The sequence below is a fragment of the Geotrypetes seraphini genome, chromosome 12 (genome assembly GCF_902459505.1).
Source record: "Geotrypetes seraphini chromosome 12, aGeoSer1.1, whole genome shotgun sequence".
NCBI lineage: Eukaryota > Metazoa > Chordata > Amphibia > Gymnophiona > Dermophiidae > Geotrypetes > Geotrypetes seraphini.
The window spans coordinates 44,697,481-44,841,659 of NC_047095.1; the positions used below are offsets into that span (position 1 = coordinate 44,697,481).

General features: G+C 43.3%; 2 protein-coding genes across 13 annotated transcripts in view; both read right to left on the reverse strand.

Moving 5' to 3' along the window:
- Window positions 1-217: 217 nt before the first annotated feature.
- On the reverse strand, window positions 218-68,704 carry IL12RB2 (interleukin 12 receptor subunit beta 2). The gene is made up of 16 exons (XM_033915527.1): window positions 68,530-68,704; window positions 61,986-62,107; window positions 54,698-54,988; window positions 53,472-53,586; window positions 49,379-49,563; window positions 45,374-45,516; window positions 43,338-43,485; window positions 39,572-39,651; window positions 25,649-25,856; window positions 21,672-21,866; window positions 19,087-19,188; window positions 18,554-18,712; window positions 13,495-13,638; window positions 9,871-9,964; window positions 6,419-6,500; window positions 218-718 (listed from the first exon to the last, which is right to left on the reverse strand). Exons 2-16 carry the CDS (start codon window positions 62,059-62,061, stop codon window positions 218-220), a joined length of 2,523 nt encoding a protein of 840 aa, XP_033771418.1. The 5' UTR covers window positions 62,062-62,107; window positions 68,530-68,704.
- Window positions 68,705-90,737: 22,033 nt separating this feature from the next.
- Window positions 90,738-144,179, reverse strand: part of LOC117346864 (interleukin-23 receptor-like) — a 104,726-nt gene continuing 51,284 nt past the window's right edge. For 4 of the 12 annotated variants that reach the window (XM_033917042.1, XM_033917043.1, XM_033917040.1 and 1 more), the window contains 9 exons: window positions 141,818-141,900; window positions 137,276-137,498; window positions 131,770-131,958; window positions 123,101-123,202; window positions 120,301-120,453; window positions 110,676-110,804; window positions 108,187-108,289; window positions 98,580-98,670; window positions 90,738-91,952 (listed from right to left, as the gene is read on the reverse strand). In XM_033917042.1, coding sequence (XP_033772933.1) covers window positions 91,338-91,952; window positions 98,580-98,670; window positions 108,187-108,289; window positions 110,676-110,804; window positions 120,301-120,453; window positions 123,101-123,202; window positions 131,770-131,958; window positions 137,276-137,498; window positions 141,818-141,900 — 1,688 coding nt within the window. In that variant the 3' untranslated portion in view covers window positions 90,738-91,337. Of the gene's footprint in view, window positions 91,953-98,579; window positions 98,671-100,229; window positions 100,424-108,186; window positions 108,290-110,675; window positions 110,805-120,300; window positions 120,454-123,100; window positions 123,203-131,769; window positions 131,959-137,275; window positions 137,499-141,817; window positions 141,901-144,179 lie in introns of those variants that run through there. The other 8 variants (XM_033917034.1, XM_033917037.1, XM_033917035.1 and 5 more) reach the window with 8 other exon arrangements.

The window sequence follows — 144,179 nt, forward strand, 5'->3', positions numbered from 1 at the left end:
TCAGCTAAAAGGGCCCTGGTGTTCTTGTTTGAAACTGAAGCTGTGTCCAAAGCCAAAGTTTGGGTTGGTTTTGGCACCAGAACTGAAAGCTGGAAGGCTTCTACTAAGGTTAACGGTACAATAGCCATGTTGAAATCATTCCCCTGAATGCACTGTGTTTAATTAAGGCATCTAGGATATCAGAATAGCCATGCAAGAGACCTTTGACATTTAAAGTTTATTCAGTGAAGGAGCTACAGTCAATTTTAACTGCATCCAAAGTGAGCTTCCCATCATAAGAAAACAACGGAGGGAGAAACGTCATCAGTGAGCAAAGCTCGGCCTGAGACTCACAACCATCGTCTGTAGTGTTAATACTAGTTGATAACATATTTATTGGTAAATAGTTCACAACTGAGGTGTCAGCTGGTTCAATATCTTGTTGTGACATGGTCTGAAGTGTGATTAGTTCTGACACCAAATTCTTATACAAACACGGAACCTGATGTTTATAAATAAAACCATCCACAGTTGTGGTGTTGAGGTCTTGCGGCTGACAATTTCCTTCTGGCGTCTGAAAATGCATATTTGTGTTGCATTCACCATTGCAAAAAGTGCCAGTGTAAGTGAAAGTCAACTGCTCATTACAGCCGGCAACCTCTTCTATATCCATCGTTTCAGGCTCTTCAAAGATGCCAGAGTCATTCAAAAACTGCTCTGAGGGTAGTCTCCTTTTATCCTAAAGAAATGTGTGTGTATATATACATGAATTTATTCTATATGCACTAAGTTACTGACGCACAACAATCCCCTTTTCAGCAACGACAAGGAGTGTAATTTTCAAAACATTTTACATAGTTAAGCAAGAATTACCTAAGGAAAAAGACTGAAAATTCTACTCCCCTGGTCAGAGCAGGAAAGCACGGACTTACTTTTATGCAGTTAGTTTGAACTGTTTGCAAAGTCCATAGCTATAACTTAAACTGTTTTCCTTCGCTGGCCCAGATTTTCAAAGGAAAACTGAACAAAAATTAGAGTGCAGGTAGTTTGAAAATTGCTCCAGAAATGAACTGTAAGGTACCATTAAATAAATTATTTGCCTTTGGAATTATAAGCAACGATCTAGAACTGAAAGCAAAGCTGCAACATTCTCTTCTGCCACCCAAGATCTATCTGCTGGTTTGAACTGTACAGGATATCAGATAGCTGAACAGTTCACACCAGCTTGGGTTGCAGAGAAAGAGGTTGTGGTCTGCAGAACCATCACTGTTCTCCTGGTACCTGATTCCTGATTTGCATTGAGGTAGAGAATGATGTGGTGACCCATTCCCATGGCAAACTGTAGTAAATCTGCAGGAACAGGTAAACCTTTGTACTGTTTTCTGCAAGTGTGGAAACAAAACTTTTTACTGCTCCATAGGAGCGGTAAAAAGCTTTGATCCCACGGGAAACTCCACCCATAATCACAGCCTCCCCCCCTCACTTTGTGGGTCTGGTGACTCTAGCCCTCCATCATTCACGGGTTTGGCAGTTCCAGCTACAGCCCCTCCCCCTCACTCATGGGGCTGGTGGCTCTAGGTGGCTTCTCTCCCTCCCTGCTGCTGGCACACACCTTGAAGAGCGAGCTTATCTCTACACATACTCAACAGTGCTCACGGCCTTTCCTCTGCTGGGCCTCTCCTTATGATGCAACTTTCTCTTTTTGCAGAGAGGAAGTTGCATCATAAGGAGGAATCCGGCAGAGGGAAAACCACAAGCACCATTGAGCAGGCGTGTGTGCAGAGATCGGCTCACTCTTCGAGGTGTATGCCAGCAGGCGGGAGGCAGGCTGGACCCATCAGACCCACAAGGGGGGGAGCTGGAGCCGTCAGCCCCGAGGAAGAGGGAGGGAATGCAAGGAAAAGCAGATGGGTAGGAAGTAAGGGCACAGGCAAGGGCTGGGGCTGGAGGGAAGGGGGAGAGGTGCTGCACCTGTGGAAGGGGGGCTGCTGGAGGGAAGGTAGAGAGGTGCTGGACCTGTTGGGGAGGGGCTGATGGAAAAAAGAGTGGATGAAGGAAGAATAAATGAAATACTGAACACAGCAGAGAGAGGGAGAGACACAGGAAGGTATCAGAAACCAAGGGGAAATAATGGGCATGGAGAGGAGAATAGGGACAGGGACACACAGGGAGATGCTGCATGAGAATGGTATATGAATATGAGAGGGGCAATGCCAGACCTGGGAGGGAGTACATGGACACAGAGGGAAAGTGCTAGATGTGGGTGAGAATAGAAACGCAGAAGGGAGATGAGTAGTACAGGATGTAGAGTAGTGATGATAAGTACAGGGAGATGGACACAGAGGAGATGCTGAAAGGGGAGGTATAGGGGACCTAGAGAAAGGAAAGATAGGTACACAGAGATGGAAGATGGATGGTGAGCACAGAGAAGAAGAAATGTCAAATGAGTACTAGACCCTGGTGAGTGAGTTAGAGATGACAGAGGGAAATAGAAACCAGAGCATGGGACCAACATGACTTGAAAAATAAAATGACCAGACAACAAAAGGTAGAAAAATAATTTTATTTTCTATTTTGTGATTAGAATATATGAAAACTGAAATGATTATCCTGCCAGTGCTGGTGTAAGACATGAGTAGGGCTCAGGGCAGAAATTTGGGAGGGGACCACAAAGCCCATTACTAGCCCATGCCATCTTCAGCTTCCAGCAGGCTCAGGGCTCTCTCTAGTCAGGGGACAGATGCCCTAATTGCACTCCTTGGCCTAACACCATCCCTGGCATGTGTGATCTTTATATTTTGCACAGTATAGGAGGAAATGGATCTATTTCTTTGGTGTCATAGGCAGCAGAACGCTTTTTTGTTTGGGGAGGCCCAAAAGCTCCACCCTAGGCCCCCACCCCCATAATAATAGTACTAATTATAAATGCCATTTCTTCCATTAATTTTTCATATACACACAATATAATCTTATTAATAATACACAATGGTAACCACAAAATTAAACTACACAAAGCGCACTCTTTTTCCTCGCCCTGCCACTGCACAGCATTTCTTCCTCTCTCTCACTGTCCACCATCTCTCTCTCTCTCATTCCTTCCCTTGCTGCAAAGGGAGTGGGGCAAGAGAGAGGCAGAGAGGGATCTAGGGTGCCTCTCTCCCATCCCCTCTACTGCCACATCCATTATTTCTTCCTCTTATCCCCCGGATTGTGTGCAGCATCTTTCGCCTCTGCCCACCATTTCTGGTTCTATCACCCCTCTCCAGCTCCATGCCACATCTCTTCCTTCATTCCCTCTACCTCCATGTCCGACATTCCTCCCTCTTACATCCATTTCCATCTGTCCCACTGTTTCCTCTCCACCACCACATCCAACATTTCTCCTGCTCCTCTCTCTCTACCTCACTCCTCTCCCATCACCATGTCCAATAATTCTCCTTTCTTCCTTTCCCCATGTACACCATCTCTTTCCCTTCCACCCCCAGATCTAACATTTCTCCCTTCCTTACCCTCCTTCCATTCCCAAGTCCAATTCTCTCCCTTTCTCTTCCCAACTATCCTATTCTATATATCTCCCTCCCTCTACACCACCCCCAGGTCCACCATCTCTGCCTTTCTCTTTCCAACTGTCTTCCCTTCAAATATCTCAACTCCCCTTTCCTTCACAGCACCTGATGCCCAACTACTCTCCTTTTCTCTCCCTCCACAATATTGCCCACTATCTCTCTCTCTCTCTCTAGTACCCTCTCTTTCTGGCCTTATAAGTTCTGGCCTTTCACTCCCCACCCGCAGTCTATCATGTCTTGGAAACCCGTTCCCCATTCTACCTTAAAAAAAAAACCCAAAACAGTCCAGGGGACTTCCTGGTCCGGCACATCCTCCCCTTCACCTCTGCTTGCATCTGTTTTTATGGCAGGGGAATGTCAGCTGCAGCAGCAACTCTAAAACGCAGCCTGCTGCATCCCTTCGCACTTTCCTTGTGCCACTCCGCCCCGCCCAGCCCACTAATGACGCTACTTCCGTTGTCAGCTTAGGTGAAGCACGGCACAAGGAAAGCATGGAGGGAGTCTGGAGGCTGTGTTTCAGAATTGCTGCCACAGCCAACATTCCCCTGCCACAAAAATGGATGTGATCAGAGGTGAAGGCAACGTCAGGCTCACGCGCTTCAAAAGGGGAGGATAAGCAAGCCCATGGGGGCCCCCCTGAGCCTTGAGGGCTAGGGCAGCTGCCCCTTTTGCACCCCCATAATGCCTGCCCTGCCGCTCTCCTCACGCCCATGCGCCGCGTGTCTACCTTTAATTTTTTTTTTTAAAGCGCTATGGCCTGCCCTCTCTGACAACTTCCTGTTTCCGCTAGGGCTGGCCGCAGTGGAGAGCAGACGCCGGGGCTGCAGCGCTTTTCTAAGAAATTAAAGATAGACACATGGTGGGCAGGACGAGTGGATGCCGCTCCCAGCCTCGCAAGAAGTGTTCTCCTCAGTATCCCCCACAAGACAGGCAATTTTCAGAGAGGCCGTGGCCCCTCCCCCCATTCCAATGCCTATGTTTGGTGTCACGCTATATGGAAAGTGTGGCTTCTTGGGATTTTGGTTTATGTTGATCGTTTTTGGTCAGCTATTATGCGACCGAGGTATTCTGTTGGGATGAAATTTTCTATGTAGTGTTCAGTTTTCCTGATAGTGGAGGGGAGACTGTAAGGGGAGATTGGTTTTGTTGATCCTTTTTCTGTATTTGTGATTTATATTGTTTCTTTTTATACTTTAAAAAAATGATTTCAATATAAAATTATAACTATTCAAGGCTTGTGCAGATGGGATCTGACAGAGTTCACGGGGATGGGATGGGGCAGGGCGGAGACCGAGACCGAGTTCATGGGGATGGGGACAAATTTTTCCCCGCATCATTCTCAACATTGAGAGGGTTGTGGTAGGGGGTGGTGGGGTGGGGAGGAAGGAGAGAATCAACCAGAGCTTGAAATAAGCAGCAAAGCAGCTACCACTTCTCAGTCCTCTCTTAGCTCACAGATCCCCGTGATGATTTGGTGGAAGTTGGCCAGTTATCAGGGAAAGGCATCATTTTGTAGCCACTCCTGCGGTGTGGAATTGTGGAAAACCTAAGATCCAGCAAATAATTTTCTCAATATTGATTTGGTGCTCTCTCTCTTTTAACCCTTTATGGTGCCTCTTTGCAAATTCTTTAGAAAATATCTAATACATTATATAATAATGTAATTATTATGTAAATATATTTTATAATAAGAAATTCTTTAGATATATTTGAATTTATGCAAAAAAAAAAAAAAAAGTTTTATAGCTGCTGTAACATTTCAAGAGCAAAATTCAAAGCAATTTATTCAAGTAGAATATGTTAGATTTAAGTAAACTAACGCTGAACATTGTTCCCTTCAATGTGGCTACAAGTCTCAGTCACACTGGGAGAAGACATTCTGGGGAGCTAATGAGTAAACGCAAAGGAAAAGCAGATGCACAGCTGCCATTTTCAAATCTATGGGCTTCAAGTTTCAAGTTTATTGACTTTTAATATACCGACCATCAACAAGTGTCTTTTACGAAGCAACTCTTTGGCGCGCGCTAACCCCCGCGTTTGCCCAAACACTACCGCCTGCTCAAGAGGAGGCGGCAGCGGCTAGTGCGGCCGGAAAATTTGCGCACGCTATTACGCGTGTTAAACCGCTAAACGCGGCTTCGTAAAAGGAGCCCTATGTGTCTACTTTGCCAACAAAATTCGACCAAACTAATATTCAACAAGGGTGGACTTCTGAACTGGCCTTTTTATGAAAATTTACTAGAACAGAGTTTATAACTTTAGGAGCCTATAAAAGTATGTGACAACAGGGACACATTTAGGGCAGGGGACAAACGTTATAGGAGCTTAGCACAAATTTTCAGCACTGGCCCCTACATTTGAGTGAATTTTCAATTCAAAATGTAGACTCCTAAATATGGTTGCAAATAAGGGACAATTTATTTTCCTCATATGTCTTATTACCCTTTTGTATTTTCCCTTGATGTTTCTTCTTTTCTTTAAGAATTGTATTTCATCCCTCCTTACCTATTGTTTTTGTAATGTTAATTTTTAATATACTAATTTTATTTATTAATTGTATGTATTGTTTGGTTCCCTAATATATGTAAATTTTAAGTGTACACCGCTTAGAAACTTGGAATAAGCGGTTAATCAAGTCAACTAATAAACTTGAAACTTGAACAAAATTTAGGGATTTAACTTAGATTCTTAAACGTAGGGCTTCAGGCGCTACCTTTACTTAAAGAAGATGCTAGCATCTACATGTACTATGTGCCTGCAGCAATTTTCAAAAGGAAAATCCTCAGATACTTTCCCTATATAATTTGTGGGTAGCAGGACAAGTGCAAAGGGACTATTAACCGATGCAGGCAGTTTCCTCCTTCATGACTTACCTTCACAGACATATACTCTCTGGCCCACGTACAGTTGGCTGGGTCTGGAATCTTTACATTGGTAGTAAACAGAGATAATAACCTGGGGGGAAAAAAACAGTGAGATATGCTCAGTTTTTGCTGGATAGAAGCTGTTTTAAAGTAAATATTTTGAACATAATTGGCAGATACGGAGAAGACATTTCCCATAAAGAGATCTTCAGAGTGCATGAAAAGATACTTGGGGTATCTCTACAGAATAGGAGCTTACATTTCTAAACACCTATTACACACACATAATATGTGCTAACATGCTAATCAAACCAGCATCATTTAGCACAATTTGAAAATGATTGTATTGTACATAAGAACTATTCTCTGACTGGGGGGGGGGGACCCTTGATGAAACTGCAGGGAAATACTTTTAAAACCAATAGGAAATATTCTTTCACTCAGAGAATAGTTAGCTCTGGAATGTGTCGCTAGAGGTTGTGGAAAAAGCAGATAGTGTAGCTGGTTTTAAGAAAGGTTTGGACAAATTCCTGGAGGAAAAAGTCTGTTATTACATTACATTAGTGATTTCTATTCTGCCATTACCTTGCGGTTCAAGGCGGATTACATAAGAAGTTATCTCGACATTTCCAGAGGTATTACAGAGTGGAGCAGGTTGCTACAGGGGATTGAGATGATTCTTGCGGTGTTAGTTTGTCTTTAAGGATTTCTTGAATAGCATGGTTTTTATTTCTTTTCTGAAAGTTTTGTAGTCTGGGGTCGTGATCAGTAAACTGGAGAGCTGGTAGTCTAGTTTTGCTGCCTGTGTGGCGAGAAGGCCATCATACAGTTTTTTTCATTTGATGTCTCTGATTGGAGGGTGCGTGAAGGGTGGGTTCTCCTAAGTCTGGTAGTGGTAGTTTGGATTAGGCGGTTGTTCAAGTAGGCTGGGCTGTCTCCATTAATGGTTTTAAATAGTAGACAGTAGAATTTGAATAGTATTCTTGCTTGTATTGGGAGCCAGTGTGATTCAAGGTATGTCGCTGTGATGTGGTTATGTTTCCTCAGTGAATAGATAAGTCTCAGAGCTGTGTTTTGGACTGTTTGTAGTTTTCTTTAGCATGGTTGCGGGGCAGGAGAGATAGAGGATGCTGCAATAGTCTAGAAGACCTAGGACTAGGGACTGGACCATAAGCTGGAATTGGGGAAGCATCTGCTTGCCCTGGATCGGTAGCATGGAATGTTTTGGTCAGATACTAGAGACCTGGATTGGCCACCGTGAGAACGGGCTACTGGGCTTGAATGGACCATTGGTCTGACTCAGTAAGCCTATTCTTATGTTCTTAATCATATCTCCCCTCAGCCATCTCTTTTCCAAGCAGAAGAGCCCTAACCTTTTTAGTCTTTCCTCATACAAGAATAATTCCATCCCCTTAAGAACTTAAGTGCCATACTGGGAAAGACCGAAGGTCCATCAAGCCCAGTACCCTGTTTCCAACAGTGGCCAACCCAGGGGCCAAGTACCTAGCTAGATCCCAAGTTATCCTAGGAATAAGCAGTAGATTTCCCCAAGCCACCTCAATAATGGCCTATGGACTTCTCTTTTAGGAAATTATCCAAGCCTTTTATAAACCCCTCTAAGCTAACTGATTTCACCACATTCTCCAGCAATGAATTCCAGAGTTTAATTAAACATTGTGTGAAGAAACATTTTCTCCTGTTTGTTTTAAATCTACTACTTAGTGGCTTCTTCGCATGCCCCCTAGTCCTAGCATTTTTGGAAAAGTGAACAAGCGATTCACATCTACCCTTTCCACTCCACTCAGTATTTTATAGACGTCTGTCCTATCACCCCTGCGCCGTCTCTTCTCCAAGCTGATGAGACCTAGCTGCTTTAGCCTTTCCTCACAGGGAAGCCGCCTAAAACCTTTTATCATTTTTGTCACTCTTCTCTGTGACTTTTCTAATTCCGCTATATCTTTTTTGAGATATGGCAACCAGGATATTTATCATCTTGGTCACTCTTCTTTGAACCTTTTCTAGTGCCGCTATATCTTTCTTTAAATAAGGTGACCAAAACTGAACGCAATACTCAAGGTGAGGCCGCACCACAGAGCAATACAGAAGCATTATAATATTCTTAGTCTTGTTAACCAACATTTTTAAAAATAATTCCTAGCATCTTGTTTGCTTTTTTGGCCACCACTGCACATTGGGCAGAGGGTTTCATCATATTGTCTACAATGGCACCCAGATCTTTTTCTTGGACGCTAACCCCCAAGGTGGACCCTAGTATCTGGTAACTGTGATTTTGGTTATTCTTTCCAATGTGCATCACTTTGCATTCGTCCACATTAAATTTTTCCTGCCACTTGGACGCCCAGTCTTTCAATTTCCTAAGTTCTGCCTGCATTTCTTCACAATCTGCCTGCGTTTTTAACAACTTTGAACAGTTTAGTGTCATCTGCAAATTTAATCATGACAATTGCTGTGATGGCTTCTTTCAGTCACTAGTATTGAATTTTGTAGGATGTGTCCCCTCCAGCTTTTGTGGCAGTGAGTGCTACGTATGCCTGCTGTATGTTGAAGAAAGGGGAGAAGGAAGAATTGGCAGAGATCACCATCACTGAAAAAGGGAAAAAAGTCAAACTCTAAACCCATCCTGTCTGCCCATCCACATCAACCATCATCTCCATTTCTCTCCGAGAGATCCCACGTGCCCATCCCAGGCCCTCTCATACTCAGACACAGTCCCTGTCTCAACCACCTCTTCCGGGAGACTGCTCCATGCATCCACTACCCCCTCTGTAAAAAAGCACCTCCTCAGATTACTCCAGAGCCCACCACCTCCCTGCCCCATCCCATGCCCTCCAATTGCAGAGCCCCCCTCAAATTAAAGAGATCTGACGCATGCACAATCACACCATGCAGGTATTCAAACGTCTCCATCATATCTCCCCTCTCCCATCCCTCCTCCAAAGCACACAGACTGAGATCCCCAAGTCAGTCCCCATACTCCCCACCATGAAGACCACACACCACCCTAGAAGTCTTCCTCTGGACCGACTCCATCCCCCCTATATCCTTTTGAAGGTACGGCCTCCAGAACTGCACACAACACTCCAAATGAGGTCTCACTAGAGTCCCACACATAGGCATCAATACCTCCCCTTTCCCTCTGGCCACACCTCTCCCCATGCAACCTAGCATCCTTAAGATAATCGCACACAATCACACCCAAGTGCTGCTCCTCCGCCATGCACACAAGTTCCTCACCCCCTAAACTGCACCATTCCCTCTGGCCTTTGCAGCCCAAATGCACCACCCTGCATTTCCCAGCACCAAATTCCAGCTGCAAAATTTCAGACCACTCCTCAAGCCTCGCCAGGTCCCTCCCCACGCCACTCACACTGTCTGTAAAGTAGTTTATTGGGGATCATTATGTACAGTAAAAAAAATATGTATAATTCCATTTCACTCACCTTTGTCTTATGGGTTGAACAAAGTAGATGCAACCAAAACTGGTGCAGGAAAGAATGACAGCCAGAATAATATTCATATACCATCGAGACACATCTGTAATTCAATAAAGTAATTCATAAGAACAGAAGAATAGCCAGACTGGGTCCATCTGGCTTAGAATCCTGCTTCCAACCGTGGCCAATCCAGGTCACAAGTACCTGGCAGAATCCCAAACAGTAGCAACATTCCATGCTATGATCCCAGGGCAAGCAGTCGGGTTGTCAGGATTTCCCCAATGAATATGCATGAAAGCAGTGCATGCCAATAGATCTCATGCATATTCATTGGGGAAATTCTGAAAACCCGACTGGATTAGACTATAATGAGAACACCATAATTCCTCTGCCATAAGAATAATTTTATTTAAAAAAAATAATAATAACCAACAACCTTATTCATCCCTATTGCTGAAAGATGATTGTGGATGTTTCCTATCACTTTGAACCTATGTTGTTGTTTCAGTATTCTAATTTAACCCTTACATTGACCCTTTAATGTTTTACTGTTACCTTCTTTTAAAGAGAAATATATTATTCAGCCCTTTCATACATTTATTATTTATTAACTGCCTTTTTTATGAAGAGATTCACCTAAAGCGGTTTACAATATACTTAATACAGTAGTAATTAGGTACTCTTATGTATTTTCTCCATTTGTCCCACAATCTAACTGTGGTACCTGGGGCAATGAAGGGATTAAGTGACTTGCTCAGAGTTACAAGGAGCAGGCTGGGATCAAACTCACAACCTCAGTATGCGGAGGCAGGAGTTCAAAGCACTATTTATTTATTTAATTTTCTATACCATTCTCTCAAGGGAGCTCAGAACAGTTTACATGAATTTATTCAGGTACTCAAGCATTTTTCCCTGTCTGTCCCAGTAGGCTCACAATCTATCTGGGGCAATGGGGGGATTAAGTGACTTGCCCAGGGTCACAAGGAATAGCATGGGTTTGAACCCACAACCTCAGGGTGCTGAGGCTGTAGCTTTAACCACTGTGCCACTCAGGCCACACCTCCACTCTACATAAAGATTAATACTCCAGAAAACATCAGGTTGCAGCAATCATAATAGTTTGGTGTTGAAGTTATCAGAAGAAAAAGGCTCAGACCCCACAATCTATACTCTCGGTGCCTGGACGTACTGTTCCCTCTAAGCTGAGCAGGAGTCCTCCAACTGCATTGCTGCCAGTGGGGGAGGAGCGGCAGACCTTCAATATTGAGGTTTTCAATTGCTAGAGACAGGCAGGTTACCTGGAATCCGGCAGAACTTGTCTGTCCCTTATTACTGAAAATATGAATATAGTAGTGAAACCGCACCCCCCACCCCGCTGGTAGGACTAGGGTTACCAGATCTGGCTTTCTCCGTCCGGGTATTGAAAAGCTTTCGAAGTCGGGGTTGGCATCTACGGATGCAACGAGGTGACATCATGCACACACACGTTGCATCTGTACACGAACAGGTTATGAGGGGTGGGGCTGGAGGCAGGGTGGTGACGCAGGCGGAACTGGGCGGGTATGGGGGGCAAGGCCATGGGGCTGGATTTTCCTTCACTTTAGAGCAGGGGTGTAAAAGTCCCTCCTCAAAGGCTGCAATCCAGTCGGGTTTTCAGGATTTCCCCAATGAATATGCATGAGATCTATAAGCATACAATGAAAGCAGTGCATGCAAATAAATCTCATGCATATTCATTGGGAAAATCCTGAAAACCCTACTGGATTGCGGCCCTCGAGGAGGGATTTTGACACTCCTGCTTTAGAGGGAACAGTGCATGGATGTTAATCAGTCATTGGTATAAAAACTGTCTGTTAAATATCTATAAATGTTAGTTGAGTTTACTTCAATTGCTTTTTTATCATTAAAAAAACAACAACCCATGCTTGCATTCTATGAATTAATGAAAATATTTTACTTTTCTTGAAGGTGTTCAAAAGTTCATATTAGAATGATCCACCCTTTCATATGAGTACTTAAGTTGCCTTTATATATAGATTTAGCCGTGGTTATATAATTATTCCAAAGGATTACCTGTTTGTGGTACCTCCCTGTACAGATTGATTTTATTCAAATGCCACAATGTCAGAAGTTGTTTTGATTTGTGTGAACCTGTTCTAAAGTGGGTTGAGGCCTTAACATATCTTAAAGCAGATGTTATTACTGTCGCTACAATGCTGCTGATGGAATATGTAAGTACATTAGATACGAAAATCCCAGCCATGCCTGAGAAATTCCATATTGATAGAATTTGTATAAGTTGGGTTTATTATCCTTGTGCTAATTGAGATTAGTTTTGTCTTCTAATTTGACTCAATATCTCTCCACACTTATCTCCCCTTTGTGAACTCCATTCCTTGGATAAGTCCCTCTTATCCATACCCTTCTCCTCCACTGCCAAATCCATACTCCGGCCCATTACATTACATTACATTAGGGATTTCTATTCCGCCTGTGCCTTGCGGTTCTAGGCGGATTACAATATAGAGGATATCTGGGCATTTCCAGTAGAATTACATTACAGGAGAAGAGTAAATTACAGGTAACAGTAAAGAATTACAATACATTCAAGATCACAGAAGATGTTACATAGCAACTGAAAGGAGAGTAAAGAATTACAATACATTCTAGATCACAGAAGATGTTACATGAACTGAATCAAGTTTCTTCGGGTGGAGAGTAGCATCATATACCTATAAGCGAAGGTGGATTCATAATGTTGATGATTACATGATATTGGTTACTTAATGTTGATGATATGGACTGTAGAAGTGTTTAGTTTGAGTTGAACAAAGTGTTACTATATGGGGATGTCAATACATCAAGTTCTGTTTCTAGCAGTATTCAAATCCAAGCTAAAAGCCTACTTTTTCGAAGTAGCTTTCAACTCCTAATTTCCACTCACCATATGATATCTATCATTCTCCTTCCAAGAAACTCCCCTACCTTGTTCTGTCTGTCCTAATTAGATTGTAAGCTCTTCTGAGCAGGGACAGTCTAATATATGTTGAATGTAGAGCACTGAGAACGCCTTTCAGTGCTATAGTAGATGGAACCTAAGCACACTACTGGGCAGAGCTCTGGGCTTCTGGCCTAGAAATATCTAAGAAAAAGGACCATTTCGACTAAATTAATTTATGGAGCATGGATGGTTTGGCAGACTGGATGGACCACTCTGGTCTTTATCTGCCGTCATTTGCTATGTTACTATGTTAGAAATATTAAATAGTAGTGGTAGTAGTAGTAGTCTCACAAAAACCCTTTGTAGCAACTAGTTACAAAATTTTGTAAATGTCCTGTATCGCTTCAATAAAAATGATTGGTTCTCGGTGTCAAATACACTAGGTATACCACTGGGAAAGGGGCAAGAGAGAGACAGAGATGTTGCACATGGGGAAAGGGACAAAAATATATATAGAGATGCTGAATGGGGGGAGAGGGGCAAAAAAGAGAAAGAGAAATAAATGCTGCACAGGAGGAGGGGGGTAGAAGGGCAAGGTTGGGAGCAGGGCATTGTTGGGGGTGCTACAACCTCTTGAGCCAGCCCTGCCTAAACCAGTATGAGTCTTAAAATTTTCAAATGTTTCTTACTTCCAACATTCAGGAAGATAAATTCTTTGTTTCCTCTGGGACTTTCACCTGCTGCGTTGGAACCAGTCATCCACATACCGTATACGATGCCAGTTGAGATTCTTTCCAAGATGTATGGCTTTGTGAATGTTTCACTCTGGATTTCTAAATGTAAATATGAATAACAATTGCAAGTAATAAGGGTCCATTTACTTCTATGTAATTAAAACGATTTTGGTCATTTGTGTATTCAGAACAAGTGGTATGAATATTAACACAATTTACTTGACAATACTATGAAATCCTGGCAAAGTCTGAAATCTGAAAGGCTTGCCTTATTCTACTCTGTATTAGTATAATGTGCAGGTGTTGCTGTTACAGTGAATTACTTTTCATCGGCTTGAAAACAAATGGGCAGGTATTCGGTCTCAAAGCTCAGTGTTTTTATTTTAAACACTGGTTGCCACAGCTATGAGAAATTCTGATATTTAGCACTGAATTTTCAGACTACTGCTCCTTATCATTTCTATAGTACAACTCTAGGAGGAGCTGCACATTTAGAGGGGGACCTGAACCCATACCAGGCCCTCTCCCCAGATATGACATCAAAGAAAAGCAAAAGCAAACTATAAAAAGCAAAACGGTGCAGGTAAGCAAAGTAAATATGATTGATCTAGTGCAGAAGCATTATAGCCAGTGGCGTAGCGAGGGTGAGGGGCCTGGGGTGGTGGAACCCCCCCCTGCCCTTGTCTCTGCTCCCCCGTTCCTTCCCCGATCCCACCTGCCACATGCATCCCCCCGCTCCTTCCACAATCCTGCCTGCCACATACACCCCCTGCTCCTTCCACGATCCCACCTGCTACATGTGCCCCCCTCCTTCCATGATTTTGCCTGCCACATGCGCCCCCGCTCCTTCCACAATCCTGCCTCCACATGCACCCCCCGCTCCTTCCACAATCCTACCTGCCACATGCGCCCCCGATTCTTCCACTATCCCACCTGCCACATGCGCCCCCCTCCTTCCACGATTCTGCCTGCCACATGCACCCCCCCTCCTTTCACAATCCCGCCTGCCACATGCACCCCGTTCCTTCCATGATCCCACCTGCTACATGCACCCCCTGCTCCTTTCATGATCTCACCTGCCACATGCACCCCACTCCCGCTCCTTCCACGATCCTACCTGCCGCTCACGCCTCCTCTCCCTTTCCTTCCCTGTACCTTTAGTTCAGGGGTCTCAAAGTCCCTCCTCGAGGGCCACAATCCAGTCGGGTTTTCAGGATTTCCCCAATGAATATGCATGAAATCTATGTGCATGCACTGCTTTCATTGCATATTCATTGGGGAAATCCTGAAAACCCGACTGGATTGCGGCCCTCAAGTAGGGACTTTGAGATCCCTGCTTTAGTTGAAGTTTTTGCTTGTGGCGGTCAACAACATGCTTCTCATGACACCATCAGCTCTCCCTCTGACGATACTTCCTATGCATGGCAGCCGGAAGTGACATCAGCGGGAGAGCCGATGGTGGCGCAAAGAACATGTTGCTGACTGCTACAAACAACCACTTCAACCAGAGGTATGGGGGAAGAGAAGGGAAGGGGGTGTGTGCATAGAGGGGAGAAATGGGAAGAGGCAGGGGGGCGGAAAGGAGGAGGGGGCTGGTGCCCCCCCAACATGGCGCCTAGGGCGGACCGCCCCCCTCGCCCCCCCTCTTATTATGCCACTGAATCTAGAATAGCATCTTAATGAGTAACAGAAATGCAATTTGTTTTCATATATTTCTTTAATAAGAACAGAATTAACCCCCCACCCCCTTTTTACGAAGCTGCATTAGGCTTTTTTATTGCCAGCTGCAGCAGTATTAAGAAGATAAGAATAGCCTTACTGGGTCAGACCAATGGTTCATCTAGCCCAGTATCCCATCTTCATGGTGGCCAATCCAAGTCCACAAGTACCAAATAGCAACATTCCAGAGCTGATATTCTGATGTCATAATGTGTCATTTCACTTATGCCTAAAAGCCAACCTTATCAGTGATGTCACAATGACTTTATTGTCCTATATTGTCCAATCGCACTGGCTTCCGATCCCAGCAAGAATACAATTTAAATTCTACTGCCTACTATTTAAGACTTTATACGGAGACAGTCCAAACTACCCGAATAACCGCCTCATCCACAACACCGCAACCAGACATAGGAAAACTGACACCCCATTCTCATACCCCCCAATTAAGGAGGTCAAACGGAAAAAACTATATGATGGCCTCCTGGCCACTCAAGCAGCCAAACTAGACAACCAAATCGCCAATCTACTGACGGCATCCCTCGACTACAAGACTTTTAGAAAAGAAATAAAGACCATACTCTTCAAGAAAACTCTGAAAAAAGAAATAATACCGCAAGTCTCAAACTCCATCTCTCACTAAAGCCAACTACCCCAAACAAATAACCTTACCCATTTCTTACTCTTTTTGAAAATGACCAAATTTTTTTTTTTTTTTGTAAGTTCTTGTTGTAATACATCTTGGATAATTCTTTTGTAATCCGCCTTGAACTGCAAGGTAATGGCGGAATAGAAATCCCTAATGTAATGTAATGTATACTTGGCTCACATAAGACCATAAAAATTGCTATCAAAATGGTATAATTAATAATAATTCTAATATGTGTGCATACAGAAGGAATTTAAAATCTTGTGCTCGTTGTATGAGTCATAATGTCTAGAGTTACTCATACTTTCTTTATCCCTATACTTGTTAGAGTTCAGCTTATGAGGGTACTCACACCAAAAGGATCCACATAAATAACTACTCCATAAATTCCATAACACCTCTACCCCTGTAAGGCCTCCCCCCCCCAAGGCACCTATCCTTGATAGCCACTCACTAACCTTGTAAAGCCTTCCCCTATGAGGCATCCCCCCCTCCCCATGGAAAAAAATCTCTTCTGCCCCTCTGCAAACATTTTGGCATCTACAGGGGCTGAGTCTTCGATAGGCAGGAGCGATGATAGAACCTTCTTACCTGCACCACTGTCACTGGTGAAAGATAGCAGAATATTGCTGTTTATGCTCATCATCACTTTATATAGCTCCTTTACTCAATAAGAGATGTCAAAGTAGCTCACGATGAACATTAAAACAGAAAGGAACGCCAATATTCATAAAGGCCACAAATTTGGTCTTGGAGAATGAGATCTACAGTGTCCGCATCTATGAGACAAACTTGGTTCTTTTTGCTACGTAGAGCATTTTGGACCCCAGTTCGATTACAAAAGTTAGATAGCTCTAAGTCTAATAGATGCTGGCATTGCAATCTGGAAGCAGGGACCTTAGATCATTTAATATTTTATTGACCCTGTATCATGGCCTTTTGGAAATCAATTTGGTCTCAAATAAATTGTTTATTAGAAAACCATGTAGCATTATCATATGATACTATTCTGTTCGGTATCTCAATGAGAACAAAAAGCCAAATTTCATCAAGCAATAACAAACTTCTATTGATTATGACATGGGTCGCCATGCAACATATCACCAGTAATTGGAAAAATTACAATAATCTTAGTTATACATTCTGGTGGAATTCGTTGTGCCACATTTACAAAATGGAAAGAATAATTGCTTTGCAGAAAGGGAATTATAATAATTTTAAAAAGATCTGGGGGCCATTGGCAAATTATTGTAATGATTAGACATCATTTTCCACTGAAAGTATATTTATATATAGGGGGAGGGGGATGGTATAAAGTTCTATTAAAAGGTTAATCAATAAATAAGAATACAATATTTATATGATATTTTTGATTGAAATATTTGAGGGAAGGGTTGCTGGGGAGGGAATAAATTTATGTATTTACAATGGCAACAGAAATAATTTCAAGTGATGTGTAAAAGTTTTAAATGATGTGATATTGTGTACTTGTTGTAAGATGAAAAATGAATAAAGAATGGAAAAAAAAAAAAGGAGGCCAAAGCCCAAATACATGCAAAATAAAATAAGTATAAAAAGCTGTAACCTCCATTAAGAAAGGTTCAACCCAACTGAACCCTACAGCTAGCTGTTGAAAGCTTGCTCGAAATACTGTAAGTCTTAAGAGCTGTCTTAAATCAGGGCAAAGAAAGTTCCTCTTTTATATAAGGAGGGAGAGTATTCCACAAAGAAGGAGCTACAAAGAAGAAAGCTGTACAGCAAGTAAACGCATTTTAGCTGGTGGTGGAAGCATTAGGTGACGGGAATCCAATGAAAGGAGCACCCTACAAGTGATAGATAACTAGGAGCTCCTACACAGTGACCTCATGCGCCAGGCACAAATGTTTGAACAATACATGATACAGAATAGGAAGCCAATGAGGCTGCTTAAATAGTTAGTAGTGGTGCCTTAACCTTTTCATGTATCATTTTGCCAAGAGCAATGGTGCAGGCACCATGGCTCCGACATCGTTTAAGCCCATGAAGACCCAGCTGCTGCAGAAAGGTAAGACGTTGTCAAAAGGAGTAGGCAAGGGAGGTTGAGAAGCCTATCAGGGAAGTCATGAATAACATTTTGATCAATCTTTTCTTATTTAGTATAAATTGGTATAGAATATTTTTCCCACTCTGATTACAAAACAAGTGCATTCTAAAATCATGCACCAGCTACCATGAACAATTAACTGACACCTAGGCTTTTTTAACTACTTGGATATAACGATATGTCAAACTATGATTACTTTGTATTAACTGTATGTACTTGTTTGTTTTATTGTATATGTTATCATGTAACTCGCTTAGATTTTTTGGATAATGTGAGATATAAGTTTGATAAATAACTAAATAACTTACTGAATGAATGTAGTCCTGGCAAGGCCAGCGTTAAGGGGTGACAGCCAGTATAATTGCCCTGAGCTTCCACACTGCAGGAGGCACAAAGCCTGCTCGAATCTGAAGGAGGCATAGGCCAAAGGTAGGCTTTGGGGCCTCCTCTCCATTTCTGCCCTAGGCCCCTGGGTCATGGTCAGCAGACAGCTGTGCACAAGGTTGGAATGTGGAATGGAGTATGAGAAAAATTTACACTATCATTTAATACAGAGTACATACCAAAAACTTTAGGGACAGTCTCTGAATTTCGTTTCTTTAAGTATAATTTGTAACTAATAATGCACCCCATTTGCTGGTTTGCTGGAATGTCTTCCCATGAAACCAAAACACTGTTTTCTTTTCTCTGTTGCCAAGATATCTGTGGACCAGATAATGGGGCTACAAAATAAAAAAAGAAAATCTTATAACAATATAACCTGATAAATGACTGGAAGACAATCATCAAAATCAATCACAAGCATATAATCAAAGCAGAGGCTGGAATCGGTTATTATTTCTGATGAAGGAGACTATGCAGTACAATTCAAGACATCATGACAACATTTCTCTTAGTGGCTTTATATATTAATCAATAGAGTCTTTTTCCCTCTCTCACTGCACCCCTAGGCCTCAAGGGTGTTCAAAAGCACACTAGGCAATCAGGATGTGAGGGAATTCAAGAAGGGGGGGGTCTCAAAATTTTTCAGCCCACAGTAATGTCTTCAGAAAGGTTGTACCTTTTAGAGACTGCACCAATAACGCAAACATTTTACCTGCTTGTTTTGTGTATCCCCTTGTACATGAAGCCACACCTGCCCCTTTTTCAGAAAGCGCGTACACACAAATAGAATAACACCAGTTAGGTTTTATGTTCCCTGCAACAGAATAAAAGTATGACCCGTGAATGCATGGCCTTTTGTAACAATAGTCACTAAACCAACCAATCTTATTGTTTATATTGCACTGCTGGGCACACACAGCACTGCACAATAATCCTAAGTATTTAGGTACAAGCCCCTTCCTCCAAGAGCTTACAATCCAGGGGTACCTGAGGCAAGGTGAGATAATGTGATTTGCCCAAGGTTATAAAGATTAATCAGAAGCAGAAGTAGTGTTCAAATCCTGGCTTCATTTTTTAGTTTTCATTTCTGTTTAGGTTTGATTTTAATTTGTAAAAATTCTGGAGTCTAGTATAGACATTGTTCCCATACGTCCCCCTTTTTCTCTTCTTTTGTATTAAACCAAGTTTTATTATTGGTTTTTATTTTCATTTCTGTCAGTGATCACCGACAGCACACATCTGCCATCTGCTGGGCAGGTTTATTATTACATTTTATTCATCATTTTCAATCACTCACTAGCTTGAGAATTGAAACTCAAATATTCACCACAGATTTGATCACATCCACTAGTTCACTCTTTCAGATATAAAATATTTTTATCATATTGATCATGTTATATATAATTATTCTTTGGGTGTTTGGAATCAGTATGCATACTTTATTACCATTCAATCACATTCACTTTTAATTTCTTTGCTTCATCGCCTAATTAGGGTGCTCTAAGGTGTTCTATGTTTGTTTTTATTTGACCTTTTGCGCAATCATTGTTTCTGTAAAACATTTTTTACATATGTTTGCATATTTTATTTATGGTATCTGTGACAAAGACATACATTTCTCTGTTTGATATTATTAATATGTGTTAATGTTTCAGATGTCTCTGTACCCCTGAGACAGGCTTTCATAAGCTGAAACACGGACCGTGTCGGGTCTGCAGTCAATATTTGAGTCAAAAACTGTTTTATTCACATATTAAATGCTTATATTTTAGTAAAAATATTTTTTTTATACAGAGAAGGGTGTGTTTTTTTTAAAAATATTTTATTTATAAATTTTTCATTCTTACAATAATTTAATTTTACATAAACTTCAATTAATACATGAAAAATTGTGATTACAAGTAATTCATCTTATCACATAAAATATAACCCTCCCCTTTCTTCAGTTCTTAAATCCCTATAATATACATTCCCACCCTTCCCCAATCTAATATATCCATTATAAATTATAAATAAATTAGTTTCCAAAATGCATTTATACAGGGACAAAAAAAAAATTAAGTGTGTGTTAAAAAAGTGATCAGCTCTGGGTGTCAAATATATTAGGTACGCCACTGCCTTACCTATCAAAATCTTATTTTCCAGAGAGGCCCTAGCTTAAAACAGCTCCAGGGGGCTCCACAGTCCAGGTATCTCTTCCCCTTTTGTCCATTTCCCTCTCTCCCTTCCCCCCTCACCTTACTGGTCTCCTTTCAAAGTTGAAATCTTCTTTTTCAGACAGGCCCTGGCATGGCACCCATTCTCACAGGCTAATGGTGCTGCCTTGAAGATTTCCCACTGCTATGATCTGCTTCCCTCTGACGCAACTTCCTCTTTACTCCTTGATAGATTGCAGCAGAGGGAAAGCTTCAGGGCAATACTGACAGCCTGTGAGAATGGGTGCCATGCCAGGGCCCATCTGGAAAAAAAAGATTTCAACTTTGAAAGCAGACCAGGAAGGTGAGGAGGGAAGGGAGAGAGGGAGATGGACATAAGGGGAAGAGATGGCTGGACTGTGGAGCCCCCTGGAGCTGTTTTAAATTAGCCCAGGGGTGGGGTAGGGGAGGGATGAGAGCATGGGGAAACGCAGACCAGGGGGGAAGAGATGTTGCACTGCAAGGGGCAGAAAGGAGGAAGGGAGGGAGAAATGTTACACTGGGAGGGGGAGAGATGACTCAAGGAAGGGAGAGATGTCAGATTCCAGAGAAGGGTGATAGAAGAAGGGAGAGAGAGATGCCAGACCATGGGAGAGGAGAGCAATACCAGGCTGTGGGAAGGAGAGGAGAAAAATGCCAGACCATAGGAGTGGGGGGGAAGGAGGAATACAGGGATGTCAGATTACAGGAGAGGGATAGATAGGGAGGATATGGTGCACAACGATAAGTGTGACAGGGAAGAGAAATAGAAGAAATGCTTATTATAGATAGATGGGAATAGGGGAGAAGAAAGAAGGAGGAGATGGCACAGATGGATAGATGGGAAGGGAAGGGAAGACATGGAAAAGTAGAAAAATGTAAGAAAGTTTAATGTTAAAAGTTAATGCCAAAGATGGATGTAGGGCAGAAAGTGAAGAAGGAGAGAAAACCAGCAAATGGGTAAGAAGGCCCTGGAAATACAGTTAATATTGTGTACTTGTAAGATGAAAAAATGAATAAAGAATTTGAAAAAAAAAAGACCTTCAGGACTGGATTTGAGGACCCCCTGCTGTAAAGGCTATCTTACAAAAACAAAGCTGTTAACAAACGTTTTGAAGATTACCTGTTAGTAAGGTAGATTGCATGGATGCAGGCACTTTAACCCAATTTAGATTGTGTCGGTCTTTGTCTGGAAGCTCTGCCCATTCCACTACATACGCCTTAACTAGGTCTAGCAGTTTCCCTGGTGGATCCCAAGTGATAAAGATGCTGCCATTATCCATTGCTACAGCCCAAGCATTATGAGGAGAAGGTAAACCTGGAGGGAAGAACCAGCAAATCATTTTATGCAACATACACAAAGATAGTCAAACTTTCTTGTGCTTGAGCAGGGGTGGGTAACCTTTATAAGCAGAGTGTTACGTACATGAATGTCAGTACTATCCCCAAAAATGCACCGCTCCACAGGCCTTCTGTGATAAATATATAAGTAAAATTTTAACTAAAAATGATGGAAATAAACTGCTAGAATAGCTATTCTGAAAATATATGTGAAATATGGTGTTTAAAATAGCCAAAACTCTGGTTAATGACATTCTCTATGTGCAATTCTCATGATCTCACAGACCGCATAAAATTCAGTGGTGGGCCGCAGGTTGTCCACGTCTGTGCTAGAGCCTCAGATGTGTTCCTTTTACTGACAATTTGAATTTCTTAAAAAAGAAACATTCTATTCTATTGTACAATTTTAATATGTATGTGACACCCCCATCCCCTAAGATGCCTCTGTTGTAGAGTAAGAAACAGGGACTTCTTTGGAGAATCACTGAATGTATGTGTGTGCCTCTGTCTGCCCTGGAAGCCACCTCTCTGCAGGTACTGTCTACGCTGGAACAGGAAGTTGCAGCAGAAAGGCTGCTTCCAGGGCAGGCAAGTGGCAGTAGGCTCACCTCATTGCTGCTGCCAGATGCCCGAAGATTAAATTACAGCAAGCATGCCAGGGGAGGAGGCAGGTAGGGGTGCAAGAGAGATTGTGAGTGTAAGCAGCATTGGAGGTCAGAGGAGGGAGGGGAGGGGGCTGGAGAAACAGCATGGAGGGAGGGGGCTGGAGAAACAGTATGAATAGATGGAGGGAGGGGGGCTGGAGAAACAGCATTGATGGATAGAATGATGAAGGGAGGGAGAAACAGCATGGAGGGAGGTTGGAGTAACAGTATGGATAGATGGAGGGAGGCGGCTGTAGAAACAGCATGGAGGGAGGGAAGGCTAGATAACAGAATGGATGGGGTTTGCAGAAACAGTATGGATAGATGGAGGGGGCTGGAGAAACAGCGTGGATGGATGGAATGATGGAGGGAAGGAGAAAGCATAGAGGCTGGAGAAGCATTATGGAGAGTGCTGGAGAAAAGAGCATGGAATAGAGTAGTGCTGGTTGGGAGGGGAGAGACAGAAACAGCAGGAAAGGAGGTTAGAAGAGAGAGGGGCATCCATGGGGGTTGGGTTGGGGGTTGGAAGGAAAGAGAGAAGAAAAAGAAAGAAAGAAAGACCGACAGGAGGAGAGAGAGAGACGCACCTGTGGGGGCGGAGGGTTGGAGGGAGGGAGAGAGAGAGAAGCACTAAAAGGGTACAGAGGATGGGAAGGGGGGCCAAGGAAATGGGTGGAGTGTGGGCAGGGTCATATGTCCTCTTTTTTGTCTTCTAAAATATGGTAACCCTAATTGTGAAGAAACAGGGTACAGGATTTTCCTTTCTTTGGAGGTAATCATTTTCCCCCCAAAAAGGAGGAAAAAAGGTTGACTCAAATATAAACTGGTGGTGGGGGGTGTTTAATATTCAAGTACAGTGCCCTGCCAGGATCTGTACCCAGCCCCCCTCATCCCTCCCTTGCTCTGCAGCAAGTCTCTCCATCCCTGCCAAGCTCTGCACCCTGTTCCCCCTACCCTCCCTGCTCTGCATCCAGTCCCTTCCCTCACTCCCTCCCCTGCTGGTCTCTGCACCCAGCCCCACTCCTTCCCTGCCAAGTTCTGTACCCTGTCACCCCTCCCTCCCGATGCCTTACAGTTCTCCATCAGGCGTGCCGTATGACCTGGTGGTCCAGTGGCGGGCCGGGACAGGAGGGATCCCTCCAATTTCCTGCCCCAGCCAACTTTAAACAACTTTTATGTCCCTCCCCTTCCCCCCCCCCCCCCCCGGTGTACCTGTTAAATCCCTGGTGGTCCAGCAGTGGGTCGGGACAAGAGGGATCCCTTCCACCTCCTGTTCCAGCCAACTCTAAAAAGTTTTGCCTCCCTCCCCCCTCCCCATATACCTTTCGAATCCCTGGCAGCAAACAATCAGCTAGCAGATCTGCATGGGCAGGAGCGAAGGAAGGCCACTCCTGTTGCAGTTCACCGCTGGACCACCAGGGATCATTTAAACCTACTGTCTGTTTTCTGTATTTCAACCAGTTCTTAATCCATAATAGGACATTACTTCCTATCCCATGACTTTCTAATTTCCTCAGAAGTCTCTCATGAGATGCTTTGTCAAATGCCTTTTGAAAATCCAAATACACAATATCAACTGGCTCACCTTTATCCACATTGTTAGGAATTATCAGGAAAGGAATGGAAAACAAAGATGAAAATGTTATAATGCCCTTGTGTCACTCTATGGTACAGCCGCACCTCGAATACTGTGTGCAGTTCTAGTCGCCGTATCTCAAAAAATATATAGCAGAATTAGAAAAGGTACAGTGAAGAGCAACAAAAATTATAAAAGGAAAGACTAAAGTGGCTAGAGCTTTTCAGCTTGGAGAAGAGATGGCTCAGAATGATATGATAGAGGTCTAAAAAATACTAGGTGGAGTGGAAAGGGTAGATGCGAATCGCTTTCCAAAAATACTAGGACTAGGGGACATGTGATTAAACTACTATGTAGTAGATTTAAAACAAAACCGGAGAAAATATTTCTTCACACAACATGTAATTAAATTCTGGAATTTGTTGCCGGAGAGTGTGGTGAAATCAGTTAGATTAGCGGGGTTTAAAAAAAGGTTTGGATCATTTCCTAAAAGAGAAGTCCATAGGCCATCATTGAGATGGTCTGGGGAAATCCACTGCTTATTCCTAGAATAAGCAGCATAAAATCTGTTTTACTACTTGGGACCTGGGTTGGCCTTTGTTGGAGACAGGATGCTTGGGTTGATGGGCCTTTGGTCTGTCCCAGTATGGCAATTCTTATGTTCTACTTCTTAAACATATAGGGGGAGATGCTCAAAAGCTTGCCATGGAAGTAAGACTGGTTATAGCCAGTCTTACGTGCAAGGCAGCTCAGCCCCCAATGCACAAAATGTTTTCGCCATAGCAGCCACTGAGAATCCTATGCAAATGCATTACAAGTATTAAAATGAGCACTCCTTGCAATGCTTAGAAGGGAATGCCCACCTCTTACAGGGCAAAATTTTCTGGCAAGTATGGAGCTGCTGGTAGCTGTTTGAGCATCTATTGTGTGACTGTATGTCCTATGTATTATCCTGTATCCTACTGGTAACACTGTACTCTCTCTAGACACGACTTTCACTGTAAACCGCTTCGAACTTAGGGTATAGCGGTATATAAGAAATAAAATTATTATTATTATTAAAAAATTATTATTATTATTATGCCTATGGTCAGAATGCATCTGTGTTCCCATGTACAACAGCTGCCTCCATATCACATGTGGACCCCCCCCCCCCCCCAAAATAAAAACAAATAAAAAAAAAAATAAATTGCTCGTGAGCTCCGGAACTGTACTGGGCATGCACAAAAGCTGTGCCTATTGCTTAGCTCTTGTGCGCAGGTGCCAGGCACAATTCCTCCCCCTTTTACTGGGCTACTCAGCACAGAGAGCCAGCATAAGATCTGCATGCAATTTGACCAACCCAACCCTGTACTTTTTTACTGGGTTGCCGGAGCTTTGTGCATCCTGCCCGTAGAAAGGCCAATAAAGCTCCAGTAAAGCATAACCTGCAAATTCTACATGGGCAGCACATCTGTAAAACGTATTTCAGAAAGGAGCCGAAGCCAGGGCCTAGCTAGATCATCGCTTTTCGGAGAAAGCGGCAGTAACAGCGTTTACCTGAAACGTCCTCCTGAGCGATGCTGATGGTTGTGGGCGGGGAGTTTCCTCTGGCATTATAAGCCGACACGGTTATCTTGCAGGCTGTCTTGTCAATGGTTTTAACAAACCAGGTTTGTGTGGTGATGTTCCATTGTACCTGGTCTAGCTTCTGAACCGTTATTTTGTAATGTCGTATTTTTCCTCTTGCTTCGGACAGGCTCATATTCTACAATGAAGTGCACAATGTGTTTCAAGCTTATTAAAATTTGATAAAATCGCTTATCTTGGTTTACTAAGCGAATTACAATATAAAAGAAGGGTACAATTAAAAACAATAATTGACAATTCGGATAACACAAAAACACTGACTAACTGGAACAAAAGGGAAAGAAAGGGAAAAATACAATTTTTCTAAAGAAAAGAACAATAAAGGCAAACACGACAGGGATGGGGGTAAAAGCATCAGCTGAGCAATAGAGCTAAGGAAAAATTTAGCAGTTGTAAGCGTCCTTAAATAGGAAGCACTTTAAATGACTTTTGAAGTGGTCCATGTTCTTATCTTCCCTTAGATATAATGGTAGGGCATTCCAGATCTTTGGAGCAAATACCGAAAAAAAATATCTTGACGATGTTATAATCTTTAGGGATGGGACTGTCAATAAATGTTGGTCCATTGAACAAAGTGCATGTGACGGGATTATAAGGAATGAGTAGATTATTTATAAATTGGGGCTTTTTAGATAGTTGAGTTTTAATTGGATCTCATAAATCAACCAGCCCCCTGCGCTCCTCTCCTTTTCAAACCAGTCAAAATCTAAACTATCCCTCAGGGCTATCTAGCAGCATGGTAAGGGGCTGCCGGGGAGGAGGGGTGAGCACCGGTGCGTCTCCTTCTCTCCGCCCTCTGCTTACCTCTTGCAATGTTTGCTGGCGCAAGCAGCACCTTCCACCCTCTGCTCGACTCTCTTCTGACATCACTTCCTGGTCATGGAACCAGGACGTGCTGTCAGAATGGAGCCGACACTGGTGCGAGCAGCAGATGGAAGGTGTTTCTCATGCCGGCGAACATTTCAAGAGATATTCAAGGTGAGGGGGGCACCCAAGCATTGGGGAAAAGTGGGAGTAGGCGCCTGGCTTGGCAATGCCAGGCGCCATCCCCCCTCCCCGGGTGCCAGCTTCCCTTGCTACGCCACTGGGTCCATCAAAGGTAAAAACTCTGGCATCTCACCTGAGTTATCTCCCAGATCCTTTGACAGCCCGTTGCTTATTCACAGACCTAGAAGCCACCAACAAACACCCAATTTTGGTTTGATTCAAAGATATAGCAACTTGGGCACCTAAAAATAGTTTTGTTAGGTTAATGTTGGACATACTATCCATTGGAGCTGGTGAAGACATATTAAGGCAGTTTACAAACAACAAAATATAAGTAGAAAAGAAAATCATAATTAAAGAGAAAAGCAGTATTTACAGTACGTACCTCATATACCTACCTCATCCTTTTACTAAGTTGCAGTAGAGGTTTCTATGAGCGTCGTTGCATTTAGTGCTCTGGGCCGTGGTAGAAACCTCTACCGCAGCTTAGTAGAAGAGGTGCTATCATCTAGAATGCATAAAGGTAATGTACAGATATTTCACCCTTCTTGTCTATTATGCACAGATAGATATATGTTACTCAAGCATCCAAATGTCCTTCTGGATTTGACCGTTGCCTTTTCTACCTGTTTTGCCACCTTATGATCAGAGACAATCCTGCCCTCCTTTCGTACACCTTGGGCCCTGGTTACATGACCATAAAATAATTTAAACAAGGGGGGGGGGCATGGGAAGCCCTTCACTGGTTCGCATGTTACTGCAAACCATGACTTGTTATTCCAATTTGTATTTCTGGTGGTTTTCCCTCTTGGGATTCTTTCCAGACACTTCTACCCTTTGTCTTTTGTTTGAAGAGGTCCAGATTTCTTTCACAAAATCTTTCAGCTGTCCGTGTCTACTTGTGGTATTAATGTCAGGCCCTTAGCTGATGTCTGATGACTTGCACCCAAGCCATTCCTGTGGTGTTAAATGATGCTGAAACTCTTCACACCCCCAGGTGAACTTGGGATGGACTGGGAGTGAATGACCCATGCATTTATTTTCTGCTCACTACTCTCCCTTAACCTCCCCCCCCCCTCCTGAAGCAGTGAAAATTAACACCTTGACTGCTAGGGATCACCAAGCCCTGCCAGCTGAAGAGACCTCTCTGAAGTCCCCCTGAGCTGTAGGCAGCAGTTTTCCAGCTGCCAATGTCAGCACCACTCATGCACGCTTTAATTCGATTGGCATCGCACGCACATGCAGGCATGGGGTGTGCCAGTTGAACCGAGCATGCATAGGAGGTACCAGTGCTGGCAGTTGCAAATGTGCCGTGTACTGTCCTGGGATTGAGACAGCTCAAGGGGACTCTGCAGCTGGTAGAGTTCAGGGATCCCCGTCAGCTACACTACCAATGTGCGCTGCCGTTGTGTGGGACCCTGCTCATCTGGATCCACCATAATAACATGAACGCACTGAAAAGTTTTGGGAAGGAGGAAATTGAGATTTCCCAGCTTGCCAAGAACTATCCAGAGTAGAGATATTCAGAGTAGAGAATGACACGGGGACAAATTTTTCCCTGTCCCCACAGGAACTCAATTTCTCTGTCCATCCCTGCGAGTTTTGTCGCTGTCCCTGCCCTTGCCTCATTCCTGTAAGCTCTGCCTTAACTGCACAAGCCTCGAACACTTATGATTTTAAAGCGTATGAGGCTTGTGCAGATGAGGACGTAGCTTTCAGGAACGGGGCAGGGACAGGAAAATTAGTTCCCACGGGGAAAAAATTTGTCCCCGTGTCATTCTCTAATTCAGAGCGAGTTAACCAGCCAGGGATGGCCACTGACCTGTTAACTCATTGTCAACAGCCAAACTGGTCATTTTCAGCAGCGTTTTTAACTGGTTATATTTGCTGGAAATGACCGGTTAGCACCAAAATGCAAGCCGGCCCCGTGGAGGGTGTTCTGGGGCCGGAGGCTGGTTAGGTCCAGATATTCAGACCGAGGTTTGTGGATAAAAAAAAACTGCATACATAGGACTATCTGTATCTGCTAATCCATAGCTGGTTAAGTCTGAATATAGTCGATTTTATCGATTCCCTCACTGAAAATTATTAACACGAGGAGACAATTCATCTTCTTCTGTACAGCACCGCAGACCTGGAACGCCCTCCCTATGTTTTTACGGGAGGAGAAGGAGATTGCAAAATTTAAAAATGAGTTAAAAACTTTTCTTTTCAAAGATGCATTTGCAAATTAATCTTTTATCTTATTGCTCTGGCTTATTTTATTTTCCTCATATGTCTTATTACTCTTTTGTATTTTCCCTTGATGTTTCTCCTCTTCTTTATGAATTGTATTTCATCCCTCCTTACCTATTGTTTTTGTAATGTTAATTTTTAATATACTAATCTTATTTATTAATTGTATGTATTGTTTGGTTCCCTAATATATGTAAATTTTAAGTGTACACCGCTTAGAAACTTGGATTAAGCGGTTAATCAAGTCAACTAATAAACATGTGTTAGCCGGCTTTTAAAAAATCAGTATTCAATGGCAAAGCCTGCAAAGGGCCAAGCATTGAGTATCCGGTTTTAGTGCCGACAGCAGATTTTTTTATTTAAAAAATTTCTATTCCACCTGTCAACTAGGTGGATTACAAATGAAACATACATAAAATGAGACCTACCAAAAATACAAATTCAACTAAAAACATACTGAAATACAAACTCAGTAAAAAAAATAAATTCAACAAATAAAAAGATTCTAGGAAAAGTACAGGAATAAGGAATTCCTTCGTAGGGATCCAACATAGGCATCCCATTTGTTCAGTCTGATACGCTGCTTGCCTCGATCACCTGCACTGGAAGCTTGTTCCAATGATCCACCACTCTCTCCGTGAAAAAAATACTTTCTGGAGTCGCCATGAACTTTCCCGCCCTTGAGTTTGAGCGGATGTCCTCTTGTGGCCGAGGGTCCTTTGAGAAAGAAAATGTCATCTTCTACCTCGACACGTCCGGTGATGTACTTAAATGTCTCAATCATGTCTCCCCTCTCCCTACGTTCTTCGAGAGTGTAGAGTTGTAATTTGTTCAGCCTCTCTTCGTACCAGAGACCCTTGAGGCCTGTAATCATCCTGGTGGCCATCCGCTGAACCGATTCAATTCTGCGCACATCCTTACGGTAATGTGGCCTCCAGAATTGTACACAGTATTCCAGATGAGGTCTCACCATGGCCCTGTACAATGGCATTATGACTTCAGGCCTTTGAGAAAGAATTCCTTATTCATAGACGGCTTTTATAAATAAGTGGGTTTTCAATAGTTTTTTTTGAATGACGTAAAGTTAGAACATAATCTTAATGGTTCATTCAATGCATTCAACAATAACAACCACCTTGGAGTCATCTTCGATTCTAACTTCTCATTTTCTACCTATATCCAACAAGCTGCTAAGACGTGTCGTTTTTAATCTCTTCAATTATCACCAAAATTTGCCCCTTCCTCTCTGAGCACACTACCCTTGTCCAAGCTCTCGTAACATCACGCTTAGATTACTGCAATCTACCGTATTTTCACGCAAATAACACGCACCCGTATAAAACGCGCACACGAATATAGCGCGCAGAAATCACGATGATTTGCACAAAAACTTTGATATACCGCGCTCACGGGTATACCGCGCATGCTGCCCGACGCTCCTTTCGCCCGCCCTGACTTTCCGTGCGCTGTCCCGACTCTCCGTTCACCCCCCCTGACTTCCGTGCACTGTCCCCCCTTGAAGGTCTGTCCCCATCCTGAAAGCCTGATGCCCCCCCCCGACGTCCGATACATCCCTCCCCCCCCCCCCCGAAGGACCGCCGACTCCCCAACAATATCGGGCCAGGAGGGAGCCCAAATCCTCCTGGCCACGGCGACCCCCTAACCCCACCCCGCACTACATTACGGGCAGGAGGGATCCCAGGCCCTCCTGCCCTCGACGCAAACCCCCCTCCCCCCTAAGAACCTCCGACCGCCCCCCAGCCGACCCGCGATCCCCCTGGCGACCCCCACGACCCCCCCACCCCCCTTCCCCGTACCTTCAGTAGTTGGCCGGACAGACGGGAGCCAAACCCGCCTGTCCGGCAGGCAGCCAACGAAGGAATGAGGCCGGATTGGCCCATCCATCCTAAAGCTCCGCCTACTGGTGGGGCCTAAGGCGCGTGGGCCAATCAGAATAGGCCCTGGAGCCTTAGGTCCCACCTGGGGGCGCGGCCTGAGGCACATGGTCGGGTTGGGCCCATGTGCCTCAGGCCGCGCCCCCAGGTGGGACCTAAGGCTCCAGGGCCTATTCTGATTGGCCCACGCGCCTTAGGCCCCACCAGTAGGCGGAGCTTTAGGATGGATGGGCCAATCCGGCCTCATTCCTTCGTTGGCTGCCTGCCGGACAGGCGGGTTTGGCTCCCGTCTGTCCGGCCAACTACTAAAGGTACGGGGAAGGGGGGTGGGGGGGGTCGTGGGGGTCGCCAGGGGGATCGCGGGTCGGCTGGGGGGCGGTCGGAGGTTCTTGGGGGGGAGGGGGGTTTGCGTCGAGGGCAGGAGGGCCTGGGATCCCTCCTGCCCGTAATGTAGTGCGGGGTGGGGTTAGGGGGTCGCCGTGGCCAGGAGGGTTTGGGCTCCCTTCTGGCCCGATATTGTCGGGAAGTCGGCGGTCGTTCGGGGTGGGGGTGCGAGTGGTCCTGCCGGGGGGGGGGGATGTATCGGACGTCGGGGAGTCGGCCGGGCAAGAGGGCTTGGGCTCCCTCTTGCTCCGATCGTGGATGCGGGTGCGGGTGGGAGCGCGTGCGAGCGGTCGTTCGGGGTGGGGGTGCGAGTGGTCCTGCCGGGGGGGGGGATGTATCGGACGTCGGGGAGTCGGCCGGGCAAGAGGGCTTGGGCTCCCTCTTGCTCCGATCGTGGATGCGGGTGCGGGTGGGAGCGCGTGCGAGCGGTCGTTCGGGGTGGGGGTGCGAGCGGTCCTGCTGGGGGGGTGAATCGGGCGTCGGGCGGGGTGGGAACTATGTTTTAAAACTTTGGTATACCGCGCTCACGCATATAACGCGCGAGGGGTATGCGCGGTAGGTAAAAACGCGTATAACGCGCGCGTTATATGCGTGAAAATACGGTACTTGTTTAGTCTATTTGTTTTGCTGCCCTTTTAATTGTATATCATTTTAATGATTTGTTCATCGCTTAGAAATTTGAGTAAGCGATCAATCAAATATACAATAAACTTGAAACTTCAGTGTCATCTCTCCCCCTTGCAATCTGTGCAAAACTCTGCTTCGCGACTCATCTTCTACCAACCTCGTTACGCTCATGTCACCCCTCTCCTTAAGTCACTTCACTGGCTCCCTATCTGCCATCGCATACGGTTCAAGACCTTAATGCTGACCTACAAGTGTGTTCATTCTGCTGCCCCTCAATATCTCTCCTCGCGTCTCTCTCCTTATACACCTCCCAGAGAACTCCGTTCCTCATATAAGTCACTCTTAACGTTACCCTTCTCCTCCTCCGCCAATTCCAGACTTCAATCCTTTCATCTAGCTGCCCCCTTATGCCTGGAATAAATTACCTGAGTTTGGCCATCAAGCCACTTCCCTTGTTTAAAAGCAGACTGAAAATCCACCTTTTTGATATAGCTTTCAATCCTTAACCCTACTCCTCTGCCCTCCAGCCCAGCCAGCTGATTATCCATTCCCCTTAACTGTATCCATGACATCCTATTTGTCTTCGGAGAGCAGAGCTGAGTGTGATGTCATAATGCCTCATTCCACCAATAAGAGCCAACCTCATCAGTGATATCACAATGGCTTCATTGCCCTGTACTCCCCTCTGCCCTCCAACCCAGCCAGCCGATTAACCGTTCCCCTTAACTGTATCCATGACATCTTGTTTGTCTGTTTTGCCTGTTTAGATTGTAAGCTCTTTCGAGCAGGGACTGTTTTCTTACTCTTTGTAACTCTGTACAGCACTGTGTGCGTCTGGTAGCGCTATAGAAATAATTAATAGTAATAGTTATATTAATATTAATATCCCATGATAAGATTTTTGATTAGAGGAGATCGGGGTGGGATTTTATTTCTGATTATTATATATTATACCAATATTTAATGAATTCTTAATAAAGTTGAATTTATATATATTTGATTGGGAGGGGGGGGAGGGGTGAGGGATTATTATATTCAATAAGAAATATATTTATTTAGATTTCTTACATATTAATATAACTTTATATAATATTAATTTCTAAAGAAATGTTAAAATTGATGTTATTATGTGAGTTAATCAAGTGTGTATATTCAAGTTTCTAATAAGTTTATTTGAAACACTTGTTGTAACATAAGAAAATTAATAAAGATTTATAAAACAAGAAATAATTAATAGTAATAGTAGTAGTAGTAGTATTAAAAAAACACTGTCTGCTATTAGCTAATTAATAGCCAATCTGCTTATTTCTGCACAACAAGTATGGAAAATAAATGCGAGAGGCGTTGAAAATCCCACAAGAACAGCTGCTCATCACCAATATGCATTGCATGTCATCTGGGAGATGGGAAGAGCTAAGTAAAGTAGAACTCTTGGTGCCCGTGGACGGCTTGGACATCTCTGTCTCCCTGGAGCTCTTGCAGGATAACATATCTACCAAATCCACCCTAGCAGAAACCCTGGCTTTTGAGTTAGATAAGAGCTTGCTCTTTAAAAGTTTCTTTAAGATTAGGGGCTCTTCGACTTGTAGGCAGAGGGTTAGTCTGTTCTCCGATGCAGCTAAGACCACACGGCAGAGGAATAAGTCATTTTTATAGCTTAAGCAGAATATAGAGGACTTGGTGGGAGGGTTTCTGTTCAATCTGCTGGAGAACTCTGTTCATCTATAAAATTCCCTGGCTGAGAAGGAATGTGGCGTTTAGTTTGCGGTGTTCTTTTCTTCATTAGGGGTAGGGGAGAAGTATGGGGGTTGATTTAGAATGTAATGGCAGGTTGGTATCAATTGTTTGGGAGTTTGGTTTTCTTAGGTATTTTTCTGTGTTTGTGCCCCTCCCCCTCTCCCAGCTTTGTGAATAACATCTTGGTTATTGAGATTTTCCTCTTTTTTTTTTCTTATGTATGTGATTTGTGAAGGCATTGATGCAGTTAATTGTAAATCATATTGGAACTTTTGTAAATAAATAGATTTAAAACACATATCCCCAAAAACTCCCCCTCCCCCCCCCCATGGGCTTCTGGACCTCAAATGCTCCTACTCTTAAGCTTCAAATTAAGCCTCCGGATCTTCCAAAACCCCACTCCTGATATCCAAATCGAGTGCTTTGTTTAATGTGACCATTGCTGTGACCATCTACCTTAAAATCACGTTAACCACCAATTTTAAAGCAGGGTAGGAGTGGCACAGGAACTGGGAATGCTATGTCCTCCCAGATAGCAAGCACTAGCATGCTCCCAGCCTGACAAAAGAGGAGGAGAAGGAGGAGGATCTGCCATCGTAAAATCTGACCTTAACCCAAAAATATCAGGCGCAATCACCCTAAACGCACTAGAAGGTCTCATCTTCACCTTCGGCCACAATAAGGACCTCACTTCTCTCTCCCATGTCCACACTTGAAGATCTATTAGCCTTCCTAAACAAGCTCACCATCTCCCACAAACAGATCATCATTCTAGCTCAGTGTTTTTCAACCTTTTTACACCTATGGACCGGCAGAAATAAAAGAATTATTCTGTGGATCGGCATCGGTCCGTGGACCGGCAGTTGAAGAACACTGGGCTAAGTCGTGGGCCAGACCCCGCCCATCTCTACCCAATCTCCACCCCAGACCCCACCCCCATAATAGTACTAATTGCACCTTGCACGTCCCGTGCCTCAACTGGAAGCCTTCCCTCTGAATCAGTTAAGAAGAGGGAGCTGGCTCAGAGATAACGCCGCTTCGATCACACCGTGGACCGGCGGTTGAAGAACACTGTTTTGGGCCTGATGCACGTGCTGGCCCTGTGGACTGGCAGGAAATTTCTGTGGACCGGCACTGGTCTATGGACCGGTGGTTGAAGAACACTATTCTAGCTGACTTCAACTTTACAGATTATTCAAATGTGTCTGGATCCACTGCAGATTTCATTGAGACACTAACTGACCTCAGTCTTCAACAAATAATCTCCTCTCCCACACATTCTGCTAGCCACATACTCGATCTTGTCTTCATGCAAAAAAAAACTCACCTCCCTCACCAAACCACCCCACAAACGCCCTGGACCGATCGCATCCTAATCATATTCAATTACACCATCAAGGAAATACAGCTTATAAAAACACAGGAACCTCCAACTCAAGAAGATCTACAAAAATGATACAGAAGACCTAGAAACCCTTGCTCTGGCATAGCTAAACTAACAGAAACAATAAAAACAAATTTAACACCACTGATGATGCTGCTACAAACACAGCAGTCAAATCCCTCTATGAAAGTTTAGCCACAGTCAGAGAGATTAAATACCACTCCCACAACCCTCCCTCCCCCTGGTTTACTGACCTTCTAAGAACCACAAAAAGGGAGCTAAGAGCCAAAATCAAGTGGTGCAAAACAAAACATCCAAATGATAAGACTAAATGGAAAGAACTTCATGATACTTACAAACGAGCTATCCTCGAAACAAAACATGCATACTATTTTCAACAGCTACTAAAAAGAAGCCTATTCGCACTGACAAAGAGGTTTTTCACACCATCCCAAGGAACAATCAACTACTCAACACTAACCTTGACAGCGAGACACTCTCCTCCTTCTTCTCAGACAAAAGGCTATTCTTATGTTCTTAGAATCGATAAAATTCGCTATAATCTTGACTCCACCACACTACAAATGTCACAACCTTACAATCTCCACCTCAATGAACTACCAAGAGCATCAGCAGAGGCTCTTACCTGCTTTGATACCATCTCCTGTGAAGACCTCACTAAAACAGTAAGCACAATCCTGTCCTCCAATTCCATATTGAACCCTTGCCCATCGAACCTCTTAATGTCAGTCAAAGACTCCTTTGTAAACTCAATTCTTCCAATTCATTAATGCCTCACTACAAACGGGACTAGTGCCTGAAAGCTGGAAATCAGCAATCATTAGGGCGATACTGAAAAAAACATCCCTTGATCCAAGCACACCCAGCAACTTCAGGCCAGTCTCCAACCTCATATCTAAGATACTGGAAAAAGCAATACTAACCCAGCTGCAAGCATTTATTGACAAACAGGAGGATCTATCCACATTCCAGTCAGGATTCAGGAAATATCACAGCACTGAAACTATCCTCTTAGACATCATAGACTACTGCTGGCAACTATTGGACAAAGAAAGCGATGTCCTGCTCGATCTGACTGCAGCCTTTGACACTATCGACCATTCCCTCCTCCTTACCCATCTCACAGAAATAGGCATCCGTGATATGGCACTACGCTCATTTCTGAGCCACAGAACACAATGAGTATTATTTGGTATCAAACTATCCAAACCAAAACAAATACGGAGTACCACAAGGGGCTCTATTATCCCCTCTACTCTTCAATCTCTACATTGGGCCAGTCCTAGACATAGTCCAAAAATACCAAATAAAAATCCACTCCTTTGCCAAAGATATACGAAAAACACCTACCACTAGGAGCAAACCACGACAACCAGATCATAACCCTGCACAACTGCCTATCTGACATCAGACTCTGGATGACCTTGAATAAACCCCAACTGAATGCCTCAAAAACAGAGCTGCTATGGATCAGGAAAGAAAAATGCTCCTTCACTCGCCTCTCACTAAACTGGGAATCAACTACCTTGACAGCAAAAGATGAAGTACGAAGCCTAGGAATTACGCTCGACTCAAACCTATCACTTTCCAACCACATCTCACAAGTGGTGTCGTCCTCTTTCTACTATCTCCAACAGCTCCGGAAAATAAGAAACTACTTCACTGAACAGCCAACTACTAATGAAGGGAATAGACTTAATAGATAAAGGCAGGTTGTTCACCCTCTCCAAGGTGGAGAGAACGAGAGGGCACTCTCTAAAGTTAAAAGGGGATAGATTCCGTATAAATGTAAAGAAGTTCTTCTTCACCCAGAGAGTGGTAGAAAACTGGAACGCTCTTCCGGAGGCTGTTATAGGGGAAAACACCCTCCAGGAAGTCAAGACAAAGTTTGACAAGTTCCTAATGAACCAGAACGTACGCAGGTAAGGCTAGTCTCAGTTAGGACACTGGTCTTTGACCTAAGGGTCGCCGCGTGAGCGGACTGCTGGGCACGATGGACTACTGGTCTGACCCAGCAGCGTCAATTCTTAAATTCTTATATCCTCTCGCGCCTGCTTTACTGCAACACTTTATACAATGGTCTAACAGCGAAGAACATCCGATGACTACAGTGTGTTCAAAATGTAGCAATTAGACCACTGAAAAACCTACAAGCCCACACCCCGTCTCCCCAGCACTAACAGTGGCCCACTGGTTGCCTATAACTAAATACTGCATCTTCAAAGGCCTAGTGCTAGCATACAGATCCCTCCACAATATGGTACCCAGAAACTTAAGAACATAAGAATAGCCTTACTGGGTCAGACCAATGGTCCATCCCAGTAGCCCATTCTCACGGTGGCCAATCCTGGTCACTAGTACCTAGCCAAAACCCAAGGTGTAGCAATATTCCACCGATACAGGGCAAGCAGTGGCTTCCCCAATGTCTTTCTCAATAACAGACTATGGACTTTTCCTCCAGGATCTTGTCCAAACCTTTCTTAAAACCAGCTACACTATCCGCTCTTACCACATCCTCTGGCAACGTGTTCCAGAGCTTAACCATTCACTGAGTGAAAAAAAATTTCCTCCTATTGGTTTTAAGAGTATTACTCTGTAACAAACTTCCTCTCTACGCTCCCAGGTGAGCGCTTCGCTCCCAAGTGAAGTACACCTACATATACCCCCTGGACATGCCCTCCAGCTCCAAACAGCTTGGAAGCGATCCTACTCCCTTTTCTTTCCAAACCTATGGAACAATCTACCTCCACACATCAGATCCTCAAGGGTCTTCAAATGTCAGGAAAGTGATATAAACCTATATCTTTACCTAACATATCCTCTTGACCACAAGCTACCCCTACCCCTGCCACTCCACAGTAATTGACTAAAATACTTGTAAGCTGAAAAGGTACGAGCACGTTCTCTGACAGAACGTATATTGTAACTCTGTAAATTTGTATAGTCATATCACCATATAAGATAAGATTGTATCACTGTAATTTGATATAGTCATATCTCCATGTACGATAAGATGCCTAAGAGTAATCTTACGTGATGATGCACTGTAATGCTAAGATTACTGAACTGTAACTTGCTCTGAGCTCTTTGGGGAGGACAAGATATAAAACTAAAGAAATAGTACATTAAACTGACATTAAAATGTCAAATATCTGCTAATAATAACAAGCTTTTGATGATATTAATAGGAGTTGCCATCCAACAAATAACATATAATTGGAAGGACTGTAGAAGACTGAATTATTGTTTTTGGTGGAATTCTGTTTGTCATGTGTTTAAAATGGAAAGAGCGTTGGCAGTTCAAAAAGGTTATTATAATACATTTAAGGATGTGTGGGGACCATTATTAAATTATAGTAATGAATAAGTTACACTTTTCCCAATTTTAATACACATGTGGATTTGGGGTGGGGGGGTTTCTTGGTTTTCCATTAAGAATATATATATGAATGTCATAAGATATTATTTTCAGGTGGTATATATTAGTTATATATGAATTTGGGAGGGGGTGGGGGGTTAAATCTTATTGGTGTATGATAGTGAAGATTTTTCAAGTGATGTTGTATTATAATTGTTTGATATTTACTGTACACTTGATGTAAGTTATAAAATGAATAAAGAATTAAAAAAAATAAAAATAAAAAAAATAGTACATTGTTCTCATCCTCAGGTGAGAATATTTGTGTGGATGCAGCTCTACACTCTCGAGGAACGTAGGGAGAGGGGAGACATGATCGAAACATTTAAGTACCTCACGGGACGTGTCGAAGTGGAAGATGATATTTTCTTTCTCAAGGGACCCTCGGCCACAAGAGGGCATCCGCTCAAACTCAGGGGCGGAAAATTTCATGGCGACACCAGAAAGTATTTCTTCACAGAGAGAGTGGTTGATCATTGGAACAAGCTTCCAGTGCAGGTGATCGAGGCAGACAGCGTGCCAGACTTTAAGAATAAATGGGATACCCATGTGGGATCCCTACGAGGGTCAAGATAAGGAATTTGGGTCATTAGGGCATAGACAGGGGGTGGGTAAGCAGAGTGGGCAGACTTGATGGGCTGTAGCCCTTTTCTGCCGTCATCTTCTATGTTTCTATGATGGGTCATTTGGCCTTTATCTGCCATCATGTTTCTATGTTTCTATAATCAGAAAGTTCTATGACATCACAATGCAGGTGTAAAGAGCCTTAGCCTATAGGAAGAGGAGATGCAAATGTTAAGAGCCTTAGCCAATAGGGAGAGGAAGAGAGAGTGGCTGCTGCAGACAATAGAAAGTATTTCTTCACAGAGAGAGTGGTTGATCATTGGAACAAGCTTCCAGTGCAGGTGATCGAGGCAGACAGTGTGCCAGACTTTAAGAATAAATGGGATACCCATGTGGGATCCCTACGAGGATCAAGATAAGGAAATTGAGTCATTATGGCATAGACAGGGAGTGGGTAAGCAGAGTGGGCAGACTTGATGGGCTGTAGCCCTTTTCTGCCTTCATCTTCTATGTTTCTATGTTTCTATGATCAATAAAACAAACTTATGTCAATAAAGCTGAGATGCTGTAAAAGATTTTACCTTCCACAACAGAGTGACGATTCGAGTTTCACTGTCCACAGGGTGCAGAAGGTACCAGACATCCAGCTCACCAACTGGCACTGAATAAGGAGATAACACATGGATATCGCAGATAATTATTTTCTTCAAATGCATTTCTAAGCATGTACATCACCTCTAGCCTCGCAAAACCGAATCACCAAAAATGAGGATAAAGAGGAGCATTCTATAATCAGCGCCGTTATTGGGATAGAGTGCCAATCACAAACCGGTGCCGATGATACGTAGAAACCCCCCCCCCAAGTACACTGAAAACTTCCGTTTTCCATTCAGTTTTCGGAGTTTGAGAGTTTTTCAGTGTAGTGGAGGGGTTCCCCCCCACCCCCCCTCAAAGCGCTAATGTTATGGGTTTAAAGCAGCGAGACTGACAGTGTGCATATGTCCTAGTGCGTCTTTGTCGGAGCACTTTTGTCCTGCGTTCAATTGATGGGTCACCATATTTTTTGCTGCCTATTTCAAGAACAATCTGGTTCATGAGTTCCGAGTTTATTTTTGAAATGTTTTGATATGTACAGTATAACAATATGTGATTGTATTATGTTCACAATGATTCACTATGTGCAATAATATGTGATTTTTCTATGTAGCATTCCATTTTCCCGATAGTGGAAGGAATATTGTGAGGGGAGACGGGGTATGTTGATTCTTTTTCTGTATTTGTGATTTATAAAATGACAGTTGTACAGCATAGTGTTCCTTTTTATACTTTAATAAAATGATTTCAGTATAAAATAGCTATTCAAAACTTGTGTGGATCGGATCAGAGTCCGCAGGGACAGAGAAATTTTTCCCCCCCCCACGTCATTCTCTATGTGCCAGCAGAGGTATACCACTAGAGGGACTTGCAGCCTTTGGGGGTAGTTCAGAGCAGAATAAAGGGATGCAGAGGTACTATCGGTGCCTGAGGGCCAAGAAGAGTAAAGGCAGCCCTCTAGAGAAAGCCATGTTACTAGTGGCTGCTGAACCCTGTTAAGGGCTGGTAACTGTGACCCAAGCAGGGAGCTAACCCAGAGGCTCCTCTCAAAGGAGTGCGAATCAGCACTAGTAGTCCAATGTAGGTGTCAGGTCACTGGGGTGCAATTGGAAGGCTTCCTGGAGAGTAGTGGCAGAGGTGGAGGGCTCTTGGGAGGGCTGGGGCCCGCAGAGCTAAGGGATAACCACCAAGAGGCCGCCACAGGGGCAAGCCTGGGCTGGGAAGGACAGCACCCATCTACACTTAAGAGCTTCCATGGATTGTGTGAGAACTTGGGGAATGGGCGAGGGTGGATTGGAAAAGGAAGGAGGGATCTAGGTACACAGCCATGCCCACCTAGTGACTAAGTTACGAAGCTTGGGAGGAGCCTACAACTACAGTAATGGCAGTCAGAACTGAAAGGGGCTCAAAGGTTAAGGAAATGCTGAATTTGAACCGAGAGTTAAAGGTTCACGAGACTATAAACAAAGGGTTTGAATATCTCAGTAGTATACAAACGCTGTAGCTGCACTAGTATTGGTTTAAATGTGGAAGTATTGGAATTATTAAAAGCTATTCCTGACAATTTGTTTATTGCTTAGGCCTATGTACATAGTTCAAATAAATCAGTTTAATTTACGAACCTTGTTCACAGAGGCTTTTTAAAAATTTTTCCTGGGAAGGGGAGAAGAGGGTGAAGCCACCCATTAACACTTCTTTTCCCCAGGTGGAGGCACCGAGTGTCGAGTGGGGGACCGATGGAGACTGCCTTCGGGGAACTCCAGCCAGGTTGGACCCCAGACCCAGAGCTACGTTAGCAAAAGAGCCCCTTGTGTTGTGAGCTCTCCAAGGACAGCAAAATATATACCTACTGTGCCTGAATGTAACAGGCCTTGAACTACTGAAAGGGGAGAGCTAAACCCCCAATCCTTTCCTTTTCAATGAACAGCTGGGGGGGCCATTGATTACACATTCTAATGATCAGACACCTTAAACACCTTGTTATTATATAAGATATAAGTGGGGTGGGATTGGGTAATATGATATTTGATAATTGATTTAGTGTTATTGGGTGGGAAGGGATTCTTTTATACTTTAATGATTATAAGTAAGATTGTCAAGTGATTTGTAAAAATCATTTTGATTGATTATTATACACTTGTTGTAAGAGATGAAAAATGAATAAAGATTTACAAACATCAATGAACAGCTGGAAAGATTGTGCAAGCCATTTACACCAGCCTACAAAGGAAGCCTGATGCTGTGCTCATCACTGCTATATGCATATCCCTGTTGCAAGTAACAGAAATTGTAGGAAGCTCAGGCGGTTGCGTAACAAGGGCAGGGAGGTGGGTGCGGTCCACCCCGTGCGCAGCCGGTAAGAGGGTGCACGGAAAAACTGTGGGACCATAGTCCACACATGCGCAGCTGTCAGCTCCGCTGGCTCCCTGCCCCTTACCCCTCACCCCTCTGATATCAACTTCCTATTCCGGGGCAGGCCCCACGACTGCTCCACACACTCTCCCCCCCCACACACACACACTGCCTGGAGGAGGGGATGCTCCACCTTGGGTGGCAACTAAGCCAGGTACACCACCGAGCTCAGGGTTATAGCACAACACCATAAAAAACACACACACCGATATCTACTCTGCGGAAAAAAAATGTCTGTTTTAGGGGATATGTAAAAGAGCAACAGATACAGGAAACACGTCCCCAGAATAAATTAATATACCGGGATGCCTATAGGGTTTGGAAGGTGTATGAGACATAGAGATCTAGCTAGACAGGTTTATTGGCAAATGTTTTTATTGAGCCCAATAAGAGGAACAAACATAGAACACATCAATACAGCAAATCCAGCTCAAAATTTTCAACAACAAAGAACCATCCCCCACCCACCCGTCCCCCCCACACCCCCCATGCTAGATAGGTTTATAATTTTCCCTCTGTTCTTGCTTTTTTGGTTTTTTAAAAAATTCTTTATTCATTTTTACATTTTACATCAAGTGTACAAATTATAAAACATATGAATTAAATACATCACTTGTATTTCTTACTAGAATAACATCAAAAATATAAATTTATACCCATCCCCCACCCTTTCCTTTAACATTTAATCAAAAATATACAAATATAAGTATTATTTTCTATTAAATAAACCTACAGTAACTTTTAAAACACCTCCCTCCCCCCATTTGCAAATAAACTTTCAACAGAAAATGGTATCTATTCATTACAATGGCCCCTAGATCTTTTTAAATTTATTATACTTCCCATTTTGAATAGCAATTATGTTTTCCATTTCCTGCTCTTGTTGCTGGCTGCAGTTAGTACTGAGCAGTTCTGTTTGGGGTGGGTTGGGATGGGGGATATGGATAGGAACAGTGTAGTACTATATGATGTAGTTTGTACATTGGCTGTTGATTGTTTGGAGATTTTTGTTCCTGTCTTTTTCTATTTTCAATAAAGTCTTTACAATGAAAAAAAAATCAAACCCACCCACCAGGATGCCTCTTGAAAAGAAAAAATATTTCTAAATATATCCACGTGATGTTCAGGAGAACGAATCATAAATGCTTCAAAATGTGGACTGAGTTTAGTGTTTTTAAGGGAAGGGAGTAAACTTTATTTATTAATGTTATAAAAAGAAAGAGTCAAGTGATGTATTTAATTTCAAATGTTTAATTATTTATACACTTGTAAGATGGAAAACTGAATAAAGAATTTTAAAAAATATATATATATGTGGACTGAGTTTAGTGTTTTTTTTACCTGCTTCTGGACTCTGTCTGAGGACCGAGGAGCTCCATTGACTCCATTTTCCTTTGGTGATATGAAACTTGCCAGAAATCTGAAATTCATAGTTTGTGAACGGTTCCAGATCATGCAGGTCATATCTTCTGCAATTTTCCACCATCACCTTAAATAACACAAACAGCATGTTTAACGAAGGGTGATAACGATCCAAGATCAAGAGACTTTCTCAGGGTCTGCCTCACATCTGATTTAGAATAATGTACATCAAGAGCCTTAATGGATATGCTTCTTTGGGTTGGTCTTGGCTAAGTGTTACCTGGTTTCTGTTCCCGAGCTTCATTTCTACTTCTCTTCCAGGGAGGGAACCACACTCTTGAAAGGAATCATGGGATTTGAACTTCCAAATGTCAATAGAAAGATATTAAAACCATACTCTTCAAAAAATACCTAAAACCCATCTAGCACGACCAGTCCCTACCCAACCCCCCAACCCTCTCTATACCCTTAATACTCTCTAATGTTCTTCTATCTACCCAACATAGTCTAAAATGCTTCTAATTTACCCAATAATTATCTCCTTAAGATCTCGACGTCTCTTTGGTAATTCTTTACCCAACATTTATCACGTTAAGATCTCAACAACTCTTTGGTACTTCTTAAGTAAATATTATGACATCGCTTATGCTGTTCCTGCAAACTTTTAATGTAATTCTTGTTAACTTTGATGTAATCCGCCTTGAACCGCAATGCATTGGCGGAATAGAAATCTCTAATGTAATGTAATGTAATAGCACCAGTGATTAAATTCTGCACTACTCAGAAAAATTTAAGTGGGGGCTGGAGTTTGCAGAGTTGTCAAGTTACCTAACTCCAGGAAATAGACTTTTTGGCCAGTCCTGTTTTTGATTTATAGTTCCCGACTCTCCCCACTGAATTCCATGCTGCAGGTCCCATAAGGTTATTAGAAAGCCAGGACTGGCCTAAAATCTTCCTCTTGGAACTGGGAAATTTGGCAATGCTGATTTTGCTGGTCCATGGATACTTCAAGCTTATTCTGAACAGGGAATCCCCCAGTGCAGTGCACTTTATGGAAAACCACATACTTCTTTTTGCTCCTGACTTAACCCCTACCTCTTTTTCCCTACAGATAAAAGTACATATATTGAGGCTCAGAGCACATAAGGTTTCTGTGCAAGTAAGATTCATTAAAGCAGTCTTAACTGGCACAGAAACCCTTCTGCCGATGCTCAAAAGGGTTCTCCGTGGCTGCTACCGATACTCACAGCAGCCACTGAGAACTCTATGTAAATGCATCACAAGGAGCTTATTAGCATTTAAATGAGATCTCCTTGTAATATACAAACAGGAATGCCCCCTCCAGCACTAATCGATGCCGAAATTTTCTGGCAGCTCTGGCGCAGCCAATAGCTGCTGTGCGTGGGTTATGTGAGCACATAACACACACACTACAGCTGAGGCCACTAAAATAAAACAAAAAAAAGTTATTTGCAGCTGAGCCGGCAGGGCTGCCAGCTCAGAAACAAAGAGGATGGACTGTAGCCCGACATGCAACATGCTATAACCAGTGGTGTAGTGAGGGTGGGAGACGCTCTTCCCCCACCCTCTTCTCCTCTTTCCCTTTCCTTGTACCTCTTTAACTTTCCTGGCGTGAGTAGCATCACCAACCTGCTGCCCGCATCCGCTCTCCCTCTGCTGTCACTCTTGACGTCTGGCACAGGACCTGGGAGAGCCGACGTTCCGCCGACGTTCCGAGGGAGAGCCGACACTGGCGCAAGCAGCAGGGTGGAGTTGCCGCTTGCGCTGGGGAAGATCTAGTATGATTGGGGTTTGACTGGGGGGGGGGAGGGAAGAGAAGGCACGCACGTGGCAGAGGTAGGAGTGGGAAGGAGAGGAGGAGGGGTGCTGGCACCCCCACCAAAGCGGCGCACGGGGCGGGCCATGCCCCGCCCCTCGCCTTACTATGCCACTGGCTACAATATTTAAATTTGAATGGCAAACAGTCAAGTTGAAAGACATAAAAAGAAGCCTACCATACGCCAAAATTCATGACTTTCAGGGCGATATTTCAGTCTGAAAATCTGAGTCTCCTGATCATCCTTCCACTGGACAGTACAGCTTGTACTGGAGCTATTGTGGAAGTTCAACAACAGATGACTTGGAGGATGAGGTTTTACTAGTAATAAAGTTGGAAAAAATACAAGTTATTCTATTATAAAATTTTGCCCTGGTTTTGTTATTTTTTAGATCACTATCACAAAAATTGTGGGAACTATTATTCTTACACTTGGCATTCAAATTCAGGTCTCAAACAGGTGACAATGCCACTTTAATTTTTTTGTTTTTTTATTCCATGCTCTGTGCAATCTAACAGATTTATCCAATAAATAAGTGAGTGTAAAGTACTCAGTTACTTCCACCAGGTCATTGCTAATGCAGTTACAACCACGATAGTGTGGGAACCATCATTGCACATTACCGTTCCCTTACCTACGCCTTGGGTTTTGGTCAGGTACTAGGGACCTGGACTGGCCACCATGAGAACGGGCTACTGGGCTTGATGGACCATTGGTCTGACCCAGTAAAGCTATTCTTATGTTCTTAAATCTAGTAGAGAAAATGTCCATTTTGAAAACAGCCAGTCGTCCATCTTTTATTTTTGAAAATGACTATGTAGACGTTTTGATCCTTAGTACGTCTATCTTTTTTGGCCATTTTCAAAAATAAAAACGTCCACATGAAAAACGCACAAAAGCATGTTTTGCAGACATACCCAACTATCTTGTCTGATTGCAGCAGGGGAATCCCCATCAGCTGAGCCGTTTTCAGGGATTCCTGCTGGCTCAGGTGAAGGGGATTCCCTCTGCCAGGATCAGCTAAACTGGCAGGAGATTCCTCTATCCCTCCTTCCCTCCCAGGCACCAATCCCCTCCAGTACACCTCCAAACTAACCAAATTAAAAAAAAAGAGCTGCCAAGTCCTACACCCCTCCCAACATCTCCCGACATCCCTGGACCACCAACATCCCTGGACATCCTCTTGATATTCCCGGACCCTCCCAAAATCCCCCCAACATTCCTGGACCCCCCTGACATCCCCTGATTCCTCCCAACATCCCCGGATCCCACAGCCCCCAACTTTCCAGACCCCTCCCCCCGACATCCCTGTACCTTCGGATGACAAATAGGCAGGAGGGAAGACCACTTTTTAGGTAGGCGTCAAAAGGTGCCTCCACTTAGGCGTTGCTAGGCACCACATGGAATTCCATGCCTAATTTTTAATTTTTATTAATTATTCAATTAACTTCAATGGCATGTTCAATTACTATGCCATTTAGGCTAATTTATTTAATTTAGGTTAGGTGCAAATTTTAGTTAGATGCCTAGCAGTGCCTAACAAGGGGGCGCCAGTGGTGTAGTAAGGGGAGGTGGGGGGGGAAACCATCCCGGACACCGTCTTGGTGGAGAAGCTGACACCTCTCCGCTCCCTGCTTCTTCCCACTCATCCCCCGCCATGGCTTCACTTCCCTCCTAGCCGGCACGAGCAGCAGCTCCAACCTGCTGCTTATGCCGGCCTTAGCGCTCGCCTCCGACGTACTTCCAGGTCCTGCGACTAGGAAGTGACATGAGAGGGACAGCCAACACTGGCACGGGCAGGAAGATGAAGATGCTGCTTGCGCCGGGGAAGCTAAATCGGTATGGGGGAGGGGAAGGGAAGGGGCGCTCATGCAGGGACAGAGAAGAGGGCGAGGGGGGGGTACCACCTCCCCGGGTGCCTCCCTACACCAGTGTAGGGCACCGTTTATAAAATCCGGCCCTAAGTGACTGGGCCGTTTTTGGTTTTTTTTTGGAGGGGGGGTTAAATCTTCTATCATTTATTGTGGTACTGTAAGGCAAGAATGAATTTGACTTCTGGAAGGATGCAAGAGACTAGAACAACGGCTAGGATTCCGGAAGAGATTTTACAGAAAAAAGTAATGCAGATTCACTTCGCTCGTTCAGACGGAGAACACTTGAAACCAGCAGATCAAAGACATGAACTGCTAGAGGAGAATGACTGTGCAGTGCTCCAGCCCAAAGAAGAGAACATTGCACCGACACGAGCAAACTCAGCATATGAGAAGAAAACCCACAGACATCCCAAAGTTCTAGTTTGCATACAGTGACTTTGAACATTGCAAATGCCCTTTACTTCTCTCACAATCCTTCCGGCCAAGAATAAAAATTCATTCACAGCACACAACTTTGGAGCAGCTAGGGAAACTTTGGGTTCTGAATCCTATGGAACAGTTTTCCCACCCCAAACAAGGGAATGTTTATGATAGTCATGTTCTCTTTCTTCTTCTTTTCCATGCTTTTTTTTCTTAAATCTTTTTTATGTTGATATCTTTTTTATTATTGTATAAATTTATTAGCTCATTATATATATGTTATGTAAATTCTCCCATTTTTTTTTTTAAATTGTATTTATTGTATAAATTGTTAGTTTTATAATATCTTATATGCCATTTCCTATTTTAGTATTATGTTTAATTATATGTTACTTTTATATATTGTAATTCGCTTAGAAACAATTTTAATTAAGCGATTAATCAAATATAAATAAAACTTGAAACTTGAAACTTGATCAGATTCATTTTCCTAGGGTTTAAGTACCTAATTTAAAGCTCCTTTTATTAAGTTATCCAAAGCTCTAGTGCGTGCTTACCACAGCTTAAAAAGGCTTATGAGAAATGCGCTGAGGCTTCCTGCAGTAAAGTCCAAATATGCATGCACAATTTTATTTTATTTTTTAAAAAATATATACCACCTCTATTCAAAGTGGTTTACATTCAGGTACTCCAAGTACCACATGCTAAAAACCTTTCTGAATTTTTCGCTAAGGGTGGAGAGTGCATGACAAAGTGACTCAATGCAGTCACATTACTAAGCCCTTCTGTAGATTCCTGCCCAGATTACTGCAACTTGCTTCTCACAGGTCTTCCACTAACCATTTCTCTCTTCCCTTCAATCCATTCAAAATTCTGCCGCACAACTTATATTCCGCCAGTGTCGCTATGCTTATATTAGCCCTCTCCTCGAGTCACTTCATTGGCTTCCTAACCGTTTCCACATACAGTTCAAGCTCCTCTTATTGACTTACAAGTGCATCCACTCTACGGCTCCTCAATATCTCTCCTCTCTCGTATCTCCTTATACACCTCCCCAGGAACTCCGTTCATTGGGTGTCTCTTATCTGTACCCTTCTCCTCTACTGCCAATTCCTCCCTTCTATCTTGCTCCACCCAATCCATGGAACGGACTGCCCGAGTCAGTACATCAAGCTCCATCTCTGGCTAGGGTTACCAGACGTCCGGGTTTTGAAAAGCTGTGTCGGGCAGGGAGGAAGTCCGCACATGCGCAGCTGTCATGCAATGACGTCACATCCCCCCTCTCCAGTCAGCACTCAAGAACTCTGCGTTTTCTTTGTAGTAGGTGCAAAGTCAACACCATAAATCACATGTGGGAATTTCAAAATGAAATCCCTACTTTTATGGGTATGGGTACTTTTGCTTGAACGTAAGAACATAAGCACTGCCATACTGAGACAGACCAAAGTGACCAATCCAGGCTGTGAGTATTTGGCAAGATCCCAAAACAGTAAAACAGATTTTGTGCTGCTTATCTTAGAAATAAGCAGTGGATTCCCAGAAAAGGGGGAAGGCATTTTTCAGCCCCTGATTTTACCCAGTAAATAGACACCAAAGTAATAATCTCTGAGAATTATCCTCACAAAACATAACATATATTGATATATGAAAAAAATAAACCCAAAAGGAGATCCAACCTAACACAGAAGGTTGTAAGTTGGAATTCTGAAAAGTCTCCTTGCAACTCTTATTTTAACAGAGGCCCTGGAGCCAAAGCTCAACTGATGTCTGTGGCATTTGCAAACAGGCTCTGTAGACTTTATCTACAGTCATATTCCATGTTTCTGTGAAGTAACACTGCTGCTTTCATTCTCCAAATATAACATGGATGGAACGTGATATCACCTACCTACGTCAATAAATGTGAGCTGGAAGGAAGACGACACAGCAGTGCCCAGACTATTTGAGGCAGTTACAATAGCAGTGTAGTTTGAAGCAGGAACCAAAGATGTTGGGAGATGCAGAAACCCAAAGGAACTGCTGTTCCAATATTCTGAGAAACTGGAGCTGACGCTGTCTGTCTCATTCTGTAACCTGAAACGCACAGGGAGATATTGTTTCAAGCCTTTCTTACGCTTGCTCACTGTGTTCCATAGATATTCAAAGAGCAAGTCTAACTGGGTGCTCGCTTCCACTTGCACAGGCAAATCTATAGAACAGCAGAACTTTTGCGGTAAATGTATGTTTACAAGCGTATGTGGTGGCAAAGCATCTAAGCGCTTTTCTATAAGGACGCATGTAAGTGATACAGTGTGTAAATGGAAGTAGGCATTCAAATAGATGAAGCATAGATGAGGCTGCCACTTACAGAATAGAGGCTAACTAAATTTCAGTACCAAAACTGGCCTGAAATTTGAATTCAGCCTTATTTCTGTTTTCTCCCCTAGCCAAAAGTGGGCCTCCACCTATCCATTCACCCCCCCCCTCCCCCGGGCCTACCTTACAAACCCTGGTGATCTAGTAGTTTTATGAGGGCAGGAGTAATCCCCAGTAGCCTCTGCCCATGCTGGCTCCGCAGTCAAAAATGACTGTCATGACTTTCTGCAGCAGCTTTGTAAAACTGCTGTGGGAGGTCGCGGCGGCCATTTTGAATGGAGCTAACTTGGATCACTCCAGCCTATGCCAGAGCCAGTCTCAAAATGGCTGCCACGATCTCTTATGGCAGCCATTTTGACAGCGGATCCAGCATGGACAGGACCAACTGAGGATTGCTCCTGCTCTGATAAGACCATTATGCCACCAGAGTTTGTAAGGTAGTCCTGGGGAGGGGAGAGGGGAGTTAGATTGGGGCCTGCTTTTGTTCAAGCCTGTCTGTGCCAGTACCATTTTCAGTTTTGGGCTTGGCTGAAACTGTGCAGCAAACTTCAGCCAAAACTGAACACATAGTTTTCGTCGCCATCTATTACAGAATAACTTAGGTGCACTCTTGCCACATTTAGGCGCCTGGCTGGTGTAACTGCGGACACATAACTGTAGGTTGTGCCGGGGCTGGGTTATTATAGCATTCTATAATGGAATCCGAACGCCCAGATGCAGTTTTAGAATAAACTCTTACCACACTGGGGTGCCTAAAAGGAAGTGCTTGCTTATAAAACTGCTCCCCCAGTGTCTATGCCACATCTGGAACAGACTTTCTGAGTCAGTGCATTCTACTTCCTCTCTGGCAACATTCAAATTCATACTAAAATCTCACTTTTAATTCTTAATCACTTCTCTATAATAACTAAATTCTCTTAGACACTCTTATTTGTCATTTGTGGTTTTTCTGAACTAGATAGTAAATTCCATGGGGCAAGGACTCTCCCTTAAGTGTATCTGTCCAGGCTGTATGGTCCTGACTCTATAAAGGGCGCCTAGATTAGGCATCACTAAACACCTTAATCACGGATGCCCAGCGATGCCTAATAGAGAATGACACGGTGTCAAAATTCATCACCGTTCCCGTCCAAGCGGATAACTGCGGGAAACCATTTTCATGTCATTCTTTAAGGAGAGAGGGAAGAATCAGAGTATAATTGGGCACAACCACTGACCCGCAAGCTTTGCTTTGAAGAATGCTGGTGTAGAAGGACTGAGGTTGAAACAGACACTACAGAATGACAGTCTCTGGTATCCAGAGCAGATATTGTGTTTATTGTTTATTTAGTTTTTTGATTAAACGCTTTTTCGATTCTACAAAGCGTTGTACAGAGTATAAAATAACATTTCAACAAACGATATAACAATTAAAACATACTTTCTATGAACTGCGAGGCTGACAACAATACATACTAGGTTATTATGGACTAACAAGGAATGGACACAAGTAGGAAAGGGGGGGGAAATACAATTGATATAGTAAATGGGAGAAACATTTAAGGTAAACACAAAAGGGACTGGGAATTGATGTAGTTAAAAAAAAAAGAACTGATATAAATTCTCTAAAATACAATACTTCAGTTAAAAGCATCTTTAAAAAGAAAGCATTTTAAGTTGCTTTTAAAATTTTTAAAGTTTTTTTCCATTTTTAAGTAAAGCGGAAGAGCATTCCAGATCGTAGGGGCTGTCACAGAAAAAGTGGAGGTGCGGCGTGTGCCAATAATTTTTAGAGAAGGAATATTAAGGTTAAATTGAGATATAGATCTTAAAGATCTCGGAGGGTCGTATGGAATCAAAACTCTATCTATGAAAGCTGGGGTATTAGTCTGCATAGTTTTGAATGTCAAAAGGGCGATTTTATATGTTACCCTATGTGAGACCAGCAACCAGTGGGCATTTTGAAGCAGAGGGGTAACATGATCATATTTCTTTGCTCCCGAGATTATCTTAATGGCCGTATTTTGAATAAATTTTTCTATTTATATGTACATTAAGTTATTTATACCATTTATGTATATATTTGTAGACTCCTGAGGCAGGCCTGTTGGCCAAAACATGTACGTGTCGAGTCATTGAATCATTGATTGTACCATGATGATTTTGGAAGAATAAACGATTTGTACATCTACAGATAAGTTTGTGGACACTATTTTAGTGCATGTCACTCTTTTTGGACAATTCCATTCTCCTTATCTTTGGTATTTTTGTCTGTAGTTTTGTTGGTCCCCTGTTTTTGTGCGCATAACAAATTCCACCAGAAGGTATAATTTAGTCTACTATAATTTTTCCAATTACTGGTAATATGTTGTATGGCGACTCTTGTCAATAATCAATAAAAGTTTATTATTACTTGATGAAATTTGACTTTTTGTTCTCATTGACATCCCAAACATTATTGCATCATTATTGTATTATTGTGTTTTAATGCGCTTTTCAATTAAGGGCGCCGATTAAACCTAGTTGAATGATTAAGTTAGGCTCGCCGATATAGGCGCCTAACTTCAGGTGCTGTTTATAGAATCTGCGCATAAAAGTCCATCCACCCAATATTCAGCACTATTAAACCAGCCAGGAAAGGCTCCTGGCTGGTTAAATAGCACTAAGCTGGCTAAATCTTAAAATATTCAGCGTGAGATGGCTGCTGAATATTAGCACTTAGCGGATAGTTGTCTATCCACAAAATTTAAAGCGCTAGCCAGCTAATTTTAGTGGCCGAATTAGGCCGTTTCAATAGCTGGTCTATCTTTGGCCACTATAAAATTAGCCTGCTGGTGCTTAAAATTGACATAGCCCTGCTAAGTTTACAGCAGCTAAAAACAGACCGGGTACACTTGGGTTCGCTGGAGCTTATGCTGTTTCTCTGCCCTGTCATACAAGATTATTGGGATACAACTCGTAAAACTAAAGCCAATGTCTTATCCATACCAACTGCCGTTGATCATTCCCAAATTCTTTTCGGTTATATAGATGACTCTATGTTTATATCAAATCATGAGGCCAAGCTCTTTCGTATAATGTTCACTCTTGCCATGCAAAATGGGTTATATATATGGAAAAATTTATCTAACACAGATCATAATGCCTGGTGGAATACATTATGCCTAACGGCTAAGAATGAAAAGGCTAATGCAGAGAAGTCCGGCACTCTCTCATCACATCATCTTACTTGGTCACCGTTATACTCTTTAATATAGTGCCTGCCCTTTGGTAAATATATAAGTTCTCTAATTGCCATCTATATATCTTGTGTTGCATCCATTTATACCCTATTACTTGTACTGGTTATATATATTATTGGTTGTAGCAGTACCTGCCTTTTGTGTGCACCTGTTCATATTACTATACTGTTCTCTTATTTGAAAATAAATAAAACTTTTTGAACTGAAAAAAACAAACAAACAACAAAAAAACCAGACCGGGTATTCAATGCTGGTCACCAGAAACAGCCCGGCATTGAATATCTGAGCTCAGCGCCGACTGCAGGAATTAGTCTGGCAAACTCCCACAGCCTGACTCTCCGGCGCCACGTATTCAGAAAACAGACCGTCCTGGAAAAGATCTCAGTTGGGCCCTTTGGTACTTACTCCAGCAAATATGTCGTATTTATATAGGAATTTCTTCCTTTCTCCCAAGTGCACCCAACACGTGCCTGTTCTCCAAGCTGTTCACATGTTAGATTTTTGGGCTGACCTGGAGAAGCTGTTAAGAAAAGCAGAGAAATGCTTCCTTGAGATGTTTGATCCACCAAATGTTAATAACCAAAGCACCTGAAAGACATGTATATGCCCCTTTATGCGTGCATTAGAATACTAATTCAGATCTTCTGAATATGACAGAGGTAGTGGTGTAGTTAGGGAAGGAGGCCCCTGGGGCAGTGGTGCCCCCCCCACACGTCCTCCTCACCACCCCTCCCCCACCCCCGCTCCTTCCACATCCCCCAACCACACTCCCTTTCTACCCCTGTACCTCTTTAAATCTTTGCCAGCACAAGCAGCTTCTCTTGCTTACTGCTCGCACCAGCATTGGCTTTCCCTCTGATGTCAATTCCTGGCCCTGCGACCCAGAAATGATTTCAGAGGGAGCCAGGCAAGCAGCAGGCCAGAGTAGTTGCTCATGCTGACAAAGATTTAAAGAGATACAGAGGGTGGGGAAGGGAGGGCACGTGCATGGCATGGGGGGCAGAGAGGTGCAGGCAAGGTGCTGGTGCCCCCACCAATACGACACCCAGGGAGGTCCGCCCCCCCTTACTACGCCACTGGATAGAGGTAGGGCCGGTTTATGCAGTTGAAATGAAATCAAGCTCTTCTCGCTCATCTCCACTGAGTTAGTCAAGATTGTGTTTGTGCAGTTTGACCAAGGGCATATCTAGGCTCTGATGTCAGAGACTGTCAATCCGGTCTTTGGGCCACACCCATCCAATCAGGTTTGCACGATAGTCACCCGAAAATGCACGTGATAAAGTTTCATCCAATGGAAACAGTACATTCACCTCTGTCTCATGCATAATCACTGTGGATATCCTGCAGACCCAAGCACGTCACAGTCAGTTAGGATTCAGGAAAATCACATAAAATAATAAAGCCTTCTTACTAAAGGCCAATCAAATTTCTTGATATACAAAATCCTTAATGGAAAGTTAGTAATTTAAAAATGAGATCTGACCATTCACCAATCCTCTAAAAGTATCACCTCTACCAGTTTTCATTTTATATAATTTTTAATTTGGCCGAACTTGCCTTGGTCGCTTTGGTTATTTTCTCACACTCTGGAGAAATATTGTTATCCTACAAAGAGAGAAGGAAATACTTACTGCCAACTTCTGTATAGATCCCACAGAACAAGGTTTTGTCTTCGCTGTTAGGGTTACAGCTGAAATAGCAGGTGAAGGCGGTCTTGCCAAGCTCTGTAACCCGGACGCTCACTGAAGCGCTACTGTGCTTTTGCGTTGCAAGGAGTTTGTAATTTCTCTGATATATTTTGAGATGGTTGGGACGCCCTATGCAGCCTGCCCCCGGTGTTAGGGAGCAGGAGATGGTAACGGTTGATCCAAGTGGTATCACGGAAGCGCGACTCACACTGATGTTTCCATTCTGACATGCTTCTTAAAGAGAAAAGAGAAACACGGTCAGTCTGCTGTGCATCCACGTTAGCTCTACAGAGAGCCGAAAGGCTAAGCAGAGGGAAAACAAGACTGAGCCGTGGATGCTGAGACAAGCAATTAGAAATGCTAACGGCTGATATGTAAATGCTCTTAATGCATTTCATTTGGCTCCGTTAAGAAACATAACTTTCAGCAAATAGAATACAGCAGAACGCCCTAGTGGGTAGATCAAAAGCCAGACTGACAAAATGGAGAGACTCGTTGTTGACCTGAGACCTGCAATACTGTTTTGGCCAGCCGATTGATTAGAAACATAGAAACATGATGGCAGATAAAAGGCCAAATGGCCCATCCGCAGTAACCATTATCTCTTCCTCTCCCTATTGGCTAAGGCTCTTAACATTTGCATCTCCTCTTCCTATTGGCTAAGGCACTTTACACCTGTACTGTGATGTCATAGAGCTTTATGGTTATAGAAACATAGTAATATGATGGCAGATAAAGGCCAAATGGCCCATCCAGTCTGCCCATCCGCAGTAACCATTATCTCTTCCTTTCTCTAAGAGATCTCATGTGACTATTCCAGGCTTTCTTGAAATCAGACAGTCTCTGTCTCCACCACCTCTTCCGGGTGACTGTTCCATGCATCTACCACCTTTTCTGTAAAAAAGTATTTCCTTAGATTACTCCTGAGCCTATCACCTCTTAGCTTCATCCTAAGCCCTCTCATTCCAGAGCTTCCTTTCAATTGAAAGAGACTCGACTCATGCGCATTTACGCCATGTAGATATTTAAACGTCTCTATCATATCTCCCCTCTCCCATCTTTCCTCCAAAGTATACAGATTGCAATCTTTAAGTCTGTCCCCATACGCATTATGACGAAGACCACGCACCATTTTAGTAGCCTTCCTCCTTGTGCAGAGCAGAATCTTACTGATGACAATTCATGAGGAGGGGATAAGCTCGTCAACGGACAGAACTATAGCTTACGGATGAACACGAGAGATGAAAGAAGTGCAAAACCATTTCCCGTGAAAATATGCAAGTGCAGAAACGTATTGAAGAGCCCTCGTATTATATTTTTATTATTTTGATGTAAACCGTTCTGATTTGTGATTCAGAAATGGCACTTTATCAGGATCCAAAATATATATAAAAATAAATATTAAATACTACATCTAGTCTAGTTGGGAGACTGAAAATGACTGATCATTATTTTTCCCCTGCTAAATTGTCTTCACTGGCTGCCAGTAGAACATTGAGGAATTTTTAAAATTCTGATAATGGTGTTCCTTGCATGGCAAGATATCAGTCCCAGATATCTCTCTGAATGTTTGGTGCCATACCATTCAGCTGGTAGATTATGGTTTTCCCAGAGGTCTTTATATGCTAGCCTCATCATTACGAAACTACGACTGCAGACCACTAGAAATTGAAGATTTTCAGCTATGGCACCTTGGTAATGGAATCCATTGCTAAGCAACTTCAGGGAGAAACTGATTGAAACGCTATGTCATTTTAGTAGGATATGGTTTTATAGCTGTCTTTTTTGCTTTGTTTCCTAGAGGCAATCAATAAATTGCTATAAATAAATTGTCTCTCAAGCCAGGGGCAGTGCATGCAAACACAGCTCACATACAATCATTGTGGAGGTCTTGAAAGCCCATCTAGCTGGGTAGTTTTCCAAGGACCAGGTAGAGAGTTGCTGATCAAAATAATATTTTAGTGGAACGCCTGTGCTAACATAGGGGTCCTTTTTCTAAGCTACAGTAAGCATTAGTGTGTGCTTACTACAGCTTAAAAGGGTTTACTGGAGGGCATGCTTGGGTGTTCTGCAATTTGATCCAAATTTGCACATTCTAACCACGTGGCCACTGTTCCCTCTAAGCTGGGCAGGAGTCCTCCAACTGCATTGCTGCCAGTGGGGGGCAGTGCTTCCATATTGTGTTTTCAATCACTAGGGCAGTATCTCTCAAACTGTCCCAAAGAGATTCCAGGTGTGCCACAAGAGATTCCAGAATTTTACTTCATGAGTATTGTGGCGGGGCCGGGGGTAAGCCTAGCGCTGGTAACCCGGCTCCCGCCCCAGGCGTAAGGACGGAGCGCTCCCAGGAGGACTCCCACTGGATAAGCAGTAGAATAATTAGTGGAGACTGCGTTCTTGGTAAAGTTCAGCTTTTATCTTTATTACCCCTAGTTCACCGCACTAGGGTTCCAGTAGTCCCTCTGGTCTGAGGAGACTTAAAACAAATCATATATTCACAAGGTTTCTTCCTTACAACACAGTCCAGCCTGCTACCCAGGCAGAAAAGCCAAAAAATAAACCAAAACGTTTTCTCCTTAATTTTGCTCCTTTTGTTTGGAAATACTTCAGGAAGCTCTGTGACCTAACCCACCCGAAGTCCAATGCCCCCCCCCCCCACTACCCTATGCTCCTGGGTAGGGGCTAGGGAACTTTATATAACCCAACCTTTTATGACTGGTGTAAGTCCCCTCCCGAAAGTTCCCTGCTTCAGGGTTACACAATGTCAGGTCTCTGAGTTCCGTTACACTTCTCGGGGAAGTTAATTAAAGGTTCTCACCTCCTTCCCTTTATCTACACGGCCTGCCTCTCAAGCTCTAAGTGATTCATTCACACATGCTCACAGTTCTGCTACTGGAGAAAGAACGCTACACAAAGATACATTCACTTTCATTCCCCTCCCCCATTCATACCTTGTTAACTGTGATTCTCCAGGAGATCCCATACTGCGAGACTGCACTCCATCTCACTGCTTTCAGATAGCTCTCCCTCTAATTCCATTAGGGAATCTCCGCTTTCTGAGACAGGGTAAGAACTCCCTTCAGGGACAGCCCTGCCCTGGAAGTCTTTCTACTCCCCTGCACTTCTGCTTAGGAGTCAGAAGTCTGTTAGCTCGGGAGGGTTGTAAGACCAGCTGTGCTTTAGCTAGGGTCTGGGACAGAGACCTCCTAGCAGGCTCTTTCCTGCTTAGCACGGCATGTCTCTCTCCTGCATTTCTCCCTACAGTCTTCTCCCGAATGTTCTCTCCAATCTTCTCCCTAATCTTTTCCCCAGTGTTTTCACCTGTGCTCATTTTATGCTGTAAGCCTAATCCCACTCTCCCTCTGGGTTTGTCCTGCTTGCCAGCCACACCCCTCTCATTAACCATGCCTGTGCTGGTTTTCTTTACTAGAGGTTTTGTTGGAGATTTGCCCAAGGTATTATAAAAGGGATTATAGTGCACTAAACCAGATGTTATGGTTTCTGCCCTTCTCTCTCTGCCTTGCCCTGCCTGTTGGCTCTTGGTGATAGGTACAGGATTATTAGGCAGCTTCCTGGGCTTAGGAATAGGGGCCAGCCTTTGCAAGGCAGGGTTTAAAGCTGGGTTTAAACTGCTGACAGGCTCTTCCCTGTCACAGTATATACTAGAACAGACGACATGCACGTCACATATGCAAGAGTCTGTCAATGCTATGAGCGTTTGTGTGCAAAAGGATACAACCGTCCAGTCAAGCATCATTCTTTGACGTGATTGGTCCTTGAAAACTAATGGACAAGTAATTTTATTTTTATTTTTTATGCAATAGTTATCCTAACTTGAGCAACAAAGTAGTCAAGGCTTTGTTACCATTTACATCTTTTTATCTTCGTAAACTTGAATTTTCAGCTCTGACAGAAATTAAATTTAAAAAAAAGAGAACAACTGCAGATGGTGAATGTTGAAATGCATGTTTGCTTGCCGACTATCGAGCAGCATTTTGACTTAATTTGCGCTCAAAAACAAGCACATCGATCACACTGATTAGCAATTCTATTCTATCTGCTTTAGTTTCACCGGTTACCATTACCCATATATAGCTTAAAGAACTTTAAATAAAGAACTCTCAAATTTAATTTTTAGATGGCTTTGCAATTTTATAATTTCAATTATAATGTGCTGTGAAAAACATTTGCTTTGTTTAGTGTGCCAGAGCTAGAAAAAAGTTTGAGAGACACTGTGTCAGGGAAAGGCAGATTCCCTGGAGTCCTGCAGAGCTTGCTTGTCTCTCAGAATTGAAGATGTGATAGTGAAACAGCGCCCCCTGCTGGCAGAACTGTAGTTGGAGAACTTCTGCTCAGCTTATAGGGAAGAATGCCATGCTCTAAAAATATTTTTATTTCTTGGTTGAAGAGGTGCACTAACTGATTAGTGTAGAATTGCTGTTTTAACCCTTGCCACCTCTAAACTTAATAGCAGTAAGTGCTCATGCCGTAATTTTTTGTAATGGTTATGCAAAAAAAATAGAAAATCAGCCATTTTACTGTTGCAGTAAAAAAAGGCTTTTTAGCATGCAGGAAAAACCTGTGTAAGGGCATTAAGGCTACTTTCTACAACAGCTTATTAAAAGAACCCCATAGAGACCCAAAGGCAAACAATCTCTCTGGTTTCACAAATGGCCAGCATTTTTCTCACTTTTTATTTTCTCATGTGGTTAATTTTGAAATAAAAAATGAATATACAGTGGTGCCTCGCATAACGGACGCCTCGCACAGCGAACGCTGCGCACAACGAACTTTATGTCTTGATTCGTACAACGAACTTCGTTTCACACAACGAAGTCGCCCGAGCTGCATCCTTCCGCGCAGGCACTGCGCTTAACTGCCCTCTCTCCGCCTGGCTCCCTCTTGCCCCCCCCGACTCCCCGACACGATCGGGGCAAGAGGGAGCCCAAGCCCTCTTGCCCCCCCCGACTCCCCGACACGATCGGGGCAAGAGGGAGCCCAAGCCCTCTTGCCCCCCCCGACTCCCCGACACGATCGGGGCAAGAGGGAGCTCAAGCCCTCTTGCCCCCCCGACTCCCCGACACGATCGGGGCAAGAGGGAGCCCAAGCCCTCTTGCCCCCCCGACTCCCCGACACGATCGGGGCAAGAGGGAGCTCAAGCCTTCTTGCCCCCCCGACTCCCCGACACGATCGGGGCAAGAGGGAGCTCAAGCCCTCTTGCCCCCCCGACTCCCCGACACGATCGGGGCAAGAGGGAGCTCAAGCCCTCTTGCCCCCCCGACTCCCCGACACGATCGGGGCAAGAGGGAGCTCAAGCCCTCTTGCCCCCCCGACTCCCCGACACGATCGGGGCAAGAGGGAGCCCAAGCCCTCTTGCCCCCCCGACTCCCCGACACGATCGGGGCAAGAGGGAGCTCAAGCCCTCTTGCCCCCCCGACTCCCCGACACGATCGGGGCAAGAGGGAGCCCAAGCCCTCTTGCCCCCCCGACTCCCCGACACGATCGGGCCAGGAGGGAGCCCAAGTCCTCCTGGCCACGGCGACCCCCTAACCCCACCCTGCACTACATTACTGGCAGGAGGGATCCCAGGCCCTCCTGCCCTCGACGCAAACCCCCCCCCCCCCCACCGACCGCCCCCCCCCCAAGAACCTCCGACCGCCCCCCAGCCGACCCGCGACCCCCCTGGCCGACCCCCACGACACCCCCAACCCCCTTCCCCGTACCTTTCTGTAGTTGGCCGGACAGACGGGAGCCAAACCCGCCTGTCCGGCAGGCAGCCAACGACGGAATGAGGCCGGATTGGCCCATCCGTCCCAAAGCTCCGCCTACTGGTGGGGCCTAAGGCGCCTGGGCCAATCAGAATAGGACCGGGAGCCTTAGGTCCCTCCTGGGGGCGGGGCCTGAGGCACATGGGCCCAACCCGACCATGTGCCTCAGGCCCTGCCCCCAGGAGGGACCTAAGGCTCCCGGGCCTATTCTGATTGGCCCAGGCGCCTTAGGCCCCACCAGTAGGCGGAGCTTTGGGACGGATGGGCCAATCCGGCCTCATTCCGTCGTTGGCTGCCTGCCGGACAGGCGGGTTTGGCTCCCGTCTGTCCGGCCAACTACAGAAAGGTACGGGGAAGGGGGTTGGGGGTGTCGTGGGGGTCGGCCAGGGGGGTCGCGGGTCAGCTGGGGGGGCGGTCGGAGGTTCTTGGGGGGGGCGGTCGTTGGGGGGAGGGGGGGTTTGCGTCGAGGGCAGGAGGGCCTGGGATCCCTCCTGCCCGTAATGTAGTGCAGGGTGGGGTTAGGGGGTCGCCGTGGCCAGGAGGACTTGGGCTCCCTCCTGGCCCGATATTGTCGGGGAGTTGGGGAATCGGCGGGGCAAGAGGGCTTGGGCTCCCTCTTGCCCCGATCGTGTCGGGGAGTCGGGGGGGCAAGAGGGCTTGGGCTCCCTCTTGCCCCGATCGTGTCGGGGAGTCGGGGGGCAAGAGGGCTTGGGCTCCCTCTTGCCCCGATCGTGTCGGGGAGTCGGGGGGGGGGCAAGAGGGCTTGGGCTCCCTCTTGCCCCGATCGTGTCGGGGAGTCGGGGGGGCAAGAGGGCTTGGGCTCCCTCTTGCCCCGATCGTGTCGGGGAGTCGGGGGGCAAGAGGGCTTGGGCTCCCTCTTGCCCCGATCGTGTCGGGGAGTCGGGGGGGCAAGAGGGCTTGAGCTCCCTCTTGCCCCGATCGTGTCGGGGGCGCCAGGGACCACACGGAGTCACCCACCGTACCACCCGATTCGGGTAAGCGCAGGTATCGGTGGGTGGCTTATTTGCGGGGGGGGTGCCTTATTTTACATTTTTTTCTAAAAAGGGGGGGCTGTCTTATTTGATGGCCCTGCCTTATCATCGGGGAAACACGGTAGAAAAAAAAAAAATGAACAGTTAAGTCCCAGTTTTTGCCGCTGAGACTCTGCCCTCTCTCACTGTAAAATTAGACTCTACTTAGTCTGTCTTTAAATTTAAAAAATGTGTGTTGTTTTAAAAAACAATTATGTTTTTAGATGTATCTAAATAAAAATAATAACAAAAAATTTATCTTTTTTTATGTCATCTTAGCATATTTTATGCTGCAGAACGAATTATTTTTTTTTACATGTATTCCTATGGGAAAACGCGTTTCACATAACGAACGTTTCACATAACAAACTTGCTCCTGGAACCAATTAAGTTCGTTGTGTGAGGCACCACTGTATATAGAACTCTGTTTACCTGTATCTGCTTTTGCTGAAAGCCAAATTGTTATCAGGTTAATGGTAATCCACTGCAGTATGACAACATAATCCATGGAAGCCACATCTAATATTCTGTTGTGAATCCAAGCTGCCTTCTCCCTGGAAAAACAAAATCGGATTTGACTTAAGAGCAATAACTAACTCCAGCATGTTACAGGCAGGCTTAAAGCAGTTCATGAAATGAAAACTAAACACAATTTATAATCAAACTTTCCAACGGTAACTAGAAGAGAGGAATTTAAAGTTGGTCAGCATTCAAGGCAGGATTAACCCTTTGGACCTCCAACTTAGGGTTGCCATATGGCTCTAGAACAGTGGTTCCCAAACCTGTCCTGGGGGACCCCCAGCCAGTCAGGTTTTTAAGATATCCCTAATGAATATGCATGAGAGAGATTTGCATACCTGTCACTTCCATTATATGCAAATCTCTCTCATGCATATTCATTAGGGATATCTTGAAAACCTGACTGGCTGGGGGTCCCCCAGGACAGGTTTGGGAACCACTGCTCTAGAATAAGGAGGATGGATTGAGACATCCAGTTTTTACTTCCATAGAAAGCAATGGAAGTAAAACCTGGATGTCTCAATCTGTCCACCTTTACCTGGAGCCATATGGTAACCCTACTTAAAATAAATATATTTTAAAACTCTAAACAAAAAAGCCTGACTCAGACAAAAATGGGGAGGTTATAACAAAAGATCTCCACAGAAAAACCTGCTCTATCTCTCTTCTATTGTATATTTTATTCACATTTAAACGTGGAAGGTAATCAGTATTTGAGGGGCCTGACTACAGCAGAGACCTGACTATACCAAAATGCAATGGCACAAAAGCAGGTATGTCTCTTACATCATATACCTTTCCGCAATATACTGTGAAGTGAAGAGAATCAAATGAAAAACCAAAATGGTCGCTGAAAACAGTTATACCAAATGATCATCACATGCAGAGTCCAAACTGTGAATAATAAATAGAGAGGGGCTTATTTTAAAAGCATGAGAACTGGTTGTCTGACAGAGTACCCTGTTTCGTTTCCTTCGTCAGGTGCACTTGTAGGCTCACGGCCTCCTTCCATAGAAAATATAATGGCGACTTCCCTCTACCATCTCAGTAAGGGTAATCCACTATTTTAAAACTGCCATAAACAGGGTCCCACCTATATACTGACTGCATTGGAAAACTGACAAGAGAAGGAAGGAGCAGGTAAGATTCATTGACTCCTTCTGCTGACTGGAAGACTATGCACAGAGGTCACAGAAAACAGACAGATCTCTGTGGACAGCAATCTGGTCCCTCCTCCCAACATTTCTTTCTGCAAGCAGCAGCAGTGCAAAGGTGTGCCTTGAAAGCCATTGAATTAGATCTGAGAAGGCCCCTCCTAGAAATTGGAGTCCTCCTAGGCAAATACCTAGCTTGCTTGTGACTTAATTCTGCTCTGATGGTGTTACATCAGTGTCTCTCAAACTGTGTGCCCCAAAGAGATTCTGGGTGTGCCACAAGATTCCAGAATTTTACTTTATTTTAAAAAATTCCCTTCATAAGTATACACTAGAATAGATGACATGAATGTCACGTAAGCAAGAGTCTGTCAATGTTATGAGTGCCTGTGTGCGTAAGGATACAACCACCCAGACAAGCATTATTCTTTGACGTGATTGGTCCTTGAAAACTAACAGCAAGTAATTTTAGTTTTATTTTTATGCCGTAGTTATCCTAACTTGATCAACAAAGCAATCACTTTTGGATCTTCTTATCTTTGCAAACTTGGATTTTCATCTCTGACAGCAATTAAATCGAAGAAAAGAGAACGACTGCAGATGGTGGATAATGAAATGCATGTTTGCTTGTTGACTATCGAGCCACCTTTTGAGTTAATTTGCACTCAAAAAATAAGCACATCCATCATATTGATTAGCAATTCTATTCTACACTTCTCTCTCCCCATTCGCAATTTTTTGTGTGCCCCCCCCCCTTGAGAATCGCTCAGAGGCATCCTGCATTGACCAGAACCGGCCCTGGGACTTAGATCGGGGCGAGGAGGAGGCAAGCAGCCGCCCCAGCAGCACAGCTCTCAGCCGTGGATGCAGCTCCGGTGGCAAGGCAACTTCTTGCACGGACCTTACCTGGTGGTCTAGCGGTGACACAGGGCAGGAGCAATCTTCCTACACGCCTGCCCCATGCAGAGCCGTCATCAAATATGGCTTCTGTGAGTTCCCGTGGTTTCATGAGACTACAACGGGAACTCACAGCAGCCATTTTCGATGATGGCACTGCACGGGGCAGGTGTGTAGGAAGATCACTCCTGCCCTGCATCACTGCTAGACCACCAGGTAAGGTCTGGGGGTGGGTCAGAGTCGGCCCAAAAGTTATTTGAAAATTTTCCTTATTCGCAGGCCGGTTCTGCCCCTAACCCCTGCGAAAACGGAGGGAGGAGTGTTTCTATTTTAGTTTCACCGTTGTTACAATTACCCATACATAGCTCAAAGAACTTTAAATAAATAACTCTCAAATTTAATTTTTTGTTGGTTTTGCAATTTTAAAATTTCAGTTATAATGTGCCACGAAAAACGTTTGCTCCTTTTAGTGTGCCGTAGCTAAAAAAAAGTATGAGAGATACTGTGTTACATGATTATAGACAAGTCAGCAGTAGTACAATTCGGTATTGTCCCCTAGATCCATCATCTCTGTCCACAAAACCTTCTAAAAGTCCTTTGGGGAGTGGCCCCAGTTTTACCACATCAACAATGCTAAGTAGATTCATCAATATATCCGTGTCCTTGTTTCCTAGTCACTCAGCGGGTGGTAGACACCTGGAACGCGCTTCCCGGAGAGGTGATAAGACAGAGTACAATTCTGGGGTTCAAAAAGGGACTGGATGACTTCCTGGAAGCGAAGGGGATAACAGGGTAAAGATAGAGGTTTACCTTACAGGACACTGAGCGAATAGGGTATGGACATTTTAGGTTAGATAGGGAACACTTTCAGGTCATGGACCTGGAGGGCCGCCGCGGGAGCGGACTGCCGGGCACGATGGACCCCTGGTCTGACCCGGCAGAGGCAATGCTTATGTTCTTATGTACTGATCTTATTTCTCCATTGTCCTGTTTCTTGTATTTGTAAATTTTGGGGGGAAAATATGTGCCCTTTTACAATGGCCATTTCTCTTTAAAATCAGCAAGCACATGCGTATTTAATGGTGCCTGATTTCCTTTGTGATATTCACATTTATATATGTTTATAACAGTGGGCCGATTTAGCGCGTGCTAAAGGCTAACACGTCCATTATATTCTATGGATGCATTAACATTTTGCATGTGCTTAATTGGCTACTACGCCTTAGTAAAAGGACTGTTTGTTAAGTGAATTTCTGTGCATTAAGCACATCATGAAACAGGAAAGGCACTAACCAATGGCTGAACAGCTTTCAGAATGTTCACTGACATCACATTAGGCTGTCAATTCTAGGAGATTCCAGTTGAGTTGAACTGGCTTATTTCCCTATCAGAGTGGAAATGAAGAAGGAATTATAAGGTATCTGGAAAAAAATGGCACCCTAACATTTTTCCAAATAACCCCAAAACATCCTACTACAGCAGAAATTTCTGACTGAAATTTCCGAGTACTGTATTTTTCAACAGGAGGGAGTTGCAGCGCATCCAGCTCACAAAACAGTTAACTAACGAAGCCCCAGAATTCATTGAGCCAACAGCTCAGTGATGTCAAAGATTTCATGAATGAGTCAAAGTTGAAGGAGGACACTTTGAACACAAATTATGAATTAACTACGAAAAATCCCATGATACGAATGTATTTTCGAGTCATACTAAATATTTAAACTATTGCAAAGTATTTTGAAGCTATATAAGGGGGGGGGGTTCCATTTTTTTCTGGACACCGTGCAAGTACTGTGAACATTGTAGGCGCATGAAAAGTATAAGCTGAAGTCATGGAATGCTCTGCTTTCTGTAGCAGGTCCTGAAAAATATTGGACAAACAGTTCAAATTATGGGGAGGGGAGGGGAGACAGAGAGACACACGCAAACACAATAAGGCCTACTTTTGATGGTCAACCCTAGCCCCTGTTTTAACTACAAATTTTTAGCTACTATAACTGGTTCAACATTTCACAAAGTCAAACTGCAACAGCCAACAATACAGAATCCAATGAAGCTGCCCAGGATGACGAGCTCTGCTTACACAATATATCTACTCTCTAACATCACCCACAGGGGAGAGACATTTGACTAGTGGCAAAGCGAGGGTGACCGACACCTGGGGCGGTGGCGCCCTTCTCCCACGCTCTTCCCCACACCTTGTCACGCGTGCCCTCCCCCGTACCTTTTTACCTTTGGCGTGAGCAGTGATGTTAACAAGCATTCCGCAGCTGCTACAAACAGTGGAAGAGAAACCGGCTCTTGACAGTGACAATAATGAAGAGAAAGCAGTAAAACTAGCGAGTCAACAAGGCTTACTTTAGACCAGGGGTAGGCAATTCCAGTCCTCGAGAGCCGGAGCCAGGTCAGGTTTTCAGGATAGCCGCAATAAATATGCACGAGATAGATTTGCATCTCAAGGAGGCAGTGGACGCAAATCCATCTCATACGTGTTCATCATGGAGATCCTGAAAGCCTGACCTGGCTCCGGCTCTTGAGGAACGGAATTGCCTACCCCTGCTTTAGGCTAAAGAAGCCAAGCAGTTCTATAGACCAGTGGTTCCCAACCCTGTCCTGGAGGAACACCAGGCCAATTGGGTTTTCCGGCTAGCCCTAATGAATATGCATGAAGCAAATTTGCATGCCTATCACTTCCATCATATGCAAATCTCTCTCATGCATATTCATTAGGGCTAGCCTAAAAACCCGATTGGCCTTGTGTTCCTCCAGGACAGGGTTGGGAATCACTGCTATGGACAATCGTAAAGAAAAGGGACACAATAGACCAGGGGTAGGGAACTCCGGTCCTCGAGAGCCGTATTCCAGTCGGGTATTCAGGATTTCCCCAATGAATATGCATGAGATCTATTTGCATGCACTGCTTTCAATGCATACTCATTGGGGAAATCCTGAAAACCAGACTGGAGTTCCCTACCCCTGCAATAGACCATGCAATGGACAGAATATAAAAGACACTGAAGGAAAAATCAACAAATCCAATATATGGTGGTAGTGGCTGAAGAAAGAAGGAGCCCAGGAACAAGTGCTTTAAATAAATTCAATAAAAGGCTGAAAAACTGTTAAGACATCAAATGGCAGCAAGTCTAGAGTTAAAAGACTGGTGAGACCATAAGATCAAAACCAATCAGAAAATTAACAAGCCAGAATTCTCTAGGACTTCAGGAGACAGGTTGACAAAACATTTGAACTTAGAACTTAGAAATTAGAACTTAGAACCTAACGGATGTAGCGGTATATAAGAAATAAATTACATTACATTACATTACATTTGCCACACAATGCACCCGATAACCCTGTGGTTGAAAGAAGCTGGTGTGGATCACAGTCAGATATGGCAAATACCAAAAGACATTCCAGCGGAAGACAGCCTTACTGGGTCAGACCAAGGGTCCATCGAGCCCAGTCCTATCTTCACGGAGGCCAATCCAAGCCACAAGTACCTGGCAAACCCCCCAAAAAGTAGCCTCATTCCATGCTGCCAATCCAGGGCAAGCTGTGACTTCCCCCATGTCTTTCTCAATAACAGACTATGGACTTTAACTCCAGGAAACTGTCCAAACCTTTCTTAAAACCGGCTCCGCTATCTGCTCTTACCACAACTTCTGGCAAAGCGTTCCAGAGCTTAACCGTTCTCCGAGTGCAAAAATATTTCCTCCTATTGGTTTTAAAAGTATTACTCTGTAACTTCGAGTATCCCCTAGTCTTTGTAAACCTTGATGTGGTAAAAATTTCATCCACTTGCACCCGTTCTACACCACTCAGGATTTTGTAGACTTCATTCATACCTCCCCTAAGCCCTCTGCTTTGCCAAGCTGAAAAGCCTTAACCTCTTTAGAATTTCTCACAGGGGAGAGAAGTTCCATGAAATAGGATGACTTGAAGGTTGAAGTTGAGCGACTGTGGTGAAAGCCAGCCGTTGTGGTCCATCTAGTAATTGATGCTCTTGGAACAATACTGAAAGTACCTGGAACAACATCTGAATACAGGGGCCATAGTTAAAATCACTGTCAGCCACAGAAGTTTGCAATGCTCGTCAGAAAGTTCATTTATCCTGCTGGATGCTGCCATTAAAAAACCACACCTGGAACCTCCTCATAACACTTCCATTAATTCATTAAACACCAATGTTTGTCATAAGCCGTATGAGATAAAGGAGAATAAATTAGAACAAAAAATGATGCAGAAATCAATAAATTAACTTAAAAATTAAATTATGGGTACGAAATTTACCTTGCTAATCCTATCAAACTGAAACATTCAAAGTTCCTTACTCAAAAGCACACACAGACTGAATTGCACTGAATTTACCTCCATAACTTTTTTTTTTCAATAATACTGGGAGATACCTGAAAATATCCACATGATGTACGTAAACATCTGGATCTGTGCCAACTTTAACGCCCCGAGCTGAAATTTTGCCCGGCTGGAAGAAGCACAGTGCCTTCACCAGAACAGGTCGGATTTGGTGGACAATTTTGTGATGCTGTAAGAGAAAGCGGGCAGAGGTTGCATCACGACAGGGAGCCAGAAGGAAAAGGAACCCAACAAGTCTGCAGGAAGTGTCGAGCAAAGAAGAAACTGCAGAACTGATGCTGGAGCTTTATTTGAATCGAATCGATAAAACCTTGTATTAAAAGTGGTTCCACGTGCTTGGATTAAAAGCTTTGCAAAAAGAAACCTGTAGCTCAGCTGCTGTTCTGGCCACTGTGTAGGCTGCCTCCCCCTCCGGCTCTTATGGGGTGGGGTTTTTTTTTTTTTTTTTGGTTTTTTTTCTTCAAGCAATTAAAATAAGTCATTTCTCTTCCAATAAATCGCAGATTAAGGCGTGTGAAGAACACAACACGCAAAAGCCACAGGTGGAAACAACAACAAAAACCAATCTTCAGGGATCCTTTTTTTTTTTTTTTTTTAGCTAAGTACAGTATAGGTTTAGAACGAGGACATATATAAATCATCTGTAAGAAAACCAGTCTCAGATTTGCGAGTTTTAGGGAAGCTTTACTGAGAATGTTACCAACCTCGGTATAATACCAGGGAAATGGCGGGTTTTTATTTTTCCTTAAAAGATCATTTTAGTTCACCATGCATATTTGCCACATTACAACCCCCTCCTTTTTTTTTTCTTCTTTTTACATAACCGTTGCGGATTTTAGCGCCGGCTGCGGCAGGAACTGCCCCGAAGCTCAGAGGAATTCAATAAGCGTCGGCGCTGTTACCAGGGCGACTGGCGCTAAAAACGATAGCGCGGGGGGGGGGGGGGGAGGTAAATTCGATTACTCTTGCTCCTCTGATGTTGAAATGAGTCAGATTATATATGCCACTGTATTCTCGCCTGTTAACGTTTTTTAAAAAAGTGAAATTTTAATTCAATGATAAACAAACGGGGTCCAGTCGAGCATAACGGTGTGTACAAAGAACCTCATTTTACCGCGGGGTTTCTGTCTAGATCTGCCACACACAGAATGTACGCTTTTCATTTGAGCAAAAATGCCTGAGCTGGCTCGAGTTGTCTCTAAGAAGAGTTGCACGTGTAATTGCAACATTTTCTCTTTAAGGCTACAGGCTGAGGCCTCTGTGGCTAGCAGGGCAGGATTAATTCGTCGAGGGCCCCTAGGCACACAAGTACACTGGGCCCCTGCCCCGCCCCACCCCACCATGCACCCAGGCGGAAACAGGAAGCTGCATCAGAGGGAAGCTTTGGGCAAGCAGCACCGCTTGCAAAATTACAGTTCCCGTTGCCTTTCTTACCCGCATTGCTTGCTTCTCTTATTTTTCGTCGATGAGGGGGGCCGCGTTGCCGATCGGTGTGGGGCCCGCGTTGCCAAGGGGGGGGGGGGGCTCGCATTGCCGATCGATGCTGGAGGGGCCCATCGCCGTTTGGAAAAAACAATGTTGATGCCCTCCTTCATCGGGACCTTCTGACCAGTTCGGGCCCTAGGCACGTGCCTGCTTGGCCTATTGGTTAATCCTGCCCTGGTGGCTAGTTCTAATCAGATCAATACGTTTATCTTCCCGCTGAAATAAACTCTCCGACTGATTGCTGAATCCGAGTGTTTTCTGCTGCTCAGGGTCCCTCAGTCGTTGCTAGGAAATAACAAATACTCTGGACGATGACGCTGTAAGTCCCAGGCAGGAGAATTATTTCCAATACTTTGGCCTAATGTGTTTCCTGCTTTGATTATCTTCATTTCTGGTGCAGATGTGCACATGATTAAACTGAATCTGCTGTACACGCCTTGGGGGGGGATCTCTTCATAAAGGTGGTTAATGAATCCCAATAAATGTATTTATAGTATTTATGTATCACATATAGCGTAAGTCAGGGATCTCAAAGTCCCTCCTTGAGGGCCGCAATCCAGTCGGGTTTTCAGGATTTCCCCAATGAATATGCACTGAAAGCAGTGCATGCACATAGATCTCATGCATATTCATTGGGGAAATCCTGAAAACCCGACTGGATTGCGGCCCTCAAGGAGGGACTTTGAGATCCCTGGCGTAAGTGGTTTATATTCAGGTACTCAAGCATTTTTTCCATGTCTGTCCCTGTGGGCTCACCCGATGTACCTGGGACAATGGGGGATTAAGTGACTTGCACAGGGGTCACAAAGAGCAGCATGGATTTGAACCCACAACCGCAGGGCAAGGTACTGCTCAATTAACTTTTACTCAATCAAATAGATAAATAAGGGGGACCACAAACTAGGTACTCTATTGTATGAGTGATTAAAGAAAAAATAGCAAATCTGGTACAAAATCACTTTTCAATGTTCAATGAACATTGAAGAGTGATTTTGTACCAGATTTGCAATTGACCTTTACTGGCTGGTCAGAGACCAGGGTGTTGAGGCTGTAACTCTGACCTCTGTGCCACACACTCAGATAATTAGCTCAGAAGCTCACAGATGAGGATGGGGCAGCAAGGAGAGTCAAACTAAGGATTAAATTACAGTAGTATGGTATTTGCATGTGAACAGTGGGAGAGGCTCCTCCCGGCCCCCTCTTGACCCATCCCTGCTGAAGCTGACCTTGACCACCACACCAGTAGGCAAAGACCTTCCTGAAATCCGGTGCATTTTTAGGACGTGCTAGCTGGAAGGTCTCTAACCAGCCAGTAAAAGTCAACGGAGTTAAATGAAATCAGGCAACAAGTAATACACTAGAGATCAAAAGGAAGTACTTCAAATACACAGTAATGATCTCAATTTATCTTCATAACATAGTAGGTGACGGCAGATAAAGACCCGAATGGTCCATCCAGTCTGCCCAACCTGATTCAAGCCAGTAAAAGTCAATTGTAAATCTGGTACATAACGTTATAAGTAACATGTGCAGCCCTGCCAAAGACCAAAGTCCATATAGCAAGACCCACCACCCAATCATTGCATATGTAACATGGGGAAAAATGGGGGGGGGGGGGAAACCCCAAACCCCTTTAAAAAGTGTTCCCTCAAGGATTTCAAGTTAAGTCCATTTGATTAAATTAGCATTTTATATATTAGGAATTGCATTTTTTTAAAGGGCTGGGGGTTGTTTTTTGTTTGTTTTTTTCCCCATTTTTTTCACCATGCCACATATGCAATGATTGGGTGGTGGGTCTTGCTATATGGACTTTGGTCTTTGGCAGGGCTGCACATGTTACAATTTAAACAGTTGCTTATAACGTTATGAAGATAAATTGAGATCAGTAAGAAGTCAACTGAGCAGATGGTGGATTGACACAGTTTCCTTTGACACCTCTGTCCTCACTTTGCCCTAACTTCCTGCATTCTAAGTACCAGCACTTGCAACATCTCATTCTTTAAGGGTTTATTTTAACAAGGTATAGAACGATTCAATTGAGAATGGGGGGAAAATCCATTCATTAATAAGCTCAACTAAAGTATTTTCTGTTTTCTGATTTATCTACCTTGTACAAAGGTACAAAGTAGATAAATGCATTGTGTAATCGAACGGAATATCAAACCTAAGTTAACATTTTAAATGTAGATGTGAATGATTCAAGTTTATGTAGGGCCTGATATACCACTTTATTACCAGTGTGGGTAGGAAAATTCATTGTTGGGGGTGGGGGGAGTTTAATGGTCTCACAAGCTCCAGTTTTCTCTAGGCCTTGAAAAATAATCGTAAAGTTCGCTTGCAGGACATTAACAGGAACCTATGGTTTTCAGGCATGGATTGTAGGTGACTATGACGCTAATCAAGTTTGTGCTATTCACATCTCGTTGAGGCGCCCTCTTATAGCTGCAGGTTTTACTTAAAATACCTAAACTCTTGCTCCCAGTTTAGAGAGGGCTGTACAGCCGGAGATGGGGGAACTCCTTCTGTCCCTCCATGTCCTGGGCCCTGATTCACCAGAGGGGTTGTCCCAGCACTTGCAGTGCTTGTTCTTATGCTGTTCCTCTCCTGGTACAATGACAGTTAGTGACACTCTCTCCCTCCTTCTGTCACCTTTTAGCCATCTTCCCCCGAAGACTGTCTGGATCGGGGCCGCTGCATGACCCGCTTGGTTCCGTGCCCCTCATCTTCACCCCTATTCCACCCCCACCCCCCATCTCTCTAATAGAGCTCCTGAGCGCATTTGTCCTCACTGACTTTGACTCCTGGCTCTCCTTCTTTCTCGAACCCTCATCTCCTCCCCTCATCCTTGGTGACTTCAGCATCCATGCAAATGACACCTCTGACTCCTACACTTCCAGGTTTCTTGCTCTAACATCCTTATACAATCTCCAGTGGTGTTCCACTACCCCTACGCACCAGAATGACCACTGCCTTGACCTCCTCCAACTGCTCTACCACCAAATTATGCACCTCAACTTTTCCCCTCTCTGACCTTCATCTGTTAACATTCACAACTCATCACCCTCCCCCTCCCCCCAGACCAGGCCAATCATTACCTATATGTATAGGAACCTTCAGGCTATGTATTGACCCTGCCCTTTCCACCACTGTCTCATCCTTCCTTTCAATTTCTATGTCATACAAGTCTATCAATGAAGCTGTCTTCTCCTAGAACATCATTCCCTCCTCTGCTCTAGATACCCTCACTCCTCCCATTTCACGATCTGTAAGGCACACCAAACCCCCAACCCTGGTTGACCTCCAACATCAACTACCTGCGCTCCTGTGCCCGATCTGCCTAAATCCCGCACGCATACTGACTTCATATACTTCAAATTCCTGCTGACATCCTTCCAGTCTTCCCTCTCACTTGCCAAACAAGAATATTACGTCCATTTAACTAACTCTCTTAGCTCTAACCTTCGCCATCTCTTGGCCATACTCAACTCGAGTAAAGTGCTCTCACCTCCAATCCCCTCTTCACTTTCCTCACAGATGATGGCAGAGTTCTTCTACAACCAGGTTCATAAGATTCACCTTGAGTTTTTAAACCTCTCCCCCACCCCCTTCCAGTTGTCCATTCTGCCAACCTCCCTTCAACCCCTGCCACCTTTTCCTCCTTTTCTGAAATCATTGTAGATGAAACTGTACATCTCTTCTCCAATCCCACTACTTGCTTCTCTGATAAGATTCCCATCCAACTGCTTGGTGCTATCTCTCCCACTGTCGATGCCCCTATCTGTCACATCCTCGACCTATCACTCTCTACTGCAGCTGTTCCCGATGTCTCCAAACATGCCGTAGTTACACCTCTCCTCAAAAAACCCTACTTGAACGTGCTGTATTTTTTAATGAGTGTAACTGGATGGACCGTTCAGGTCTTTATCAGCCATCATTTACTATGTTACTATGTTATGTTCTGGATTTTGAAAAAAGAAGTAATGGAACTGAATTCCAAGCCCTTCCCCTAAAAAGTAAACCGTGGTTTAATCCCAAAACAGCCCCCCCCCCCCCACTGCATCCTTCAGTATCTTTTACCACCCTACTACGGCAGCTGCTTAATCCGACTTCTTGACCCTGCAGGACTCTACAGCCATTGGTAAATCCAAGGATCACTGATTGTTTACAAAGGTAAATTTGGAAGTGAGGTAGGTACAAGTCTGTATGCAGAAGAGAATGTTTTGAGGACTTTGCAAAAGTGAAAGTGAATAAGGCCAAGGGAGTCAGATGAGTTACGTTCTCAGACCTGAAACAGACAAAAACTGAACTGAAAACCTCAAGAAGCCACACTCTGCATGCAGTGCAATAGAAACGGAAATGCACTGTGCAAAACCCAAGAGGTATCAGAGATACCCCCTTTCCAAAACTGATGGAAAATGAGACTTTCCCAAAAAGAGGAATTGTATGCTCTACACTTTTTGTCACTTTGGCATTTCAAAGTGGTGGGCACACACTAGAGCAGTGGTCTCAAACATGCGGCCCGGGGGCCACATGCGGCCCGCCAGGTACTATTTTGAGACCCTCGGTATGTTTATCATAATCACAAAAGTAAAATAAAACAGTTTCTTTGATCATAAGTCTCTTTAGCTATAAATGACAATATTATTATTAAGACTTAGCCAAAAGTAAAGATTGATAAACTATAAAGAGCTTTACCTCATGCAAAATTGTCATTTCTTTAATAAGATATTAACTATTTTTTTTCTGAGGCCCTCCAAGTATCTACAAATTCAAAATGTAGCCCTGCAAAGGGTTTGAGTTTGAGACCACTGCACTAGAGGGATTAAGTGACTTACCCAGCGTCACAAGCACTGGGATTTGATCTCACAACCCCTGGGTGCAGAGGCAGCAGCTTAACCAGTGAGCCACAGCCATAAGTGTAAGTAGCTCCCTATCATCCTGGAGGAAACGGGAGAAACAGCTGTCGCAGCAGCAGCAAAATATGTCATATCCTGCCTCTGGGCAAGAAATGGGAGGGCGAGGGAGAGCTGCACTATCCAGGAAAAAAAAAACCCTCAGGGTGTTCAATATCTATGATAATTTTCCAATGCTCTCAGTGTATCAATAACTCTTACAGTTCTGAAAAAAATAAATCTGATAAATGTAACAAAGTACTTATCTTGACCCAGCGAACGAAGTCTTCAGCCGATCAGGTGAGCACACCGAGGGTTGTGCTCACAATGGGCTAGATTCACAAAGCAAACCGATCGTGTGCCGATCGGATGGCGACCCCTTTGCGACCAGATTTCCCTCCGGCCCGATTCACTAACCTCTCCTGCGATCCACTTCCAATCCATGAATGCAAATGAGGGGAAAGTAGGCGTGCAAAGTAGACAAGGACGCGATCCACCAACAAAATTTTTAAAAACCAGCTGGGCTGGCCGATCAACCCAAGAAGCGACTGCTGGGGACCAGTCGCAAACGTCTTTTCGACTCTCCAGCTCCATTGAAGCCCTGCTGTCTGCACGCCCTGCTATCTGCTGCCCCGAATCTCTCCTTCCTGCCACCCCGACGCTCTTCCCCAATCTCTCCTGCTTGCTCTGCCCCGAATCGCCGCCCTGCTGTCTCCCTAATTGCCGCCCTGCTCATCCCCGGATCTCTCCTGCCTGCCACCCTGAATTTCTCCTGCCTTTCCCCACACTGCGAGCCCATGGTTTTATCCCACGGGTTTAAAGCGGGTTAAAACCATGGGCTCGCTGGGCTAAAAAGTAAAAAAAAGTTTAAAGTTTACAAAAAGTCACGGCTCAGATGGGCATACAGATGGTTTGCACATGCGTCGGGATCGCACACAAGTGATCCGTGCTGGCAGATGGGGAGCGTTCCTCCAATCGCCCCCCATCTGCATATTGGAGGTTGACGAATCCATCGGACCTGTCCGGATCGGACACGGATCGGTCCCGATTGGGCAGGTTTGTGAATCTAGCCCTATATCTATTAAAGTTTACGGGAGTATTTGTACCTGTGATGTGTTTGCCTCTTCTAATGTGAATATCAGTAGTATGTAGCCAGTGGGGGTTGGCTATTGTTGCCTTTCACTTATTCTGTGCAACACTGAAGTTCTTTTCTCCCTTAGTGATCTGAAGTCTTTTTGACTCTTCAATTTTGAAAGGTTGTTTTTTTTTTTGTATGAAGGTATAGTTTGATTTTCTTGCCTTTCTTTTTATGGGTTCATAGACATAATTGCGGAAGACAAAGGCGTGCGCCGACAACTGAGCGCAAGACGGAGGCGCGTGCCAAAGAAAATTACTGTTTTTAGGGGCTCCGACGGGGAGTTTTGTTGGGGAGCCCCCCCCACTTTACTTAATACAGATCGCGGTGGCGTTGTGGGGGGTTTGGGGGGTTGTAACCCCCCACATTTTACTGGAAACTTAACTTTTTCAGTAAACTTAAAGTTTTCAGTAAAATGTGGGGGGTTACAACCCCCCAAACCCCTCACAATGCCCCCCACAACGCGGCACGATCTGTATTAAGTAAAGTGGGGGGTTCCCTCCACACACCCCCATCAGAGCCCCTAAAAACAGTAATTTTATTTGGCGCGCGCCTCCGCGCTGCGCTCAATTGTCTGTGCGCACCTTTGTCCCGGTGCGCTTTTGACCTGACACCCTTTTTATGTCACCAATGATACTATCGGATGTGGACTCCTCTGTTCTTTGACATCTTTTGATATAATACATCTGACAGAATATTAGCAAGATCCCACTTTGTCTGTGAGAAAAATGCAGGAGAGCTCCCTTGCCTTGGGAACCTGTGAGCATTTTTCTCACAGGCGAACTGGGATCTGGCTAATAATGAAGCTAAACTTTTAAAGACAATAGACTGTTTTCAGTCCAATTCTTTATATGTGAGTTTGCAAACCATTGGACCCCTGAGGAAGGCGTGTTCGCCGAAACACGGACCATGTAGGGTGCGGTTGGATTTTTATCACTGTATTTTTTATCATTGTACTTTTTAAATTGAATTTTCATGTTTTTATAGGTCAGTGTATAATAAATTATCTCCAGAACATCTGTAACCACAGTTTTTTTGTTTTTGTTTTCATCGGTGGATTGTATTCACTGTGGATTATTGGATCTCCCCATTTTTCTTTGATATATTGAGAACAACAATATAATTTCTTCTACAGGGTTTATATCTCACCTCACAGAGGATTTTTTTTTTTTGATGGGAGTAGCACAAAACAGTTGGAGCCATAAATGTATAGAACTTGATGCAACCTTAGGGCATAAGTTTTGGTCCTGTCCTGTGATTCAACCTTTTTGGACAGAAGTTGTGTCTAAGGTTCATCAAATCTTTAATTTCCATTTACCACTTTCTGCTAATGTCTGTCTGTTTGTTTGTTATAAAAAAACTGCCACCAAGACCAAATAAGACCAAGGGCCTGTTTTACAAAGCCACGCTAGCGGCTGCAGCGCGGTAACGGCCCCGAAGCCCATAGAGATTTAAAGGGCTGCGGGGCTGTTGCCGCACGGCCTTGTGAAACAGGCCCCAAATGTATTCTCCTACTTTACCAGGAAAGCTATTTTGGAACTTGGCTTAGTGACATCACACCTTCCAGGTTAAATCTGTTATACAACTTTAGATCATTTACTTTTTTTCTGTCCCTATATAAATGCCTTTTGGAAGTTAATTTGGTCCCAAATTAATTCACTGTTAGAAAATCATGTTGCCCTATCCTATGATACTATTTTATTTGGAACATCTATGAGATTAAAGAGTCAAATTTCAGTAAATAACAATAAACTTTTGCTAATACTGACGGGGCTTGCCATTCAACATATTACTGGAAATTGGAAAGATTATACTAAACTTAATTATACCTTTTGGTGGAATTCAGTCAGTCATATTTATAAAATGGAGAGAGTGCTTCCTATACAGCAAGGAAATTATAATAATTTAAAAAAAATTTGGGGGCCATTGATTACATATTCTAATGATTAGACACCTTAAACACCTTTATATTATATAAGAGTATAATTAGTGTGGGATTAGGGATGTATACCACGTGTTTTAATTGGTTTATTCCTAATGGATGGGTTGGGTGAGGGAGGAGTTCTTTTATATGCGTTTTATAATAATAGATAAGACTATCAAGTGATTTGTAAGAATTCTCTGATTGAATATTATACACTTGTAAGATATGAAAATGAATAAAGATTTTTTTTAAATCTATTATGCGGTCTGTTGTGATGGCTATGGAATGTTATAAGACTGGCTGGAATCATCCAGCTAAATGATGGAAATTTCAACAAATTTGGGAACCTTTGTGGACAGTGATGCCACCAAGGGCATGCAGTTTGGTTTTGACCACCCTTTTATAAAACTGTAGTGCGGTTTGTAGTACCAGCCACGGCGGTAACAGCTCTGTTGCTCATAGGAATTCTAGGAGCTTTCGGAGCTGTTACTGCCATGGCTGGCGCTAAAAAATGAGCTATGGTTTTATAAAGGGGGGAGTTAATTTTTTTTACCTTAAACACGACTCAATCATGAGAGGCGCTTTTGAGCTTGGATAAGAGTATACCAAGCCTAAAGGTTTATAGTGTGTTTTCTGCAAAAGGGGGAAAGGGTTAGGAGGGAGGGAAGGTAATGGATTGTGGGAGGGGAAAATGGGATTTTTAAAAAAAAAAGTTTATTTTCCTTGTATTATTGTTGTTTATTCTATTTCAATAAACATGTTTCTTTTTTTAAAATATTCTTTATTTATTTTCAAGATTACATTAAGTGTTAAAAATATTCCTTCATATTAACAATAAATTCATCACTTACAAACATTGATACATTGCATAGATTTTTATCCCTTTCCCCTCCCTCCCACCCATATATTCCATTCTCATATAAAACAAATAATAATAATATTCCCCCCTCCCTACACCTTAAAATGATAAATATAAGGGAAACAATTTCAATTAATCCTTACAATACTTTGTTAATGGTTTCCACACATCCTGAAATTTCTTAAAATATCCACGTTGTAATGCAATAAACCTTTCCATTTTATAGATATGGCATAAAGAATTCCACCAAAAGTTATAATTTAATCTCCTCAATCCTTCCAATTATATGTAATTTGCTGAATGGCAACACCAGTCATTATAAGTAATAACTCATTATTGTTCGCAGAAATCTGACTCTTTGCTCTCATTTCCGTACCAAATATCACAGTATCATAGGATAATGCCACTGGGTTATCTAATAAATTATTAATTTGCTCCCAAATTGATTTCCAAAAATTCATAATAAATGGGCAATGAAACAGTAAATGATCTATGTTTCAAAGAAAAAAAAAAAAATCTGATAACTTCAGGAATGGAAAAAAAATGTCAGAGAAATAACTCCTGGAAAGAAAATTTCTGCACAAAGTTCTGGAATCTGCTTTTGCTCAAAATGCAAATGCGATCCTATGTGCTAAAATCTTAGAAATCTTCCATGCTTTTTCAAAGTTACAAGATTTTTCTGACACGTATTAACTTTGTTACACTACAGATTTCTTTGAGAAGGTTGGGCGTGCCATACAGAATAAAGGTTGAAGGGTGTCTTATGCATGCAGTGACCTTCATCATTCACACAGGAAACCAGCAGGTTTTGGCCAGTGGTGCACAACTTGGCTTCTTAGTCATTTCTTTTCAAGTTTCTTCCTCGCCTTCAAAGAGAAAGAACTAAGCAAACCTGTAGCCTATACTGCACCTCAGTACCGGCAGAGACAAAATAGCACACAAGATACAAACACTAGCAATTATGATACATCGTCTCTGAAATATGTTAGAAAATTAACATTTTAATATAAACACTTGGTCGCTCTTCAACGAAGGCCCTCGACAAAGTATTCAAAGGCAACGAGGTAACGCTCCAAATGAAGATCAGACTTGTCCACACACTCATTTTCTCAGTGGTCACTATGGAAACAAGACAGGAAGAAGATTGACTCATTTGAGCTTTGGTGCTGGAGAAGGATTTTAGACATGATGTGGACTACCAGAAGTGCTAACAAATCGATTCTGGAAGAGATCAAACCGGTTATGTCATTCGAAGTCCAAATGATGAAGTTACGACTGTCTTATTTTGGTCACACCATCAGAAGAGAGAGAGATCACTGGAGAAGGACATCATGTTTGGGAAGATCGAAGGAACCAGGCGAAGAGGATGACCTGCAATCAGATGGCTGGACACGTTGAAAACAACTATGGGGATGATACTAGAGGACTTTTCCAGACTAACACAAAACAGATTTATTTTTAGAGTCGCAATTCATCAAGTTGCTAGGACTTGAGAACTAGTCGATGGCATCTAACAACTTAGCGCCCCCACCGAGGAGCCCAGCAACTTTCCGCCCCTGCTCTTAAACTGACCCGAGTCCTTTGCCGCCCCCCCTTCCCTTCCTGCGGGCCCGACTACCTACTCGGCAATTCAAGCAGCGTGTGCAGCAGTCTTCTACTGCCCTGATTTGCTCTGCCGTGTCTCTGATGATGTCATCAGGGACGTGCCAGAGTAAATCAGGGCAGTAGAAGGACCCGAAGCAGCGTGTGAAGACTGCTGCACACGCTGCTTGAATCGCCATGTGTAGTCGGGCCCGCGGGAAGGGGAAGGGGGGTAGAGGAAATGCTAATGCTGCTGTACAGGGAACTGGTGTGGGGGTGGGAAATGGAGGGGGAGGGAATGCTGCTTTGGACAGACAGACAGAGGGAGGAAGGGAGACAGAAAGAAAAGAAGAAAGACACAGGGGCAGGTGCACAGGGAACTGGTGTGGGGGGAGGGAAACGGAGGGGGGAGGGAATGCTGCTTCGGACAGACAGAGGGAGGAAGGGAGACAGAAAGAAAAGAAGAAAGACACAGGGGCAGGGAGATACACAGAAAGACAGACAAAGGGGGCCAGGGACAGAGACAGACAGAAAGAAAGATAGCGGGAGTCGCGTCAGGAGGGGTGCCGGATGTGGCAGAGGGAACTTTTCAGTGAAGGGGTGGTGGTGGACACAGGGGAGATAAAAGGAAGGGAGAATGGACAGGGGGAGCAGGCAAGGGGTGGTGATGGACAGCCAAGGAAAAAGAAAGACAGAAAGAAAGAAAGCGGCTAAGGAGAGAGAGAGAAATAAATAAATAAAGACACACACACATATATTCCAGCACCCGTTAATGTAACGGGCTATAAGACTAGTATTGTATAAAGGTAGCCATTATAATTTCTCTGTACCTACATTTATATGCATGCACTTTGAACCAGGACTGTCCCGAGCTGAAAATGTGCCCCATGCAACATGCTCCCTACTGCTCCTAACCAGCCCACTGCGTCATAGCTAAGCAGGGAAAGCAATGGACAGGACAATATTTTAGAGCCCCCGCTTCCCTTGAACCTGTGCAGCTGCACTACCTGCACAAAGCTATGGCTCTGCTTTGAACAAATTTCTAAAGCCCTGCTTTAGTGCATTAAAACACTGTTTTACACATTGAAGCCCATCATAGTCACCTTCAGTGTGTCTAAGTCTGTCCCTGCACAGGAAACGGTACTTGTCAAAGAGCAGCAACATACGTATGTGTGCAGAACATATTTGTAAGCTGTGGTGGGATCCTGGAAACCACCTTTGTGGGAAAATGTAAAGCACCCGGTCTCACTGCAAAGGAGTAGGAGTGACTTACTACAGGGAAACAGCAGGATGTTAACAGATCACACCATTGACTTTGTTCACTCCTGACTAAACTATTTAAAACGAAGAAAATCTGCTTTGAGTCATCTTCTGCTGTCCATGATAAGCCTCAGAACTATGATTTCATTTTTCAGTTAATAACAATTACCAGAAAATGTTCTATCGACCAATGGCTGTTGGGCTGGTGTGTGCTCAGCCTACAAATTTATACACTTTGAGAGCAGATAAGGAGTTGCTCGATTTATTTCTTGTTACACAGCCATCCCTTCATAGATGCTCTGCACTTATCCTACGCTTTTGGGGATTTTGTTACAATTTTGACTTCACCATCATTAAAAAGAGACTTTCAGGTATCCATAGTTTATGGCTCATAGTTTATTTGTTATTCCAGAAATAATTCAAATATCTAAGCAGTTTACAGATGAGTCCAAAAGAACATAAGAATAGCAGTACTGGATCAGACTAATGGTCCATCTAACCCACTATCCTGTTTCCAACAGTGGCCAATCCAAGTCACAAGTACCTAGCAGAAACCCAAGGAGAAGCAACATTCCAGAGCTGATATTGTGATGTCATAATGCCTCATTCCACCAATGCCTAAGAGCCAATCTCATCAGTGATGCCACAATGGCTTGATTGTCCTATACTTGACTCACATAAGAACATAAGAATAGTCTTACTGGGTCAGACCAATGGTCCATCTAGCCCAGGGGTCTGCAACCTTTAAGACATAAAGAGCCACTTGGACCCGTTTTCGAAAAGAAAAAAAAACTTGGAGCCGCAAAACCATTATAAAACAAATCTAACACTGCATATATTGTTTCTTATCTTAATGCTATATACAGGATCACTAAATTGAAAATAAAATCATTTTTCCTACCTTTGCTATTTGGTGATTTCATGAGTCTCTGGTTGCACTTTCTTCTTCTGACTGTGCATCCAATCTTTCTTCCTTTCTTTCAGCCTCCTGTATGTTTCCTCTCCTCCAGACCTCATTCTCTCCCCCAACTTTTTCTTTCTGTCTCCCTGTTCCCCCTTCTTTCTGTCTCCGTGCCGTCCCCCAAGCCACTCGGTTTGCTGCCACCGCAATCGGGGAACAGCCCCCAAGCCACCGCCGTCCCAAGCTTTCCCTGCAGAAGTGTTGCGCTGACCAGCATTCCGCTCCCTGACGTCAATTCTGACGTAGGAGAGGAAGTTCCGGGCCAACAAGGCATTTCTCCTCATTCCATCCAGCCTGAGCCCCATCTCTCCTTGATCCAGCATTTCCCTTCTGTGTCTGTCAGAATTACCATTCCACCTATTTTCCAGCATCACCCTTCTTTGTGTCCATCTCACCTATATCCCTATCTCACCACTTTTTCAGAATCTTCATTTGTCTCTGTCCTTATCTTTACGCCATGTTCACCATTTGCCCTTTCAATGTCTTTATCTCCCCCCACACACTTTTTCAGCATTACTTCTATGTCTCTATTTCACCTCCTCTTCATGTCCCCTCTGTATCTCTATCCTTATTCAGTAGGTCCTGCTTACCCTTTCTCTTCTTTGTGTCACTATCTCCATTTTCAGCTTTCCCCCCTTTTCCTTTGTTACTGCACCCTGTAGCTAGAATCTTTCCACCCTCCCTCCACTCCGGCCCAGCCCAGTATGAAATATTTCCTTTTGTTTCCCTCCCCTCTCTCTTTCTCTCTCTCTTCTCCTCCCTCACCCACGAGTCCTGCATCTGGCCCTCTCCCTTCTACCTGCACCTGGCAACACCCCCCTGCTCCGCGGCTCTCTTCAGCAACTCGTCAGCAGCAGTGATCAAGACAAGCTGCCGACATCGAGGCCTTCCCTCTACGAGTCCCGCCTTTGTGGAAAAAGGAAGTTGAAACAAGCGGGACTCGCAGAGGGTAGGCCCCGACGTCAGAAGCTTGTGTCGATCGCTGCTGCTGAGTTGCCAAAGAGAGCCGCGGAGCAGGGGATGTGGCCGGAAGCAGATAGAAGGGAGAGGGAGATAGGAAGGCTGTAGATCTCCGGAGCATGACACTGACCCCGGCCAGGATGATTTCTTTTTCAGGCGTGCACCTTACAAGTCCAGCGTCGCGGCGGGAAATAGCCATGCTGAGCAGTGAGCTCAGCACTACACAGATGAAAGCCTTGCTTGCTGATTGGTCCGGCGGCACGGCGGGGCGGGGCCGCCGGACCAATCAGCAAGCAAGGCTTTCATCTGTGTATGTGCTGAGCTCACTGCTCAGCATGGCTATTTCCTGCCGCGACGCCGGACTTGTAAGCTGCATGCCTGCGTGACACACTACCGGAGCCGCAGCAAAGGTGGAAAAGAGCCGCATGCGGCTCTGGAGCCGCAGGTTGCCGACCCCCGATCTAGCCCAAGATCCTGTCTTCACAGAGGCCAATCCAAGTCACAAGTACCTGGCAGAAACCCAAATAGTAGCAACATTCCAAGCAACCAATCCCAGGGCAAGCAGTGGCTTCCCCCATGTCTATCTCAAAAATTGTGGTGAAGTAAAAAAGAGAGAAACAAAAGGAGGCCTAGGTTATGTTAGGTGCCATTAATTCATGTTCGAATCCTAGCGACTTGATGAAAATCATCAAGTTTTCAGGGCAGAATACAGAAGTAGATTGCCAGGCTTTTCTTCTGTGCAGTTTAAATTCAATATTGTTACCGTTATTGCATCAAACATGATCCTCCTCCTCCGACACTGCCCATCTGCTGCTGCCCAGACAAGATTAGTCTGACATCTGCGCTGAAACCAGGGAGGCCCCTGCTGGTAGTGAAACTACCGACGGCATAGCTTTCAGCTTCACAGATGTGTGCAAGTCCCAGTGGTATGACAAGCCCATGTACCATGAGTGGGGAGCCTAGGTTATAATTCAACAATAAAATCTTGTTGACTTTGATCAGGGAGACCCAGTGGATTGTGTCTCAACCTTCTTTTCCTTGGTGGATGTAGATTTAGTGTGAAGATTACTGAGAAAGTTTGCAAGTTACAATTGAGGGCTAGGATACATTTTTAAGTGTTAATGTTTGATTTTAAAGATTCTTTATGGTCAGGCTCCAGCCTACTGCTAGAGTATAGTTGCACTATATTTGACTTCAAGGGAGCTGAGATCCAAAAATTAAATATTCCTACTGTCGGAAAATAGCGTCCAGACAGAGATCTTTGATCAGAAGTGGACCTGACTTGTGGAACAAATTATCACACAAATTATCACACAATTTGTGCTATTAAATGTTACAGTATGTTTCGGAAGGAAGTTAAGGGATATATTTTTACTTTATACTTTACAAATAAGTAGTTTGGGAGCTATGGACTAGAGACATGGGTAGATGTATATTTCATATATGTTTTGTCCCAGTTTTATTGTAATCTGACTTGAGCCTTTTTTTGGTGAAGTGGAATAAAAATGCTGATGTTAGATTACATAAGATAGGCAGCCAGTGCTCCTTCTCATGGAGTACAGAAGAACTGTGAAGAAATGTTTTCTAATGTTACTCCTAAAGCTGTTCACTTTGAATCTCAAGTCAAGACCTCTAGAACTTTGCTGCTGAAAAAAGGTTTGCTCCTTGCATATCATGTATATCTTTGAGGTATAATAAGATTGCTATTACATCCTTGTCTCTAGGATTCACATGGCTTTCAGTGTAGCCTTCCGGACAGTCTCCTCCTTGTCTATATTCTTTTGGAGATATGGTTCATAGCTGGACAATGCTCCAGATGAGGACTCACCAATGACTTGTATAAAGGTATTATATCCCCTTATACCCTTCCCTATGTGCCTTTTCATACTGTTTCACAATCTTAAGTTCATCATAAACTATCCACTTTCTTTCAGTCAGAGAACTTACTGTCTAGCCCTTCTCTATTTTCTATCTTTAAACCAGTTAGAACATAAGAACTGCCATACTATTACTTGTATGTTCCATCAAGGCCAATATCCTGTTTTCAACAGTGGCCAATCCAGTACCTTGCAAGATCCCAAAAGAATAAAACAGATTTTACCTGGCTCCAAAACAAATACAGATAAATCAAAGATATTTGATGGCCTATCTTTCCTCGCTTAAGATTGGGGATTTCTTCTCTAGTCCACATAATAAACCCTAGTAATTGGTGATAGAGATTCCTTAAGCACTTGTAAAACCTCCATAATATACTTTTTAAGCATGACAATAGGTGTATATACTGGAGATTTGGGAAAGTTGGCAAACTGCAAACTTAAACAGAATTCATGCTTCTCCAAAGTCTTCAGCTTTTGATGAGTTACCAGTCTTTAATCAACATACCATACTTGTCTTTCAAACTTTTCAGATCTTTAGGAAAAGCCACTGCCTGTTTCTCATATTGAACCAAATGTTCTTCGTGTTGGGTTACCTGGGATTGTGAGTCTTTCCCTTGCTTAAATTGTTCAAAGCTCTGTAGCTAAAAATCGATTTTCCTAATAGCATCCCAAATTTCCTCCAATGTGATCTTCTCTGATTGTCTTTTCTTTCCAACTTTGGTGACTAATCCAGTGAGAGTCAGAGGTCCAGGGTAACTGCCTCTCATTGTTCTGACTACACAACCAGCCCAACCTGAAAAGAAGGGTTAATCTCATCCTCCATTTCTCCAGAAAAATGCTGCTGTCTCATAATTGGGTCAAATGGTGGCAGCCACTTTGGCATCCGCTGGCTTTTCCCATAGCAGCGCAACACTTTCCATTCTGGTTTGAGAACAAGTATAGTGGCATTCATAGAAACATGACAGCAGATAAAGGCCAAATGGCCCATCTAGTCTGCCCATCCGCAGTTACCATTATCTCTTTCTCTCTCTGAGAGATCCCACGTGCCTATCCCAGGCCCTCTTGAATTCAGAGACAGTCTCTGTTTCCACCACCTCTTCCGGGAGACTGTTCCACGCATCTATCACCCTTTCTGTAAAAAAAGTATTTCCTCAGATTACTCCGGAACCTATCACCTCTTAACTTCATCCTATGCTCTCTCATTGCAGAATTTCCTTTCAAATGAAAGAGACTCGACTCATTCACATTTATATTATGTAAGTATTTAAACGTCTCTCCAGAATACTAATAATAATAACAAAATTCAAATTCGGAACTCAAAAAATAAATGTTATTGGTGGAGTTTTTTGCCTGTGATACAGAATAAGAACGGCTAAAAAAACTCATTGGGTTGCCGTCTGCACATCACTATTGGTTGAGGCTTTTTCTGCACTTTACGTAAATGGTTTTTCAGAGGGTACCCCCCACCACTTGGCTAATAACATTTGTTTTTTAAGTTCTGAATTTAAATGTCTCTATCATATCTCCCCTCTTCCACCTTTCCTCCAAAGTATACAGATTGAGATCTTTAAGTCTGTCCCCATACGCCTTATCACAAAGACCACACACCATTTTAGTAGCCTTCCTCTGGACCAACTCCATCCTTTTTATATCTTTTTGAAGGTGCAGCCTCCAGAATTTTACACAATATTCTAAATGAGGACTCACCAGAGTCTTATACAGAGGCATCAATACCTCCTTTTTCCTACTGGCCATACCTCTCCCTATGCAACTTATCATCCTTCAGGGCTCTGAGTTGCATTCAAAATGTTATGTGCCATGCCTCCATTGTGAGACAACCCTGACTGAGATCTATTGCTGACAATAGGAACTGCACAGTTCAAGAGTTTCTGCTGGATCACACTTGGGGTTGCTTCAGACTCAAATGGGTAAGTCCAGATTTTTCTCTTGTATCTTACCATCGTGACTCCATGTAGCTCACAGATCAGTACAAATCCCTGTGGGATTCCATGATTCACTTTCCTCCTTTTTTTGAAAGATGCTGTTTTTATTTATTGGGTTTATTAACTGTCTTTATGAAGAAATTCACTCAAGGAGGTATATAGCAGGTACAGTTTAACATAAAACTTACAATTTTGTTAACAGCACAACAGGATTAAAATGACCAAATATACACATAAATACAGTCCATGAGGTATACTTGAAATCAGCAGATCTGCCAGCTCTTATTTTAACTTTCTTTCACTTTGTTAATATGTGGAATACATCTAATCTGAGCTTCTAAATTGTTTTTAAACAACATCCACACCTGATTAAGGATGTAGTTATCAATTTGAGCTACCATTAAGACAAGCTATTCTACCCCAATTGTGTTATTTTAGCACATCCCATTTTTTAACATTGGTTTTATTTTCCTTTCTTTGTGTCAGATGGTCCATCTAGCCCAGTTTCCTATTTCCAACAGTGTTTCCCTTGATCCTTATATGGAATGAAATAGAAATAAACAGTACATTAAAATAAAGGAATAAATTGACCTTAGGGACTTTTGCATATGATCTAGATCAGGATTGTCCAAGTTCAGTCCTTGGAAGGCTGTAAGGAGACCAGGTTTTCAGTATATCCCTAATTATTTATTTAAAAATTTATATACTGCGGTTAACATGTTGGTTACATACATAATATACTGATCGCCCTTTAGTTGCATAGATGTGGACAAACAATGGAAAAACATCTTATCAATTAAACATTCAGCAATAAAACTGTAAAAAGTTAAAACCCAAATATTCATTAGCATTGTATCTTACAGGAAGAACAGAAATGGCAACATTTTCATAGGAAAGCATTAACAAAATGGGCATGCAAAATTTTCTCATGCATATTAGGGATATCCTGAAGACCTGGCCTATTTGCAGCCCTAAGGACTGAACTTGGACAAGCCTGGTCTAGATAAAATACTTCTAATAGAACATGAAATCTATAAAGATATGCCATGACCTACAACTGAATCCGCATTTCCTACACTTAGGATGTTTTAATGTGGGTTCTCATTAAGATGTGTTATTTTACTATTAACTATAGTTATTAGGAACTAGGGGATCCCTTTTCTAAACATCAGTAACCACTAGCATGCGCTTACTGCACATTAAAAGGAGTTACTGTGGGATGTGAGCTTCCGTCCTGCTGTAAAGTTTCCTATCAGTACACGTACACTGTGTGCTAATGGGGCTATGTTTCAGGGTGAAGAATGAGTGTGACAGCACTAATTAGTTAGCATGTGAAGCATTGCCGCACACTTACTGATTAACATAGGGTTAGCATGTGGGTCCTTACCACCTATAAAATAGGTGTTGGTAAGGGCTCACATGGTAATTCTTTTTAATGGTCATGCACCAATTAGGAAAATGGGAAAGGCGGCCATTTTCCGGCCATGGCACATGTGGCTTTTGCGCATGGGAAAGACACACATAAGTGGCACACTAAGTTCACGTTTGTCGCAGCTTTAGTAAAAGAACCTGTAGGTCCCATTGCAAAAATGGGACCTGTGCTACAACCTCATGAGACAGAGTAAGATAACATGTCTTAACAGTAACCTACATTGAAAATTTTCCCCCTTAGACTGTTATTCTCAATCCGGTTCAGTGTACCTTTCATATAAAACCAGAGCATATAATTGCAGCTAAGACCCATCTATGTTTGAAGGCAAATTCCTGGGACTTTGTTTTAAAAGGATCACTCCTTTTCCACATTCAAGGCAAAATTAGTAGAAAATGGAGCTCAATAAATTTAGTTATGTTTGAGGTGTTTTTTGCGTGTGACAAAGCACACACTTGATATCATGGCAGTACATTTGTATACAATTGATCATTTCTGGGTTTTGTTTCAACATCTTGTATTCTGCCTTCTAAATTAAAAAAGTGCCTTGTGTTGATTTCCTTCCTGTGCTACTAACAAAACAATCTCTAATTTTAGATTTGTTCATAGATCACACTACTTCAAAGAAATCATGAGAGCAGACTGAGGCTCAACTGTGACACTTCATACCACCAAGCAAGAAGTGTAGGAATAAATCATGGCTTTTATCTATGTTTGAGCCAGTGACGCTGAATACTAAGGGACCTATTGTACTAAACAGCGTTAAAAGCATGTTTTAGTAGTCTTCTTTCCCTCTCTGAAAGTGGATTTCACAAAAGGATATTAAGTCCTCACTCAGTGAATCCTGAATTTAAAGGAACATGTGTACTTGTGGTTGTCAGAATTTATTACAGGCTGTGTTTCTGGAGAACTGTTATCCCAAATTGAACCCTGGCTCCCTAGGGACAAGATTCACCTAACAAAGAATCCTTTCTCTCAGGGCTGTGGAGTCGGAGTCGGAGGAAATTTCAGGTACCTGGAGTCGGAGTCAGAAGTACAAAAAACTGAGGAGTCGGAGTCGGAACATTTATCTACTGACTCCATTTTTGAACTTGTATCACTAGGTGATACTAGGTGCCATTCCCGGATGCTGCCTAGCGTTGTCTAATCTTTTTTAATGAGATTTTAATGATGAGTTCAGTTTGGTCTCTATATGGATTACTGAAAAATTGGCTAATAACATTTGTTTTTTGAGTTCTGAATTTAAACATCTCTATCATATCTCCCCCCTCTCCCACCTTTCCTCCAAAGTATACAGATTGAGATCTTTAAGTCTGTCCCCATACGCCTTATCATGAAGACTACACACCATTTTAGTAGTCTTCCTCTGGACTGACTCCATCTCTTTTATATCTTTTTGAAGGTGCGGCCTCCAGAATTGTACACAATATTCTAAATGAGGTCTCACCAGAGTCTTATACAGAGACATCAATACCTCCCTTTTCCTACTGGCCATACCTCTCCCTATGCAACCTAGCATCCTTCTAGCTTTTGCCATCACCTTTTCAACCTGTTGGGCCACCTCAAGATCATCACATATAATCACACCCAAGTCCCACACTTCACCCTCTAAACTGTACCATTCCCTCGGGTTTTTGCAGCCCAAATGCATCACCATATTCAATGATATTATCAAAGGGGGTAGAAAGGGGCATAATGTGAGCAAAGCTTAGAAGGAAAATGGGCAGGCCTTTGGCAGACCCTCTGGCTGACAGGACTGAAAGTAGGTGGGGCCACCTGTCAAAAAAAAAAAAAGAAAAATAGGTTTGACAAAAGCTATATAACCTTACTACTTCAGTGAGAGACTCCCTCATTTTCTTTGAGCAAGTAGAAAGAAGCAAAGCAATTTGGTTCTACATTGGTTAGCTGTGAGTGAATGACAGCCGTGCGATAAATAAGAGAACTGGAAAGTACTTTAATTAAGAAAAATAAAATATTAAAGTATGAGAGACATTTGCACTTAGAGAGAACAGGATGCTGCAGCTTATGTCTAGTAATTCTATAGAACTGATTAGTAGAGTAATAAGCCTATGATTTTAAAGGTAGACCCACTAGACAATAAATGATCCCAGCACATCCTCTTTTTGCTTACAAAGACTTATTACTTGATGTAAGAAACACTGGAGGACATAAAATGGAGCCTGCCAGCATCCCATTGGTATTATGCTTAATTCTCATGAATTATTTCTTTCTCAGAGATTTTATAATTCCAGGTTTTAGGGATTAAGCACAGAGGCTCCACTAAAGGTTAACAAAATCAACAGACTCTCCAGGTTTGTACTATTATTCCCTTAGGCGGAAATAATTGAACATCCGAGTTTGGGTTGTCACTCTGCTGTTGTTCACGGTGTATTTCTATGTGTATTTGTTTATTTATTAAAACCACTGTTTCCATAATTCCACTGGTAGTCTCCCAACTCCCATTGTGGTAGTTACATCCGTGATTCAAAATGGACCCTGTTGTACTCAGCAAATCCAGACATTTATAGCTTCTTTTATTTAACTGAAATTGTTTCTTGCTGGTATAAATTCCAATTGCCTTGTGTAACATAAGATTTTGTATCCAGAGATTCTTCATTCACAGATGTTAAGCAAACAACCATCTCATCCGGAAGCAAAGTCTGCTCTTCAACCGTGTCACCAGAGACCTGCTTTCCCCATTTGTGCTCCAAAGGTACATAGTTCTCAGCTCTTGTTAAACTGAGAGGATCTGTCAGCTCTCTTTCGCTAAAACTGCACAAATTATTCCCACATTCATAGCTCCACAGCGAAGGAAGAGGGCTGGTATCACTTTTCAACCATAGGTTTTCTAAACTCTGCATGATTTCTGCTGCGTCAGAAATTGAATGGGGTGTTCTATCAGAAAAAGGAGCTACATTTTTAATTGCAGAAATCTGTGGTTTGTATCCACTGGCTTGCGCAGGCAGATCAGCACTTGGAGTATCCACAAACAAAGTATTCTCAGAGTTGTCCAAACTTTGATGATCCTTGGCTGTGTCTCTGGAGTTGTGCTCTTCTTGCACTACAATTTCCTGGACCTCCATAATTACTGGATCTTCATCGTATGAGACTGGTGGAATGAAACGCAAAGGAATACATTCATTCCTTGCCTAGAAAAAAATATTTAAAATGCAAAATAATGATTTCTTAATCTGAAATGATGAAACTGTTTTTATCTAATTGGACAATTACACCCTAATTCTATACTTGGCACTCACCTAATTTGCCCATACCATTTGATAAATAAGCCAATTAACACTGCTAATTGGGCATCGATAGTCAATTACTGGCGTTAATTGCCATTAATTTAAATTTATGTGCACATCTCTAGGAGTTGGGATCCACCCAAATTTTATGCATGGATCCAAAAAGACAGCACAGCCATGGAAGGGGCATAGATAATCAGGGGTATTCCTGGAATTTGCTTGCACTTTTACTGAATAAGGGAGATCTGTGCCTAATTTAGGCGTGAGAATTTACACCATGTTTTAGTTGGTGTAAATTCTTGTTCCCAAAATTGAGGGCAGATCCTGACACCAAACACTGTTCTATAAACTGCACTCAACTCTAATTTTTATTGGCACACAAATCTGGGACTGACTCCTTAAGACAGAAGTACCTGCACAATATCAACATATTACACTTACCAATATGGTTACCCAAGAAATGATAATTTACGGTGGGTTTTCACTAAATGACGCTAGAGGTTTTTAGTGCAGGCCAGCAAGGTAATTGCTCCGACACTCATAGAAATTCTACGAGCGTTGGAGTGTTTATGTCGCCGGCCTGCACTAGGAGCCCCTAGACTTTTGAAACAAGTATTTTTCTAAGACCACTTAAGGTAGTTGTATCTCTACCAGTCTGCTGTACAAATTATTGATTATGTTTACAAATCTAGCTCCCCCTAACAGTAGTTTCAACTGTCATTGAACACTGCTATTATGGGGTCCTTTTATCAAGGAGCGGGAGGGGTTTAACGCACGGAATACCATGCGTTAAACCGCCTGCCGCGCTAGTCACTAGCGCCTCCATTGACGAGGCATTAGTTTTCTGGCTTGCCACGGGGGTTAGCGTGTGATTAAATGTCCGACGCGCTAACCCTGCTAGCGCACCTTGATAAAAGGAGCCCTATGTGTACAACGATCCTTTAAAGCAGTGGTCCCCAACCTTTCTGACACCAAGGACCGCTTTTATAGAAGCAAATTTTTCCAAAGACCAGTAGGCTGGGGAGGATTTGGGGGCGGGTTCGTAGGGTGGTTTTATACACAATATACATTAACAATTAAATAAAAAAGGCTTTTCCTCTCTCTTTTAGGTCCTAGTTCATGCTTGCTGTCTTAGCACCAGCTCTGGCAGGATACACATTTCAAATCTGACATATTGTAATCGCAAAATTGAAAATAAAATTATTTTTTCTACCTTTTGTTGTCTGGTCATTTTGTTTTTCCATCATCTTGGACCGAGTTTCTCTTTCTGCTTTTGTCTATCTTCTACCAATTCTCTTTCAAGTGTCTGCTGTCCATTTTTTTCCCTCTTCTCTACTGTTTCATTCCTTCCTTATGCCTGTCTCCAATGTATTGATTTTTCCCTTTCAGCTTTCTTAACTTTTTTGCCTCTGTCCACTTAAATCTTGCCCTCTCTCACCCCTCTTCTTTTTAAATTTTTAGCTACCTCTCAATTCTACATCTTCTCTCAGTCCTTAGCTCTCCCATTTCCCATCTCACTCCTTTCCCAGCCTCCTATTTCCTTCTATCTACTCCCCATTACCACAGTTCTACCACTGTACTCACTGTTCTCTCGCTAGTCATCTCCCTTTTGACCTCATCCACGTGGCTCACCACTTTCAGAACCCTCTCCCTCTCTCCATTGGTCTGGCTATATCTCCCTTTCCCTCTCTTCATCTCCTAGCATCCTCCAGCTCTCTTCCCTCCTGCCATCTCTCTTCCTCTCTCCCCATGATCCAACATATTGCTCCCACTCTTTTCTGTTGTTCTTCTTCCCTCCCCCCTTGATGCTGAACAATGAGATGGAAGTAAAATAAAATAGATGCTGCATCCCTCTCTCCCTTCCAAGCCCAGGTCCAACATCTTCCTTCCTCCTTTCCACCCCAGATCCAACTTCCCTCTCTTTCTCTTCCCAACTGCCCCCCATCTATTTGTATGCAGCTTTGAGACATAAGATGTCTATCAGACTTTTCTTTACTTTTTGAGACTTATTCTATAGTAATGACATATAAATTGGATCATGTGAATGTTTTTTTCTGTTGCATGTATACTTTTCCTTTCTTAAAGATAGTTTTAGAGAATTATTCAGGTGCTATTATCTTTAAATGAATAAAATGCTAGGAGCGTTTTCTAAAGCAAGTGAGGCTAAGGACAGAGAGGAGAAATGCATTAGTGGGAGACCTTGGCATACCAAGGGGGAGGGCAGGGGGGGTGGTCCGCCCCGGGTGCACGCTCCAAGGGGGTGCACAGCCAGCCTGATCCGGAACCTCCCGCGCTGCTCCAAACAGCACCTCAGTGCGGCTGCCGTACTTATAACAGAGCAGAATCGGAAGCCACTACCGCCTCTGTTCCAGAAGAGGTAAGTGACATCGGGAGGGGGAGGGTGGACCAGCAGCCGCAGTCATCGCGGGATCTTGCCGCAACTCCCTGCGTCTGCCGGCCCAGCCCCCTCCGACGTCACTTACCTCCATTCGGAGCAGAAGCAGTCATTGCAGGACCTTGCTGATTTGGGATGGAGAAAGAAAGGAGCATAGTAGGCTGGTGAACAGAGAGAAAGGAGGTCAGGGTGTTATGGAAGGGTGTGGAGGGTGAGAAAGGGGGGTCAGCGTGGTATGGAATCATGGTGAAGGGTGAGAAAGGGGGTCAGGGTGGTATGGAAACATGGTGAAGGGTGAGAAAGGGGGTCAGGGTGGTATGTAAGGGTGTGGAGGGTGAGAAAGGGGGGTCAGGGTGGCATGGAATCATGGTGAAAGGTGAGAAAGGGGGTAAGGGTGTTATGGAAGGGTGTGGAGGGTGAGAAATGGGGGTCAGGGTGTTATGGAATCATGGTGAAAGGTGAGAAAGGGGGTTAGGGTGTTATGGAAGGGTGTGGAGGGTGAAGGGGGGTCACGGTGGTATGGAAACATGGTGAAGGGTGAGAAAGGTGGTCAGGGTGGTATGGAAATATGGTGAAGGGTGAGAAAAGGGGGCCAGGGTGTTATGGAAGGGTGTGGAGGGTGAGAAGGGGGGTCAGGGTGGTATGGAATCATGGTGAAGGGTGAGAAAGGGGGTCAGGGTGGTATGGAATCATGGTGAAGGATGATAAAAGGGGTCAGGGTGGTATGGAAGCATGGTAGAGGGAGAGAAAGGGGCAGATGCTGATGGAATTGCGGGGAAAGAGACATAAGGGGGAAGGATACTGCATGGAATTGGGTTGGAGGGAGAGAAAGGGGGCAGATGCTGATGGAAGTGGGGGGAAGGGAGAGGAGAGAGTGAAATTATAGACCATGTGGGTGTGCGAGAGGGAAGGGAAGAAGAGGAGAGGAGAGATGCCAGACCATTGGAGGAGGGAAGGGAAGAAGATGGATGCCAGACTAATGGGAGTGAAGGGAGAAATGGAAGGGGGATGCATAAAGTTTCTAGAACGGGAACAGAAAGAAAGAAGATGCCATATAGAAGGGGCAGAGAGATGGTAGACAGTGGATAAAAAGATGAGGAAAGTAGAAACCAGAGAAGACAAGGTAGAAAAAAATTATATTTATTTATTTATTTTTTGATTTAGGTGAGATGCATCGCTGTTTCTATGTTGCATTGTATGCAGAGTCCAGCTTCTTGGTGCTTCAGTTTAACCTTTGTCTACGTATTTTTATTCTATCTCCCCATTTACAAAACTGTAGAGCGTTTTTTAGCGTTGGCATCTAAGCTGTTACCACCGTGGCTAAAAACCACACTACAGTTTTGTAAAAGGGGGAGGGGATAGCTTGTGATTACATACTAGGCGAAGGTGTTTTCTGTGTTCTGTGTGTTCAAAAAGATATGGTTTTCTGTTAGAAATGACTGTGTAGGATTGATCTGTACTAGTCTGGTTTGTTTAGTTTTACAATGGGTTTATTGATGTACTGCTCACTACAGTATGTAAGATGCTGCCTTTTCCTAGGTATTCATGTGTGATGTGTGGATTGTTACTAAGAATCATGTTTTTCATACAGATGGGGGGGTGTCAAAAAATGATGGGCCCCTGGTGTCACATATGCTAGGTACGCCACTGGTGGAAGATGTGATTGATAGAAAGACACTAGTCCAATATTAGATGTGTTTATAGAAGAGAACTTGCAAGTCAGCCTGAAGGAGATGAGAATGTTATCAAATGCAAGATTTGTAAGGAAATGAGAATTTATGTATACAAATTAACAGTGAACTTTATTGGGATACTATCAAAGCCAATATGACCATGTAAATGCCATAACTAACTAGACTAGACTATGGTCTATACAAATGTGATCACTGCCAATGTATTCAAGAGTTTTGTATTGGAGCATTAACCAAGGATATGATGTAATGTAATGTAATTTATTTCTTATATACCGCTACATCCGTTAGGTTCTAAGCGGTTTGAAGAAAATATATGATGTCAAGCTAAGTGATTTTGGCCTCATAGATGAGTTCAATTGTTCACACTAACCTAGATGATAGTATTTTAGACAAGAATTAAATTAAATTATAAAATTATGTACTTCTAAATATCATGACAATTCTTATGTAATCCGCCTTGAACCGCAAGGTAATGGCGGAATAGAAATCATTAATGTAATGTAATATGAAATATAAAAATTTTAATGCAAATAAAAACAGCGCGGATGATAAATATATGCCACTAGTGATATACACAGCCTTCCCAAATTGCATATGGCTGGTGATAGCATGTCTGATGAGTTTGCCTACCATTGGAAAAGTATATATACATTAAAAAAATTTAGGTGCTGCATTTTGGGACATTTGCCTTACCAATGTGATACACATGTTCCAATATACTGCAGATGGCTATGACAACTTAATTTTGCTGTTTGCACTTTTGAACTCTGGTAGAATCATTTTTTAAATATTTGTTAAGAGCTTCCATTTACAGATTATCCAAAGGAGAGATGAGTTCTCCCACACAGAAAAGACTGAGCTACAAAGACAGAGACTTAACATGTTCCTAGTTTCTGGAAAAACTGTCCATAGCTGAGTATTGAGGCCTGACGTGGATCTATGTGACACACCAAGACTTTTATTCATTTGCCACCACAAAAGGACTGATTGCCTGATTTGCTATTGTCACGGAGGTCTTCCGCCTACAATGGCGGAGTGAAATTCAATAGACTGGACTTTGACTTTTTAGTTTAATTTGTTTTGTTTTCTTTGCAACTATGGACTTATAGTTGATTTAGATTCTTTTATGGACTTTTGAAGTACCAATTTACTTATTTATGTGTATTGTTCAGTATGTGCTTTATCAGAATAGTGCTAGACCTATTGAAGAATAATAATAATAATAACTTTATTCTTCTATACCGCCATAGCCAAATGATTTCTAGGTGGTTCACATCAAAGAAGGCTGGACAATCAGTGAATTACATTCCGAGGAATAAAGTTGGACATTGCGAAATATAGAATAGAGCTGGACAATAAGGCGAATATGTGTTTGTTAGGTGTACTGTTTAGAATGCCTGTATGTTTTTTCTGTCCTGTTTTTTTAATCTTGAACTGTATCCTACCATTCCCTACTTCAAGGGGCTCTTCCTATGCCCTTCTTGTGGCCCAATTAGAATGTAGTGTTATGCAGAAAAAATGAGGATACCATCGGCTGATAAGGAACAGTTTTGACGGAGATTTCGGCAGTTGAAACCCAAGCACAGTACCGGGTAGAGCTTTGGATTCTTGCCCAGTAATAGCTAAGATTTTTTTTTTTTATTCTTTATTCAGTTTTGCATATTACAACAAGTGTACCAGAAAAAGTAATATGATCTTATAAATACACACTTGATTTTCCTACATGTAACACTTTAAGTACAACATATCATTCTTATATTCATATTCTATAATATCTTGAATATTATGTAATACATCTAATATGTAAAACAATTATAATTAACATAGAAAACTCTCCCAATCCCTCCCTATCCATTTCAGAAAATCCAACCTAATACATCAAAAATATTAATTCATACATATTATAAGATGAATAAAATAATACCCACCCACATCCCCTCTTAACAAATATCTTATTATGGGAAAATGTTATCAGTCATTACAAAAATCTGTTAATGGTCCCCAGATCTTCTGAAATTTACCAAAATAACCTTTCTGTGTTGCTATTGTACGCTCCATTTTATATATATATTTTTTTTAATTTAAATTGAATCAGGTTGGGAAGACTGGATGGACCATTCAGGTTTTTAACTACCATCATCTACTATGTTATATTACTATGTTAGATGAGGGGAAGGAAGGAGAGAATACTAGGGTGGCATGGGGAGAAGATGAGAGACTACTGATGAGGAAGAGTGTGGTGCATATATTCATTATGCCAGCCCCACATAAATACCTCAACTATTCTCACTTCCCCCATAGCCTATTAATCTCTGCCCCCCCCCCCTCCCCGGTTTTATGGGGCTAACTGTAAGTAAAACATACAAAGTCAAGGAGTTATATAAAACACTCTTTGAAGCCACTATGTAATTCTAGACTTGTTTCTTCTGGCAGCGACATTACCTTTAGTGATGTTATTGCAGTGCTGTTTTTCATATTGGGAAAATCTTCAAAAAACCATGTTGGCATCCATGACAGAAGTATTATTTTAATTCTAAAGGAAAACAAAAGACAGCAGTTTCTGGAAACACCATAGTGAAAGTGTTTGATTGCTTTTATACTGGGTGTTTAAATGATCACATACCATTTTCTCAGAACACAAATGCCAACCAAACAATCATGTTGGGTAAATATAACTGAATTTTAAGTTAAAAAAAATATTTCAAATTTATCTTTTGAGATAAGGGGGAGGGGAGGCTATGAGGGATATGGGAACTAAACTAAACCTTAAGCTTATATACCGCATCTTCTCCATAAATATAGAGCTCAACTCGGATATTATTGGAATTTGGAACAGAAAGAAAGAATCTGGATGATATTGGTTGATACATTAAGGCCCTCATTTTCAAAGCATATGGACATCTCAAAAGGTCTAAATGGATGCTCATGTGATTGGAACATCCAAATTCCAATTCTGCAAAGGCAGAATAGAGATGTCCATCACTGTAATACATCCAAATAACAAGGGGGTGTGTTATGGGCATATTTTGGGCAGGAGTAGGAAGGGCCTGAAATCTAGATGTCCAACAGCGATCACAAAAAGGGGAAGAAATGCCCATGTCTAAAAAGAAGGATGTCCTTATTTAGATCTGCTTTCAGGAACATACAATTTACAGAAAAGTGCTCCAACTGAGTAGCCTGTCCACTGGAGGGGAATAAGATGCAACACCTCCATTAACCCTAGTGGTTGCTGAAACCCTCCCACTAGTCTCTCCTGAAAATGAAACCAGAAGAGGATACCTGGCTCCATGACAGCTTCAAATATTATGGGCATTCTTAACAGAGCAAGAAGTGGGTCTGAGAACTAGCCTAGTGGTTAGTGCAGTAGATTGTGAACCAAAGGACCCTGGCTCAAATCCTACTTCAACTTTTAGGTTTTTTTAAAAAATTCTGAGCCCTATTGTACGTAAATATATAAGACACCTGTAATTGAAGTGGTGTACCTTCAGGTACAGTGCATATTTTTCTCTTCCTGGAGAGCTCACAATTAACTAGTTAAAGTGGAATTTGAACATGGATTTCTTGGTTTACAGTCCACTGCTCTGATCTGCATAGATATCTGGATTGCCGTTTTCCAATAATGCTGCTATACAGAGATCCATTACCCTTGTTTTCTCCCAATGAATGTTTCAGTTTCTAAAATGGATAGCCATGCTGGATATTTCCAGCACATTGATGTCTACCTTACATATTTTTGAACAGCCTGTATCCTGTTTGAAAATATATGCGAGATATAATAGCTTTCTTCACCTCACTCATTAACCACGCCAGTTGCCGTTTGGGCTTCCTTCCTTCTTTTTTAATACATGGAATATATCTAATCTGGGCTTCCAGGATGCTATTTTTGAATAACATCCATGTCTGATGTAAACTTTTGACCTTTGCTGCTGCTCCTCTACGTTTCTTTTTTACCATTCTCTTCATGTTATTATAGTCTCCTTTTTAAAAATTAAATGCTTTTACACTGGGTTTCCTGTGTGAATTTATTCCAGGGATTATATCAAATTTGATCATGTTATGGTCACTGTTATCAAACGGCCCCAGCACCATTACCTCCCGCACCAATTCATGTGCTCCACTAAGAACTAGAATTGCTTTGCCTCTTGTCGGTTCCTGAATCAGCTGTTCCATAAAGCAGTGTATTTGGATTTTCAGAAGGCATTTGACAAAATCCCTCATGACAGACTCTTTAGGAAATTAGTCATAGGACAGGAGAAAATGCCACAATTTTCTTGATTGCAAACTGGCTAAAAGACAGGAAACAGAGTAAGATTAAATGGTCAGTTATCCACATGGATATGTGTTAGTAGCAGTGTCTCAAGGTATAGAATTTATGAGGACAAATTTTTCCCCGTCCCCAAGGGAACTCATTTTCCTGTCCCATCCCGTCGAGTTCTTTTCCTGTTCTTGCCCCAATCCTGCAAGCTTTGTCCTCATCTGCACAAGCCTCAAACACTTTAAAATCATAAGTGTTCGAGGCTTGTGTGGAGGGTCATGCTTACATCCATCCAGGTCAGTTTGACAAGCTTTTTGGCACTTATTTGTTATTACAACAGGTCTAGCCCCAAACATTCACAATGCGCCCTGGACATATACTAAAATGTTTGATTATGTGTTGAGTCTCTGTGTGAATGAATAAAGCACATTAGCACCCTAAGGTCGCCTTTGCTCTCTCTTGTTTCTCCGGTGTGAGAAGGTGATTTCTCCTGTGTTTGGCACACTAGACTAAAAACAAATTGTAGAAAGTATTTTATCACACCAGAATGAGACAGGAACAGTGACAAAACTTGCAGGGATGGGATGGGGAAATTGAGTTCCTACGGGGACGGGGAAAATTTTGTCCCCGTGTCATTCTCTATGTCAAGAGTCAGTACCTGTGCTTTTTAACTTATTCATAAATGAGCATAGCTGCCAAATTTCAAAATGATGGGGGGGGGGGAGGGGGGTTGCTATACTCAATACAAATTACCCTTCATAAACACAATGAAGGAGATTTCTGAATATCGGGGGTGCTCAGCACCAGTGGCATAGCAAGGGTGACAGGTGCCCCTCCCATGCCCTCTTCTTCGCCCTACCTCCACACACTCCTTCCCCACCCCCTCCCGCCACATGCATGCCGCTTTCCTTCCCCCCATACCTCTGTAATGTTGTTAGCATGAGCATCAACACCCAACCTGCAGTCGTGCCAGCGTCAGCTCTTCCTCTGACATCACTTCCTAGGGCAGGTTCAGGAAGTGATGTCAGAGGAAGAGCTGACGCTGGCACGACAGCAAGTTGGGAGTTGCTGTTTGCGTCAGGAATGTTTACAGAGGTACGGGGGAAGGAGGAGGACAGGTGCCTGGGGTGGACCACCCCTCCGCCCCCCCCCCCCCTTTACTAAGCCATGCTCAGCAATCACTGGCACCCAAAGAGCTATGATATGATCTGGAGATAAGAATGATCAATGAGGTGATCAAATCTGCAAATGACATAAAATTATTCAGATTCATTACAACAGCAGCTGCTTGTGATGAGGATTTGCAGTAGGATCTTGTGAGACTAGGAGATTGGGTTTCTAAATGGCAGATGAAGTTTAATGTGGACAAGAGTAAAATGATGCACATAGACAATAATAATCAAAGTGCAAGTATAAAATGCTGGGTTCTGTATTGGAAGTCACCATCTAAGAAAAAGATCTTGGTATCATTGTGGAAAATTCATTGAAAATTTGTGTGCCACAGCTGCAAAAACAAAACAAACAAAAATGCAAATAGAACGTTAGGGATTATTTTGAAAAGGAATGATGAACAAAACTGAGAATATCGTTATGCCTCTGGGTAAGCCCATGGTGAATCACACCTTGAGTGTTAAATGCAGTTCTGGTCACCCCATCTCAAAAAAGAACCAGAGAAAGGAGGCAAAAATGATAAAGCCGAGAGAATACCTCCCTTAAGAAAGGTTAGATGGGTTCACTTGGAGCAAAGATGACCGAGAGGAGCTATGATAGAAATTTATATAAACATGAGTGGAGTGGAACAGTTGCTACTACTACTTATCATTCCTATAGCGCTGCAAGACGCACGCAGCGCTAGAGACAATCGCTGCTCAATAGAGCTTACAATCCAATTAAAACAGACAAACAGGACAAGGGGTTAGGGAATTTCTCAGAGGGAATGATAAAACAGACATGAGTACTTTATAAGTGAGTAGTAGTTAGGAGTTAACCCTTTCAGGACCAAGGGACATATTTGTCCCATAACTTTAAAATCCTATAAATTTTGATTGGGATAGTCTACAGTTCTAAATTTGATATGTACGGATTCCATAGGATACTGCCTTTATGTAAACAAACTGGTTCCGACATTCATTCATTAGCGTCGTTGCCAGATTGACGAGAAGATTCACTTGCCACACTGTCCATAAGCCAGAAGTGTGATTTTTTTTAAAAAAAAAATAATGATATTTCACAAAAAAAATCAATTTTTTGGCATCTGCAAGCCCTTTTTACCATAAAAATGTCGTCAAAACCACAAAAATTGGCCTACGATCCTTATGGTCCTGAAAGGGTTAAAAACAGCCTTGATAAAGTGAACTTTTAGCCTAGTTTTGAACACTGCCAGAGACAGAGATTGATGTAATGACTTGGGCAGTCTGTTCCAAGCATACGGCAAGATAAAAGGGATGGAGTCTGGAGTTGGCAGTAGAGGAAAAGACAAGAAGAGACTTACTGGATGAATGGAGTTCCCAGGGAGGAGTATAAGGAGAGATACTGAGGATCTGCAGAGTTAATGCACTTGTAAGTCAATAAGAGGAGTTTGAACTGCATGTGGAAATAGATAGGGAGTCAATGAAGTGACTTGAGGAGAGGGGTAACGTGAAATGGTCTTTTAATCTATCAAAAAACACCCCAAAACCAATGAGGACACTCCTTGAAATGAATGACCACTAGACTAAAAACAAAAGAGACAGCGAAGGCGACCTCAGAGTGCTCATGTGCTTTGTTCATTCACACAGAGACTTGACAAAATGGCCTGAATCAGGAGTTTGTAGTTCAAAACCCAAAATATATAAACATACATATATACATTGCATAAAATACATATAAATAAATGAAACATTAAATAAAAAATATGTTAAAATGTGCAATGCGTAAATGTATACAGATGATGATAAATATATCATCACCACAACATATAAATCATATTACCTGAAAAACATTTTTAAAAATGGGAAAACAAATAAAAAATATGTATGTTTATATATTTTGGTTTTTGAACTATAGACTCCTGATGCAGGCCATTTTGGTTGAAACACGTATGTGTCGAGTCTGTGTGAATGAATAAAGCGCATTAGCACCCTGAGGTCGCTTTCGCTGTCTCTTTTGTTTCTCCGGTGTGAGAAGGTGATTTCTCCTGTATTTGGCACACTAGACTAAAAAATTGTAGAAAGTATTTTATCACACAGCACAAATTGTGGAATCTGTTGCTGAAGGAAGTGGTCAATAAGACTCCTCTGCCAACTCCAGACTCCATCCCTTCTATCTTGCTGAGCCGTATGCCTAGAACAAACTGCCTGAATCCCAACGGTGGGCTCCATCTCTAGCAGTGTTCAAGTCCACCTCTTTGAGACTGATTTCAATTCCTAACTCCTCTCACCTTGGGTTCTGCATCCCCAACATTATATGTCATGTTTGTCTGTTCAAGTTAGATTGTAAGCTCTTCAGAGCAGGGACTGTCTATTGAATGTCAAAATGTGCAGTACTACATACACCTTTCAGCGCTATATAAGTGATAAATAGTAGTAGTAGCAGCAGTAGTAGGGACAAGTTCTTGGAGGAAAAAAAACATATACATTAGCCACATAAACTTGGGAGAGCAAGTGTTAATTCCTGAAAATGTTCTGTGATTTACTTTTTGGAACCTTTGATGTATTTCAGTTTGCTTTAATATGTTTTTTCTTATGCTATAACCAACATCATAAGGGGGTGATTTTCAGAAGGCTTATTCATGGGCATGAAGAATGAAGTGTTAGATATTTTGACAGTAAAGGCTCTAACAATTTCCAGTAATGGCAGTAAGAGGACACACCATTTGGAGGGAGGGGCCATACCTTTGACTTTCTGCGCCATTGGCCACTGCGCCACTAAATGCAAAGGGGAGCTTGAAACTAATGCAAAGGGGAGCTTGAGACTAACACAGCCAATGAATGCACAGGAGAGAAAAGGAAGTGGAGAATCAGTGGTAGAATACATGAAGTTGCTAAGCTGAATCCCAGAAGAGTTGGTAGCAGGGATCAGCAGACCTCCACACAACTTTCAGAGGAGAAATTAAGAAAAGGAGCAGTGAGAGATCCATTTATATAGTACAGTGGTCTCAAACTCAAACCCTCTGCAGGGCCACATTTTGGATTTGTAGGTTGGAGGGCCTCAGAAAAAAAATAGCTAATGTCTTAAATGACAATTTTGCATGAGGTAAAACTCTTTATAGTTTATAAATCTTTCCTGTTGGCTAAGTCTTAATAATAATATTGTAATTTATTGCTAGAGAGACATATGATCAAGAAACTGTTTTATTTTACTTTTGTGATTATGATAAACATACCGAGGGCCTCAGAATAGTACCTGACAGGCAGCATATGGCCCTCAGGCCACGATTTTGAGACCACTGATCTAGAAGAAAGATCTAGGGCAGAGAATTCAGGGAAGGGAGCCTCTACCAAGACTATGTGCCTGTAGGTTCAAAGAGCTCAGTTTCCTGAGAGAACATACCCATCTACCTTAAAGCAACACTTTCTGGAACTGGATCCCAGCATGAGCTTTCTAGAGCAAATGTCTAATAACACCCGAAGGTCAGCTAACTTCTGCTAAACACTGTTTTGGTATCAGCTCTGGACAGAAGCTTTTAGTGAACATTTTGTGTGATTGTAAATACTGTAGTTCCTGAAAGAAGTGGCTTGTTAATGTTTCACATCACCAAGTTGAGTAAATATTTGTCTGAAGTTTAGAAACACTGGCTTGGACTACCTTTTGGGGTGTGGAGTGTATAGATTTGCTGTACCATACAGCCTTGCAGCTTTGGCGCTGACCCAACAAACAGTCTTAAAAATACTTTTAATAACCCGTCTGATAACTCATCAGGCAAACAAATTTCTGTAACCTGCCTTCCAAATATTCCCTCCTCCCTACTTGATTGAGTGGGGAAAGTATGTGAACCATCTACAGCACATATACTGCTCCCAGTGAGGAAAAGGGGCAGTGTTAGGTAGGAGGGTGGGGCCAGGGTCATACCAGGACTAGAGTTACCAGATTGTTTTCTTAAAAAAAAAAAAAAGAGGATGTGTGGCCCTGCCCCATTCTACACCCGGCCCCGCCCTGCCCCACACAACACTCTGCCCTGTTCTACCCCCCATCCCTGTCCCATTCTGCACCCCCCCAACCCCCGGCCCCACACAAACCTCGTCTCTTCAGGGTCGCATCTGGAGGGTCTCTGCGCAAGCATGGATGCGATGCCAATGTTGTCACACGCATGCACGTGTGTGATGTCATCGTGTCATATCCTTGCATGTAAAGAGGCCCTCCAGACTCTGAGCTCAATGCTTTTCAAAACCTGGACAAATTGGGTAAAAAGAGGACATGTCTGGGTAAATCCTAGCCAGGACCGTCTTGGCAAAGTTTGTGTGTGAAGTATTTTTAAATTGCTGTGTACTTTCTGCTGGGGAATCTTCATCTTCAAATTCTATGCGTACTGTTCCAGCCTGGCAACATGTTTTCAAAGGGAAACTCCATGTGAAATTTCCCTCTGAAATGAGCTCACAGGCCAGTGAGTTTTGCATATAAACTGAAAATTGCTCTGAAAGAGGTGTAAAGACACCTGGGTCCTCCTGCTCTATTGGCATCTCCCAGTGACCTCTAGTGGCTCTACAAGAGTACTGTAGGTTGACTTTCATCTTTCAGTTTCTAAACAGATGAAGGTTTACCCTGCCAATTTTTACCAGAAGGGGAGGAAATGGATTTGGAGGTAACTTGCCAGGGGTATAAAACTCTAAGCGTAAATCAGATTCTTATCTCTGGTTCATGCCTCCCTGACTCACCCAGGATGTGATGTCAGAAGGGAGCAAAACTGGCGCAATCAGCAAGTGGAAGATGCATCTTGAGCCAACAAACATTTCAAGAGGTATGCAAGGAGGCAACTCAGCACGCATTATTATGTCCATAGAAAACAAAGCAAGATGGATTGTAGATACCACTGACCAGGCTGTTTTAAATTTAGAGGACAGGGGATAAGGTCCTAGAAACAGACTGCCAAGCAGTCTGCAAGTTCCAAAAGGAATGAAGATGTAGGGACAGACATGATGGTTAGAAAACAGGAGACCTTATTAACAAAGAAATTAGTTAAAAAGGAATGCCAAACATGGTCATGTTTCGCCTGACAAGGGCTGCATCAGGGGCTAAAATGTACTGTAATACAAGCAAAACCAAATATATGAATAAGACCAAATCATAAAGTCCAATAATTGAAAATCAAATAATACTAAAAATGAACACAAAAGACATCATAATCTGTACTGGTTGAAAAACCAAATAAATAAATACACATAAAAATACAGGCTTAAGAAAATGTGCAAAGTGACATAACATGCTAATAAAAATTAAAATGTTTGTGGGAATCCAAACAAATTACATACCTGTATGGTGTAAGCAATTTACAACACTAAAGGCAATGCTACAGAAAACAAAAGCAATTGCTAATGCTTAATCTCATTTCTGAGATAAATACATCAGCATACACCAAGCAGTTCCTTAAGAAAAAGCTAAGAGTTTCAAAGAATAAACAAGCACTCACAGGGACCTCCAACCTCCGGGGAGGGGGGGTCACTGTACAGACATCATCTAGTGGGGGGGGGGATCACTGTAAAGCAGTGAGTCGCAAACTGTGTGTCACGATGAGATTGTAGGTGTGCCGCGAGTCATTGGCACTGGCTGACTGCCTACAGAATATGTCTCTCATGGAGAAAGGCACATCCTGTAGATAGTCAGCTGGCACCTCTTCTCTTCCCCGCGACTCTCATAATGAGCACACACACACACACACACACCGACAGCTCAGGGCCTATCTGCAGGGCCTTCATGCATGCGCAAGCATTGGTGTGATGATGTCACACATGCGTGTGACATCATTGCGTGGGCGTCCGCCCACTTCCTGATGCCCTCCAGCCATAGTACCCTGTTTATTGTACCTTGGTTCTGGATAGTTTGTGAGACACTACTGTAAAGACATCATCTAGTTACTGTGACTGGAGTTTCCCTTACAACATTGGTGGGTCACACGACCTGCACTCTACATTGCAGAACCAGGAAAAAAAATCTTTTCACATTTACTTTTTCATTATAAGCCACATAGGACCAAGGGACACTTAGGCAGTCAAGCTAGTTAGTCTATAAAAAATAATTTGGGCAATTATACAACCTAAAAGTGCCTACATAAGGGTTTTCCATCTGGAAGATTTAATTTTCCTTAGAAAATACTCCTTCAACATGCCTTCCCTGAAACCTGTGTCCTGCCAAATCTGAATGTCCAATCTATAATGACTATCAAAAGCAAAAAGAGACTCCCACATGGCTGCATTATGGATCTCCTCTGCTGGTACAGTGTACTAAACCGTACTCTACCTATGAATGCATCTGCACCCTAGTCAAATGCACTCTCAAACCATGAAGCACATTGCATCTGTGCACCAGGAACACTATCAGAGTTGCCTGCTTAATCCACTGGGCCTACTGTTGTCCTAAATGAATCTTCTCCCTTCCTAGGCTCAACAAACAACATGGAAAAATGATCTGATTTTTGAAACTCTTTAGTCCTCCTTGAAATAAGTCCACAAGGCCTGATGTATATCCAACTGATGCAGGCCTACCAATTTGCCACCACTCTCTGTTTCTCCAAAATCCAGGCAGAAAGTCCAAATGATTCACATGAAAGAAGAAACCACCTTGGGCAAAGCAGAAGGACTTACAAAATGGAAAAAAAAATACCTTTTGCAAATCCTTTCATTAGAAACTAGCACAAACAGGAAAATAAGCATAGGGGCAATAAGGACCACTCCCACCAAAACTGTGGTGTCAGATCCATCCCGATCTGAAAGATAAAACAAGAGGAAGAAGTGTCTTTGCATTAGTAACATATTTCATTCTAATGAGGTTATAGGATCGATCTCAGCACTGCTGCTTGTGACCCTGTGCAAGTCACTTACGGCCCTCCTTTTTTTAACTTAGCCACGATAGAGTTTTCTACCACGGCCCGGAGCATCAGAGCAGCTTTGGAGCATTTAGCACCCCAGGCCACAGTAGAAACCTCTATTGCAGCTTAGTAAAAAAGGGTCTTAATCCTCCATTGTCCCGGGTACAAAATAAGTATCCGTATATATGTATACCTCTTTGAATGTGTAACCACAAAAAGGCTATATACAAGTCTCATTCCCTTTCCCTTAATATATTTGTGAATGGGGTGAACATTATATAAAAGTGGCTAACATACCCCCACTTTTACAAAACCACGAAAGTTGTTTTTAGTGCCGGCTGGTGTGCTGAGTGCTCTGTGCTGCTCCCAACGCTCATAGAGTTTTTATGAGGGTCAGGAGCAGCGCAGAGCATTCAGCACACTGGCTTGTGCTAAAAACTACTTTTGTGGTTTTGTAAAAGGGAGGGATAGTTAAAACAAACATCAAAGAGGAGAAAATATCCCCTATGAAAAAATACAGAAGGAAGTAGAGGAGGACCAACAAAAGGTAGAAAAAGGAAACCATGGAGTCAAAAAAGAGTTTATTATTATAAAAAAATTATAATTAAAAATAAACTTATTCAAGCATTTAGCAGAGAAAGCACTTCTACTAATAATTTCCTTTTGAGGATTATCTAACTGCAAATAACAGATACCTGTGTTAAGAATAACCCGGTGGTTGTACTGAAAAAGCACCATATTGAGTCCTTCTTCTGAACTCATACTTTTTGGGGGGCATTTCTTTTAAGTAGACCTATATTTTTTTATTATTTATTTATTATAGTAAAGTTTTTTTGACTCCCAAGATTTCCTTTTTCTATTTGTTATACCTTTTGATGATTTCAGTCTTGTTGACTGATTACCGAAAGACTGCTTTCCCTCAGTGTAGTCCCTTGTTCTGTATTTGGAAATTTTTCTTGGGATGAGAGCTGCAGTAGCTGTGAGGCCAAGAAAAGAGAGAGATAGACTTGATAGGGGAAAGAAGAGAAGAGACACTGAACCAATGGAGAGAGGGAGAAGCTGGATTACGTGGGAGGGGTGTGAGAGATGCTGGCCCTGGAATGAGAGATGCATAAAAAAGCAAATAAAAAAGGGGAGATACTGGACATGAGGAGGAACAGGAAACAGAGAAGAGATGCTGGACATGGAGGAAGCACAGGAACAGGGACACAGAGGGGCATGTTGGACACAGAAGAAGAATATGGATGGGAATAAAGAGGAGTGATGCTGGAAAGAAGGGATAAAGGACACAGACGAAAGATGAATGGTGGATATAGACTTTTTATATGGTATTAGGACCCTTCCAATGCATCCCAGGATGCACCGGGCAGGGGCAGAGTGCCGCTATCTTGAAGAGGCAGGCCATGAGGCAGGAGGGAGTGAGCATCCTTCCTGCCATTACTACAGGAAAGGTACACTGGGGGTCCTGTCCCACATGGTTGGGAGGGGGAGGAGAGTTGTTGAGTTAGTGGGCGGGAACCAGCCTGGGCACTAGACCACCAGGGATATTGTTTTTGGGATGGGGTGATTGGCTCGGGGGGGGAGGGGGCTGTCGGACTACCAAAGAATGTTATTTTGACTTAGGATGGGGATCAGGTTGGGTCAGGGGAAGGGTCTGTTGGACTACCAGGATATTTTATTTTGGCTCGGGAGGAGGTTTGTTGGGGGAAGGTCCACTGGACCAACAGGAATTTTTTTAGGGTAAGGTCGGGGTTCCCTGAACACACACAGGAAGTTCTAACCCCTTTAGCAACCTTAATTTGCATGCTGTTAGTATTAATCACTGGTCATTAAAAACAGATCAATGTTTCTCTGGCACTGTAGAGGAATAGTACCAGAGTTATGTGTATCTACCCCTTAGACTTTTGAGCAGGGAATTAAAACTCTGGTGGGTCCCAGGGTGGGGTTCCTCACTCACTCATCCTCTTAAATGGACTTCCTTCTATCTGGATCACTTCTCTGACAGGAAGGATATAACTCCTCTACTGTTCTTAATTTTTATACTTCTCTCCAAAAGCTCATAGTTGAATCCTATACTGTAGCTCCACACAAATGTTTCCTGGTTATATTTGCACCCCAAGTTTCCGTAACTGCTATCCAGATATTGAAAGAAACTGCAACCCCACATGTAATTTAAAAACTACTCCCTGTACTAAAAGTGTTAGGTTAGGCCTAGTTTGTTAGTGTAGAATACAATCAATGTAGCCATGTCTTATTCATAAGTAAGAATGAGAAACCGACTTACCAAGTGTAATTACTCTGATTGTTCCCTGAGGCCCTTCTCCAGCTGCCGTGGAAGCTGTTATGTAGACAGCATAATCAATACCAGGACTTAGATTCTCAAATATCCATTGCTTCTTTGACACATTAACAACTTCATGAAAAAAATATTTGTAAAATATCATTAGAATTTGAATTGAGATAAAGTCATAATATATATACCAATATTAATCCAGTTCCCCTAAAATATGTTTGATCTTTCCATTCAGTGTTTTCACTAATATTTTTTTTCCAGAAGCTTCTCTTTTTTAGGGCTGAGGTCCATGCCAATAACAGCTATGACAAGATTATAAATTTACCAATCAAATAAATGAAATGCTTGAGGTTATTAGGGGAAAATAAAGAGCGATGAAGGATATTTAGTAAATAAAATACAGTGGAATATTAGGAAAATTTTGGGTCTCTGAGTTATAGTAAATCCACAGAATAGCAAAGTCTGATTTATGTCAAGTTATCGTAATATGAGTAGGGGTGGTTATGGGTGGGAATAAGGAAGGGTTTTTGGGATCTTATAATTAGGGTATTTAAGAGATCATGGGAGGGGGGAGAGTTGTGAAGGGGGAGTTTGAGGAAAATGGGTATTATATTTCACATATTAAATTAAGGGAAATGAAATATATACAGAGATATTATAAAAATAGGACATATTTGATGAGATTCATGTATCTTGTAAGTAAAGATCTTAATGGAGCTTAAATTATTTTCATTAAATGTTAATGGCCTCAATCATCCTACAAAAAGAAAGAAAACACTATTGTTTCTAAAACAACAGAATGTAGATATATGTTTTATCCAGGAGACTCATCTATCAGCTTTAGAATCCCAAAAACTAGAAGGAGACTGGGTAAAACATTGTTTTTTTGCTCCAGCAGTGAGGAAAAAGGCAGGTGTAGCAATATTGGTAAATAAAAAATGTAATGCTATCTTTAAGATGACTGGTCTCCGGGAGATTTGGAGCATTGAGATTAAGCGTCAAATTACTGCGTCTCAATGGCCAGGAATTTGGTCTTGGAGGATGAGATGTACGATGTCTGCATCTATGAGACAAACATGTTTTTTCCTGTTACATAGAGCATTCTGGACTCCTGTTCATTTAAAAAAAATTAGTTTGCTCTAAGTCGGATAGATGTTGGCATTGTCATCTTGAAGCAGGGACTTTAGATCATTTATTGTTCTATTGTCCATTTATTATGGCTTTCTGGAAATCAATTTGGGGCCAAATTAATAGTTTGTTAGAAAATTATGTGGCATTATCGTAGGTTACAGTATTATTTGGCATGTCTATGAGGGCTAAGAGCCAAATATCTTCTAAAAATAATAAACTCTTACTTATTTTAACAGGAGTCGCCATACAACAAATAACATGCAATTGGAAAAATTGGAGTAGATTAAACTATAGTTTTTGATGGAATTCAGTGTGTCATATTTATAAAATGCTTGAATAATGGCTATGTTAGTTAGACCCCTACATCTCCAACCTGCTCATAGCAACAACTGACTACAAAATGTTCCGAAAAGAAATCAAAACCCTGCTATTCAAAAAATTTATCCAGCTAGCTTAACCCCCTTCTCCTCCCCTCTTGCAATCTCCCCCCTCCCACCCTCTACCTATATTTCTCCCAAAGACTCAACAATGTAACAGTTTCTATTCTTTAACATCCTCGTAATCTTCCAGCATCATACGACACTTTTCCTATTCTCTCTACCTATCTGGTACCCTCTTCTCAAAACTTTATTATGAACCAGCTCCTTAATTGTACAATGTAACCAGCTCCTTAATTGTAACTTTTTCCTGGAAATGTCCAGTTCTCTTAATTGTAACTTTTGTTCCTGGAAATGTCCAGTTATCTTCTGATATAATCCGCTTAGAACTGCAAGGTACAGGCGGAATAGAAGTCAGTAATGTAATGTAATGTAATGTAATGTAATGTGTTATTCCAACTTTAATATCCGTCCATGTACTGCAATGATTTAATGGTAAGAAATGGGACTAGATACCAAAATTTTTTCCGTAGAGTAATAGTTGATTAAATGCAAAAGCCTCAGTCCCACCACTCTACCGCTGTTAGGATTCTGAACTGCGGGAAGAAATTACGTGGTGACTTTCATCATTGGCTCTTGTGCATTTACCAATAGTCCAATACTAATATCTCTAGTTTTTTATATATATTTAAATATTCATTTTCTATTTTTCTTCAGCTCTTTTATCATATATAATGTGCACTTATCTCTGCATTGGCCAACATCTGGGAGCCCCTTACAAGGACCAGCTAAAAGGACAGAGACGATCTGACTTTCTAAACTCCTTGGTCCTTTGGACATAAGAGTGAGAAACATCCAACTTGCGGAAATGATTCTGCAGATCCATCCTGAGAACTCAACACCGGGAGGACCTCTGACTGATTGACATGAAAAGGAGAAACTACCTTAGGCAGAAAGGAAGGAACAGTTTGCAAAATAACCCACTCTCTAGAAAACTCCAGGAACGGAGACCTACAAGAGAAAGCCTGCAACTCAGAAACATGTCTATCAGAAATAATTGCTACTAAAAAGACTGCTATAAGAATAAGGTCCTTCAATGTGCAAGCCCCCAAAGGCTTGAAGGGTGGGCACACCAGCACAGACAAGGCCAGATTAAGATCCCAGGGAAGGGTAAGAGGGGGAGGAGGGAGGTTATTTCTTTGCTTTGTCTTAATCCTTGATGAAATGTAATGGAAGGAAAGGGGGGATTTATACTTTATGCAGTGTTAATGATTATGATTATAAGTGTTTAACTTGATGATTAATGTAAATATAGGGTTATTGCACTTTTGTTGGTCTTAAAAATCAATAAAGATTTATTAAAAAATAAAAAAAAGATCCCAGGAAGGAACAGACAGTCTAACGGGAGGCTTGAGAAACTTTGCCGCCTGCAAAAAGCGAACAACATCAGGAATGGCAATCAGATGCTGACTCCGTAACAACCCCTGAAAAGGTTGACAAGGTCGCAAGCTGAACCCGAAGAGAAGACCAAGCCAGGCCCCTGTCCAGGCCATCCTGCAAGAACTTTAAGATGTTAGGCAGGGAAGCGTGAAAAGAGACCACTTCACGCGCAGCACGTCACTCCTCAAATATACGTCAAACCCGCACATAAGCTCGAGAAGTGGAAAGTCTCCGGGACCCCAACAGGGTAGAGATGATTCTGTCTGAATACTCCTTTATACCTAGGTTGTCCCTTTCAAGAGCCAAGCCGTAAGACAAAAGGAACCCAGAACGAACATGGGATTAGGATCCTGAGTCAGAAGGTCAGGCGAGAGAGGCAAAGGATCCGCTACCAGATGCCTCACCAGGTCCGTATTAGAGAGCTGCACGGGAACGGGGATGACGGGAATCCCGCGGGACCCACGGGGATCCCGCGGGTTCCCCCTTTGGGTCACGGGGATCCCGTGGGGACGCCCCCTAGGGTCGCGGGGATCCCGTGGGGACGCCTCCGAGGGTCGCGGGGTTCCTGCGGGGTTGGATCGCAGCGGGGTTGGTCGAGCCGCGAGGGTAGTCTCCTTCTCCTTACCTGCCCTGTCGCAGCACACATCCGAACGGAAATCTTCCCGATGTCAGCGCTGACGTCGGAGGGAGGGCTTAAGCAAAGCCCTCCCTTCCTCCGACGTCAGCGCTGACATCAGGAAGACTTCCGGTCGGCTGTGTGCGGCAGGGCAGGTAGGAAGAAGGCAATGGCGTACGAAAGAGGGGGGAGGGGGCGGTCCGCCCCGGAGAATGTGCACAGCCGGTCAGGTCCCCCGATCGACCGACAACAGGCCCGGCCGACAAATCTCCCTGCCCTGTAGCCGCGAATCTAAATTACCTCTTACAGCAGCTTCACTACTTCAGCTGCTGTAAGAAGGTAATTTAGATTCGCGGCTACAGGACAGGGAGATTTGTCCGACCGGGCCTGTTCTGTTGTCGGTCGGGTGCAAAAGCGCCACAAAGGTGGAGGCAGGGAGGGAGGAAAGGTGGAGTGGAGAAGAAAAGACGCTTAAGGGGGGAGAAGGCCGCTGAAAGTACTGGGGAAGACAAAGGGGTGGAAAAGAACGCTGAAAGGACATGGAGTAAACGGGAGGAAGGGGGGGAAGGACCCTGAAAGCACTGGGGAAGACAAAGGGGTGGAGAATGCCACTGAAAGGACATGGGGAAGACAGAGGAGGGAGAAGGCCGCTGAAAGGACATGGGGAAGGCAGAGAGGGGAGAAGGATGCTGCCTGACAGGACATGGGAAAGATGGTGGGGGAGAAGGACACTGAAAGGAAATGTTGAAGAGGGAATGGGAAGAAGACGCTGGCAGGGAAGAAGACAGAGGTGCCAGACTATGGGGGGAGCGGAGGGAAAAAGATGGGTGCCAGACCAATTTGGGAGGGGGGAGAAAGGGAGAGGCACAGTAACAGAGCAAATGGAAGACACAGAGAGAAGAGAGGCAGTGGATGGAAGGAATTGAATGAGAACATGAAGAAAGCAGAAACCAGGCAATAAAGGTAGGAAAAAAATTATTATTATTTTTTTTTTTTGCTTAAGGATAAAGTAGTATATTAGTTGTGTTGATAAAAATTTATAAACTTTAGAGGCTCTGGTAGAAACCCGTTTACAAAGTATGTATTCTTCCCAATTAATATTTCCAAATTAATAAAGTCTTTTTGCTTATTTTTAAATGGGTTTCTACCAGAGCCTTTAATTCAGTAGCATAATTAAATGAAATAACTATTTCTGTAGTTTATAGGGACAGGCGGGGACGTAGGGGATTCCTCACGGGGACGGGTGGGGACGGAGGGGATTCCTCGCGGGGACGGGTGGGGACGGAGGGATTCCTCGCGGGGACGGGTGGGAGTCCTCACGGGGACGGGTGGGGTCGGGTGGGACTTTGGCGGGGACGGGTGGGGACGGGTGGGATTTCTGTCCCCGCGCAACTCTCTAGTCCGTATACCACGGATGTCTGGGCCAATCCGGGGCCACCAGAATCACAAGGTCCGGATGGCGCATAATGCAAAGAAGAACTCTGCCCACTAATGGCCACGGAGGGAACACATACACCAGACCCTCCGCTGGCCATGATTGGACCAGAGCATCCAAACCCTCGGCCTGACATTCTCTGCAGCGACTGAAGCAACTGAAGGTGTTTTGGCATTGACACTCATGAGGGACTGACCCCAAGCCTGCACTATCAACTGAAAAGCCAAGTGACTTAGACACCACTCTCCGGGATCTAATACGTGATGACTTAGAAAGTCCGCTTGAACATTCTCCACTACAATTATGTGGGAGGCTGAGATGTCCCGTAGATGAGACTCTGCCCAGACCATGAGCAGAGCCGCCTCTTGAGCAACCAGAGTGCTCTTGGTGCCCCCCTGATGATTGACATAGGCTACCATTGTGGCATTGTGTGAAAGAACCCGAACTGACTTGCCTGTCAAGAAGGATCGGAAAGCTAACAGCGCCAGACGGATGGCTCTGGTTTCCAGAACATTGATTAACCAGTCACCTACTCTGTGGACCAGGTGCTGTGAGCTAAGTGACCGAGACACTGAGCTCCCCAACTGAGGAGACTGGCATCCGTGAGCAACACCGTCCACTGTAGATGATCCAGACTCACTCCTTGGACTAGATGAGAGGTCTGGAGCCACCAACGAAAACTGCAGGGAGCCAAGTCCCTCAGAGGAACAGGAAGATCCAGACTGTGCCTCTGGGGCAACCACCTCCAAAGAAGAGCATACTGAAGCAGATGCATGTGGGCCTGAGCTCACCTTACTATGTCGAGGGAAGCTGCTATTGGCCCCAAGACTTGGAGAAAATCCTGCACCCGAGGACACCGGGATGCCATAAGCAGACGAATTTGAGATTGCAATTTGCTTACCCAGGCCTCTGGGAGAAAGACCTTGTCCAAGGAGATGTCAAAGAGAACTCCAAGGTGTGGTCAACTGACTTTTAGAAAGGTTGACAACCCAGCCCAGCAACTGCAGGAACTCTACCACCCAAGCCAAGACCCGAGTGCTCTCCTGCAATGACTTCGCTCGAATCAACCAGTTATCCAGGTAGGGATGAACTAGAATGCCCTATTTGCACAATGCCATCGCGACTATCACCATAACCTTGGTAAACGACCATGGAGGCATGGCAAAGGCTGAAAGGAAGCGCACAGAACTGAAAGTGCTGACCCAAGATCGCAAAGGGAAGGAAAAGCTGATAGGAGGCTCTGATTGGAACATGCAAGTAAGCCTCCATCAAATCGAGAGAGGTCAGAAACTCCCCTGGCTTAACCGCCAGAATCACCGACCTCAGTGTCTCCATGTGAAAACCCTGAGAACCCTGTTGATCCCCTTCAAATCTAAGATGGGTTGATAAGTCCCCTCTTTTTTGGGCACCACTCCCGAGGAGGGACTGGAACTTCTGCTTTGAGATCTAACAATCTTTGAAGGGTCTGGCGAAAAGCCTGCTTCTTCCACGGTGTCTGACAAGGCGAAGCTAGAAAAAGATCTGGCAGGGAGTGAGCAGACTCCAGGGCATAACCGTCCTGAATCACCTCCAAGACCCACTGATAGGATGTGATTTCTGCCCATTTTGGATAAAAATCGCGCAGCTGGGCACCCACCAGAATCAGAGGGGGCGCCAGCAAGGAGTCATTGGGCAGGACGGGGCGCAGGGGCAGCGGCCGAGGGATTCCCAACTCCTCAACAGGCCCCCTGAAAGGACTGTTATCGCTGAAAGAAATGACCCTGGAAAACCCAGAAGAGGAGAAGGGAGCAGCCCCACACCCAGGGTGATATCTGTGGAACTCCCACAAACATTCCCGAGCAGTGCGACCCCTAACAGCTGGGCAAGAATGGTCTTCAGGTAGGCAGGGCACTTTAGAGTTCACCAAGAGTCTGAATTAACTTATCCAAATTCTCTCCAAACAAAAAAGACCCCCTAAAGGGAAATTTAGTGAGCTTAGTTTTGGATGCCACATCTGCCGACCAAGCGCAAAGCCACAAGGTGTGACGAGTGGTCACCACAAAAGCCATAGATTTGGCGGATGTCTGCACCAAGTCATAGAGGGCACCTGAGAGGAAAGAGGCTGCCATCTCAATCTTTGCCACCTCCTGATCCACCAAGGACCAGTCATCAGACTCACTGTCAAGGACATGCTCGGCCTACCGAAAAACGGCCAAACTACAAGCCCCCCCCCCCAAATAGCTACCTGGATTCCAAGGCAGAGACATTAAAATTCTGCTTAAGAATGGTCTCCAACTTACACTCCTCAGAGTCCCATAAAGCAGAACTGCCCTCCACGGGCACAGTATGCCACTTAGCATTAGCTGAGACTACTGTGTCCACCACTGGTGTCTTCAAGGTAGCCCTATCCCCCTCTGGGATGGAATACAAATGAGTAATGGAGCGCGTAAACCGAAACGGCACCTCCGGCGTATTCCACTGCACATGGATAATATTTTGAATATCCTGATGCATAGGAAAAGAGCAGGACACAGAGCGAATCCCTTTAAGAAGAGGATCCTCCACATGCGGGGTCTTAAGTGGCGCATCCTCAAAGCGCAACACCGACGAGACCTGCTGAATCAGAACTGGAGGCTCATCTCTCTGAAAAAGGTGCACAACCCCGCTGGTAGACAGAAAAACCGAATCCCCGGTACCAGCGGCCGTCCCCAGCAACTCACGAGTGCTTAAACAAGGGAGGAGGCGGAGGGGGCGGTATGGAGGATCCCCCCCCCCCCCGAGACCCCTGGGGCAAATGCAAAATACCCGGCCGCCTGAAAATAAGCTCTGCATAAAGTAAAAAATAAATCTGGGGAAAAACCCTCTGGCGGCCCCATAGGACTCCCTGCCACTGCAGGGGACCCAGCTAAAATATGCCCCTGTTTTTGCAAGACAGGGGGAAGGTCACCTAAAGCTGCAGATCAACTGGAGGGTCTTCCCGCCAAAAATGGCGAAGTTGCAGCTGAAAATAACTCCTCCAGGGCCTGTAGTGGCTGGGAAGTCTGAACTGTCCCAGCCGCTAAAGCAGGCAAGCCAGTATCAGCTGTGAGAGAAACAGCTGAGAGGGAATCCCCAGCTGCTTCGGTGGTAAGGGAATCCTTTTTACCCTCACTGTTGGCGGCTGAGGAAACTCCTCCATGGGTAGCTGGGGAAGACTGGGCCTCCCTGCTGTCAGCTGTCGACTCGTGAGGCACTTTTGGCAGGAAGCCCTTGCCGCCGGCACCCGCTGCCGACGAGGCTCCTCCACCACTCCAGCCCATGCAGTGCTTACACAGGCCAGCTGCGAGTGCCTCGCGTCTGGAGCAAAATGAGCACTTCTCCTGTGAAGTGCTCATTGTCCATAAGCGACCTAACTACAGAAAAGTGTTGGTTAGTTGAAAAATATAGTAAAATACATTAAATTTAAAGGGAAAGGAACCCTTCAGACCGGCACTGCCTCAGGATTTTTTTTTTTTTACACAGAACAGACTCCACTGACTCTCAAAGCAATATGCCTTGCTTGAATTAGGGGCAAGGCTTACTGCTGAGGCACCTCTAAAAAAATATTGGGGAGGTGGAGGAAAGGGGGGAGGGGGGGGAGGAACCTAGCATGAGGCCTGCCTGGTTTGACACCCCCGAGGTCAGACGGATCCCCAAACAGGGCCCACCCAAGCTCAGTCCGGCCCAAAAACAGTGACTAGGAGTCCTGAACAAAACCCAACCACCCTACAGAAGGGAGATGGGTACAACTCACTCACCTGCTGGAGACTGAGAGAAGACTGAGGTATTTAGGGGAAGTAACCTTTTAAGTACCATTCCAAAGTTTTGTCTCAATCTCCACCTGCTGGTCATGATGAGATATAACTCACTTGTAAGATGCCTATGCCGGTCTGGAGAGTTGCTAAAGAAGTAAATTTTGAGCAAAAGTTGTGTCTCAGGTGCTTTATCACTTTATTAGACCCTCAGTGATGAGAAGGGACTGCGAAGTAAAGGTCATAACATATGGATGATCAGCAGTTTGGGATAGGCTTAGAAATCTCTGTATAATTCAGTTACAGCAAGTTGCAAAGATCAGCTGCGACCCACTATGCTCTTCTCCATGCTGCTCTGACTGAAAATAGTTCTATTGTTCCAGTGTGTAAATATCCCAGTAAGTATCTTCCAAAAATTGTGCATTTTTAATTTGATTGGCAAAGCCGAGGACTATAAAACTGTAGGGACTGATAGGGATAACTGGACAGATAGAGAAAAAATGCTTGAGTACCTGAATGTAAACCATTTACACAAACTTCACTGATAGACAGTATGTAAATAACATAAATAAATAAACTGGGTTCCTTAAACTCTCTTCAGTGGTTGCACAAGAAATTAGATTATAGAATCTATTTGTAGGAACATATATATTTTTACATAAATTGAGGGCTCCTTAATATATGGAAAATATTTTAGAGATTCTGCGTTAATAAAAAGTTTGGGAATTACTGATCTAGGCTTTATCTATCAGAGTCTAAAATCTTAAAGACCACTGAACATCTTCATAAGGACACAGTAGGCCTTTAAGGTGACATCTTAGAATCACACTGATCTACTTGTTGCAGTAATTTATAATTATTTACTTACCATATTTACTGTAAAAATCATTATTATTCCTCAGGTAAATTGTGTAATTAGTAATAAATCCTCTTTGTGTACACACAGGAATATCCTCCCATTCAATATATACCTTGTCTCCAACTACTTGTTGCAGTATGATGTCAGGACCTTTGATGGGTTCTATAATATGGAAAATTAATATATTTTAGGTTACATGAGGAATTTCAAATATATTCAAGTTTAATTAAGAAGTACGTGCTTCATGTATTTGATTTCATTTGGGGGCCCATTTTCAAAAGAGAAAACCATCCAAAAATTGAATAAATTGGCATTTGGATGTTTTGTTTGCTAAAACATCCAAAGTGTCATTTTTGAAAAACATTTTTAGACAGTTTTATATGCTGTTTTTTCTGCAATATGTCTAAATCTCAAGGGGGCCTGCTGGAGCGGACTTATGATTTGGATGTTTTTCTGTAATATGTAATGAAACATTAAGCAAAATGTCCAGGGCAAAACTTGGACATTTGAGGCTAGACCTGTCTCAGTAATGAATAAGTGCCAAAGGGTGTCTAAACTGATGACCTCTAGAGACATACATGCATGCCCCCCCTCATACTTCCCAGTGGTCACTGACCCCCTCTAATGCCCCAAAGATGTGAATAAAACTGTAATACCAGTTTGTATGACAGCTTTAGATGTTATGGCCAGTTCTCTTAGCGCAGCAAGCAGGTCTCTGGGGTAGCCTGGTGCTTGGTACAATGGACTGCAGAGAAAAGGACCCAGACCCATATTCCACTCTAACTCATACAATTGTGGTAGAAAGTGTGAGTCTACCTGAACTCTCCAAAAACCTAATGTACATAGTTATATAGGTGACCATAAGGGCTATTAGGGAGGTATGAGCAGTTGGGTACAGTAGGTTGTGGGTGAGTTTTGGAGGGTTCACCATACAACGTAAGACGTTTATAATAATAATAATAATTTTATTTTTATATACCGCCAAAGCCATAGTAGTTCGAGGCGGTTTACAACAAGAAGAGCTGGACAGTCAGCGAAAAAAATAACAATGAAGTCATTGGTTACATAAAGTCACGATGTGGGGATATCGAGTACATATGAAAGAGTACAGGAGAAGGTTTAAGAGTTCTTGGTTACAAATCGGTTAAACAGGTTGGTTTTAACTAGTTTTCTGAAGTTAAGATAGGATGAGGAGTTTTTGATGATGTTGCCTAGCCAGCCGTTCTGTTGACTTGTTTATAGTGTGATCTATACCTGAGACCTTTTATGTGATGTTCACTGCAGCGACCCATTGGGTGTCTCACTGTTGGGATGTCTATGTGACCAGTGTGCAAAGAATAGTGGCCCCTCCTATGTCCCAATGGCTGGTTGTGTGCGTTTTTCGTTTGGACCTTTTTTTTTTTTTTTTTTTTAATGATTCAAAAAGATAGATGCACTGAGGACAAACACATTTAGGAAATGGCCATTTTTTAAAAAAATAGGTGTTTTTTTCTGGTTTAAAAATGACCATTTTAGCTATTGGAGTTTTGGATGTTTCCCCAAATGTGCAAAATCAGATTTAGGTGTCTTACTGAAAATACTCCTCTTAATATATTTATATACTGTATAGGCTGTCCTAACTTTATCAACTGAGCTAACTGAGCAAGGGTTGAATATCTGAGCTCAGTTCAGCTTGCAGCGGTGAGCAACTTAAAAATCCCTGACCATTACTGGCTCAATATTGACCCTTTAGCTTTCCAAGTAAGAAAAGATTGGCAAATGTAAAGGAACAGTGGACATTGATTGATTTATTTATTGGGATTTATTAACCACCTTTATGAAGAGATTCACCCAAGGCGGTGTGCAGCAGGCATAATTCAACATAAAACTTACCATTTTGTTAACAGCTCCCTCCATGCTGACACCAAACAATTTCTCTTGTAGAATGTGGCTCTTAAAGGTGCGTTTATGAAGAGTGGAACAGCGTGCACAGGACTCGATGCGATGTTCCAGGCCAAGGCACTGTATACACCAGTTGTGGGGGGGGGGGGGTCGGTGATGGAAATTGTCCTTCGGCACCCACCGCACTTTTTAAACCCCGTTAACGAGTGGGACATGAATGGAAAAACCGCCTCAGCCAAATTGAACTCAATGGCTGAGGAGAAAGAGGCCGTCAAAACGCCTGAAGGCAAAAACAGGGAGAAAAATTTCTCCTGAGTTCTCTTTTTTTTTTTAAAGAGAACAAGGAGAAATTAAAGAAAAGAAAAATAAAGAAAAAAATGTGCGAGCGGGAAGGCAAGGGTTGAAAATGAGCAAACGTTCAAGAGCACAACTTCTTAGCTCTGCAGAAAACTAAGAACTGAGGAGCCGTACGCCTACGTCGGGCGGGAAGGCACTCGAGCATGTGTGGTACGGTCAGTCATGAACTTTCTAAAGTTCTTAAAGTGCCGTCTGTCTGTACCGGAGCTCCGTGGATGACGTCACCCATATGTGAGAATATGCAGACTGCTTGTCCTGGGTTAATTCTAGGTAGAGACCAGGTGGTTGAGTTGCCTGGTGAAAGGGTGACCAAGTATGTGCCATGGACCTACAGGAGCAGGCCACGGGAGAGAGAGCTTATGACTATATGAAGTGATTTTGTATTTTTATTTACACCTGACCTGTAGAAAGAACAGGTTACACATTTCTCTGCATTTAAAATATTTTCTTTTCACCTCTAACCCTGTGTGGCTGTGTTTATCATGAGTCCAGGCCTATCCACTAGCTACATTACCACATAACCCTAAAACTGTCTCCATATAGCAGTATTAGTGAGTTTAATAATATTTACTATCTTCCACTGAAAATCCATAACCTGTACATGGTTTACTTATTCCATTAGAGTAGATGGCATATAATGAAATTCTGATACATTCTCTTGGCTCGATGAATTCTGCCAAAAAAAAAAAGAAGTATTAAATGCATTCCTTATATGCTGTAATTTTATATTCAAGACATTACAGGACCAAAATCAAGGTCAGATCTAAAATATTTTTTTCAAATTCATATGATTCTATTGAGAAGTATTAACAAGCAGAAAGAGAGATGTTTCAATAATGTTTAGTTATAAAGTAACCCCCCCAAAAAAACAAATCTAGTGCCTAAGATACCTTAAAGGAAAAAATATCAAACATGCACCAGATACGTCAGCTTTCAAGGCTTATACTACTACATTCATTTATGTTCAGATATACGTTGGATAATGACTCCACTATGTGAACAGGATTGGGGAGGTGGAAGGGTTGACAGTGACAATAAAGTTTTACAGTTTGAAGGATTATATCAGATTTGTTGACAAGAAAACCAGTGTCTTTAGTATGTCCTTTTCTATTTGATCTTTCCTGATAGTCCATATGTATGAACCTTCATGCATGCATCCGGATTTACTCAGACATGTCCTCTTTTTAGAGGACTGTCCAGGTGTCCAAACGGGTTTTCAAAACCCGGCAGTTTGGGTTTTGAAAAACCGTTGAGCTTGGGGCAGTGTCTGAACTGCATCTGTGCATGCGAGGATGCAATACAATGTCACACATAGTAACATACTAGATGACGGCAGATAAAGACCCGAATGGTCCATCCAGTCTTCCCAACCTGATTCAATTTAAATTTTTTAAATTTTTTCTTCTTAGCTATTTCTGGGCAAGAATCCAAAGCTCTACCCGGTACTGTGCTTGGGTTCCAACTGCTGAAATCTCCATTAAAACCTACTCCATCCCATCTAAACCCTTCCAGCCATTGAAGCCCTCTCCAGCCAATCCTCCCCCAAACGGCCATATACAGACGTGGGCCAAAGATACGAGGTTTGTGTGGGACCGGGGCTGGGGGAGTGCAACAGGGCAGGGCTGTGGGCAGGAAGGAGCAGTACCAGGGTGGAATGAGGTGGGGACATGCAACCTCTTTTTTTAATATATAATGTGGTAACCCTAAGTATGAGGAAAGAATGTACACTCTTTATGAGGAGTCTTCAAGTCATTGGCGAACAATATTTCATTACAAATGACAGTCAAGCAAAAATGCAAGGGAGGCATATTTTCAACCAATGATTGAGTCTTTATTTAAAACAGTAGTCCCAACAAAGATCCCAATTTCGGCATATAGAAGATGCCTTCCTCAGGGGACACTTGTGGACAACCGGCGGCGCTTTGCACTGCCGCAGGCTCCTACTGCGCATGCGGGGGCATGGAGCCATGGATCACGGCTGCACATGTGCGCTAAGGGTTTTATTATAGCGGATATGTGTATATATGTAATGTGAAATGAAAGGCAGTCAAATGTACAGGTATCTAATCCAAGAGAGCCTCACTGGAAGGTACTAATGCCATGTATGGTAGCTCCACCACCTGCATGCTCAGAGAAATTTTTTCTAGCTGTACTTAATTCATTTTTTTCAGTCTTAAATAAACTCTTTTACAACAGTTGATATTCAGCAAAACTCAATTATCTAGCACCATCAGCCATCAGGAAATTCTAATCTCTGGAGATGAATCAAGCTTACTGTCAACAGATTATTGATTCCAGCATTCATTTCTATAGTCTCTCATTTTTTATTTTTAATCATTTTTATTAATCAGATATATAAATACAAGTCACAACAAACCAACAACCACCAACAAGAGGAAGTGCAGAAATAATCAGATCTTTCGCGTCAGTCCTTCACGAAGACCCACAGAAACCAAACCCCCCTGCCAGAACCCTCCCCTCAACCTTCCCCCCCTGCACTCCAGTGTCAAAAGTTCAATAAAGAACTGCGAGCTCTAGGGGACAATCCCTCCCAAACGGGAGCCCATATTCTCCTGAATTTCCTCCAAGACCCAGGACTTCCCCTCTGAACATCCAGGCATTCAAATTTTAACAGAGTAAACAGTTCATTCCTCCGCATAGTAAGGGTCAACACTTCAGCTTGGCGCCACAACAAAAGTATACACTTCCAGGCCAACAAAGAGGCCTTATGTAATAACATATTGCCCCCTCTGGACAAACCCAAATAAACCCCCTGAGAAAAGAGCAAAACATCCGCTCTCAAAGGAATCTGCTTGCGCAAAGCAGACTGCAGGTACAGAGCCACAAAGGACCAGAATGTTTAAATGTGGTCACAAGACCAAAACATGTGAAGCAAGCCTGCAGGGGCAGACTGGCACCGAGGACACCGAGCATGAGAGGTGTATCCAGAAACATAGGCCCGGAATGAGGAGACATGCAGCCGCAATAGAAATTTGAAGTGTTGCTCTTGCAGTACCAAAGAACGAGTCATCCGAGGAAGATGTTTCATAAGAAGACGAACTCCGAAGCCCATTTTTAGACGGGGAGAGATCCTGATTCCACACAGCTGCCACCACCTCAGGGTCCCAAGGAGCCACAAAGCTGACTTGATGAAAGGATAAGCTAATCCGCGTCAGGTGGGACAGAGTCAGAGTCTCACACACCACATCCACCCTGTCTTCATTCAAAGTAGCAGCATCCAACGAGCGGATATAATGAGACACCTGGTGGTAGAAAAGCCAGTCCCGAGCCTCCAAGAGACCCGCCGCCTGTAGATCCTGAAAAAAACACGGCACACGCTCCTCTGACACCACATCTCGCACATAGTATAGTCCACGAGCACTCCAGCGCTGTAAATATAGTTTGGAAGCATCAAGATCCAGGTCTCGATTACCCCATAAAGACAACAGGATTGTAGAGGTGAAAGGTAAATGCATACATTTGCACAACCATTGCCAACATTGTCTCATGGAGCGCAGCAGAGGATGAGACCTGATGGGAAAAATCTGGTGTGGGCGCTTAGCATGAAGCTAGTACATCAAGTGAGTAGGAGACATCAACTGCTGCTCAAGAGTGACTGGTGTATAAAACTGAGTGTTCTTAATCCAGTCCACCAAGTGCCGAAGAAGGCAGGCTATGTTGTATCTCCTCAGGTCCGAGAGTGCCAGTCCACCCCATCCCAAAGGGAGTCAGTCTGGGTTTTCTATTATTCCAAATAAATTTGCGTAAGATAGTGTGATACATGTTAATATCCTTATTAGTCATATACAATGGAAAAATCTGCATCACATAGACCCACTTAGGAAACAACACCATTTTGTAAAGAGCAATTCGAACCCATAGGGACAATGGAAAATGAGTTCAAAGACTCAAAAGATCCCTGGACTTGTTCAAGAGCACTGTGAAATTTTCTTTATAGGCCCAGGACAGATTGCCAGTAATATATACCCCCAAATATTTAAGTTTGTGCACCACCTTTCGCAGAGGGAATGGGATCTACCAATCCTCATAAACGTACCCACCAACAGAGTTGTCCAAATTTAACTCCAAACCAGACACCCTGCTGTGAACACCAACCAATTGCAACACTCTGGGAAGAGACTGACCGGTTGGGTCAACAGCAGCAAGATGTAATGTAATGTAATGTAATTTATTTCTTATATACCGCTACATCCGTTAGGTTCTAAGCGGTTTACAGAAAATATACATTAAGATTAGAAATAAGAAAGGTACTTGAAAAATTCTCTTACTGTCCCGAAGGCTCACAATCTAACTAAAGTACCTGGAGGGTAATAGAGAAGTGAAAAGTAGAGTTAGAGGAAAAATAAAAATAAAATAAACATTTTAACAAGACAGCATTGATCTAAATACTTTGGAAGGGAGAAGAGAGGAGAGAAAGGAATAGAAGCAGAAGGGGGAGCCGTTGAACAGTAGAATTCTGGAGAAATTTAAAGATATCATCTGCAAAGGCCAGACAACGGACCTCCTCCTGCCCCACAGTCAACCCGGAAACCAAGCCATCCTCCCGAATCCGCCGCAATAGGGGCTCCAGAGATAAAATAAATAATAAAGGGGAAAGAGGACAACCCTGACGGGTGCCATGCTCCACTGGAAAATAACCAGAAACAAGTCCATTAACCAATACTGCCGAACTAGGAAGATGATACAACAAACGGACCATGGACAGAAAAGAACCCCCCAACCCATAGCCTTCAATCACAGTGAACAAGTACTCCCAATCTACACAATCAAATGCTTTACTAGCATCAAGACTAATCAAGAGATCCGGGAGCGAATGGGTTGCACTATGACCCACAGCCGCCATGACCTTCTGGACATTCCAAACCGCCTGTCTACCCCGAATGAACCCCACCTGGTCAGCATGAATTAGTCTCTCATATTTGAAAACAACATGTCTGGTTACTATTCCTACTCAACTGTATATTCAATAGTAAAGCAATCTTAGCCAGTTTTAGCAGCTTTAGATCCTGTCTTGCTGCTGTCTTTTCCTGTTGATGCTTTATAGATCATTGATGTAAGTAAATCAAAGAGCTGCAGTGCTCAGACTTATCAAAATCTCGCATAGGCAATTAATCTGATTGACAGTTCTTATGTCTCTTCCTGATGATCTGCCAGAAATCGTGATGGGGAACCTACCTTGATAATAGTGTTGCTGGATTTCTCAGAATTTTTCAATAATGTGGATCATAATATCTTACTAACAAGACTGGCAGAAACAGGTATTGGTGGCATTGTTCAAATCCTATTTGTCAGATAGTAGGATATACTATACATACATGTTTATATGCATAAGGCCTGCATTACCTAACTGAGGTCTATGAACCAAACTCTGACTAGGCAGGAACCATCTTTTTATGACAATACTGTCACAGCTGATACCAGATTTCCTGCAGCACTGACATTCCAAGGAACATCTGTATTGTTTCTCTCTGGTGTAAAAACCTACACAGTGAGATTTACACCAACACTGTTATGTGGTAATATCTGCTGACCATCTTGTAAGGCACCAGTAGTACCAATTTTGATAAGGAGAGCCATCTGCAAGGCCAGGGGCCTCATATCATTTATAGGACGAGCATTTCTATGCCAAGCTAAATGACTATTACTATCTGGTCAGCTTAGTGATCTGATTACCAGGATCATACCCCATGCAATGTCCATGCACCCCCCTAAGGCAAGGAACCTTTGTGTGCCCAGCTTATGCAATCAGCACTAATTGAACAGTGGCATAGTAAGGGGGGGTGGAGGGGGGCAGTCCGCCCTGGGCGCCATCTTGATACAGGCACCCGTCCTCCTCTCCACCCCCACCCCGCTTCCCTTCTCCCATACCTCTGTAATGTTTCTGGAGTGAGCAGCAACCCCCATCCTGCTGTCGTGCCAGCGTCAGCTTTTCCTCTGATGTCACTTCCTGGACCCACACCCAGGAAATGATGTTCAGAGGAAGAGCCGATGGTGGCACAATAACAGCTTGGAGGTTGCTACTCATGTCAGGAACGTTACAGAGGTACGGGGAAGGGAAGCGGCACACATGTGGCAGGAGGGGGTTGGGTAGGAGCGTGTGGAGATGGGGGAGGAGCGTCATAGCCCTGGGCACCTCTCACCCTCACTACGCTACTGAGTGTAGGGGTACTTAGTTGTGATATTCAGCACTTAAATGAACACAAGCAATTTAACTGAGCAGGAGCCGGAACTTAACCAGTTAGCAATTTTATTCACACCTGTAATTATTTAAGTATGTGGCTAAAGATAGGACTACAAAATGGGTGTCCTAACTTTAGCCACAGAGATAGCTGGGCAGTGAAAGTATCTATCCCCAGAATGAGAAAGAAATTATTTAAAAAACAACCTGATAACCCCTGATAAAGCCATTTAGAGGCGAAACGGGTCCTGTTGGGGCTGGCTAGAAACTCTGCATGCTAAAAGATAAGTGAAAATCTCTATTAAATTAAAAGTTGATTACAAATTGATAATAACAAAGAGATTCAAGTTGAGCACAAGGGAGGAGGTGGAAATAAGGGTCAATGATTAAAGCTTGGAGCCATTCAGAGCTCCTTTTACGAAGGTACGCTAAGCGTTTTAGTGCACGCACTGGATTAGCGCGCGCTAACTGAAAATCTAACGCCTGCTCAAAAGGAGGCGATCGCGGCTAGCTTGTGCGGCAATTTAGCGTGCGCTATTCTGCACGTTAAGGCCCTAAAGCGCCTTCGTAAAAGGAGCCCTCAGTCTCGATATTACACATTAGTGTCCTAAATCAAGCGGGTTTGTGAGACCCTTTATCCTCCTGACCTAGGCTAGGCACTCTGTACAGTTTTGGATTGTTGCCGGTTAATCCCATTTATCATCTTCCTTGCTATATCAGTGATTCATTGTCCTAACTTTAGCCATCAGTCTGAATATTGGCCAATGGCCAGTTAACATCTGGGCAACACCATTTTAAAATTACGGAGCACTTTATCATTGCAATGAAAACACAAAAATAGTATCTACTGGGCCGGGCCGTTTGGGCTGAGACATATTATGATCAACATCATGAATAAGATAAGTGATTTTCAATACTACTTTATTATTGTCGGATTAACAGCTTACTGCTTAGCAGATAACTAACAGCAGATTGAAAATTTGATGAGAATCACCATCAGGGACTGGGATGAAAAGTGTATTGATGGTCCCGATTTTGTTCTCCTAATGGCTCGTGCTTGTAGGAAACACTTAGACACTGAACACTTTGCACAATATTTATTAATAATCTATTAGAGTTCAATATAAGATATGCTATAAATTTGAATGATCTGTATTAATTTGAGCATATCATAGTTTTTTGATCTCCTTAATATTTTTAAACATCTGGGTAGCGCCAAAGGTATTCCAGCTGGCCCTTGTCCCAATCCCCCCCTCCCTCCCCCTCTGAAACACTCACTAATCCTGGGATGATTCATCACCCCCCAATTCCCTAGGCCCTCCCAAACCTACTTGAAGCTCCCTGGAAGGTCTAGGAGGGCATAAGGGCAGGAGGAATGCTCATGGCCTACCCCGCCAGGGCTTCCCTCTGCCGTGCCATCAGTGACGCAGCAGAGGGAAGGCCCCAGCGGGGCAGGCCAGGAGCAGCCTGTTCACCACACTGCCTCTGCCAACCAGCCACCTCCACTGCTGCTTTAGGAGACCCAAACATATGTCAGGAGACTCAGGATTCAGTGAATCTGACTTTTTAAGAAAACAAATCAACTTGAATCTATTCACTGAAATGAATAGGTGAATCAATTCAAATCAGATAATCGGGCAAATAATAATTGGCAATGAACAAGTAATAATTAGTACTAGTTGGCAGTAATTAGAATTTACATGCACAACTTTCTAAGCGTATTCTCTAAAGTGGTGCATGCAAATTCTAGTGCATGGACTTCAAAAGGGGGCAAGGCCAAGGGAGGAGCATGAGCGGGTCGTCGTTGTTCCTAAAAGTTAGGTGCACCGTTATAGATCTATGCAAAATTTAGGCACAGGCATTTAGGCCTGGTTTTCACTGGCATATATGTCTGTGCCTAAATCTTAGTCATGCGCAGTGGTGTAGCAAGAGAGGTTGGCACCACGGGTGGTGGCACCCAGCATCACCAAGCTGTGCGCCTTCCCCACTCTTCACTGCTGCTTGGGTGCCCCCCTCTTCCTACTTTTCCCTGCTGCTTCAATGCCCCCATGTATTTCTTGAAATTTCCACCAGCTTGAGTGGCATCTTCCACCCACTGCTCACACTGGCATTGGCTTCCTTCTGATGTCACGTCCTGGTCCCACATCTAGGAAGAGATATCAGAAGGGAGACAACGCAAATAACTGGTGAAAGATGCTGCTTGCACCGGCGAACATTTAAAGAGGTACACAGGTGGGGGCAGAGAGGAGGAGAGGCACCGGCGCTCCCTGTGAAGATAGCGCTCAGGGCAGTCCCTCCCACCTCCTTACAACGCCACTGGTCATGTGCAGAGGTGCTAAGAATGATTATATACACTTCGCCCAATTTGGGAGGTGTTTTACAGAATCTCACTAAGCACCATCCTTTTTGGCACCAATTTTTTAGGCATCATATATAGAATATATCCCTTAGTACGCAGGAAAGTCCTGTGTTAAAAAGCACTAAATTCATTTTTTAACAGGTTTAGTAAAAGGGCCTCTTAATTCCTCGTGTAAAGCCTTGGCTGAAACAAACCTTTTTTGGAGACCTACAAATGCTGTTGAGCAGGTGTAGGAACTTTTTCCCTATATACGTGAAGTGTGAAATGAGGAATACATGTGTAGGTTGCAGTCTTGCTCAAACCATGACCCCTTGAAATCTCTACATATTGTGAATTTCTACCTGTAAATAGTGGCTTTTTGAAACTGTTTTTTTTACATGTACATGTAATATACACAGGTAACTGCCAGTATTTCCACATGGAAACCATAAATAGGGCTTCAAAAATACCCCCACCCCATATTCAAATGTTAATAACTTCACTGGTGTGGATTGGCATCCACCACATTTTTAAAATTGTATTAGTTATTTTTCCTTCTCAGCAATTAACCTCCTCACTCCCCAGGACCTAAAAGTATTTTCACCATACCACTGATCATTGCCTGTCCTGGATAGACAAGAGACCCAAACAGAGGTCGCCTGCATTGTCCAATCAAAAGTTAAAACTGAGTGTTTCTTCTTACCTTGTATGTAAATAGACGTCTGGTTCTTGGGAACCTTCTTCCATGAGAAATTTCCCTCTTGGTTTTCACAAGCTGTTGAAATCCATTCCAATATAAACCAAAGAATGAATTTTTCAAGTGACTCCCATGTGATAAGAATTTCATTCTGAGCAGCAGAAATAACCCTCATATTTCTAGGAGGTAGCAAACCTGCAGCAGAAGTGCAATGCTGTTTATTTACAAATAAAATTATTATTATTAGAGTTCCTCCTTCTCAGCCTCAGATTACTACTTATCTGAAGTGGGATCAGGAGGAGCCAAGTTCTAAATCTCCTCCTGACCCTGAGCTACCTATAGTGGCAGCCGCAAAATTGGACTGACCTATAGAAGACGAGTTATCAACTGAAGAATCTGTAAACTTATCATCAGCTGAATTGGAGCAAGCTCCTAGTGGAGATGCTCAGGAAGAAAGACAGTGTAGTGAGAAATTAACAACTATACAAATTCAAAAATTTCCTTTGAATAAACCTCAAGTTACAATGGAAGCTTTGTGGGACTTGGTGGTTAATCTGGGAAAATCTTTGTCCCCATATTAGAGACATCTGATAAAGAAGTTGCTAAACCTTCTAGTTTAGTAGCTTCGGTTGCCCTTCTACCTGATAAATTTTGTATAATAATGATGTTCTTCCAAAATGGACATAAAGACCTGGATTCTGTAAACTGCGTCCCAATTATAAGCAGCTGTAGACGTTCTACAGCTGTCTAATCAACCAATCGGGACGCATGTTTTCTAAAAAAATGCTCCCCAGGCAGGCCGCCGATATTGAAGGCACCTCCGGGAAGCTAGGGAGGCCCGCAAGTCCGCCAAGCTCGCCTAAGGCTAGGCGGTAGCCTTAGATGAACTTAGGCAGCCCTACGTGTCTCCCTATTAGAGCGGGAGACCCTTACATTGTAGGCCAGCAAAATGCTGGCCTACATTGTAAGTAGACATGGCCACTATACTTAATTGTGGTTGGAGGCACCCTGGAGTAGGACGGCAAACTCTGTTAGGTAGTTGAGGGCATGCCCTCTCAGGATCTTAAAGGCAGTGATGCCCAATTTAAACTTGATCCTTGAGGTTATAGGCATCCAACGTAGTTTCATGTAGTAAGGATGCAGGTGTTCTGATTTTCATAGTCCATATATGAGTCTTGCCGCTGCATTTTGAGTTAGTTGTAGATGCAATGGCAACATTTTATAGCACAGGACTAGCATTATATTACAGTAGTCTAGTTGAGATAGGATTAGGGATTGCATTAAATTTCGGAAAGCCTCTATTTCGAATTATTTTCTGATGGATCTTAGCTTTCTCATCATAAGGAACAACTGTTTTATTATCAATTGTATGTTCCTTTCATGGATCGGTGGTTATCAATTTCTACTCCTAAGATTCAGGATTGTAGTTCTAATGGAAAGTCTGAATCATCTACTGCAGGGGTGCCCAAAAGGTCGATTGCGATTTACCAGTCGATCACAAAGGCAACGGGGAGACAGAAAGACAGAACAGGGAGACAGAAAGAAAGACAGACAAGAGAGAAAAAGAAAGAAAGGGGGGCAAGGAGACAGAAAGAAAGAAAAGGGAGGGGGCAGGGAGAGAAAAAAGAAAAGGGGGAGGGAATGGAGTGTGTCGAGTGGCAGGGAGAGAGGAAGAAAAAGTTGGACTCATGGAAGGACAGAAATGTTGGTTGGAGAATGGAATGAGGTCTGGAGGAGACGAAGCATGCAGGAGGCAGAAAGGAGGGAAGAAATATTGCATGGACAGTCAGAAGAAGAAAGTGCAACCAGAGACTCATGAAATCACCAGACAACAAAAGTAGGAAAAATGATTTTATTTTAAATTTAGTGATCAAAATGTGTCCATTTTGAGAATTTTTATCTGCTGTCTATATTTTGCACTATGGCCCACTTTTACTAAACTGCAGTAGTGGATTTTAGTGCAGGGAGCCTATGAGCATCGAGAGCAGCGCAGGGCATTCAGTGCAGCTCCCTGCTTGAAAAACTGCTATTGCAGTTTAGTAAAAAGGGAGGGGGTATATTTGTCTACTTTTGTATAGTTGTTACTGAGGTGTCGGTGAGGGGTCGGTGCTGGGACCGCTACTGTTCAATATATTCATCAATGACCTGGAAACAGGGACAAAGTGCGAAGTTATTAAATTCGTGGACGACACAAAACTCTCCAGCAGGGTCAGAACTGTTGAGGAATGCAATGAACTACAGAGAGACCTGAACAAACTGAGTGAGTGGGCAAATAGATGGCAGATGAGCTTTAATGTAGAGAAATGTAAGGTCTTGCACATAGGGAAAGAGAACCCCCATGTATAGCTATACGATGGGAGGGAGGATACTGGGGGAAGGCAACCTAGAAAAGACCTGGGGGTATTGGTGGATAAATCAATGAAGCCGGCGGCACAATGTGCAGCAGCCTCGAAGAAAGCGAACAGAATTCTGGGCATTATCAAAAAAGGTATCACTACCAGAACGAAGGAAGTTATCCTGCCGCTGTATCGAGCAATGGTGCGCCCGCATCTGGAGTACTGCGTCCAATACTGGTTGCCGTACCTTAAAAAGGATATGGCGATACTCGAGAGGGTCCAAAGGAGAGCAACAAGGATGATTAAGGGCATGCAGAACCTTTCATATGCCGAAAGGTTGGACAAGCTGGGGCTCTGTACCCTGGAAAAGCGGAGACTTAGAGGGGACATGATAGAGACCTATAAAATCATGAAAGGCATAGAGAAGGTGGAGAGGGACAGATTCTTCAGACTAGCGGGGACAAAAAAACACGAGGTCATTCAGAAAAATTGAGAGGAGACAGATTCAAAACAAATGCTAGGAAGTTCTTCTTCACTCAGAGGGTGATGGACTTCTGGAATGCACTTCCAGGAGAAGTGAAAGGACAGAGTACATTACTGGGGTTCAAAAAGGGACTGTATGACTTCCTGAAAGAGAAGAGGATAGCAGGGTACAGATAGAGGGTTACTTACGGGACATTAAGTAAATGGGATATACACATCCTAGGTAAGGAGCACTTACAGGTCATGGACCTGGTGGGCTGCCGCGGGAGCGCGATGGACCCCTGGTCTGACCCGGCAGGGGCAATGCTTATGTTCTTATGTGACACTGCATATTTTAAAGTCATCTGCCTTGACCTCTTTGAAACCCCCCCCGAATATAAATGATAATTAACATTTTCTCTGCGTACAGTGTGCTTTGTGTTTTAAAAAATTTTATTGTTGGTAGATCATTTTGACTTGGTAATTTTAAAAGTAGCTCGCAAGCCAAAAAAGTGTGTTCTACTGTGATCCTTAGCATGGGTCACTCGAGGGTCCTAGCCAAAGGAATTTGGTTTTGTTCTTATTTAGTTAGAGGCGGTGAGTCGAGTTCCAGTTTTCTATGATGCAGACACATTTTTTGAAAGCAATGAGGGTATTGTCTAATGAGGCTATTACAGGTAGTACGATCGTTATGTCATCCACACGTGAAATGTTTTATTCGTGTGAGATCTAGGTCAGCTCCCAAGGAGGTTGAACACTGATGGTGAAAGTGGGGATCCTTGGGGGACACCATTTACCTCAAAATGCGCCCTAAATAGAACATTCAAGGGTTTTATGGGACACTGCAAGGCCACCCACACATCACACATACACCCACAGTCTGAAAAAAAAGAAGACAGAGAAAAAAAGTGGAGAAAAATCCTCAGTTAAGCTTCATATGGCTAAAAAAACCTCCACTTATGTGTCTTCACTATATCAAAAACAGTTTTGAAAAAATGAGGCACAGTAGCAGCCCTCCAAAAACACCTCACATCCAGCACGCCAAAATCTCACATACAAACATTGTGTGAAAAAAGATTGCAGTCCAGAAGCACAGTCAGAAATATTGCAACTTGAGCAAGGAAAAAAGAAAAACTTAGCTGTCCACGAAGTCCCAGCTGTCTCCAATCAGGCTTATTCATAAGCCCCACTTCCCAGGCCTCGTGGATAAGCAAGCCCACCCAACAGGGAAATCTCCGTTTCGCTCTTGCTGTGTCAGGGGTGAAAAACTTCCTGCATCAAAGGCAATCCACCACAACCCTCTGTGCAAATCCTTCACAAATTTCACAGCTGGAAGGTATCAGCTATCAGAAAGATCTCCATCCTTACTTACAGCATAGTGCCGGGTGGTTAGGAAGTCTTGGAACCAGGAAAGAACTGGGCCGCTGAATCTAAAATTGCTGAAGATCTTGGACATTCGATTGAAGTCTACTAGGTCAAATGCACTGCTTAATAGTTCTAATAGTTCTTTTCTGTATATTACTACTGCTGTGATTTTTCCTGAATCCTGATTGTGAAGGACGGAGGATACTGAAGCGTTGTAAGTAGCATTAGAGTTGTTTTGGTAAATATCCCTCCATCATTTTAATGAATAGGGGCATGGAAGCTTCTGGCCTGTAACTGGTCACATCAAAGGGGCTGAGTTTGGGGCTCTTGGGAACGGGAGTTAATTCCTCCTCCTGACTGGAGAAAAGGCCAGGTTTTAGGTCATAGTTGAGCAATTGGATTATTTTTCCTATGGTTGTCGAGATGGCTGCTTTGATCAGGTAAGAAGTGCAGGTATCAAGGCTGCAGTGCGCACCTTCCCTTCCACACACACATACACACACACACACACACACACCCGTTCCTTTTGTTCTTCACCAGCACAAACAGCAGCTCCAACCTGCTGCTCACCAGCCTCAGCTCTAACTTTGACGCCACTTTCTGGTTGCAGGACCAGGAACTGACTTCAAAGGAAGAGCCAAATCTGGCACCGGCAGCAAGTTGGAGATGCTGCTCATGCCAGGGAAGTTAAAGAGGTATGGGGAAAGGGTAAGAACATAAGAAGCGCCGTCTCCGGATCAGACCTTTGGTCCATCAAGTCCGGTGATCTGCACACGCGGAGGCCCTGCCACCGGTGTATACCAGGCGTAATTTTAGTCACCCATATCCCTCTATGCCTCTCGTAAGGAGATGTGCATCCAGTTTGCTTTTGAATCCTAGGACCGTTGATGCCGCAATAACCTCCTCCGGAAGGGCATTCCAGGTGTCAACCACTCTCTGCATGAAGCAGAATTTCCTGATATTTGTCCTGAACCTGTCCCCCCTTAGCTTCATTCCGTAGAAAAGGGGCATGCATGTGTATGTGGCAGGGAAGGAGCAGTGGTAGAAGAGAGCAAGGGTGCACCACCGTCCCAGGTGCCACCCACCCTCACTATACCACTGCATGTCCCTCCCAAAAAAACAATAAATGACACTTACAAAAATTGAGCACTTACAGGCAAATTCTATTTAGTCCGCCTAAGGTTAGGTGCATGCATTAGCATTTTGGTAAACTGTTTTGGTTGTACCACAGAAAGGCAATATATCAAATGCAAGATCCATACCCATACCCATACCCAGTCTGCAACATTTTTCAATCTTGCTGGGTAAGTTTACATGTAAGGTAAACGTTCAAGTGTATATGCACTTACTATCGTTCCTGTTGTAGTCAAGCTGCACAGGGAGTTTTGCTGGCTTGGAAGTTCCTTGTGAATTATGTGCAATTACATTGATTGTGTGCACTGTCTGGGAAACCACAATTCTGCATTGCAATTCGGATGTCTTACAAAATTTGCTGATAGTCTTATAGCCATGGTCTTCATAGAATATTTCATACTTTGAAATGATTCCTCTGGCAACTTCTGGAGAAAGAGGCTGCAAAATAACAATTATATATTTTTATGTGGCTTTTATAATCTTGATTTCAGTAATAAACATAATCCATAGACATAGTCTGACTGCTTAATTTGGGGCAAGCAATACACAGAATGGAGGTTAGATACATATGTGTAACTTCAGATTCAGTGTGATCTTGGGCATGTCATTGTCTCCTACTGCCTCAGGTACATACTTGGGGCAAACTTAGGCATCGCTGGGCATCCTAGAAACATAGAAACAGACGGCAGATAAGGGCCACGGCCCATCTAGTCTGCCCACCCTAATGTCCCTCCCCTATCTTTGCCCTGTGAATAGATCCCATGTGCCGATCCCATTTGGCCTTAAAATCAGGCACGCTGCTGGCCTCAATCACCTGTAGTGGAAGACTATTCCAGCGATCAACCACTCTTTCAGTGAAAAAGAATTTCCTGGTGTCACCTCGTAGTTTCCCGCTCCTGATTTTCGACGGATGCCCTCTTGTTGTCGTGGGACCCTTGAAAAAGAAGATATCTTCCTCCGCCTCGATGCGGCCCGTAAGATACTTGAACGTCTCGATCATGTCTCCCCTCTCTCTGCGCTCCTCGAGCGAGTATAGCTGTAATTTGTCAAGCCGTTCTTCGTATGGAAGATCCTTGAGTCCCGAGACCATCCGGGTGGCCATTCTCTGCACCGACTCCAGTCTCAGCACATCCTTGCGATAATGCGGCCTCCAGAATTGCACACAGTATTCCAGGTGGAGCCTCACCATGGATCTATACAATGGCATAATGACTTCCGCCTTACGACTGACGAAACCCCTTCGTATGCAGCCCATGATTTGTCTTGCCTTGGACAAAGCCTGCTCCACTTGATTGGCAGACTTCATGTCCTCACTGACGATTACCCCCAAGTCTCGTTCTGCTACCGTTTTTGCTAGGATCTCGCCATTAAGGGTATAAGACTTGCATGGATTTTGGCTGCCCAGGTGCATAACTTTGCATTTTTTGGCATTGAAGTTGAGTTGCCATGTCCTAGACCATCGCTCCAGTAGGAGTAGGTCGTGCATCATGTTGTTGGGCATTGAATCTTCGTCCGTTGTGCATTTGCCCACTACATTACTTAGTTTGGCGTCATCGGCGAATAATGTTATTTTACCTTGAAGCCCTTCTGCCAAGTCCTAGACATAGGTGCCACTCCATTAGGCCAGCTTTTCACTTGCCTAATTTGGCAGCACATATGTCGGACACCTAATGACGCCTAACTTATCCATGCCTATTCTCTGCCCATAACCATACCTACTGTTTGAGATAGGTGTTAGGCAACCTTAGGCGTGAGGATACCTCCACTTAGCACTTAGGTGCTGCCAGGAGTCCTAAGAGTTTGTTGTCAAACTCTTAAATTGTTTAATTAATGGGAGGGGGTCCTTTTAATTGGCTGAAAACCAGCATTGTTAATTACCACTCTGATTAAGCCAATTAAAAAATAAAAGTTAGGCAAGGATCCTGAATCTAGGCATGGCTGGATGGCTGCAATTAGGGCTGCAATAACGGCACCTAATGTAGATTCTATTTATAGAATCTGGCTGTTAGGGCTAAATTCAGATATGATACCCAAAACACCAGCACTGGAAAAAGTTGGGTGCGGTTTATAGAATAGCACTTGTGCCCAGGAAATCCAACCAAATTTAGGAGTGGTCATTTGCACCAACAAAAATGTGGTGCAAATGCCCTTGCCTAAATTTTGGTCACAGAGGTCCTAATTCTGTAATTATGCATGTACTGTATTGTAAATGAATGCCTCCAAACCTCCCATTCTCCACCCTTTTTTTTTTTTTTTAACTTGTGTGTAGGTGTGGATCCTGAACCTACATTTACATTCATACCCCTTAATTGATTCTAATTATTTATTTATTCAATTTTCTATACCATTCTCCCAAGGGAGCTCAAATGGTTTACATGAATTTATTCAGGTATGCAAGCATTTTTCCCTGTCTGTCCAGGTGGGTTCACAATCTACTGGGGCAATAGGGGGATTAAGAGACTTGCCAGGGTCACAAGGAACAGCGTGGGTTTGAACCCACAACCTCAGGGTGCTGAGGCTATAGCTTTAACCACTGCGCCACACACTCCTCCTATAATTGCTTCTTAAAATGTCAATTGGTACTAATTAGCTTGTTATTCAATTAAATTGTACATGCAATTTGGGACCACAATCAAAATTGTGTGTGCAATTTTTGACGCTTTTTATAGAATTAGGGGGGGGTTGATTGTAACCTCTTTGGAGCAGAAACATATTGTACCTGAACACTTATCACTGTACAGTACTGCTATAAAAATAATATTAAGATTTAAGGCGGACATTATTATGGACCCGAGCTAAAATCTACCATGTGTTAAAACAGATAGGAGCAAGGAACCGGGGGTGATATGAGCAGATCAAAGGTGTAGCCAGCTGCAACATCCAGCAAGCGGTCACTTCTGCACATTAGCTGTCACAGCTGTTGATAGCAGGGTGCACTGACTGTCACCTCAAGAGGAACTGGTAAGTGCAGCCACACTACCAGCAATCTGGTAATACAGCCATGGCCCTAACTTCTATCAGCTCTCCCAATCTGACCCCCACCCCCTGATCTGATCCTCTTATTCACCCAACCCCCCCCCAAACAGCACTCCTCTTTCCAATCCCCCATTCTCCGATACCCCCTCGTCCCCCTGCTAAGCTCCTCTCACCATGTAGGGTTACCAGACGTCTGAATTTCCCCGGTTATGTCCTCTTTTAGAGGACATATCTAGGTGTCCAGAAGAGGTAGTGGAAACAGAGACTGTGTCTGAATTCAAGAGGGCCTGGAATAGGCACGTGGGATCTCTCGGAGAGAGAAAGAGATAATGGTTATTGTGGATGGGCAGACTAGATAGGCCATTTGGTCTTTATCTGCCATCATGTTTCTATGTTTCTACCTGTTCCCAAGCTCACATTTCGCCATCCACTGGGAACCCTCTCTGACTCCCTGCAGGGCAACACTTCTGACTTGTCTTTTATGTGCATGAAGCCAGGACAAAATTAACATGGATTTTAGTACAAAGCACTATAGACTTCTGACACTGCAGTTTTGGCCATCCTGCCTCTGTGTAAAGAATCAAGGACAGCCTGCTGATGGTTCTGTGTAACTGACTCAAATAGTTTGTGTTTATCCAAGAAGACCTTGTAGCAGAGACACTAAGGGAGCATTTCTATACAGGGTGCTAAATGGAAGGCACCAAGATGCAGCTCCATGAGCACAGCCTATCTCCCCACAAGGGCATTGTCAGCCCACTGGCGGCAATGTGGGCAGATTTGGTGGGGTTGCCCTAAAACCAGAGCTTTTGGGAAGAATATACAGTTTTGCATAAAAAGGTTCAAGGGTGCATTGATTCCATGGGACCCATTCTTTTTAATAGGGAAATTCTGGGTTTTTAAGTAAGCTGGCATGCTTCATCTTACCATGCTATGTACTGGTGCACTTAACTAGTAAATATAGGAAAGCCTACACTGTCACAAAGAAAGGACAGCTGCAAATCAGTTCAAAATGTTGTACAGAAAAAGAGACTTGAGAACACTTAAATCCATACATTCAGTCCAACAGTCTGTTATAGCACAATCATGGGTGCTGGAGACAGAGACTGTGACTGAATTCAAAAGGGTCTGGGATAGGCACATGGGAGAGAGAAAGAGATAATGGAGGCTGTTATAGGGGAAAGCACCCTTCAGCGATTCAAGACAAGGTTGGATAAGTTCCTACTGCAACAGAACATACGCAAGTAAGGCTAGACTCAAATAGGGCACTAGTCTTTGACCTAAGGGCCACCGCGTGAGCAGACTGCTGGGCACAATGGACCACTGGTCTGACCCAGCAGCAGCAAATCTTATGTTCTTATGTAAGCGATGGGCAGACTAGATGGGCCATTTGGACTTTATCTGCCATCATGTTTCTATGTCTCTCAAAAACTCTACAAGCCAAAAAGGGCAATTCAAAAGAATAAAGATGAAGCAATGCACTTATCTTGGGAACTGTGCCCTGGGACTCCTTCAAATGAACATAAATGCAGGGGAGAAAAACCGTAGTGCAGATCTACTTTCAAACAAGTGGCAAACCCGACAGCGGCCCTGTTTCACATAACGCTATTTTAAGGGTAAGGCAAATATCTCCATCCGAGCATTCAAACTCCAGGTAGAAAAGACCAGAAACAAAATTCCTATGAGCGTTGGAACTATTACTGTCGCGGCTGGTGATAAAAAAATGCTAATGTGGTTTCATAAAAGAAGGGGGGAGGGGTAATGACTATATAAAATTAAATTACCTTTATAAGCACAGTTACCTCATGGCTACCATTTGTGTATGTTAGGCCAAGAAATCTCCAGACGTCAAGCATTCCTGAAGGCGCTGCATCAGTAAGAAATAAATAGTAAAACATTATTAAAGCATCTACTTGGATTAATTAACATAGATTCAATTATGTCTTTATTCTGATACTCCTTCCCAACTCTTTTCAGGTGCGTTTCACCAGTGCCGCGGTCCTATTGTTTTTGTAGTCCCTATGTAAAACTAGGGTCAGAGGCTTTTCCCTAGGTACATAGAGGCCATAATTTCCCCCATCTCTTTTACAAAACCACAAAAGTGTTTTTAGCGCAGGCTAGCACACTGAATACTCTGCGCTGTTCCTGATACTCAGAGTTCCTATGAATGACAGGAGCAGCGCAGAGCATTCAGTGCACCGGCCTGCGCTAAAAACCGCTTCCGTTGTTTTGTAAAAGGGGGGGGAGGGTGTTAGTTAGCTGTCTCATATATCACCCTTCTATCCTGGTGAACGAGCAAAGCACAGCATGCTCCAGTAGCATGCAAATGACAAGCCAAGAATTGGGAGACTTCAAGTCATATCACTGTGCTTTGGGATCCTACTCATCTGGAAATTTTCCTTCACAGTAAAGTTGGGTATTTTTTTTTTTACGGGTTGTTTTGGGGTAAAAAAATAATTTGCCTAGTGAACAAGGAATTGTAATTTCAAATTTTCTTTTTTGGATTTATTTTGTTGTTATTCACCTGATTGATTCTCCATAATGTGGACTAAAATGATTAGGCCCCCTTTTATCATGCTGGCGAGGTAAATGCTCCATCTTTCATAGGAATTGAATGAGCATCAGAGTATTTACCTTGCCGGCCAGCACTAAAGCGCTGCACTGCAGCTTGATAAAAAGGGGTCCTTAATGTGTTAATTATTATTGATGGAAAATTGTTCCTTGCAAATTGCTTTTATATGTTACTTACATTACATTACATTAGAGATTTCTATTCCGCCATTACCTTGCGGTTCAAGGTGGATTACAAAAGATTTATTAATGGGGGTTACAATGGAAGAACAATTGTCATTTCTAGAGTTGTAAAGAGTGAGGTCATTTGTCAGTTCTCAAGTGGTAAAAAGTGGTGAAGAGTAGGTAGATATTTATGAATGGAGGGTAACAAAGGAAGATCATTTGTCATTTCTCAGGTTGTACAGAGAAGGTCAGGTAGTTTCAGTGTGGTGGGAGGAGGGAGGGAGGAATGACGGAGTAAGTGAAGTTAGGACTGTTTCAGGAATTTCTTGAAGAGCATAGTTTTTATTTCTTTTCTGAATATCTTATAGTCTATCAGAAGGTTGGAGATCTGGTTATCTAGTTTTGTGGCTTGAGTGGCTAGGAGGCCATCATATAATTTTGTCCGTTTTACTTCTTTGGTCGGGGGGGTGGGGGGGTGAATGGGGAGTGCGTTTTTCTATGTCTGGTTGAGGATGCTTGGATGAGGCAGTTGTTCATGTAGGATGAGCTGTCTCCGTTTAGAGTTTTAAATAACATGCAGTAGAATTTAAATAGTATTCTTTCTTGGATTGGTAGCCAGTGTGAGTTGGTGTAAGCTTCTGTGATATGGTCATGTTTCCTCAGTGAGTAGATGAGTCTCAGAGCTGTGTTTTGGATTGTTTGTAGTTGCTTGGTCATAATAGCGGGGCATGGGAGGTAGAGGATATTGCAGTAGTCTAGCAGTCCTAGGATTAGGGATTGCACTATGAGCTGTAACTGTGTTCTTTCAAAGAATTTCCGGACTTGTCTCAGGTTTCTCATGACTGCGAAGGATTTCTGTATTGGTTTATTTATTTGCGGTTGCATGATACAGCATCTGTCTATTGTCATTCCTAGTAGTTTTATGGTGGTTTGTATGGAATAGTTGATTGAGTTGAGTTCAATATTGGTTATGGTTGGGACTCTGTCATTTTCGAGGAGGATGAATTTAGTTTTGTCTGGGTTGAGTTTCAGTTTGTGATCTTTCATCCAAGTCTTGACTGATTCTAGTGTTTGATGTAGTATATTTGTCAAGGTGGTCTTTGGCTGATCAAATGGTACGAGAATGGTAATGTCATCTGCATAACTATAGGTGGTTATTCCTAGATTATCCAGATATGTTCCAAGAGAGGCAGTGTGTAGGTTGAAGAGAGTATGGGGATAGTGGGGATCCCTATGGTATGCCGCAAGGGTTTGTCCAAGGTTCAGATTTTTCTTTGTCTGATTTAACTCTGTATATTCTGAATTTTAGGAATCCTTCAAACCAGGAGTATACTTTATCTGAGATACCTATTGCATCCAAGATTTGCAGGAGGATGTTATGGTCTACTAGGTCAAATGCTGCGGTCAGGT

What these genes read in the sequence shown, in the direction of transcription:
- IL12RB2 (XM_033915527.1), bottom strand. Translation starts at nt 62,061, where the DNA reads ATGGATTATGTTGTCATACTGCAGTGGATTACCATTAACCTGATAACA. An exon ending in TTCAGCAAAAGCAGATACAG is followed by an intron (nt 54,989 to 61,985) that starts GTAAACAGAGTT and finishes TTTCTCTTTAAG; the next exon opens with AAGCATGTCAGAATGGAAAC. An exon ending in GAGAGTATATGTCTGTGAAG is followed by an intron (nt 719 to 6,418) that starts GTAAGTCATGAA and finishes ACATTTCTTTAG; the next exon opens with GATAAAAGGAGACTACCCTC.